Source organism: Amblyomma mixtum, chromosome 2, assembly GCF_055824585.1.
Source record: "Amblyomma mixtum isolate Tamu chromosome 2, ASM5582458v1, whole genome shotgun sequence".
NCBI lineage: Eukaryota > Metazoa > Arthropoda > Arachnida > Ixodida > Ixodidae > Amblyomma > Amblyomma mixtum.
In genome coordinates, this window is record NC_143013.1 from 280,879,049 (window position 1) to 280,998,571 (window position 119,523).

General features: G+C 45.4%; 4 protein-coding genes across 6 annotated transcripts; all 4 read left to right on the forward strand.

Annotated features, from left to right (window-relative positions):
* The first annotated feature begins 2,665 nt into the window (after positions 1-2,665).
* On the forward strand, positions 2,666-24,395 carry LOC149364164 (cytochrome P450 3A41-like). Its single transcript, XM_089570043.1, has 14 exons — positions 2,666-2,718; positions 4,679-4,775; positions 5,854-5,906; positions 7,106-7,202; positions 8,927-9,046; positions 10,692-10,780; positions 11,731-11,876; positions 12,748-12,863; positions 13,498-13,588; positions 15,898-16,055; positions 17,958-18,046; positions 19,644-19,781; positions 21,813-21,975; positions 24,294-24,395. The coding sequence occupies exons 1-14, from the start codon at positions 2,666-2,668 to the stop codon at positions 24,393-24,395; spliced, it is 1,512 nt and encodes a 503-aa protein (XP_089426169.1).
* A 4,518-nt stretch (positions 24,396-28,913) lies between these two features.
* LOC149364165 (cytochrome P450 3A41-like) lies at positions 28,914-50,232 on the forward strand. Of its 3 annotated transcripts, XM_089574151.1 has the most exons (14): positions 28,914-29,224; positions 31,992-32,088; positions 32,833-32,885; positions 33,671-33,767; positions 37,133-37,252; positions 38,112-38,200; positions 38,927-39,072; positions 40,967-41,082; positions 41,552-41,642; positions 43,524-43,681; positions 45,104-45,192; positions 47,035-47,172; positions 48,331-48,493; positions 49,993-50,231. In XM_089574151.1, the coding sequence occupies exons 1-14, from the start codon at positions 29,172-29,174 to the stop codon at positions 50,083-50,085; spliced, it is 1,503 nt and encodes a 500-aa protein (XP_089430277.1). In that variant the 5' UTR covers positions 28,914-29,171; the 3' UTR covers positions 50,086-50,231. The 3 variants fall into 3 exon arrangements, with proteins under 3 accessions (XP_089430277.1, XP_089430278.1, XP_089430279.1); XM_089574152.1 differs by lacking the exon at positions 32,833-32,885 and having other exon boundaries at positions 49,993-50,232; XM_089574153.1 differs by lacking the exon at positions 48,331-48,493 and having other exon boundaries at positions 49,993-50,229.
* An 8,809-nt stretch (positions 50,233-59,041) lies between these two features.
* Positions 59,042-80,749, forward strand: LOC149364166 (cytochrome P450 3A41-like). Its single transcript, XM_089574154.1, has 14 exons — positions 59,042-59,305; positions 63,736-63,832; positions 65,144-65,196; positions 65,503-65,599; positions 65,847-65,966; positions 66,834-66,922; positions 68,524-68,669; positions 69,807-69,922; positions 70,861-70,951; positions 71,681-71,838; positions 75,811-75,899; positions 77,563-77,700; positions 78,446-78,608; positions 80,638-80,749. Exons 1-14 carry the CDS (start codon positions 59,259-59,261, stop codon positions 80,722-80,724), a joined length of 1,491 nt encoding a protein of 496 aa, XP_089430280.1. The 5' UTR covers positions 59,042-59,258; the 3' UTR covers positions 80,725-80,749.
* A 15,334-nt stretch (positions 80,750-96,083) lies between these two features.
* Positions 96,084-114,266, forward strand: LOC149364167 (cytochrome P450 3A41-like). Its single transcript, XM_089574149.1, has 14 exons — positions 96,084-96,409; positions 97,992-98,088; positions 98,576-98,628; positions 100,419-100,515; positions 102,716-102,835; positions 103,484-103,572; positions 104,304-104,449; positions 105,564-105,679; positions 106,119-106,209; positions 108,067-108,224; positions 110,168-110,256; positions 111,971-112,108; positions 113,037-113,199; positions 113,887-114,266. The coding sequence occupies exons 1-14, from the start codon at positions 96,357-96,359 to the stop codon at positions 113,977-113,979; spliced, it is 1,503 nt and encodes a 500-aa protein (XP_089430275.1). The 5' UTR covers positions 96,084-96,356; the 3' UTR covers positions 113,980-114,266.
* The last annotated feature ends 5,257 nt before the right edge of the window (positions 114,267-119,523 follow it).

Genomic DNA, 119,523 nt, shown 5'->3' on the forward strand with positions numbered 1-119,523 from the left:
TGTGTGTGTAGACATCACCCGTGAAACTCATTGTATTATGCCATCATCAACCTTCATTCGCACTTTCCTTTTCCTCCTCTTCCCTTTCCCCTGTGTGGAGTAGCGGGCCAGGGCCATGTTACCACCGGCCGACCTCTCCACCTTTTCCTCATTAAAATTCCTTTCTCTCTCTCTCTCTCTCTACCTCAATTTACTGCCAAGATAAAAGCCATTATGGAAAGCGCAGTGCTGCCGTACGACCAACGTAGAAAAAAGGACACACAGCTGTGCGGTTGTTGTCATTATGTTCTATATCCGTACTCTTCTAGCGCTGCACATTCCATAGTGATAGAACCCAACGAGCTAGCCTAGCAACATACGCTGCGCAGTTTTTTTACATCCAGGGACTGCAGTTCAGAATATGAACAGACGCTATCCTTGTCCGAAAACACAAAAGTAATAGTTTCTCTGGTGAGGGAGTAGTGATAATAAATTTATATGAACCAAAATAAGTAAGCAAGTATACACCTTAAACAGTTACGACATAGGGCCATTTCAACGGTCATGTAAGGAATACAGAATAATTTTTTTGCTTCCATTGCCGATATTTGGCGACAGTGCGTGAAAAAGTCCGGTTATTAAAATTGGACGTAATAACAACGTGACTAATAAGCTGCGGTGAGCTTGGAAATTTGTGACATTCAGCAACGGTGCTAAATTGATATTCAACTCAATGCATTTAGCTTAAATTCATGAAAGTAACTTTGTTTAACGGACAATATCCAGGAACAGTAACTGAAAGAAATGTGGTGCGCTTTAGGCATTTCACTTTGCAATTTAAAAGAACATAATGGGGTATGTTTTGCTGTAGGAATTGCTCAAAATATCTTGCTGTGTGGACGGACTGACGGATGAACGTATATATACGTATTCCGAAGCGTAATCCTCCTTTACGTAGACACGCACGAACGCGCCAGCGCGCCCTCTCTCACACACACACACACACACACACACACACACACACACACACACACACACACACACACACACACACACACACACACACACACACACACACACACGCACACGCACGCACACACACGCACACGCAAACGCACACGCACACACACACACGCACACGCACGCACACACACACACACGCACGCACGCACGCACACACACACACACGCACACACACACACACACACACACACACACACACACACACACAGACCCAGTGCTGCGTGCAGGAGTGTTGTACAGAGACCGCAAGGTGCAACGATGGTAACAGTCCCTATGCACCGGTAGAAACCTAGAGCAAGAGGTATAAAACTACCGTAGCGTGTATGGGGTGGTGTTCGCAAAGTAAATCGCGTAGATTCACGCTATGCACGTTCAAGTGCGTCGTCCGTACAAGCAAAATTGGCTCTGCAGGAGTTATAAGTTTTTAAAACAAGACTTAGAGAAGTAAAAATGATGCTTCAATTCCTTCAGGGGTGCTCATTGTCGAAGTCCATCTTCGTAAAGAAAGATGACGGTGCTATTAAAAAAAACAAGCAAGTGCGAGACAAAAAAAAGTGCGAGAAAAATTATATGGCAGTATTAAAGAGCTCAAGTATGAGACAGTGAATAAACTCTACTAGTTTATCGGTCGTAGTTGGATCATTTTGAAAATTCTTTGCCTATCTAAACCTTTCGACGTACTTATCAACTTATCAACGTAAACTTGTCAACGTACAAATTCAGTTGCTTGAATGAAACGTTGCTATCAAATTGGAAGAACGCTATACTGGGCGAGTTGGTTGACGTTCATTCTGAAGGCCAGCGCGAAATTAGACAGGAGACACTAAGTGCACGTGTTGTATTTTCTTTATGTCCCTTGTCGGATTTCGCGCTTGTCGGAATGAACATCAGATTGAACCGAGCCGCCGGTGCTCATTTCTCAGTGTGGCAGTTAGGCCCGGATGTCTATGACCTCGTAGCACTAAATCGTGAAGGGGATCTCTTCGACAGCATAAAACTGGAGAAAAGGAAATCCTGCACGGGATCGCAAGTTCCATGAAGATGTCAAGGGTTTCCTTTTTTAACAAAGCCACCTATTAACCACGGATGTCACCCTCTACAGACTTGATGTGTTTGATCCCAGTATTTGGTTTTAGTTTTCTCCATTCCCCGTCTGACACAATGAGTGACACTGCTTTGTGATTAGAGCCAACTGGTTGCGACAAACTTGCGAGTTCTGTTTCTCTCTCACGACACCCCTTCGCCCTTTGCGGCTAGTAAATGGCCTGGAGAGCGGTGATGGTAGCAAACTTGTTTCATCTGCCGGTTAACCTCCCCGGTTTTCCTCCTCCTCCTGGAGAGCGGAGGGGGAGAGCTGCCTTCATTATAATGGAAGCATCGCAAACAGCTGCACATGATTCCATGCTAAAACACAACGAGCGTTCCATCTTGTCAGCTCATGTGTATCGGTGCGCAAGCCCATGACGTGTGTGTCCAAAGAACGACGGCACTACGCACGTTTCACAAAACAAGCATTTCTGGTTGCGTCGGTGGCTCGAGTGTGCGGGTCAAAGTGAGCAATACGAACTTACTATTCAGCAGTGTCACGAATTGAAGGAACTCGCACAAAGTGACTTGGTGATTTTGTTCCCCTTCAAGCTCCTACTGTTCAGTCATGTGCACCATGCTGTACGTATTTGCGACATTCCTTGTTTTTGCGGCGTCTCATTTGTTCTGGTAAGTGCACCTAGTTTTTCTTTACATTCTGGCAGAAACAGTTTTCGCCTTGTGGTGAACTTAGGTGAACGTTGCAGATTGAAGCTAGTAAAGAAAAAAGGCAGAGGAAATATTTCTGGGGTCAGCGAAGGCTGCGTAATTTCTTCCTCGCTATGTCACAGCAGTACTTTCTGCTGCGTTACAACTGCTTTTGTGCGGAGTGGATAGCGATATCAGAGGTATCAAGAGAGCAGGAAAGTTTGGACTCCTTGTAGATATGGTGCCCTACCAACGCCTGCCGCCGATTCGTTGCCACATGTGTGCTGACAGCTCTAAATTGTAGTGTATTTCGTCATTTGTTTTATACTTCACTGTGCAGTGTGGCGTGTCCATATTTGCTCGCCAGAGTGCTTTGAAGAGCGCAATAAAACGCGCTTGAGCGCTCTTTTGACTGACCAATTTGATACCCGTCATTGTCTTGCGTTATTATATCCTAGACAGAAGAGTCTTGATCTTCTTGTTGCACTGACCCAACGTGCTGGTTTAGTCGCTATGGCGTTCGGCTTCTGAGCCCGAGGTCGCGGGATCGAATCCTGGCTGCAGCAGCCGCATTTCTATACATGCGAAATGCTGAAACGCCCTTGTCCGGCGCGATGTCAGTGCACGTGGAAGAAGCCCAGGAGGTAGGTAGGTAGGAGGTGGCAAGCAAATATGGGAAATATTAATCTGGAGTTCTCCCCAATGGTGCCTCTCATATTGGGAAAGGTTACATCGCTAATAAGGACAAGGTCGAAAATAAAGGAACCCAAAACTACAAGGACGTGTTTCCCAGTAAAGTTGAAACGACTTACCCGGTAAAGGTTCAAGTCAAAGAACCCCGGCTCGTCAAAAAAATAACAAACAAAAAAAACTGGAGTCCTCATCTATGGTGTCCTTCATAGTCCATGGTTTTATTTTGCTCATTTCTTTCCCCTTATTATGTTTATAAACACGATGTATTTCCGAGCATCCTTTACAAAAGCCTGCCCGGTACTTTGGTCGCTTGAAACGTAAGGTTCTCCTGATTTCATATGCGATCATCTCAGTCAATATCTTGTCGGCAACGGACAGTAAGGGGATCGGTCGGTGATTTTTGAAGTCCGCGGCGTGGCATTTTTCACGGATGGAGTTATTTTTATGGTTAGCTTAAGGTTTCTCTGTGCTCAAGTTCGTGAGGCACTGCGTATAGAAAGTGGCCAGTTTTTCTAGCATAACCTTCCCATCGTCCTTCAACAGATCTGCAGGTGCCTCATGCTCACCAGTTACCTTCCTCTTTTGAATTGTTTCCAGTGCGTGTTTAATTTCCTCTTTCGCTTCCATCGTCATGGTTACTTCTCTGCTTTGCATTCTCGTTGTCAAGAGCTGTGCGTGAGGAAAACCTACAAGGCTGACGACGAAGCTGAAGTTGAAATGCACTCCTTTATTTCGCACTAACTTGAACCGAATAATGCAGATCGTGACTTCCTTACGACGGTTTGTTTAAGTTACTTAAAGGCACATTCACCACAGAGGGTAACGAAGGCTACAATGCGTGCCAAAAACGGTGCCATACGTGCTTTTATGATATGAGCCATAGAATCACGTTGAGCGATAAATTAAAATTTTAATATAGAAATAAATGTGACCTAAGGAATGATGAGTAATGAGATGTGTTTCTACAGTGGATGTGGATGGGAACCTCAAGAAATGTTCTCCATCAGATGGAACATGGATAACTCCTTTAGACAAGAGTATATTTTTTGTCAGTACGAGTAGGCCTGAGCAAGAATTGAACTTGAAGGTTACCGCGATCCGAATGAAAGAGAAAAATTACCCTGAAATTTGAAAATTTATTACTCAACTAGTGCGCATGAAGAAAATATCCTTGGCAGACTACAGCCGTGGTTGCATAGGTACATTACAGGCTGACATCATACTTAATTTATATTTCACTTTGTTCTAGGTGGGTGAGAAAGACTTTCACGTTCTGGAGCGACAAGGGCATTGCGCATCTTACTTTTTGGCAGCACCTTCGTTTTTTATACGACATATTCACAAAGGTAAGTTACAAAATGCTGTTGGTCTCACTGAAGAAAAAGAAATCAGTTTGTTTGCGGATTTATATTCGCAATTGACCGAGGCGACAAAGACCGCTTTAAGTCATCATGGCATAAATCGTATTTTGTCATTGCAACGTAATGCTTCCTTTTTTTTCGATTGTCATACAGCAAGCAGAATTCTTCTTAATTTGTTTCTAGTGAAAACAGCGCTTGAAAAACAAGTGCTGACTACACAACGACCGACACAAGCGTTTACGTCTGTCGCTCTCTAGTTTTTTTGCGCCACATTTTTCAAGCGCTTTTCTCGGTACAAGTCAAAGTACCCATGGACCAGCTACGTTTTTCAGTGTACTTACTTTGTCTTTTTATTGAAAGGTGTAAAGGTGCCACTGACTTGTGTCAAGGAGTTACTTTACGTTATAGTGCACACTATACAAAATTGGCATGTTTTGGAACGTGTCAGAAAAGCTGCAATACATGATGCGCCGAACAATTGGCTGACGATAACGTGGTTCGGTAATGTGATTTCTGAGCGCGCCTGGTGCGGTGTTTGAGCCGTGGGTGCACTACGGATAGATAGAAGATATGAGCGTCCCTTTTGAAATGGGGAGGAGAGGGGGGGGGGGGGGGGGGAGGCTGGCAGCTGCCTCAACGCTGGTTTGCCATACTAGGCCATCTCTTAAAGGGAGGCCGCCGCGGAGCCCGTCTTCTGGCAGCCGCTGTACCCTACACCTTCGGTTTTCTCTTCGCGGTTTGTTCGCTATCGCCGTACTTTCCTCATTCGCTGTCTTTCATCATCAGCTGGGCTGCTCGTTCGCTCTGCTGGCTGCGCCGCCGACGACGGCGAGGGACGCCGCGCAAGCCATGAGCGGGTGCTTAGGAGCTGCGCTCTAAAACACGGGCTTATCATTTACGACAACGGTTTGCATCTAGCATTCAGCAGGCCCGGCATTAGAGCTCTTGAACAATACTCGAAGGCCAGGACTCGGCGCTCATCTCTGTAGTGTCTAATAAACGTGAAATGAGACGCTTACTTTCTGAAGTGTCCTCTCGTAGATTTGTTTGCTTTCCATTGCAGCCGCTAAATGAAGTGCTCCACCGTAACCACAAATGCTATGGCCGTGTTTATGGGTAAGTGAACAACTCCCAACAGCCAGTAATCTTAATGCACTATTAAAATAAGGCGCTAACAAATCTGCGTGTATCACAGAATGCTTGGCAAGTGTTTGTCTTAGTTAAAATGTTTTGTTTCTCGCAGCATCAGCCTATGTTGTTGGAAGGGTTCAGTTTTGAATTACATAGGCTTTTCATTGCTGCAATCATTTTCAAAAGTAACCTTTTCTTTAGGCCTCGTAGCAAAGCATAAAACACTGAAAAAAGAGAAACTGGCTGCTACGCGAACGAGAGTAATTATTCAGTGTCTGGTTTTGGAGTGCTGTCAACGCAGCCCTGACATTCATGCGCATGCCGCAGATCACTTCGACCGCTGTGACAGTTTTCCTTATGAAATCGAAACTAAAATTTCACTGTGTATAAGTAAAAAAACCAGGTGACTTCAATTATTGCTCTGCGATTGCTTTAACCCTACAGAAATAATCTGTCGCTTCGTCAACTGTGTAGGGTTTAGGGGCTACGCTGTGTGCCCGTGATGAACTTGTGAGACTGTTACTGCAGCACCTGCAACGTAATTTTACCTGCACACCCCAATTTCGCGGGAGTTACGTGTCTGTTCGTTTAGAGGGTCTTACTGTTTTATCAAGCGGAGAGGTTTTTATTGACGTTCGAACCTAATTCCCGATGAAAGAATCGTATCCCTTAAAGCACGCTGTGTTTAATTCCGTGCCTCTTTTGTGGTGCAGAATGCCAATCCAGCGATTTCAATATCATAGAATTGCGTGGAATTTTCTGATAGCTTATAAATGGCCACCTTCATTTTGCGCACCAGGTAATGACGTAATGCAATAAAAACCGGCCCAGCAACAATACTTTGTGCATCTTAAACATCTTTAAGCTATTTATTGGAGTGAGCCTTATAATTCTCGCGAACTGTATTTCATCCTAATAACCTTACGTAAGCACATCGTGAAAAACGGGAAAAAGAACTTGGCACCGTTGGCTCAATATTTCGACGAGTAATAAAGAGGTCACCCTGCTGCACGAGTTGTATGCAAGATTCGAGAGAGATATTTTTGATAGAAGTCATAATGCATAACGTGAATGTCTTTCAGTACTGGCTTATATTAATATAACTTACAGTGAAATCGAGGAGCATAGTTACGGTGACATTATTTTTTTTTCAGCGTATATCAACAGAGGTTTCCCTTTTGTAGGTCGTACCAAGGAACCGCTCCAACGCTTGTGGTGGGAGACCCCAATATCATTCGGGAAGTCCTGGCCACAAAATTTCAGAGCTTTTCCGACAAATCGGTGAGAGTTTTATGCACAAGCAAGGAGCAAAGCCAGAGAACAGGCTCCACACTCTATATTTAAAGCATCTTTGCCACACGCAAAAACAAATATTTTTATATACAAAAAAAATGTTGCCTCACAGGATCATTTAGGAAGCAGTGAATTAACACAAACACGGGATCGAGTGGTGGTTACAGTAAACCTCGCGTGTCGACTGGTTCCCTTCTCCGATTGCTATAGCGAGAAAGAACTGATGTGGCGAAGGAAATGACAGTAGAAAGCACAAAGTGCGTGTATGTATATATATATATATATATATATATATATATATATATATATATATATATATATATATATATATATATATGTATATATATATATAAAACTGAAGGGAAAGTATGTTAGAATTTCGGCCGCCATTCGAGAGACAGCTGTCAAAACAAACTATTAATACAGATTTATTGCCGATCCAAACGATTCCATGACTCCAGCAAGATGCACGGGCAGTCGTAAATCGCGGAACGGAGTCTAGTACCTCTTTCATGTATGAAGCTTTGCCAACGAACTCGCCGGCTTTCGATGGTGGGCTACACGCGAGGCCTTCAACTGGTGCTCTTTCACGCCACCTGTTCTTCACGCCGTTTCCTTCCTTCAGTAGTAGACGCGTCATATATTCGACGTGCATACGGACGCTTTCTTTCGTCATTTGGACTCGGAAGCGGAGTGCACGCTCAATTCGCGCCGATCCGCGCCAGTGTAGACCTCCGGCAGCCGACGACGGAACTCTCGCCACGTGTTTAAAACGTCTCCGCGGCTTCCAAGCCATGTGTGAGCTCCATCCTGAAGACTCGCTCTATGGTCCCTCAGGTTAAAAACAGCGACGCGCTCAAACTGAAGCAACCAGCAATCCACAACTATAGAAAAAGTGCCCGTTGAGTGTGTTTTGAGCCTGCGGGGTCTGCAAGGTGTAGTGGGCTGGTGTGGCACAGGTGGCTTGCGTAGGAGTATAGGAGCAGCTGTCATCATGGCGGCCTCTGTCGCCCGAGCTCTGGAGGCTGCCTCTGGATCCTGCGACAGAAGCGACGCACCGGGGTGTCAAGTGGCATAGGGTTGGGGTAACGACTGGCACTCGGGGGGGTTCTTGGATATATCCTTTACCCGACGCCGCCACCAGATTGCCACATACTGGTTAGACAAGCGAGTTTAAATACCTACAGAGAGGAAAGAGCAAACGGCAATGGTGGCGGAGACCTGATAGTGGAAGCACTGAATATCGTCATCTTCCACGCCAGCTATGCCTTCTTTGGGGATGCAAGGTGACGACAAGGGGGGGGGGGGGGGGGGGGGTGGTTCTTGGATAGCGTTTACACGCCGCCTGCACCAAATTGCCACATACTTGTTAGACAAGCGTGTTTAAATACCTCCAGACAGAAAAGAGGAAACGGCAATGGTGGCGGAGACGTGATAGTGGAAGCACTACATATCGTCATCTTCCAGGCGAGCTATGCCTTTTTTTGGCGATGCAAGGTGATGACATTATTTTTTTTGTTAATTTATACTAGGGATTTGAAGGTTCTCGTGATTCAGAGAAGTCGCAGATGCAGCCCTAAAAACATCTCAAAAAGAGTCAGAAGAGTGCTGTAGCAACAATGACACGAATTGACAGAATGAACGTACCATATACGGGTTGTATTATCATCTGGTGTGACAATCTTTTGAATTGACTTTAATTATTTTTGCAGGCAGCTCAGCGTATTGGAAACGACCTCTGGCGCAAGGCCATTGATAACCTCTCAGGCGACGAGTGGAGGAAGGCAAGAAACATATTTACGCCGGCGCTAACTGTCACCGGGCTAAGAAGAGTAAGTGTTTTATGTCAGGAAAGCTCCCCATTAACCAGTCCTGAAATACGACGAGCCCATGTTTTGTTTCGCCCTGGTTTGAAGATCTGCTCGGTTCAGATATTTCGTGCGCATAAATTTATTTCATGAGTAAGATTTGCTCACTTCTGCTTTTTATATTCTCAACTCTACCGGCACAAAAGTATCCAGGATGTTTCTTCGTGGAACGAAGCCAATAGCATTGGTATTAACCGGTGGATGGATGCAACATTTGTCGGGCTGAAAGTCGGAATCGAATGCTTTGATGCATGCTCGTGAACTCTCGTGATCACTAACAAACGCGGTACTCGTGTGCGAAACTCAAAAGTACTTACTTATTGAGATATTTGTTTATGCAAATATGTTAAAACAGGGTTAGATACTTGCTGAAAATCCGCACTGCTGCATTGTTTGCGCAAATAGAGCAGCAGAAAAAGTTGTGGATTTTTTTGATTGACCGAAGAAACATCACTAAGGAAGACTTACAGGTGTGCTGGAACAAGCGGTATCTTTACGACACGTTACATATTGCAGCGCGATTGGAAAAAAAAACTAACTCTACATTTCCGTTTTGACAGTCTCAGCACTGGAATGAAACATTGACTAAAAGACCCTAAAATGCCTTTAAGACAAAGACTTAACATGAATGAAAGCACAAGAGCAGAAATTTTCATGCTTGCATGCAAGTTTGGGCGAGAGAAGTTGCTAAACTACCGTGCAAAAATTTAATTGAACGCTGCTCACCGGGCAATGGGCTTCAATCCCAAGGTTCCTACATTATAGGGAAGCATACGCTTATTTACAAACGCGGCTTCGATCCCGGACGCGGCGGTCGAATTTCTATGAAGTCGAAATTATAGAGGCCCGTCTACTGTGCGATGTTAGTGCACGTTAAAGAACCTCAGGCGGTCGAAATTTCCGGAGCCGTTCACTACGGCGTCCCTCATAGCCTGAGTCGGTTTGGGACGTTAAAGGTGCACTGAAGAGGATTCTGAACTTGTCTTTTTGCCGCGGGAACTCGATCTACACGTTCCTAGCATTCTTAGAAAGTGCAACTTATTGCCCTGTATGGCCGATTTCCCTAATTAAATCGAATTAACGTCCGGCTCCCGCCCTTTTTTTTTTAATTCTCCCTCGTACAATGGGCGGAGTCGACCAACGCGTGAAGTTCCTTTCAGCCAGCTCCGTGGAGGCTTTGCTGTCGCTTCATTTTGTTTTTTAGCTTTCCATGAATAAATAGTTTCATTCGCAGATAATATAGCCGCAAAATAAGCCCGCATAAATAAAAATACGCGCGGACTATTTGCTACTACGGACTACTACGTATTACTCCGCCGATGGCAGAGCGGCAAGCCGCCACGGGACTGAGTGAAAGGCACTCCACGCGTTGGTCGACTCCGCCCACCGTACGAGGGAGAATTAAAAAAAAAAAAGGGCGGGAGCCGGACGTTAATTCGATTTAATTTGGGAAATCGGCCATGCAGGGCAATAAGTTGCAGTTTCTAAGAATGCTGGGAACGTGTAGATCGAGTTCCCGCGGCAAAAAGACAAGTTCAGATTCCTCTTCAGTGCACCTTTAAATTCCCATACAAATAAACAAGCTTATTTACCGACGCTCTCATTGCAGATTATGATCAAGCTCAAAACCATCGCTGAAAAACTGTCTTCTCGCATCGTTGACGCAGCCAACCAAAACGAGCCTGTCAACTTCAGCGAGTGAGTTTCTCCTCGAACGCTAAGTATCATATCAGCACAAAAAGTGCTGGCGCAAATACCTGCTCCACCAGCTCCATTTAAAGTGCTCAAGATTCAAATTTCGGTCGGAGCAGTGGCGCGGCTGCTTCAGCTGCGGTGAGTCACGTGGTCTGACGTCACAGCCACGCCTCCAGCGCTCCTCCTGCTGAAGGTCAGACTGCAACACCCGATGACCTTGGCGAAACATGGCGTAGTGGAGCTCTCGCTCCAAAACCTAAGTGGGCCACTTAAGTTACGCGACCTTGTCACGTCATCACAACCTGCCTATCGTTTTGTGGTCAAACTGCCCACCGCTTCCGATGGCAGTGAATTATTGATCGGTCACGACTGATCCCTTGAGAAGAGAAACCAGGGTTTCACAAGCACAGTCTGTGGCATCACCTGCCATCGCAGGGCAGCGGCGCAACGCTTACCGCTGCACCACTTCACCTGTAGTAGTGTGAGGACTCCCAGTGATCTTGAATGTTAACTGTAGAACGAACAAATCCGCATATATGAGCGTTAACCTACTAACGCTATCACGTATATCATTAAGGCGGAGCTTAAGCGTCGTGTCAAATTTTTTTCTCAAATATTTGAACTGGAAGCTCTGAGAACACGGCATATCGCACAGGTAACAAGCGATGTATGTTGCAGGATTCTGCGGCGAAAAGCTTTTGAGCAGTGACTGAAATACAAGAGTAATTAGTGAACAATGTAACAGTTTTCGTTCTCAGGTGCAAAACCAGAAAATCTTGACCCACGAGCTGTGGCTCTACACCGTCTAAAAACAACATAGGTGTTGTCGTAAGCACGACCAAAATGATGCCCTAGTTGCTTCTTTTGGAGATTCGAAGGAGTTTCATACAAACCCAGCGTACAAAAACCGACCGGAAAGATGTCATGCAACAAGAAAAAATTGTTTGTTGTAGGCTTGCCTTTCATACGGCGCTGGATACTGCGGCTGCTTTGAACTACAGCATTGAGTTGGACAGCAAGAATGAGCCGAACCACGCCCTAATTAGGTGTCTTGAGGGAATATACTTTAGTGAAGGTGGATGGAAAGTCCTGATGCTATGTAAGTATAACTGAATTTTTCTGGGGGCAATCACAATTACAACATTTTATTCACTTTTCAGTCAAATATTTCTAATAATTAATCGAATGTTACAACAATTCATTCACAAACAAGATTGTTTACCTTATGTATCTAATGATAGTAGTGACTGGCTCCGAACGTTGAAGAACCAAATCGTGTCTTTCTACCTAGGTTTTCTGTTTATTTCGTCGTTACGTTTTCTACTCAGGTTTGTTCATTGTTATGAGTACAAATCTGAGATGTGTTAGCATTTGAAACTGCCATTAATACAAATGCACTCTCTGCACCAATGCGACCGATACTTCACAAAAACAGCTTAACATATGGAGAAGCAGGAGAACGCCGCCTGGCTGTCATAGCGAGCAGACATGCCTCGCTTCGGCTCCGACGAATTTTCACGCTGGTGGCGTGCAAAGTGCTTCATAGGCATGAAAACCAGTGAGGATACGCTCAACTTTACGACGGGCATCATAGAGGCGGCTGGACCGAGCCTCGAGCAGCTCTGTCGCAACGGCCTTTGAGGTCACCCGATTTGACGAGAAGTAAATTACACAGAAGTTACCGTCGCTTGCGGTTGCTGTGCAAGACGGAGAACTTTCTCGCAGTTTCTCAGTTTCTCGCAACTGCTATTCATGCTTGCATTTCTTTTCTTTCTACAACACGCGAAGCAATCACGTAACCGTTCTTTGACGTGACTGCGCGTTCCCGGCCTGCAGAATCATTCTCTGGCCAAATGTTGCACCTCGAATGACGTCATGTGACTGGCAGGGGCGAACCCAACTCAATGCCTAAATACCCTAAAAACACGTGTCGCTGAAAAATTCTACTTTTTTTCTTCTTATTCTTGCAGTTTTCATGCCGAGTGTATTCAAGGTGTTGCAGCCTGATTACCCGAAGAAAGCCAGCACAGATGTTTTCAGAGCGTATGTCGCACATCTGATACAAGATAGAGAGTCAAAGATGAAGGTATGCGAAAATATGGCTTGAGATTTTTCATTAGCATGAATGACTATCATGTGATTTTTTACATCACATCAGGGCGGCAAGCGCTTTTGGGAATGGCGCATACTTTTTTGAAACTAAACACTGCCTCATTTTACAGATCTCATTTGTTAAATAAAACTGAAACAAATAAAAAAGTTTTTATGGGTATATGGGGGTTTAACGTCTGGAAGCAGCTCAGGCTTGAGGGAGGCCGTAGTGAATGGCTGCGGAGGTTTCGACCGCCTGGGGTTCTTTAATGGGCACTGACATCTCACAGTACACGGGCCTCTAGAATATCGCCTCCATCAAAATTCGACCTATGCGGCAGAGCGCCATAACAACTGAGCTATTGCAACTGCCAAATATTAGCCTGTGAAACCACGCACTACCTCGACAGACTTAAACGCGCACAACACCGAAAGTATGGTGCTAAGCTCACGGCATGTTTTCAGCTGCAGACATCTACAGTGCGAGGAAAATCGTGGCAGTTCTTTTATTCAGTGGTCGCTAATGCGGGACAGGCATATTTGCCGTGTGGCAGTTAAAAACAAATGTCTTGTTCTGAGAAGATCTTTGTGTGTGGGGTAAAGCTGCATTTTTAATCATTATTTTTCAGGATGAAGACGACTTCCTTCAAGTGTTTATGAATGCGAACTATGACTGGGAGAGAGCTGGAAATAACAACTCAGAGAATGCTGGAAAGAAAAGTGAGATTTACTGATTGCCCCATCATTAGGAAGCTCTGAACTTTGACCGTTGTATGTCATGGGATGGAATTATATAGATTATGCATTGGTTTCAAAATTCTAATTTCGGGAATTTCGAACAAACTATGAAAACCATTCTTGCACGTGGCTCACGTGACCAAACAGGTACAAATGGACGCTTAAATCGCTGTCGTCAACGGGCTAATTAAGCGGAATCTATCAAACGTAGTTCCAACCAGTGCAGCTAGTGTACATGCTAGTAATGAAAACACAGAGGTGGTGGTAGTTCTGTGTTATCCCATTCAATAGAATTAACATAGCACGCCTGTGCTTCAGCTGTTCGCCTTCAAATTTCGCATAATTGCACATGCATGCAACGGCGATCCACGCGAAACTCTTCCCCGTTGCGACGGAGCTTTACATATGGCGTTTTTACTATATTTCTATCCTAAAGCAAAAGGGAAGCAGCTATCAGCTTTACCTGCCACTGGAAACCGATAGGAAAAGGAAGGTCGTATGCAACAGCTGCGTTACGTCTGTCATACAGCGTGACGTCATACCTTTGATTTCACCGCACTGATTTTTGTTTGTGTTGAGTCCGATGAAAGCATCATAAAGGTAAACGTGAATGAATTCTTTCAAATTGAATCTCTGGTTAGAGTTACGGGGGTTGGCAGGGAACAAGTGTTATGGAAATCAACGAGCGAGGTCTTTGTTCTGCAGTATGAAAGCGTGGTTGACAAGGATGGCAATGAGCGCGACTGAAAACTTGCGTCAGCAGCTACTGCCCAGATAATTAACTGTTGTAACAGTATAGGAGGAGGTTCTCTGACCTGTCTACCTGCTGCCGTTAAGTGCTTTTATTTCTTGTGTTGGGGTACCTGCGATAACTTCTCGTTGGGTGCGGGCTTCCTCTCAAATTTTTTCCTTTTTTTATTTCTTGAGAGTTCTACAATAAAGGGGTATAAGTGCGCAAAATCGGTCGGGGTTCGCACAAAAATACAAAGCCAAAGCGAAAGCTTCATGAGTTCGTAGTAGCTTTGTACATGCGGCAACTTCGTATTATATTTTTCTTGCTTCAGCGTGTTAGTTTCCTGCGCCCAGCATATCGCTTTGCAATATCAGGCAGATAGATTAAGCAGGTAGGTTAACTTTCTTGCTTGATTACAACAATAGGTTCTGAGGACAGGGGGGATGCTAACAAAGCGATGTTTTATTTATGGTTGGACGCTAACCTTTAGTATAAATTTGTCTATATTTAAATCTGCTAAGTTGTAGTATATTCAGACGCCTTTACCAGTCCACTAAATGCTTTTTGCGTAGTAAAAGCAGCCACGACAGCTAGGGCTGCTTACGTGGGTCTTAAACCCAGTGCTATTAACGCGCTATCGCAGATGAGAGTTTTACGGCCCTTTCGACCTCGCTGTCGCGTACTGTCTAGGAGCGCACTGTGAGCGTTTTGGGAGCGAACCTCTTGGAGAGGGCTACTGGAGACTGAGAACATGTGCGAATGTTTGTGATAGACACACATGCTGCATGAACTCTATACTGTGAGCCAAGATTGATGCAAATTTTTCCTTTGTTTGTGTGGTTGTTGTCTCTTTTGTTGCGTTAATTTTGCAGTTCGTGAGCTGTAAAAGAGGTAGGAAGCCTATAGCCATGGGTTGGGAGAGATTTTGGCCCGAAGAAAACGAAATGCGTGCGGCCGAGATATAACTCGCGGTAGTTGAGTTGGCGAAGGCCAGACGCGGTAGCCGGACAGTGGGCCCGAGGCTGACGGAGATCCTGCTTGGTGTGGGCTCCGGCCTGCTTAGAGTTCCAGGCAGAGACACCTCGCTTGGTGCGGGCTGTGGTCTGATTCCCGGTGTTACAGGGGGTCAAACCCTTGGCGAGCTTTAGTGCCCAACGCTTGCTAGTGACACTTAACGAACCATATGTAAACAACTTTGAGACTAGTTTGTAAATTTTAGAAGAGGGCTCTGATCTCATTTCCTCGTGTCACCGAATCAGCGAGCATATAGTCTTACCCGAGTTTCTCTTAGGCTTCACACAAGAATCTTGGCTGGGTTTTACTGTGTAAAGTAGTGTTTTTTGACACTAAAAATGAGTAAAAAATACTGGGAAGAAAAAGAATACTGCTTTGCAGGTGCTACCGGAGGCTTGAAGAGAGCTTTATAAGGGCTTGTCCCAAGCTGAAACAGAAAGCAGCGAGCCAGTGGCTTTGTTAAATTGTGATGCATTTTCTTGTCCTGACGACATACGTAATCAAACATGAGGAGTCCTAACACTTTGCCCAAATATGTTTCCAGAGATGTCGCTGGATGAGATAACAGCGCAGGGTATCAGTTTCTTCATCGGCGGCGTTGAGGGCGGCTCGATGACCCTTGCGCTTTCCACATACTATCTGGCTCTCCATCCTGAATGTCAGGACCGTGCGATTGCCGAAGTGGACAAGGCACTCTCTGAGGTACCGGTAAACCGTATGGCTGCTTGTGTGTGTAAAACTATATTAGCATACAGGGTAATGGATCTCACCGAAGTACCATTCGATGCCACGGCTCGAACACCCTTAAAAAAATAGGTGAATAAACGAGTAACACAAGCTCGGTCCTATAGAGGACCAAATTTTTACAGGTATTTTTACTCCTTCGTCGTTCATGGCAAGGAGTGCCATGTGCAAGTATTATTCAGGAAAATGTCACAAGGTGATTGTCTCCTTATTCTCAGTGTGCTGCCAAGTTACTCTTCGACGAACCAAAAACTCGAACACCCAAGATCGACTGTAGTGCGGTACGGCAGTAGCTTACCGTCTGCATTTTCAGTGTCTCGAAACACAGTTCGTAATTTAGCATCTACCATAGTCATAGAAGGTGCTTTAATACGGCAAGCAAGAAGTAACGTTTTCCTTCGGATGTGATATAAAGTTTTATGCATGATGTGCGTACCAATATTTCTTTATTACATATGCGCTTTGTTAGTTGCAACCTTTGTGCACATATTCATCCTGTTCGCTGTGACTGCTGGATGAAGCAAGAGCCTTTGTCGGGCAACGACTTTAGCACTTGCTCTTTCTCCTTTCTCCTGTATGGGAAGGATGAATAAACTTCAAACTTCAAACGCTGGTACGTAGTTGTGTTGCTCTTTCGTGTTATTTCAAAACGTTAGTGACAGTTACTTTAGTCGAATATTATTTCTCAACGGTGAACTAGTCTTTCTTTATTTAGCAAATAATATAACTTTGTGTGGCCAAGAGTGATGTAGAAACAATCGTGGCTTTCTTTTAAACTATAAGTAGGTGATTTATACTAACTAACGCTTAAACGACCGCATTTACACTTGTGCTGATAGAAGAAGCTCTAATAACTTTTGGAAAAAGTAACAACGTGGAAGCTGAATGATAATCAAACAAAAGGGTTAGTGAAGTTGTAATTCAAAAGTCATTTTGTAATCTTTTAGCTACCCTGTGAGTTTTAGCTACTCTGTGAGTAGAGGTCGGCACTTCACGCAGTCAGCGTTTTGACGGTACCGATGGCACTTCCGCTGAACCTTCGCGGTTGCCAGAAAATGACAAACGCCAATGCACGGCTTCGCGCCAGAGCCCACTCTTGCAGCGGGAAAACCTACTTAATTGAGTGACGTCCCTAAGCGGGCGTAGAAAGTGAGCAACGAGTAGAAAGCTGGGGACACCTGGTGGAGAGATTGACCTGCCGGTCTGCTAAGATGTATATGAGGGAGGGGACAACTGCTTGAAGAGACACAACTGCACTGCATAATTCAAGGTGGCAAATGTTTCCCCGTGACCCTCATGTGCAGTATTTGCTTGCACCTGATTTTAAAAATTATTCAGCAGTCAGCTAGCAGTGAGGTACATGTAGGTGAGCGTGAGCTTTCTCGATTGGAACCCATTTTATAAAATCGGAGTCATTGGGCTATTATTAGCTTTGCAGTTTAAAAAGAAGTATCCAACTGCTGCTTATGCGAGTTTTTGCGGCTGAAGAAACAAAACAAAAAAACGAGCAACATTGAAGATAAAATAGCAGAAAAGAGCAGAGCAGTCTGAGTTTTCGGCTTTGCACTCGATTAAAACATACAGGCGTTAAAATAAGTATTGTGAAAGTTTAAGCTGATGAGGAGAAAACCGAAGCATAGTCAATAGACACTTCACTCTGGTGCTAACACGCAGAATCGTGTGTGAATTAGGCAGCTCAGCGTCTGGTTTACTTTCCATTGTTTAATTAAAAAAACTCCGAGAATACACCATGCCTAAGTCATGTAACACATCAAACTAAGTAAACAGAAATAGACTGCCCCGAAATATTCACGAGGTGATGGGATGTTCTGCCAACTTTATGAATTTTTCTGCTTTCAGGGTGACTTAACGTACGATGTTCTGCAAAAGATGTTGTATCTCGAGGCTTGCATCAAGGAAGCGCTGCGAGTATGCTGTCCCGACAATATGTGAGAACCACATCAGCGCTATACCTTTCGTGTTTTTCGTGTTGGATAAATGAGCTCATTAATAATGGCGGAATACTTTCCTCGTTCGCAGTGAAGACAAGCCTAGACACTTTGATCGCAGTATAGGAAAGAAAAGATGCTCATGCCCAATTTGTTCCCAAGCGTGAGCAGGGAAAGAAATGAGCATATTGGCATAAACGAATATTAGTATGAATGCATGGCAGGCTGCTCACAACCCAGTGGGCAGGTGAGCAGCCTGCTACAAGACAGACAGACAGAGACAGACAGACAGACAGACAGACAGACAGACAGACAGACAGACAGACAGACAGACAGACAGACGGACGGACGGACGGACGGACGGACGGACGGACGGACGGACGGACGGACGGACAGACAGACAGACAGACAGACAGACAGACAGACAGACAGACAGACAGACAGACAGACAGACAGACAGACGGACAGACGGACGGACGGACGGACGGACGGACGGACGGACGGACGGACAGACAGACAGACAGACAGACAGACAGACAGACAGACAGACAGACAGACAGACAGACAGACAGACGGACGGACGGACGGACGGACGGACGGACGGACGGACGGACGGACAGACAGACACAGACAGACAGACAGACAGACAGACAGACAGACAGACAGACAGACAGACGGACGGACGGACGGACGGACGGACGGACGGACGGACGGACGGACGGACGGACAGACAGACAGACAGACAGACAGACAGACAGACAGACAGACAGACAGACAGACAGACAGACAGACAGACGGACGGACGGACGGACGGACGGACGGACGGACGGACGGTTTCTGCGGGTCTTGCGGGCTTCAGGAAAAAAAAGCATTTTTTTTTGCTAGCGCATTAAAACAACCACATTCCGTCGATGGCATCTGAACCCACTACCTCCAAATTTCACGTCCGTTGATCTGCCGACCGATCTACGTCGGAGGTTGTCCAACCCTACCAAAATCAGCAACTCTTGACCAAATTGTTTTTGAGTTTATGAACGAAATTTTTTAATAGAATGAAAGATTGTCGCATAACAGTCAATATAACCGCAGATCACCTGACGGCAGTCTTACATTTTTTTATTCTATTAAGGTTTTTTCTATCGTCAAATGTCTTCCCTATTGGTTTCCGATGGTAGTCTTAACTGTTCGATGCGATCGATGGAAACATTTTAACAGAAATATTTTGCTGCATATGAGAAGAATGGACCATTTACCTTCATTGATTTCATAACAGTTTCGTCTAATTTTTTTACTTCAAAATTCCCCCCCCCCCCCATAGTTGGACATGATTCGGGAGTAAATGCGTTGTGTATAATCTTACCTTGAGAGCGTTTGTTAGTGCCACTCTCCTAAATAGTAATGGACGTAGTACGTCGTATATAGGAGCGAGTGTAACGTGGAACGTGATCGAAGGGCGAAGGCGAGAGCTGTTAGTCTCCTGAGAGCGTAATCGTTATGCAGTGCTGGCGTCGTCCAAGGCTCCTCTTGTAGATGTGAAGATTAGCATGGTATAATCTCTCTTTTCTCCTTTTTGTTGTTCGCCATGCTTGCCGCTCAGAATATTGCGACTCTGCACTGAGGAAACCACCGTTGCTGGCATCCATTTCAAGCCTGGAATGTGTGTGGCCATCCCCTTGCCGTGCGTTCATCGTGACAGCGCATACTTCGCGGAGCCTGAGAAGTATAATCCAGATAGGTAAGTGTGAATATCATTCCAAGAATGCCAGGATACCAGCTGCCAGTTAGGTCCGGTGCCTTTAATAGCGCCGTCCCATTTATGGAACTGAATTGATGACTGTTCTTTGGCTCAAGGTGTTCGGCACAAACAGAAAGCAACTTAATAGCAAGAGGGCAGTTCATAGCTCTGCAAAATTTACATTGCTCTTATCCCCTGTTACTGCTTCAGGCTGTTTAAGGAGATTACATAGCTACTGTTCATTGTTATCGTTTTCTTGACCTGCAAAAACAAATAAACAGAAAGCCTGGCTCAATGGTTAGGAAACTCGGCTACTGAATTGGAGTAGTGGGGTCCAAAACGCAAAATGCACCCATGTGCTGTGCGATGTCAGAGCAAAGGGATTGCCAGGTGGTCGAAAGTTTTCTGGAGCCCTCCACTTTGCCACCTGCTGCTCTCTGTATTCTTTCACTACTCCTGTCATCCGCTCCTTCGTGGTGCAGTTGAGGTGCCCACAGAGAAATCAGACAGTTACCACTAGATTTATTTCCCCGAAAACCACTTTCTATTATTAGTAGTAGTAAAAAGTAGACTGACTATAGAATGTTGCACGTGGAATTTATGTCTCGAAGCGGCACATGAGCTATGATAGACGCCGTAGCTCAGTGCTGCGGATTAAATTCGAGTACCCGAGGTAATTTAAAGTGCACTGAAATCGCACAGCCCTGGAGTGATTTCACCTCCTTTTCTTAACAAAATGCGGCCGCAGCACCCGGGATTCACTCATACATCCTTTGGCAGAGCAGTCGAACGCTATAGCCACTAAGCTACAGCAGCGGGTAAGTAAACAGTATTGCCTAACTACTCTGGGGCTACTCCAGTGCGGTATCAAAATATCGGCCGCTAGCTTCTTCTTTCTGTGAAACTCAGCGGTGATTACGCACAAAGAAAGCATCAGAACCAAATCGCGAGAGAAGAGAATTCGAACGTGGCGTAGTAAACACTCATTCGATGGTTAGGTTTTGTGGGGTTTAACGTCCCAAAGCGACTAAGCCTATGAGAGACGCCGTAGTGAAGGGCTCCGGAAATTTCGACCACCTGGGGTTCTTTAACGTCCACTGACATCGCACAGTACACGGGCCTCTAGAATTTCTCCTCCAAAGAAATTCTAGCCGCCGCGGCTGGAATCGAACCCGCGTCTTTCGGGTCAGCAGCCGAGCACCATAGCCACTGAGCCACCGCGGCGGCAAACACTCATTTGAGTTTGAAAGGCTGTACAAGAGAAGATGAACGAAATCTAAAGATTAGTCAAATTGCATAGATAAGGCTCCCTATTTGGCCTCGGTGTAAACCTAAAGAATGTTTAAAAAGGGCTCTATGGCAAGTCCCTTTGATGTATTTCAGGTATTGGAAACTCCCATTGTAAGCACTAGTGTAAGCTTCTCAAATATTTTGCCGGCTCTAGAAAGGTGAACTTGGAGGAACCGGAAAGAGAGTAAGCAAATTCGACTAGTAGCGCAGTTTGAAAAAAAAATTATTTAACAGATACTTTTCACGAATGGTCTTTTCGCGAAATTATCACCCTGGCTCTTCGACTTCTTTCGGGGGATGAAGTGAAGTTAAAGTGCTAGATGAACGCCAAGCAGTTGAATGTCGTTCGTCTAAACATCCGGCTCCTCGTATGTATAATACCGGCTCAAGTCACTTTGGCACCTTGTGCTGCTTTGATACTCTAGATCGAATGAACAGACAGGAGAAGATAAGGCTTGCCTATAAGGCCCTTGCAACTTGGATTTTGGAAAAGTGTGCTCACATCACTTTAAAAAAAACACCTGCTTTGATACAATAGAATGAATCAGCAGTCAGGAGAATATAAGGCATGCTTATAAGGCCCTTCCGTGCGTTGATTTTCAACAGGGTACCAAATTCCCTGTAATAAAAAAAAAACACCAGTCAGGCTAGCTTCCCTACTACAGAAGAAAGCGGCACGTAGACACACGATACATTCATGGTGGATGTTGCGCTACAACACTATTCTATGCTGTTCGTTAGGTTCCTGCTGGAGAACAAGGCCAGTATGCGGCCCTTCACCTACATGCCTTTTGGGGCTGGACCACGGAATTGCGTCGGCATGCGGCTTGCACTGATGCAGACCAAGGTGGCTCTCGTTTCAATGCTGCGTCACGTCAGGTTTGAGACCTGCCACAAAACAATGGTAAGCTTTGAAACGCTTGAACGAAACGAGGCAGATATGCGGCGCATCTCGCCAATGCGGTGAGACCCTCCACTGCGATGGATATCGTGATCCTAAGATTATAATGAAAACGGGAAAAAGATATGAGTTACATGTTCGTGACACATGTAATCGTACGGCCAGCTGGCATTTCTTTCATCAAGCCCGGCATGCTGACTATATTCATTAGGCACACAACGCGAAGTGAACGCAGCTATGATACAGGTAGATGTCTTATGCTACTAAAATGGCCCGAAGCTCTAAAGTTTGCTTTTGAGGCCCGGGGAGCCTGTCGGTGACTAACCACTCGCTCACTTCTGGTTGACCGGTGGGAAATTAGTGAGGATGACGGTCTCGTCGATGCAATGGGCAGGCGACTGGGTCATAGCATGGCACAAACTGTGCGCCCTTGGAAGCGACGCAGCGATAGGTCACGAAACAGTGCAACCCTTCATGCCGGCTGCAGTAGGTGTGAGCGTTGTGCGGCGGCCCTAAGTGCATACAGGGCAGAGAGCGAGGTGCTTTTTGGACCGAGGCTCACGCATACACAGAAACACACTGACGGCTCAGATACGCCGCTTCGGATCTTGGGCGCGTGCGCACATTAGCACAGAAACATAGGCAGAAAGGCGTACACAGAGCGGCGAAGACAGACCGATTTCTGCCCGAGGTTTTGGGAAGAGCCTCCTCTACCGTTATAATCCTGGTTAAAAAAATAGCGCTTTTCACGCTCTTGACGATTACGAAAAGGTCTGCAATCGGTTGTAAACTACACGAGTTACTCATCCGGAGCCTGTGTACGGAGCTCCGGCACTAGCTGCATGAACTTTTGGCCTAGAACAGGGTAGAGTGGGGGTCACGATGCGTCGCGCCCCCACTGTCCTCTGTTTCGTCTGGCGGTGTTTTTCAGAAGAAGATCATACACCAACCAGCCCCATTTTTTTACCTCGTAAAGTATCTTCCCGCATGCTACGCTCGTAATCAGCAAGCAGGGAATTAGCATGAATGCCGCACGGGAATTTTCCATAGCTGCTGCCCGCGTAGCCCCGTCGGCAGAGCGTGGAATTAGTAATGTCTGGGTAGTAGGTTCCTGCAGTGAGTACATCATAACAGTGGTACATCATAGCAGTGGAATACGTCATAAGAGTATGTCAGAGCTAACCACAAATATTCCTATGTCATCGCAATGGCAGACTCTCCAGCGTGTGAGCAGTGCGGTTGCGATGAACATATCGGGTACCTACTCTGTTACTGCCCTCGTTTTGAGCGAGAGCGCACCTCCCTAGCTGCTACTGTACGCTGCTTTACTCTCGTCCACTATCAGAATCCTAGATTATATGGCCTTGGACAAAACCTTCCTCACAAAGGAAACCAGTGAAAGCACTCCTGGGTTTTTTAAAGGACTCGGGGTTGTGTTGCCGTCTGTAAACATTAAGCTTTAATTGTGCGCCCTCTGTCCCCTTGTCATAGTGGTCAATGGACACTTAAAAAAGTCATTTCATTGCCGCTCTTTTTCCTTTTTTCTCCCTTTGTTCCCCTCACTAAGTGTAGGGTAGCCAACTGGGCATCGCCTAGTTAACCTCCATGCCTTTCCGTCCTTCTGTTTCTCTCTATCTCTCTCTACAAACATAGCTGCAGTTTGAGGACTAAATTATCGATCATGATCATCACGAAGTATATACTCAATTTCAGACTGCATCATTGCGTAGAAAAACTGTCGTATAAATTCACTTGACCTTCTAAGCAGTGCGAAAATACGTGTAACGTATTGATGAGTCATACACGAGCCTGCTTCTTGACAAAGTGGAGGGGTTCGTTCAGTGATATCATTCATTAATTCAATCAACCCAACGCATTTGTTTTGTTTGAGTTGTGTTTCATTCATCTGCACAGCAAGAAAGTGCATCTGGAGACTTGCCAGTCTACCGTGCTACGGCTATTTTTCCATATATATAATATGGCCATCGAGGCTGTGCATTACCGCCTCCCTTAGGTTAGCTTGTCCAGATAGTAGTTGAATTTTTCGTTCACTTCATGTTATAACTCTGCTGCTTACCCTTAGTCTCTTACTAGCTGACGTGTTTTTTTTAATTATTAAAAATTATTTGTTGAGAAATATCTTGTAGGAGTACGTTAGTGGCTTGTTACTAAAATATAACTTGTTCAATCGAGGTGAAGTTAAATAAGTAACTGTTAAAGGAAACGTACTGACTCTATTATATCTTCAGTGAGTGATTTGTTGCGATTCTATCTCAAGTTAAAACTGAATTTACTAGACCTCCAACATTTTTTGTTTACAGGTCCCGCTGAAGTTTAAGCCCCGTCGGCTTGATCCTGACTTCGACGGTCCCCTGGTGCTCCGTGTCGTAACACGTCACAAATCGACTAACAAAGCCGTCTGACTTACATCTCCTTAGAATGCAAATGGCGCAGATCAGTTACGACGGCGAATGAACTTTGCACGAACAAGACGGAAAAAATGCCGCGCCTTAGGTGCGAAGACAACACGATTTCTTTTATTCTATGATGCAAAGAAGAGAAAAGCTTGTTCCTATTCCGATATTGAACAGAATGGGCAACAAGAAACATTTCGCCTTTATTAAAGACTTCTCTCGATTACTATTTTGGGACGAGTTCACCCGTAATTTAATCTAGTTCAATAATAAAGCTTGCAGTTGACAAAACATGTAGCTGTGGGCATGGTACGCGTAGTTTTTATTGTTCCTGTTCCAAAAATACCGCGAACTTGTGGCACAATAAACTTAAAACGGTCTATGATCGTACTGAAGGCGTAGCTACTCTGTGTACTGCTATTATTTACTTTATTTATTTATACATACTGCAGCATCTACGAGGCTGTTTTGAAGACTGGCATTTAATACAAAGAAAGCAAACACAGAACAACACTGAGGAGCAGGCTTGCAAGCAATTTTTAAGGATAATGAACGGATGTAATCTGCTAAGAATTCCATACTTTAACGTCGTGAAGGAAAAAGCTATACAGTCGAGCCCACTTATAACAGCCGCAGATATAACGAACGCTCGCTTAGTACGAACGAGGGCGGTGCTACCGTCAAAATATATAATGGGGCAATGGCACAGTGTCTCACATAGAACGAACTGTTGTGGCCTCAACACTCGGTTAGAGCGAACGCGAAGCTGTCGGGCCCCCGTAGTTGACCGAGCCGGCGGTGTTTGGCGCGGTTTCGCTCGACTGCAAACCCGCGGCAGGCGAATTTCGCGCACTTTGTGTTCCCCTCGCGTCGTTGGCAACGCGTCGTTGACACGCAGCTGGCCGGACCTGACGTTGCCTGGGACGATTTCGTTTCTGCTGATGATGACGCCGACATTGCGCAGCCATGCACTGACGAAGCTATTGTGCGTGAAGTGCGAGCCCTTCCTGACTGCCCAGAGACCGACGAGGACGATGACGAGGATGCTGCTCTACCGCCGGTTGCTGTGAACGCTTCAACCGCGATCGGTTACATCGCGTCGCTTAAATAACTCGTGTGCAGCAGAGGCCTTGGCGATGAACATATTACCGCGCTGGAAAAATTAGAAACGGCAGTGATGCGATCAGCTTTGAAGAAGCAGACATTCATCACGGACTTTTTTCAAAAATAAAGTTAACTTTCGTCTCGCTTGCTCTTTTAGCCCGTATTATAGGTGGTCCACTTACTACGAACTTTGGATACAACGAACAAATGCCGCGTGACGATCAAGTTCGTTATAAGTGGGCTCAACTGTATATCACCCCTGCAGAGGAGAGTTTCTCCAGGGTCTCCGATGGACTCGGATCCGCGAGTAAAAACCCCGGACTAGCGAGTCGAATGCGGGGGAAGGATGGACGGAGAAGCTTTGTTTCAGAGTCAGTCAGCCCCCCCCCCCCCCCCCCCCCCCCCCCGCTCAGGCGTCAGCCGGCGGCGGCCAAAGCTTGACTGACGCTGTTTGTTTGGACTTCTGCAGGTCTGGGTTGTGTATGAGAGCCTCTCATGGGTGTGGTGTGCGTGTGTTGTCTTTATAACGTGGGCATGTACGGATCATGTGTACCATGGTCACACATCCGTCACAGTGCTTGCATCTAGCGTTGAATTGGACTGAATATATTTTCTTGCCAAAGATTTCTGCCTTTGATGGAGTCTCTCTTGTAGCCCCACGCTGTGTGATGCGCATTGAAGTCGCCCAGGACTACCAGCTAGTTTCCTCTAGCCTTTCAACGAGCCCGAAGGGCGGGGGAATAAAAGCGCTTACCGAGTGGCTTCCAATCTAGGTAAACTTCAATAAATACATGATACATGTATTTAAATCTCTCCTCAACCGAACTGCCGGACGAGATATATCTTCATGAATAGAGGCGAGTTCACCTGCAAATCAGCCTGCAAATAAAAATGAAAATTGAATTTGAGGAAATTAAATGACGGAGTAACTGTCTCACATATATTAGTGGACACCCGAACCGCGCCGTAAGAAAGGGATAAAGGAGGGAGTGAAAGAAGAAAGGAAGAATCAGGTGCGCAGCCTGGACAGCATCCAGGTTGTTCAGCTCAGTGACTCCTCCATCCGAAGGGACTAGAGCATTAGGACTGCTGCCGGTGTGACCTCGAAAGAAGCGTTCAGGGGAAGTTGGTCCATGGGGAGGCTGCACTTAACCTTCAAGATCATTCTTTCGATTGCATAAAACTTGATAAAGGAGAATCCTCCGTTGGAGGACATATTATATACAGATATTGAAGGGATGCTGAAATGTTTCCCAGAAAAATTGAGTGGAGAGATGCACGTGATAGTTTTACACCCTCGGAATTCGAATTTCTCGTCCAAATTAGGCAAAGAAAAGCGCAAACCTATTTTATTTTGGCGAGAAGTGCAGCAGCAGCCTCGGGCGAGATCGCGCGCCTCGTTGCCGCCTGTGATTGGTTGGGCGCCTCGTGACGTCAACAATGGCGCTGGCTCGGTCGGCTCGGCCGCCGCCGCTGCACATGAGCCGCGGCGCTCGGCGGTTCGAGGTTGTTATTTTGCTTATACGACGATGAAACACATCGAAGATTACCCGGAGTATCTTGGCGTCATCCCCTATATGTTAGAACCGATTGCAAAGAGCAAACCTCTCCAAGAAAGAAACGATGCTGGCGCAAGCCGTGATTTTGACTCGAACGAAAGCGAAGTGTCAGCATCTCCACGTGTTGGAAATGAATTTGGTAAGTATATTTTTCTTGCCAAACTACATTCACAGATACAATGGATGAATTTTGAGGCTAGCAAATGCAGTATAGCACTGCCCGATGTAATTTTCCTAATACAATGTAAGAGGGATGCGATCGTCGGCATTTTTGAGTTGCCGCTTGTCAGTGCTGCCGCAAATCTGCTTGTAATCCACAAAGATCATTGGCATGCGAAAGAAGTCATCAGGCTCTTTTTGCACGCAAATTTTATGCTTGCACCACTTCATAGTAGCTGCATGCCGGCTCTATTCATAACATACAAGTTCGCAGCGCTTTGCGACAAAACTCGTCTAGGTGGGAGCCAAGATGGGAGCTAGCAGTAAATTAAAATCCTTGTTTAGGCGAGTTGGTTCATGCTACAAGTCGTTGTAAGAATACTTTCATCCGTTTGCGCCGCCTTTATCGTGCTTGTTCTCAGATCTAGCTGCAAGGGATTTTTTAACTAGCTATATGGACTCGTGCTGCAACCGAGCAGGACGAATCGCAAGGCTGGCTGTAGCACACTTGGCGCACAATTATATAATATTATTGTTAATGTATGAAGCCACGCGGCAGTCGGCAATTCTTTACGACTACAAGCGTTATTAGAAATGTATTCCTGGCAGTTGAGTGATGTCATTGTAAACACTCTACTTCCAAAACAGGTGTTCCTCCATCCGCTGCATTCCAGAGGGGAATGAAGAAGACTACTGGTGCTGCCAAGAAATTAATGAAATTATCAGAAAACAGGCGATATTGCAACCGGGTTTCAGTCGAGCTGACTGTTGACAGGCTCAGTGAATGCATTGTCGACAGGCTGTGGTGATAGTTCTAATCACGAAAGTGGCCAGAACATAGCACTGTTGCCTTTGACGGCTTGAAATCTTTTCGCTTCACAGCAGCGACTCACTTCGCGGAGAGCTTCTTTTTTTGAGGGAAATAATGAAAGACCACATCGTGGCGGCCGCGGATGTTACTGCAGCCGAAGGCTGCGCAGAACGCCGGCATGATGGGTCCACCGCTTCATTCGATGCTGCACACCTTTCTGCACCTCACCACAAACGTAAAAACGCACAAATAAAGAAACACACGGCAGCTCGAAGCAGCTTATGATGGCACGCACGCAGAAACAAGCACGGCCGCAGAGGCTGTGAAGCGACGGATCACCGGTGTTTACGTCACCACTCCGCGGTTTCCGGTTTTAGCTCGCATCGTCAGGGTCATCAGCAGCGCTCGATGGACCGCGGGGGGGGGGGGGGGGGGGGGGGGGGGGGGGGCGGACTACCGCGTAATTTTAAACGGCGATTACGTCGCTTCTAAGTTATGAATCTGTAAAAAAATTTCACCCGCATGATTTTTAAGGTTCCCACATCCACACGTGAGCATTTTAATGAATTTGAAAATCTCTTCAGCTTCCCTTTAAGTGTTTCGCTTCCGAAAAAACGGATCTATCAACCACTGACGTCAGTCACTACAGACCAGTGCAGTTCATCCCACACTTGGTCTTTGTTTCATCCTTTTGCCGTTTGAGGCAACGCGTGACGCTGTTTCGCGATTGCATCCGATTGCTCGCAGCGAACTTCCCACTTCCCCTTCCCTCTCAATTCGCCCCTTCACCTTTTACCGCCAATACATAGCACGGTGGCGCCCCCTTCATTCTTTGGCAGGCATCGGAAAAAGCGGCACCTGTTTCCATACGCATGGCAACAGCCGTGCCACTTTGTCTGCTCATATCTCGCTGCCGCGCTTTTTTTAGACTTGGCGGCCGCTCACTTCCCCATTGTTTGTATGTCCCAACACCGACGACACTACGCATGTCTCTCCAATTCAACACTTTTGGGCGTTTATATGGCTCGTGTGTACAAGGCAGAGTGACCAAACCGGTGCAATTAATGGCAGTCTTGTAAATTTAACGAACGTGCGCAAAGTGACTTAAACATTATTTTCGCAGCTAGTGCCTGCTTTCAAGGCGCATAGACCATGCTGGACGCATTCGTCACGGTGCTGGTATTTGCGGCGTCTCTTCTGTACTGGTAAGTGCATCTGGGTTTTGTTCATATTTTGGGGAAGACAGTTTTTGCCTGGTGTTGAGCTTAGGCATATATTGCGTAGTGATCCACGCTAGTAGAGAGAAGGCGGAGGAACTCCCTATATGGGCAGCTGAGCCCGCGAATTTTGCCCGCCATGTCGCAGTAGCCCTTCCTGCTGGTTTCAACCGTGATTGTGCTCACAAGGCAGCTATATAAGAGGCACCAAAATAGTCTGGTGCTTTGCAGATACGATGTCTCACCAGCGCCTTCCATCGCTTCGTCGCCGCATAATATGCTCTGACAGCTTGACAATGCTAGTGTGCACACAATACTTATGTGTGCAGTTAGCCGTGTCCATGTTTCGCCACCAGAGGGCAATGGCGCTAAGAAAAACGCTGGAGCGCTCTTTTGACACAGACTGATTTGCTCACTGTCATTATTTTGCGTTCTTATATCCCAGGCAGAAGCGCCCTGATCTTGTTATATTGCCCCACCGCGGTGGCTGAGTCGCTATGGCGTTCCACTACTGAGGCGAATGTCGCGTAATCGAATCCTGGCCGCGGTTGCCTTATTTCTCTAGGTAAAATGCAAAAAAGGCGTTGTTATGCGCGGGGATGGTGCAGGTGGAAGACAGGTGGTCTAAATCGGCCCGTAGGCCCCCACAGTGTCGTCTCTAACAGTGGGAAACGCTGTAGCGCTAACCAGAAACAAGGTCACCAAGAAATGAACAAAAATCTACAAAGATGAGCTTTATAGTAGAGACTATAACTTATTGAACCTACTCTTCACACTGAAGAAGCGCTGATGGTCTAAATTAATATAGAGTCCTCACTACCTCTTATAGTCCTTGTATTGTTTCGGGACGTTAAACTCAGCAATTTACAATTTAGGAGCATGTCTTCTCTTTGTCTTTCATAGCCAATGTGATGCTTTTTTTTGGGTTCACTCTTCCACATCTTGCCATCTCCTTATTCCACTGAATATACCGACCTTTAATTTATGCCATGGGAGAGATTAACTCCCGTCAAGTATGAACAATTTTGCACGCAACTGTGAAGTGTGCGCCTTTTGCTTGTTTCTTTTCTGCTTACCGTCGTAAGTGAATTTAGTGATTTGTATAAGCATTGATTTGCAAGTGATCTGCATCACCAGAGTGCACGTATATGAAAAGTTCCGTCAAGCCAAATTGAGCCGGAAAACGGATTCCATGTGTTAATCAGAGTAAGCTGTAACTACCGGTATCATCCACGTATTTTTTAAAAAATAAACCTGTCTGATTTCCTGTGCAGTTCCTCATCAGAAGCGGCTTCGTGCAGGACTTAGCATAGGTGGCACCGAACGGCACTAACGGCCTGTATTCTGCATCGCGGAATTTAGCTGAAGTAAGCTGAGCAGCTAAGAACTCTGAAACCGATGAAAATAGTAGGATGCTACGGGATGATCGGAGTCTGAGCCAGTGAACCTGAGCCAAAAAAGAAGCAGTCAACGTCATTGGCTAAAAAATAAGTAAAGAAAAGAAGAAAAAAAAATGGATGTAAAATCGGCAGTTGTAATGCGCTAACCAGGATGTTACTTCGTTTTTATCCGGCGACGTTGACAACTTCTGTTTCATGGCGACTGTGCAGTTTTTTAGTGCTGCATCATCTCATCCTTTCTCCTTTCCGCCTATATATGCCTTTGTGTACCCAAATAAAGATCAGTTCGTGTCTTGTCGCCTTCCTGGGGTATGTCTCTCTTTGGCTGTTGTTATAATTGCGAAATTGTAAAGTTTCTTAGAGTGTCTAACAGGCGTGGGGCTCCATGTCATGGGACGTTCTCATCATCATCACCAGCCTGACTACACCCATGTCCCTCCAATTAACCGTGTCCTTCGCCAGTTGCGGCCACCGTATCCCCGCAAACTTCTTAATCTCATCCGCCCGCCTAACTTTGTGCCGCCCCTGCTACGCTTGCCTCCTCTCGGAGTCCACTCAGTTACCCTCAAGCGGTTATCTTGCCTTCGCATTACAGGTCATGCCCAAGCCCATTTCTTCCCCTTGGTTTCAACTAGAATGTCATTAACCCGCGTTTGCTCCCTCACCCACTCCGTCCGCTTCCAATCTCTTAACGTTGCACCTATTAGTTTTCTTTCCATAGCCCGATGTGTTGTCCTTAACTTAAGCTTAACCCTCTTCGTTAGTCTCCACGTTTCTGCCCCATGCGTGAGTACCGGTAAGATACAGCTGTTGTATGCTTTTCTCTTGAGGGATACAAACATCAAAGCTCAGGCCACATTCCGCCGTTCCTTGACGGTCTACTGATCGCAGCTGCACACAAAGCAGAGAGTCAATGACTGCCTACTGTGGGATTTCTTCCGGTCAGGCGTCTATTTAAACACCGTGTATTGCATGGTAGGACAAGAAACCACAGTTTCCTACTCACGTTAAAAAAGTCATGCTGCGCGAAATTAAAGCTACACAGCTTTTTCGAGACTTGGTTGTTTCATAAATCTGTTTGCCTTTTCTTTGCAGTTGTGCGATTGGGAAGGTAGATGTTTAATATTTCTGCGTATATAAAATTCACTCCCCGTTCGAGCCTTATTTTGCAACGAGCAGACCAATAAACCTTTATTTAGATAATTTCAGAATAATGTGAAAAATTTTTCAGTCTGACTAGAAAATCATGTTGGTTTACTTTAGTTTTAATCTCTGTCCAGAGCCCCTTGTTGAATAGTCATATACAGGCGTCACAAATGAGAAACAGACAGAACGGCTTTGTGTCCATGTTTTAGGTGGCTGAGGAAGACTTTCACGTTCTGGAATGACAAGGGCATCGCACATCTCACCTTCTGGCAGTATCTCCGCTTTTCATACGACATCTTCACAAAGGTAAGTTCCACAATTCCACGTGCCTCAGAGAAGAAAAACGAAGTTTGGCTAGGGGATAGCTATTCATATCAGTCCTATAGGACAAAAGCCTTTTGAAGCCATTAGGGTATGAGCCGTATATTATCATTCAATTGAAACGCTTCCATTGATTTTAGGTTACCTTGCAACAAAAGAAACAAGCCGCCTAGTTTGCTTCTAGCGAAAACAGTGCGCTTGGGCCGGTTGTCCTCTAAGCCGGGCCCATTTTTCACGCGTTGCTTTCGGTAAAAGTCTAAGCGCCAAGAGCCTTGATTACTTTGTACTGTGCACTTACTTTGCTTGTTTATTGAAGGAAAATAAAAGTCAAGGTGTTATTTGCGCTAATATTGCACACTGGAGGAAACTAACAGATTCTTTTTATTTTGGGGGGAAGATGCAGTACATGATGCACTCATAACATCACATCATTATTCAAGACCACGGTTTGCGTCTAGGATTCAACAGATCTGTGTTAGTGCACGTGACCAATCTTAAAAGGCCATGACTTGGCACTCAACTCGTTGTTCCGTATATGACCGTTGTAGTGACCCATAAGCATGGAAATGGACGTGTACATTCTTAAGAGCACAGACTTTTGGCCTAGTTGGCGCACAGCAGACATGTACAAGCGCAAAAAAAAACCCGGACAAAGAAAGAGACTTGGACAACACGAGCGCTTCTTCTTCTTCTTCTTCTTCTTCTTAATTTCTTAGTTTTTCATTGCAGCCGCTAAACGAAGTGCTTCTCAGTTACTACAAGGGCTACGGCCGTGTTTATGGGTAAGTGGTCAAATACCCACCACTAATACTCTTTATATAGTGTTAAAATCAGACTGTCATGTGAGCGCACGTAGTGCAAAACGATCTAGAATTGTTTCCTGCAAAATGTTATGACAGCATCATCGTAAGTTGTTCGATGGCTGCGGTGTCATTAGGCTTTTTATTGACGTAGAATCCATTTTGAGATGCACCCACGCTTTTGAACTTTGCAGCAAAGCCTAGGAAAATTGGCAGCCTTATGAATGCGAGCAATTATATGACTACTTTTTAAGTCCTCTTAATAGCACATGTCATCTGTACGGATGCCGGAGCTCATCTGCGAGCTCTCTCGTTTTCAGTTTCTGAAATGGACCAAAATTTTGCCGTGTTTAAGGAAAGGAACAAGGCGACATTATTTACTGTTCCAGTGTCATTTGCCCTAGCTTTGAAGAGATCATCTGTCACTTCATCAGTCCTGTCGGACTCTAGGGGCTTCACTCTGTGCGTGTAATTTGTGAGACCATTACTGTAGCACACATGGCGTAATTTTTCACGCAAACCATAATGATTTTCCAGTTAAAAATATATTCATTTGGTGTGAATGGCAAAAGATGTCCTCTTTCATGAGGTGGAGAGGTTTGAGCTTACTTTCCGATGGAAGAATTGTATCTCGTAAAGTCACGCTGCTTCAAAGGCATCCCTTGATATATGGATCGGAACGGTAATCCAGCGATCTCTAGAACTGAACATCTCTGAAACGGTAGTATGTTACTTCGCATAATAACAAGGACATTCCGCTTTTCTAGGTCGTACCAAGGCACCGCACCGACGCTTGTGGTGGGAGACCCTGACATACTTCGGGAAGTTCTGGTAACGAAATTCCAGAACTTTTCCGACAGAACGGTGAGAATTTATATATGTTAAAGAAATTAGAGACAGAGTAAAGGCAGCACACCATAAACGAACCACCTTTAAGCCAAGCAAAATGTCTCTTCTAAACTAAAACAAAAAAGCTGCTGCTCCAGCGCGCATGATTGAGTCGTTATGAGAGCAGTCCTCGCACGCCGACCTGTTCTGTTCTCGTACTGGCATCGCCAGACGCAAGTGATGCTGGCAGGGAATTTTTAGGTGAAAGCACACGGTCAAAACAACTTGACACATTATTAAGAAATAATGCCGAAAGCTTTCGCTTAAGGTACTATTTCGGTATTATTCCCGTAAACATTTGACCAACACTGCTCCCACTTAGAGTTAATGATACATTCACTCTCGCCCTACCATAAGCTTGCCGTCCCGGTTAGCTCAATTGGTAGAGCGACTGCTCCAGTGAAGCGGTGGTCTTTGGTTCGAACCCCGGACCAGGACGAATTTTCCTTAACTGCGAAGTTTCTGAGAAAGCTGTACAGTTTTCCTTTGTAGCCGTATGGCGGCGCTTGGGTGGTTGCTAATGAGTAATTACTCCGTTATTACAAATCTACTCCACCTTGGGGGATTCTCCTAAACGACTGACAAAGAGAAAGCATGTTCAGATTTTGGTCGGTATTTGCGAGGCAGCTACCAAAGTGTGTGGACTGTTGGTTCATAGACATAAGTCACGCTGGTGGGATCACTGGTGGGTTTTACCATGAATAGCACAAACAGGTCATCGCTAATTACGCTTGCCGAGAGCGTGAGAATGGTTCCGCACTATTTGCAGTGCGCTGAGGCGTTGCAAGAAAATGTTTAATTCAAGGAATGCGAGCACTGTCCTGCTGCACTTCTCTACATGAAGTTCCCGCTCTTCGCTTGTCTGGCGCTATCCAGTTACGTCCCTCCAATTTTCCTCACCGCATTACTCGAACAGATCCTCCCTGTCACTATGTTAAGGGGAGGCGAGAACATGGAGCAGAGAAAATTGATTTTGGGTGAAAATAACAATAGGGCAATATTCTGTTGTTTGAAGGTATCGTTTGCCTTTTGTGCTGGTTGCTTTGGCAGACTTTAGGAACGCACTGCATTAAAAAAAAACAATCTTCACTCTCCGTTGCCAGGCGTTGCGATTAATTGAGGTGTACAAAATCAGCAGTTGGACAGCGACCGCTGGTACGCTCCCGTTAGCGCGTATCAAGCGTTTTGCAAACGCCGCCGGAGGCATCCACCTTTAGCTCATTGAGGCAGATGCGCCGATTGCCTGGGAGCTCTGGAAAAATAAAATCACGCCGAGCTCGCAAGCCGAACCCAAGCACGTTAAGTCGAGGTCATAGGCCGACGTCTACCGAATCCGGGTGAGCAGGTTGAGCCCGCATCACGGGCGCATTATAGTTGCCCGGCATCTCTGAAGGATCATTATTGTTGTTGTTAGTCTTTGAGAAGATGGCAGATACCCACACTGGGGGATCTGCCAAGTATCCCCCAGTGAAGCGTGCGGAATAATACCTGCCGCGTTTTCGTCTTTTACCTCTATCTCGTTCTCGAGATTCATCCTTCTTCAAGGCTGTGTTTCGTGGGCCGTTATCGCTCTCTTCTTCCTCTGTGGTTAAGTAATTCAATCAATGTCTCTACCTACTGCGTGTGTTACGTGAAAGCGCCCCCATTAAGTAGTAGGAATCCGCATGCAGCACCATCAAGACCAGGAAACAAGAGTGATTCAGGTGTCGCCCGAACAAGTTCTAAGAATATCCTCAAGCCAAGATGAAGTCTACGTGCATTTTGATTGCTGAGAGACACTACATACTTCATAGGAAAAAAAGAGTTGTTCACCCACTGGAACTATTTCACCCCCCCCCCCCCCACCCTCCTGGAAATTGCCTCCTGAAATAAGCTAAAAATAAATAGACCGAATTTTCAAAACATACAACCCGATAACACCAACCCCTACAAATTGTACGTGTACGTTGACTGCTGTTCTCAGGCATTCGAATGCAGTCGGCAACGAAGGAAAGCTCGAGAAGTGTTTATTCAGAAGGCGTTTGTACAAACGCATCGCCTCGAAGAGGACTGCACTATGTTTTATGTACTCATCTTGGATTGAGTCGGAATTTTCATTTTTTCTTTATCATGTCGAGTCTTGTCCTGTCGATCAACTTTCGGATAGGCATAACGGAATGCGTGAACGCATAATCCTCGCGCGTAATCGTCAGATCTCTTTCAACAGCTTTCAAGTGCCTGTCCTTTTCTAGTTCTGCCATGGAACGAGAATACAAAATGTCAGTTATAAAGATTTTCACAGCGTCACGCTGAAGTATACTACCAGAGAAGGCTGATAGACTAATGCTTTTGAGACCCCTGTTCAGGGAATCTTCGTGCTCTTTATTTTAAAGCAGTAAAAGCCGGCATTAAAAGTTTGTGGTGCGCCGGCATGCAGGACAATGAATAAATCAAGCCATGAGCTCGCCTTGAACGCCGGCAGGCTTGCCGTTTAGTGGCATCATTACAAGACGACTGCGTCTTAAGCAGCGGTACAGTAAATTTGTTCTCGATAACTAACTGCCTGTAGACTTTAGCTGCCGGTATTACGTGTGTTGCAAAGCTGTCTTCCAGGAATATGTTCCTTTCTTGGGAGCTTATGTATTTAAAACTCAGTTTCTTTTTTCTTGTTTAAGAAAAGCGATAACTATTTAACTTCATCATGAAACGAAATACAACATGGTAGAGCTCAAGCATAACGTTTAAGTAACGTCTCTTTACTACATCGCCCAGCTGGTATGACAGTCTTTTGAAAACGGTGCCAAATTTTTGATGCTGACACGCGTGATTGCGCGATCAGAAAAATTGCCAAAAAGAAATCTTGGGCTGTTGACAGTATGATTCGCATAGATGTTAACAAAAACAAGCATTGTCAGTACATGCCGTCTGTTCAGAAAGATTGAGATATATTATTTTGAAATCTCCTTCATTGCGAAATTAGTTATTTTTGTAATGAATCCCAATGCACAAAACGTGTTCAAAAATAAAACGAGTAGTACGAAATTTAGTAAAAAATATGAACACTTAGCAATATTTGTATACTAGTGGAATTCAATTTACTGTTAAATGAAAACAAAAGATTTCTTAGGGGTAGTAATGGGGTGCGGAGTTATGAAATTAAAGCACGATATTAATTACTACTAGGGACATAAAGGTTCTCATAAAGGAGCGAAGCCGAAGATATGTTCACAAAAAAATTGGAGTAAAATTCAGGAGAGCGATGTAACAATTATCACACCAAATGACACAATGAACGAATCATGTACGAGATCTGGCTATAATTTGGTGAAAATCCTCAGTACTCACTTTACTAAGTTCCACAGGAATCTCAACGTATTGGGAGTGACATTTGGCGCAAGTCCATTAACAACCTCTCAGGCGACGAATGGAAGAAAGCAAGAAACATATTCACTCCGGCGCTCACTTCCAGCAGGCTAAGAACGGTAAGCGTCCTATGCGAGGAAATCTCAGCACTAAACCAATCTTTAATATGACTGGCCCATTTTAGAGTGTGTTTTTTTTTGTTAACGCTCCAGCTCAGTTAAAATATTTCGTATGTGTGGACTTGTTTCATGTGTACTATTTCTTCCCTTTTCCCGTTTTATGTTTGAATGTACCATCGGTGACGTAAGTGCCCAGAACGCGAACCGAAGCTGATAGCTCTTTGGTTAGCCGGCGGCTGGTAACCACACTTAACTAGGTAAAAGTCGCACTGTCGTGTTGTAAATTCTGCTAGTAAAGTCAGGTGATCGCTTAAGAAAGATGGCACATGTACTCCGAAATCACTTTTCGGGTGTCCTGGAGACTGTTGTCACGAGAAGTACCTATTTATTGTGAAATTTGCTTATTGAAATATATGCACACGAGACAAGAAATTCGCTACATAGCCGCACTGCTATGTTGTCATTGTCAAAGGGTTTGGAGAAAGAAACAAGTTGGGGAGAGTTGTGACTGAGAAGTAAGAGAACACTATAGGGAGGCACCACATAATTTCAGCGTAGCGAAAAAGATAACGCTGTAACAAGTGATAAATTTACGACAAGTTATGCACTGCAGCATGACGGGAAAATAAATTACTTCTATATTTTCATTATGACAGCCTGAACGCAGGAATGAAACGTTGACTAAGAGGCCCTCAGGGATTATTAGGACGAAAAGATAAAATGTATGAAAGTACAAACGCATTCTAAAGGTGTGCCCCTAAACTTGTCGAATGCTGCGTAAGAAGTTTGATTGAATACTGGTATTCGTTCCCACATACTACAACAAATATACATTTACTTGAAAACTAACTAATTACAGATCGTGATCAAGCTCAAAACCGTTGCTGAAAAACTGACCACTCGCATTGTTGACGCAGCCAAGAAAAACGAGCCTGTGAACTTTGGCAAGTGAGTTTTTTTTCCCGCCATGTTAAATATGTGCTGAATATAGCCGATAATGGCGTTACGGGCTCCTTCTGAAGTGCTCAGGTGTCAAATTTGCACACCGATGAGAACGAACGTGCTCGTAATAACAGCTCGTAATTCGCTACCAGTTTCGCTATCTTCTAAAAGGCCATCGCATTTCACACCTGAATGAGCCAATCTTAGGAAGTATCGATAAATATCTCAGATAACACCGCCTTGGGAATTTCAATGGTTGCTATGCGGGCTATGATCAATCAGCAGACAATTGTTTTTATACAATGTCATTCGCGAAAGAAGACAGCCTCTCTTTAAGCAAGGGCCAGGATGTTTCAGATTTTTCTCTGCTTCGTATTTTTTTAAATATTATAACTGGCAATCGTTAGAACACAGCATGGCTCATAGCTAACCAGCAACGTATGGGCCAAGTCAATTACTAACAAGGTTGTTGAGCAGTGGATAGAAGCCGACAGAATGAGTTAGTGAATGGTGAAGTAGAATTGAGACTCAGTTGTAAATCGGGAAAACGTGGCACGGGCGGTGGTTCTAAACCGTCTTACGACAACGGGGCGTCGTTGTGAATACATCAAAAATTATTGCCTGGAGCGAAAATATTCCAGTTCACGTTTGGACAATCTTCGCAGCTCTACAACAGACCAACCATCAAACAGCGACAGGAGAAATGTGTTGTAACATGAAAAAATGTTGCAGGCTTGCCAGCCACAACGAACTGGATACCACGGCTGCTTTAAACTACAGTATTGAGTTGGACAGCATGAAGGACCCAAACCACGCCTTAATTAAGTGTCTTGAGGGGATATACATGAACGTCGGCGGTTGGAAAGTGCTGATGCTATGTGAGTATCTCTGGATTCGCTTCGGTACCGTCTCATTCTGACTGTTACAACACTTTATTTGCTTTTTCTCTGAAATAACTTTAATTACATGGAAAATTTAGCCACACAACCGCGAGTGGTGTACACTGCGTTTGCACCTGGCAGCACAGGAGAGGAAAAGAACTCTGGTGGTATGCTTCCTACCCTGGACTTGTTTCAAGAAGATTTGTTTCTGCACTGTTTCACGCTGGACATAATTCTATGCTGCTACTAGAAGCCATTAATGAACATATTAGCATGAACTAGAACATCAATTTTTCATCCTAATTAATACAATGGGCGGTGAAACAAAATCACTGATGTTATACGTACCGTATCAAACTCACCGTAGCAAATGCCTCGTTGTTTTTACTCCATATTTCTAAGCGCTGAGTTCAGAGCCCCTGACACTATCACTCCAGCCCACAGTACGCAACTCCAGTGTGGGGTCGTTCCACTGCGGTGTGCGTAACATAATGAAAAGTCCCTGCTTCTCTCAGGAATGTCAGGACACCGACCTCAATATAGCTAGGCACACTTTTAGGCCAGCCTGCATGAATGCCTCCGGGAGGGGGGGTATTATATTTCATTTTTGTTGGCCTTAATTGTGACGGAGATGAGGCGCGGTTTTATTAAAAGCGTTCGTTTTTCAAAGGAGGTGTTTCGAAAATGGTGCTACTGAGCAACATGCACGGAAAATTTTTTTTCTTTCTTTCTGCTTTGTATTTGTTTATTAAATACTACTCAGGTTTTATGCCCTCAGAGGTTCGGAAAATGTTGGTGGAAGGCTTCGAGGATTGCAGGTGGAGAATATGCTAAGAATAAGAGAGCAGCATACGGTAGTTATGTCATGGCGTTACCTGTACAGCTTACAGGGCTTTTGGCACGCGGGGATTCGGGCACGAGACAATTGCTGTCGGGCTGCCGGGGTTTTTGCGATGCGTTTCTAATTGCACGGGGCTTTTGCAATCGGTGGTTTGCACTCGTTGCTATCGTGCTGGAACTATCGGAATGTGCTAAGAGAGGCAAAAGTGAGCACTGCCTCGCCTGTAGTTGTGTTAGTTGAAAGTTCACGTACCAGTCCGAACATCCTTGTGTGAACAGGGCATCATATTCGTCATTAGTTTTCCGTGCATCGCTCACGTCTTGTACAAAACTTATGCGCCCGCTTCATGACTATGAGATAGAGATTTATTTCTGCATGATTTTTCTGAAAATATGTTTTTATGAAGAAGCCTTCTGGCGGTGAAAGTTGGATTGTTCGTCCTAAGGACAGTGGACATATGTGCTGCAAAAATATTACAGAGGCACATGCGAGCAATTTCTTCCAATATCATTCGTTTCGTTTGCAGGTTGCTTGTATCCACAAGAAAGATGAACCTAATCTAGCAAGTGCGTGTCAGGCTGAAAAAAGAAATGTTAGCTACTGAATATTTACAATCATTAGCTGAGATTGACTGATTGAAATACGCTCTTTACATGACCTTTGTAATCATTTCGCTGGAGACAGTGAGGGAATGTTTCTCCAACGTATTGTCATAAAGGCCCAGAGGGTTGGTGACTTTGACGAGATGCAAGTGGTCAAAAATTTACTAGCGCTGACCTTTCTTTTTTTTTTGGTAGGACGCACTACTCCCCGAGTGCTGTTTGTCTACTGCTGCTATTTTTGCTTGTTTTTTTCATACTGGCAGCACCAGAAGCAACGGCGAGACCTCTGTGTCACGTGACCGCTTTTTATCCTCCAGAAATATTCTTCCACCAAACACGCCGTGACGAATGACATCGCGTGTCCGGCTGGGGCGACCCACTCTACTGCTCAAATTTCCTAGAAATAGCTCTTGCTGCAAAATTCTGCTTTTCCATCTTGTTCCCGCAGTCCTCATGCCGAGTGTATACAAGGCATTGCAACCTGATTACCCGACAAAAGCGAGCACAGATGTGTTCAGGGCGTTTGTAGCGCACCTGATACAAGAGAGGGAGTCAAAAAAGAAGGTAAGTTGAGAAGAGATGCTTTCAGGGTATTTGTGTACCATGAACGACTCCTCTGTGAATATTTAGGTCACATCAATTTGGCAAGCCCTTCTGAGGAAGACTAGTACTTTTTAAAAGCAAACAATGACCTTATATTACACGGTTCGGGCGTGAAATAATACGGAAAGAAATGAAAAAAGACTGTTATATTAAGAACTACATGGACAGACTTAAACAGGCACAACGCCAAAAAAATGTCAAGCTCACGACACATATCCAGCTTCAGGCATGGACACAGCTGAGGCAAAACGGGGCAGTTCTTTTATTAAATACTGCGATTCGTCATGGGCCCAGGGTAGGCGGATTAGTCATGTGGCATTTGTTTACAAGAGCTTACAAGCCTACGGGGGTTTTGTTCCGAGGAAATCCTTCTCTTGTTCAATGGAAAGAAGAGTGCCCTAGCTGTGCATTTTTACCCATGGTTTTCCAGGAGGAAGACGACTTTCTTCAAGTGCTGATGAACGCAGACTATGACTGGGAAACCGCTGGAAGCAACAAATCAGAGAACGCGGAAAGAAAAAGTGAGACATACTGATCGCACCATGATTATAAACTTCTCAATTATCATCGGTGCATGTCGAGGGTTAGCAGTCAATTATGCACAATGTTCAAAATCTGAAAATAAGGATTTTTAAAAACAAGTAATGAGCTGTACACAGAAGCCGTTTTCACACAAAGGTTATGTGTCCAAGCGGTTTCAATGTGATGTGACAGCGTAATTGTTTTCAACCTCTAAATTAATCGAAATCAATTAGAAATAATTTAGCCGAAGCAGTTAGTGCTCATGCTCGTATTTAAAACATATAAGCGGTGCTATTTCGAGATTATTTCGTTTCGCAGAATAATTCTAGCACGACAGTGTTTTCAAAATTCGGCTCTAAATTTCGTATAAATGATGCGTACAAGGCAATGGTAACACGTAATAGTCCTCCCTATTACGAAGAGGTTGTTGGACATGACATTTGTTCCATTTCGCTATCTGAAAGTGAAAAGGAAACAGTTATCAGCGTCACCTGCCGCTCAAAAGCGTTGGCAAAAAACATGCCACGTGCAAGAGCTGCGGCACGTCTACTATTCAGTCCTTGTTATTACCACCTTATCTCTGAAGCGTGACGTCATAGCCTTCGTTCCACCACGTTGCTCTTTGTTCATGTTTTGTCGGATGTCACACTTAAATACATAAACGCGAGTGAATTATTTCACATAAAGGATTGTGGGGGCGTCTGGCGCGAGACAGTTTTGATGGAGACTAAGGAGACCAACGAGAGAGGTTTTAGTTCTGCAATAAATAAACGTGTGTTATGAAGACGAACGCGAATAAAACCTCGCGTTAATAGCTTCTCCCCAGAAGAAGCTTTGTTATAAATGTGTTCGATTGCTGTCACCTGCCTCCACGCTGCTGTTGTGTTGTGGTAAACTGCTAAGAAGTCGTGACGGTTCGAACAAAAAGACGAACTAAAGTAAAAGTTTCATGGACGTGTTATCGATTATGATAAAATCAAACTTCGTTCAGTTCAGTTGTTCAGTGCTTAGTGGGTAAGTTCTTACGCTGTGCATGTTGCTTTCTCACAAGCAGATAAGGTTCTGCTTTAAATGCAATAAGCGATTCGTAGCAGAGTAGGAACGCTAATAAAGCGGTAATAGACGTCTTTACGATTCAACGATAGCCTTTCAATTACAATTGTTTTCATTGAAAACTGATAACTCGGAGCAGCTAAGAGTTTCATAGCGACGTAAAAACAAGAACGGCACCGAGCCCCGCTTATATGGGTCAAGCTCTGCGGGCAACCTCGGCGCTTCTCGCAACCCAGCACTCTCGGGAGTCAGATATCTATAACACTTTGGACGTCGCTCTAGCGTAGTGTTTAGGATTGCGAAAGTTCGTGATAGACTCGAGGGCAGCCGGGGGCAGACTATTAACAGTCTACCATTCTGAGATCTTGCAGGCCTTGAATATAGCTTTTGTTTTACGATATCTGTAAATTAAGACCCAATTTGTGAAAGCAAGGCCTGCGTTTGTTGTGTTGTCTTTTTTTGTTGCGTTATTTTTGGAATTTTTGAGTTGTGAAAGAGGCGAAAGATAGATGATTGGCTGGCACAGAGACTGATGCCAAGACAATAAATTGTGCATGCCCGAGAGATAACTCGGCTGGCGGCAGCAAGGCGTAGTAGTCGAGTCGCTGGTTTGTGGCTGACAAAGATCTCGCGAGCACAATAACGATCAAATACTATAAAAATTTATCTGTAACGAAAACAATACCGCTTTGCAGGTGCTAACCGAGTGCACAAGTTTAGGCAGAGAGCAGACGTTGTTTTGTTCGAACGTAGTTTTTTGCTTGTCTGAGGAGAAATGCGTTATCAGTATGAGAACTTGTCCATTCTTTTCCATAATACGTTTCTAGAGATGTCGCTGGACGAGATAACAGCCCAGGGTATAGCATTCTTCATTGGCGGCGTGGAGGGCGTCTGGATCACCCTTGCGGTTTCCGCCTACTATCTGGCTCTCCATCCTAAATGCCAAGACCGAGCGATTGCCGAAGTGGACAAGGCACTCTCTGAGGTACCCCTGAAACGTATGACCACTTCTGCACCCAAAAATACTTTCGCAAAAAAAAGATAGTGCATCGCACAGAATATCCCGTAGACGACTCGCGCCGAACACCCTTAAGATAAGAGTGAATGAGCGGTCGATACAAGCTCGGTCCTAGAGAGGACCAATTTTCAGCAGAATCGCTATTCCTCTGTCGTTAAAATTCCTGGCTAAGGGCAATAGCACCGCTTTTCAAGGATTCTTAAATATTCAAGGAACCAAACGCCTTCTGGATGCAGGTAAAGCATTACAAGCATTTTTGCGCTCTTATTTAAATAATTACGTAAGCAATTACTAAAATTCAGGCTCGTCCTCACATCACTGGAGGAGTGCAGAGAAGCTCAGTGTGACGTCATGCATGGCAAGATTTCAAATTTACGTTGCTGTCAACCACACACTGTTGCGTGTCATTGAAAGCTATCAAAGAGCGCTCGGCGGAGTTTGCTTCTGGTGGTGCTGGTTTTCGTTCTTCAAAGCAAGCGTTTATGCATCGGAAATGTAGCCGTACGTATATGACGTCATCACGCGCCCCGTACTTGGCGCTGCGGAAAAGCTTGAAGGCCGTCGTGATTTTATCCGGTGATTACGTCACAAATGTTACCCCAAAATCACTTCTAATGCTATGCCTGAAAGTTTCACACATTTGACACCTTAAAACACCTTAAAGCTGGTAGTGTTCTAAAGCTCCTGGATTTGCCCTTTAAACGTTTACCATGTACAAGTAATATTTCTGGAAAGTATCGTAAAGTGGTTATGTGCTGAACCTACTTATACCGTAAAGTTACTGTTTTTTGAAAGAAAAAACAGGAACACTCTCGATCCATTGTAGTTGTGTGCGGCAGAAACCAAATGCCGTCATTTTAATTGATTTTAAGCACAGTTTGCAACTAGTTAGAGTTATTGAAACAATCATTCTAGGTTCGCATAGGAGGCCTTTTGATTAGATAAGCTAGGAGTAACTACTCCCGTTATAAGTGAGAAGGCCCCTACCTAGTTCTATTGCTCAGAATGAGTAGATGGCTGTGCCGAAGTAAACAAAAAAAAAGAAATGCAATAATAAAAAAGCAGGAACATTTGAATATTTGGCTGTAGATTCGATTCAAAACATTAACCTTATGTAATAAATATAATTAAAGCTAAAGCAGACAAGAAGCAAACCGCAGCCCAGAGACTTAAAGACTTTGCGGTGGCTCTACGCACAGAGTGGCGTATGAATTCGGCAATCCAATGTAATGCATCCTTTCCCTTCTTTACATCAGAAGACAGCTCCGGGCATACACCATGTGTAAGTCAAATAACGGAACGAAGCGCATAGACCCTAGGGTTCTGCTTCGAAATACTCACTGGGCCGTTAAGAGGTTTTTGTAACTTGTTGAATATTTCTTCTTGCAGGGTGACATAACGTACAATGCACTGCAAGATATGCCATACCTGGAGGCTTGCATCAAGGAGGCGATGCGTCTGTGCACACCCGACTCTATGTGAGAATCGCATCAGCGATAGTTCGTGCTTGTTTTTCGAGTTCCGTAAATGCGCCTTGTAATAATAGCGGAATGTTCTTTCTTGGGCGCTGACCGCCAGACTTTATTGTAAAATGTGACATTGGAACTTCGCATTATGATTTTTCTCGCCCATAATTTACAGCTCTCTGCGGTTGCTGCCAATGCGCAGTGAGGCATTCCAGACTTCAATAACGCGAAAAAGATAAGACGCGACATTTAGATCGCAGCATGACAAGAAAGATGTCGATGCCTGCTATGTTCTTAGGCATTCACAGGCACAAAAATGAATATATGTTTTTTAACAATGTGTGTTCAAGGGAACCAAATGTTAAACAAAAGACCGAAGTAGGAAGAAATTTAGGTCATGTTTTGTCTCCTGTGTTGTCCTTGTCGTTCGCGCTGGTATCTTCAGTATGAAACCTTACCAGTTTGTTCAAATGTCTATTCTTATACAACGTTTGAAGCCTACCTAATTCCGCATCTGCTATTTTTACGCCTATACCATCTCGCCTCACCACCACCTTCTCTCACTGAGGCGCTTGCACCAATTCATTTGTTGCCGCTGTCAGAGCGTGATAAGAATCATTTGCAGTGAGTTCTTATACGTACTAAAAATGCAGGAATACAGATGTCGCTGCCGCCGAATCATAAAATGACAAACAAGCAAATGCTTAGCTCGGCGTACGGGTAAGTAGGTATGCATGAGGAGGGCTGCGATGTAGGCGCATTATTTTCTTCGAGGAGCTTTGCGCTTAAAGTGTTCCTGCAGCCCAAGCAAAGTTGCAAACGTGTTATTTAAAGCAGAATTTAAATTTCAACAATTCCTCCGATGAAGGAAGTTAAGGAAGTTCAAGATAATTCTATTTTATTCAATACTAAAAACAATTTTCGCATATCGGTTTTTCCTTGCCGTACCATCACAAAATTACGAGTAATACCGGATGCAGTTTGAGCATATACGTAACGTTCGCTACAATTTAACGTTTCACTTGATTGTGGGTTAAAGAGCAAGGAAGTGATGAAAAGTGCACGGACGCTGTTGCACGACTGGCCTTGAGTAATACTAGTGTTGGGAAATGAATCCTAGAATTTTACAGACAGCATTTACAACGCAAAACTCGTTTCATTTGTTGTTCCGACCATTGTTCGGACTGGAAAGGGCTAATCTTTGAAAAGAGCGAATTGAAAACATGGCGACAAAAGGAGAAAACACAAGATGCTATGTGAGTACCAAGAGTGAGGTTAACTATAGTAGTAAGTAATTGTAACACCACTATTAGATGAATGCCCGTAACAGCTACAGCATCAACGCTCTCAGCCGCCATTGATTGTAAAACATTTTATTTGCCGGAAACAGCTTGGTAAGAGGTCGCGTTAAGCGGTCGAGAGTACGCAGCCCTCGACGACTTTGTCAGCCCACTCCACCGCCAAAACTTGCGTTCTGAGGTTAGAGCTAGCCAGCACGGTCTCCCACCGCTCGAGAGAACGAGCGGTAACTAGATCACCCGGAGGTGGCTCTATTTTGCAGTCCCACAGGATGTGATCGTAGGTGGCTCGTTGGCCGCAGTGTTTACAGTTTGGGTTGTAAAGATCTGGATAAATGTGCGCGAGGAGTGATGGGGTGCGTATCGATCTCGTCTGTAGACGACGCCACGTAACCTCTTGTTCTTTAGTCAGGCTTTTGTCCGGGGGGGGAGATAACATAAACTTTATACAGTTACATCGGCTACCAAGGCTTTTGATGCAGGGTTCGTGAAGAAGATAAAAATAAACTTACCTCTGTTTTTTTTCCTTTTCCTGTTCAATAATTTCTGAGTGCAGAACAATGCGGCTCTGCACTGAGGAAACCACGGTGGCTGGCATCCATTTCAAGCCTGGAATGTGCGTGGACATTCCCTTGGTCTGCATTCACCATGACTCCGAATACTTTGCGAACCCTGAAGAGTATAACCCAGAGAGGTAAGCAAGAAAGTCGTTGTAAGCGTGTCGGATAAAAACTGCCAGTTTAGATGCTAACGTAACCAGCACCGTGACATTGGGAACTGAACTGCTGACTTCTGTGGAGTGAGGCTTTCTATAAGAACGCCAACCAACTTTTAGTGAGGTGACAATGCACATGACTTCAAACATACCAAGGCTCTAGTTCTTTGTTACTGTTTCAAGCTATTTACAGAGACCGTGGAGTTTTCATTGTTTTTACAATTTTCATGATAGGTAACAAGTAAAGACAGCGTTCATGCGTGGGGTTTAATGTTTCGAAGTGGCAGGTCCGCTATGTGGGACGCGGCAGTTGAGGGCTCCGGATTAATTTAGGCCATCTCAGGTTGTTTAATGTGAAACGAAGTGTATTTCTAGACGAGTAGGCGACAGTACATCTTGAGCAGACATCGTGTGTGTCTGCTCTTTCATTGTCTCGTCTTTTTGCGCTGTTCTTTGCCTAAGATGTTTAACGCGCACTGACATCGCACAATAGACGGGCGGCTTTGCAAATGTTCCGTTAACGGAATGCGGCCGCCGCGGCTGGGACACGATCGTGCATGCCTGGCTGGCTCAGTAGCCGAACGCGATAGCCACCAAGCTATCACGTAGAGGAAGCAAGAAAAATTAGGGGCGATCGATGGGATTGATGCGGAGGAAATGCGAGAGCATTGCTCCTTCACTCGGCCATCTATTCCACTTCTGATCCTATTCCAAATGTTATTTCATTGCGCCTGACTCACTAATTTATTCCAATTCTGTGTACATTTCATATATAATTGTACGAGAAATAAAATGCTGATTATGATTCTGTTCTTATTCCATTTCTATTCGTAAGCGCCTCATTTATTCCATTTTGCTGAGTTATCCTTAGTCTGGCGTCTCCTGCTCGTCTGCTGATCAATATAAAATGGGGAGTGAGGAAAAAATTACACGTGCCTGAAAGGCTCTTACAATCAAGGATTCTAATGGTGGTGGTAAATTCAGTGCTAGAAAAATGCGCCTCTGATGGTCGCCCTACTTCCACAAAAGAAAGTGGTGGTGGTGGTAGAACTATTGTAGAAAGTGCCACGAAGACTTTTATGGTGTACTCAAGGAGGCTACTGACATATAACATCTATACTCAATGGTCTTCGACAGGTTTCTGCCGGAGAATAAGGATAGCGTGCGGCCATTCAGCTACATGCCCTTTGGGGCCGGACCGCGAAACTGCGTCGGCATGCGGCTGGGAATGCTGCAGGCCAAGACGTCTCTCGTTTCACTGCTGCGTCATGTCCGGTTTGAGACCTGCCCGGAAACAATGGTAAGCACTGAAAAGCGTGAAAGAAACGAAGAACAAATGTGGTGTCTCAAGACTACGCGTTGGCTAGCGCGAGTAACCACTAATCCGACAGGTGAGGGGCCGGCGGGCCAGAACAGTAGCGTACTCTCTTAGAGATGTCTCGGAAATCTCCCGCTGAGTCTCGCTCGGACGGGTCGCGTGGAGCGTGGCCGCTGAAGGGATTCCCGAAATTCCACCAAAATTCTCTGATGGCTCAAAGTAATTAGGGTGCGGGGGCGGAGCTGTAGGCTGGTTACAGTGGTCAATGAGCCAACCTCCTTTCCGTCGCCTATGCCGGGGGAATGAAAGATAGGAGAACATAGCGGGACGCATTAAGCGGCCGCACAGAGGCAACACCGGGATGACCACATTACCAAAAGGGTGAACGTCTCCCCTGTGTTAGTTTAGCTGGAGATATCCGTACTTTTGTAGCGCGAATTTTTTTTTCAAAATGAATACACATATTTTTGCTGAATTTTGGTTCATTGTTGCGGGGAGTGCCACCTAACATGGTAACTATCATAGCCACATGCACGGTCAAGTTCGAGTGCCTTAATAACCACCATGACTTTCACGAAATGGATACAGATTGTATTCCATTATTGCATAGACAAGCTGTAGAAAAACACTCTTGTCCTCCTAATTACAGTGAAGAATACGTGTTCTGTTGGTTTGCACGTGAGCCTGAATGTTCCTGACAAGCATCAAGAATGTCGTTCAATGAAATGATTCATTCCTTACAAAGCTTTACTTTTGTATGAATAACGTGTCACTCACCTACACTGTATGAAAGTGCATCGGAGAGACTTGCTGGCTTACCATATTGTAGCCATTTATTCGTACATATCCCATCACCGGCTAAGGCGGTGTAGTAAAGCTGCACTAATGCATCGAGAAGTTCTCGTAAAAATGCGCTTGTCCTGCTAAGCGTAGGGAAGAAAAAATGTACTGTTGGGTCACATGAGTTGGTATGTTTTTGACAAACTTGAGGTGGTCGTTCAGTGAAGTGATAAATTAATTTTTGAAGCTTTGTTTTTGAGCAATATATCACGCATCTACACTGCGTGTATGTGCATGGAAGAGACCAGCTAGAGTACCGCATTCCAGTTATTTTTTCATAAATATCACATGGAGGGCTAAAGCCGTGTAGTAAATCCTCAAGCAACGTAAACGCGTCATGACGGCAGGAGAATTTGCGATCAAATTGAGGTTAGAACTACGGGATGGGCACCCAGTTTCTTATCACCTACGGCAAAATTTCTTCGAGAACAATCAAGAAACTCTCCCTTGACAAACATATTCAAGTTTTACGCGAATTCTTGGTTACTAAATTCAGTCACTGAATCGAGGTGGAGCCCAAGAAATTAGTGTTACAGAAAACATAATGACAGTCTTATATTTCCAGTGAGGTATTTATTTTGATTCCTTCTCTAGTTAAAAATCAAGCTCACATGCCATACATTATTCTTTTTTGTTTGCAGATTCCGCTGAAGTTTAAGCCCCACCAGCTTGTTCCTGACTTTGATGGGCCTCTGATGCTTCGGGCCGTAACTCGTCACCATTCGGAAAACTAGGTTGTCACACTTAATGAGATTTCCTTGGTATTCAAATGGCTGCAGGACAGTTATTTAGCCGGATTAACTACGAAGAAACAAGACGGGAAGAAAATTGTGCTAATCAAAACTAAAAACCAACAAATAAATATACTTAAATCACAGAGTTCCAGGACTATTCTCTTGTGCACTAATTACGTTCGTCAACTAGCAGAATTGCATAATAAATCGCTCAAATGGTGCCTGCCATAGATAGCTTGATAAATAAACTTGCTTATTGCCCATACAAAACTAACGCTTATCGGTATGTGGTTGAGTTTTCTGTTTGAAACGAAAATAAAAAAAAACGAACCGTTTCTTGAAATTCGGTTCTAACCAAAAAAAGTCGCTATTCTTCAGGTGCATGCCATGGTGGGCTGGCTGTTGTGTACGAGATTCTATCAGTAACAACATAACATTAACACATTAACAATTAACACATGAACACATTAACAAATGAACAATTAACACAGGAGCGCATTCAAACGACGGGATCGTTGGATCAAGCAGTGCACGCGCCGGTCTTCTGGCATTGCTCTGCTACTTTAGACATACGCCAGTTGGAAATCGAGCGTTGCACTACCTCCTCGAGCTTCTTCCACTAGCGTAGCTCCATGCTGATTCCCTAACTTGAGGTTGATGCTTTATGCTAACGTAATAGTATTTCACACATGATCCACTTCTATAATAAGGTTAAGTTATGCGTTAATTGCTTCTACGCCAACAACTCCCGGTAAGAAAGGTGTAAAAAGAAACTATGCGGGAATTATGTTTGCAGAATACTGAAAACATGTATCACCGAAAGAAACGGTGCTTTTTCCTCAGGAAGAAATATTCACTGCTAAAAATGGGAAATTTCCGCTGCGGAATAAGCACCAAAAAGCCCGCCGAAATTTTTAAAAACAAAAGTGGAAAAGTGCAATCCACTCTTTTGGGACACCATTCCTGAATGGCTATAAAAGCTTGACGCCATAATATCCAATCTAAGGTGAGTGTTTGATTTCAATGTACTACCTTCGTGTTATGCTATTTTGTTTCATCTATATTGTGTAAGAGGGCCGGGACCCTTGACGCGTGCTCTGTCCCCTTTATCCTCGGCCCTCTCTTAGACTGTAACTATGCAAAAATAAATAAAATGAAGAAAGCTGTAGTGTACTGCTCAAGTCATTACCACTGGCTCTTAGCATCTTGGCAGGGTGTTGAATTAACCTGTGTGCTCTCGCAATATACGACTCTGGCCCTGCAGCATTACTTCGCAATTGTATAAAAAATTCCACATGTTTTTTTAAACTTAACCTAAGGCTAGAAAATGCCAGTGAAATTTTTACACACACACACACACACACACACACACACACACACACACACACACACACACACACACACACACACACACACACACACACACACACACACACACACACACACACACACACACACACACACACACACACACGCACACGCATACGCACGCACGCACACACGCGCACACGCGCACACACACACACACGCACACGCACACGCGCACGCGCACGCACACACACACACACACACACACGCACACACGCACACACGCATACACACACACACACACACACGCACACACGCACGCACGCACGCACATGAGCCACCGCGGCCGCCCAGTGGTTATGGTGCTCGGCTGCTGTCACGAAACACGCGGGTTGGCCGCGGCGGTCGCATATCGATAGAGGTCAAACGCTGGAGATGCGCGAACTCCTCGATGTCAGCGCATAAAGAATCTCGGTTGGTCGAAATTACCCAGAGCCTACCACTACGGCGTCCCAGATAGCCGTAGTCGCTTTGTCAAGTTAAACCCCATAAACAACGCACATACGCACACACATGCAAGGGGTGGCTACTAAAGAACGTAGCTAGACGCGATATATGACGATACTGGCTGTACGCTGACAGGACAGCAGGTGCATTCGCGGTGATCGGCTTCGAAGATTCCGGAAATAGTCAAGATGAGCCGAGTTTTGAGAATTTAAGCCGAGACAGCCGAGACGAGGAAAAGCCAGGAGAACATACCAGACGCTAAGGCCGAGATACTCATCACACTCAAACTTATGATGAAATTGATGAGGTCACCCAGTGAGTGCCCAAACCCCTACGGCAAGTTTACAGGGAAAATGTGATGTCTCGCGCGCGCGTTTTTGATCGGCACAAACTTTTTTTCCATTCAAGAGGGCACTTTGAAGGGGGCGCACGACCTGGGCGCCGTGCCAGAACTAGACTTTCTGAAAGCTAATGAAATTGTTCAGAACGATGGTCGGTTTCACATCCGAAAGATGGTAGACGCAGTGCTATTAGATAAATAGGTCGTGCGACATATTTTACTTGAGGAGCTAAACTTCGCTATGTCAGGGAGGCGTCAGTGAGAAAACGACGGCACTGCTGAGGAGGCGACATGTGAGTATACCTGGAGCATTGCGCACAACAGCTAAATGTTCGTAAACAACGATGCGCAAACAAGGCTGGGGAGTGCGCTAAACTTTGCAAGAGTTAGTTTGTAAGGTTGCAGCAGTAAACAAGCTTTGATGCTGGTCTCGTTTTTATTAGCCAGATCTCGTATATGATTGTTTACAATGATTTTACTTTAACTGAGGATGTTTTATCTAAAGAATTTGTCACAATTCAATCGCACGCAGTTAAAGAATTGTATCGACGGAAATGCTCACGTGAAAACTTTACTAAAGCCTGGTTATTGTTTCCTAGAGAACTCCACTAAGTTAAGAAACGAAGCACACACGTTTGTGTATTGAGGTAGAGACCCTGATGCCCCACTGAAGGAACCACTATAACAAAAAATAATTAAACTCAGCAACAGCCCTAGATAACTATAGGTGACAGCAATTCTTCAAAGATTCTCGCTATGTCGATGCCCCGACAGCTTGCAAGAACCGAGAAGAGAGGAAATGAAAGAGGGATATCCAGCACACTTGCCATTCTTCAAAACACTGCGCGAGTTGTAACCACCTTGTCACTCTCGGTCATAACTACCTTGAATGCGCAATTGCGCTTGTTGAGCTGAGACTTCACCGAACTTTTAACTCACCCACGTAATTACGCATGCACAGGGGTGAAGACAGGCGCATACCTCCTGCCAGAAGACGCAGGTTTTCGCAAAAGGTTTCGCCTGCCTACGGCGTGGAGCGAAAGACGGAGCTGATTACTGTATAGCTTTTACTTTGGCTATCGGAATGGAAGAAACTCTCTACGTAATTGCTGCGTCACTCCAGGAAGGACTTTAGCGTCAGTCGTTCCCGCGTTGCAGCATAATTACGCCGATTGAGTTGAAATTCTGGAGCCATCGCGGAGCGCGTGCGTGTTAGAATACTACCAAATGAAGCAGTTTATTAATGCGACCTCCTCGACGATTTCCCTAGTAACATAAAGCTAACTGCAGTGGCTACAAGCTTATCACTTAGTTATTTCAGGGCTTGTCGACGACGATTATATTGTCACGGATGGGTCCTTAATCACACAGGCTAGGCGCAAGCCGCCAACAGAGAAGCAGAGTCCCAGCTCCGAGAGCACGCGAGTTCCTCACTTCTTCGTCCTTTCGGCGCCGCCCGGGGACACCTGGCGGCATTATTCCCCCTCCCCAAAAAAGAAAGCAAAAACGTGGGCGCACATTGAGTGAACGGGAGGAAGTAAGCAAGTGAACAAACGGTCACATGCCGCTCAACGGCTGCAGGCACTAATAAAAAGAACACGCGGAAGAGGCTACGTCCCTTACTGTGTACAGTAAGGCTTCATGCGCAGTACGTGCACGACCTCAGGCTGAGGTCGACGGCGCGAACTCGGTAGAGTGCCATCGGGGAGGACTTCATACGTCACATCTGTGATACGGCGCAACACTGTGTACGGTCCAAAGTAGCGGCTCAGGAGCTTCTCCGACAGGCCTGGGCGACGTACTGGGGTCCATACCCACACTTTGTCGTCGGGGTGGTACTCTACGTGTCGATGTCGTTGGTTGTAGCGTTGTGCATCCGTGGCCTGCTGCCGTCGGATGTGCATACGGGCCAGTTGCCGGGCTTCCTCTGCGTGCCGGGTAAACTCCTCAGCGTCCGACGTGAGCTCCTGGTCGTCAGGGGCGCACGGAATCATGTCGTCGAGCATTGTCTGTACGTCACGCCCGTAGACGAGGCGAAACGGCGTAAAGCGAGTCGTTTCCTGAAGCGCCGTGTTATAGGCAAACGTCACGTATGGGAGGATCTCGTCCCAGGTCTTGTGCTGTACATCGACGTACATGGCGAGCATGTCCGCTAAGGTTTTGTTGAGGCGCTCCGTGAGCCCGTTTGACTGCGGGTGGTATGCAGTAGGCTTGCGGTGGGTCGTGTGACTCAGCTGGAACACCTCGTGCAAGAGCTGTGCAGTAAACGCAGTGCCTCTGTCGGTGATTACGGAAGACGGGGCGCCGTGTCGTAAAACGATGTGGTGTATGAAGAAATGCGCGATTTCCGAGGATGTACTGCGCGGCACCGCCTTGGTTTCCGCATAGCGCGTCAAATAATAAGTCGCAACTATAATCCACTTTTTGCCAGATGCTGATACAGGAAATGGGCCCAGAAGATCAATGCCGACTTGGTCAAAAGGTGTGCGAGGTGGTTCAATTGGATGGAGCAAACCTGCAGGCTTTAGCGGTGGCGACTTACGACGCTGGCACTCACGGCAACCTCTGACGTAGCGATGGATGGTCGCTGCAAGTTTAGGCCAGTAATAGGCCTGACGCACTCGGGCGAGCGTGCGTGCAAATCCCAAGTGGCCAGATGTGGTCTCATCATGACACGCTGAAAGGATGTCGTCGCGGAGGTCTGATGGCACGACTAGGAGGTAGGTCCGGTCACCGTTACGTGAGTTTTTCTTGTAGAGTACGCCATTGCGAATACAAAAAGAGGACAGGTGGCGGGAAAAGGGTCGAGGTACGTTGGAAGCATGGCCCTCTAGGTGAACCATGACAGACCGCAGGTCAGCGTCAGCACACTGCCTTGCCACCAAGTCCGAACTGCCGACCACACCTAGGAAACGATGGTCGTCCTCTGCGCTGTCATCAGCTTGCTCAACGGGTGCGCGCGAGAGCGTGTCGGCATCTTCGTGTTTACGTCCGGACTTATAGACAATTTTATAGTCAAATTCCTGAAGGCGAAGGCTCCAGCGTGCCAGGCGGCCTGATGGGTCCCGGAGATTGGTCAGCCAGCACAAGGAATGGTGGTCTGTGACGACTTTGAAAGGGCGACCGTAGATATAGGGCCGAAATTTCATCGTGGCCCAGATGACGGCGAGGCACTCCTTTTCTGAGGTGGAATAGTTGATTTCGGTGCGCGAGAGTGTGCGACTCGCATACGCGATCACACGTTCCACGCCTTCTTGATGCTGAACGAGGACGGCACCAAGCCCAATATTGCTAGCGTCGGTGTGTATCTCGGTAGCAGCCTCCTCATCAAAGTGAGCAAGCACAGGGGTAGTGTGCAGCCGTTGTCGCAGCTCTGTGAAAGCAGCCTCTTGCGCGGCAGTCCAGACGAACGGTGTATCTTCACGCGTTAAGCGGGTCAAAGGTTCAGCGATGTTGGAGAAGTCTGCGATAAAACGGCGGTAGTAGGCGCACAAACCCAAGAAGCGCTTGAGCGCATTCTTTGTAGTAGGACGGGGAAACTCGGCTACGGCGGCAGTTTTCTCGGGGTCGGGTTTTACACCGTCGGCGCTCACAACATGGCCAAGAAACTTGAGCTCTTTGTAGCCAAAGTGGCACTTCTCGGGTTTAAGTGTCAAGTCGGCCAACCGCAGGGCATCCAGCACGGTCCGCAGTCGTTCAAGGTGTTGGTCGAAGGTTTCTGAAAACACCACCACGTCATCTAGATAAACTAAACAGGTTTGCCATTTGAGGCCAGCCAGGACAGTGTCCATCATGCGCTGAAACGTCGCAGGCGCTGAACAAAGGCCGAAGGGCAACACCTTAAATTCATATAGGCCGTCGGGTGGGATGAAGGCAGTTTTTTCGCGGTCACGTTCATCAACCTCGATCTGCCAATATCCGCTCTTTAGGTCGATCGATGAAAAATACTTGGCGCGGCGAAGTCTGTCGAGTGAGTCGTCGATGCGAGGCAGCGGGTAGACGTCCTTTTTCGTTATGGCGTTCAGCTTACGGTAATCGACGCAAAAGCGCAAAGTCCCATCCTTCTTCTTTACCAGAACAACAGGCGACGACCACGGGCTCTTAGAAGGCTGAATTATGCCGTCTGTAAGCATCTCCTTCACCTGCGTTTGGATGGCGTCGCGTTCCTTCGGGGAAATGCGGTACGGCTGCTGTCGTATGGGGCGAGCATCATCGGAAGTGATGATTCGATGCTTTGTGACCGCCGTTTGCCGCACTTCCGAGGAGGATGCGAAGCAGGTTTGGTATTGAAGCAGTAGGGCGCGTAGGTCGCGCTGTTGAGTCGCTGATAGCCCGGGGCTAATATCGATGCGATCCAGGGACGTCTCCGGTTGTACCATGTCCTCGAACGCAAAACACTCAGTAACATCTGCCAATTGGTCTGCCCACGCTATGGCAGTAGCTCGGAAAAGGCGACGAGGTTCGTTGGTAAAATTAGTAATCAGGAGCTCCGACCGACCGTTATGGAGGTGGACAAGGCTTCGGGCCGAGCAAATGCCGTGTGTCAGTAGCAAGGAAAGGTTGCCCTCAGCGACTGCACGTCCATCACGTAGCCTATCATCGCATTCAACTCCTGCAAAAACACTGGCGCGCGGCGGGATCAAAACACTCTAAGTGGAAATACGAAGGGCGGAGCTGCGTTGACGAACATCGGAGGTGTCGTCGGCTTTCGCTCTAGAAAACGTAACGGTTCTGTTCCGCAGGTCGATAACGGCACCATTCTCACGGAGAAAATCTACGCCCAAAATCAGGTCACGAGAACAGTCGCGGAGCACCAGGCAGCTCATTACGAACGTCGAATCGATGATCTGGACCCTAGCCGTGCACTGTCCAAGCGGAGTAATGATATGGCCCCCCGCCGTCCGGATCTGCATGCCAGAGCAGGGAGTCGTGACTTTCTTCAGAAGCGCTGCCAATTTGCCACTAATAATTGAAAACTCTGCTCCTGTGTCCACCAACGCGCTAATGCTGTGACCGTCGAGAAGCACGGGCATGTCGAGTGAGAATCGCTCCTTTAGATCACCGGCTGTCGTCGACGTCGACAAAGCTCTATCATCGAATGTCGGCGTCGTCAAGGGGTCCTTACAGCATCGATATCCAGCGACCACGCCCCCGGAGGTCGCTGTCTTCAGTTTTCCCGGCGAGGACTGGGCGAGCGGTCCGCTGTCGCTCGCGAAAAGTTCTGCGGATTCGGTGAAAATGATGACCGGCGAGGGGACGGCGATCGGGACTGACGGCGCGCCGTGGACCACAGGGGTTGCTGCGTTACGTACTCTTCAACCGCAGGGGGCCGTTGACCAAATCGGGGTCTTGGCGCATCGGGGGAAAAACCCTGCAGGCCAAGTTCACGATATGGGCACCGCCGGAACAGGTGACCGGGCTCCCCACAATGGAAACACAAACGTCGTCGGTCTGGGCCACGCCAGACGTCCGCTCTGCGCAGGGATCGTCGGTCACTCGGGATGTGCTGCACTGGCAGCACGGAGGGTAGCGGGACGGCGTGATGGGCTTGAACAAACGCCGTTGCATTAGGGGGAGGGCGTCGTAAAGCGTCAGCATACGTCGGGCGGCAGTAGTCCGTCTGGATAGGCTGTGTAAATGCCGCTGGAGTCGGGGCAGGGCGTCGCAGAGCTTCAGCGTACGTCGGGCGGTAGTAATCTGGCTGTACTGGCTGTGGTTCGCCGCGTAGTAACTGTGGCCTGACAGCCTGCTGCACCTCGTCGCGGAGAACGCCCATAAAGGAGCTGGCCGTGGTCTGCGACGTACCACAGATCTTATGCAGCTCCTCACGGACGACAGTGCGGATCATGTCACGGAGGAAGTCGGTATTGGTGTTGAACGCCGGGAGAGGCTCCGTTATAGAAGCAGCAAAGACTGGCCGGTCTTACGCGGTGGAACGCTGCCGGAGAACCTGCTCCATCGTGACAGCCTCTGCTAGAAACTCGGCAACAGTGCTTGGGGGGCTGCGCACGAGGCCGGCGAAAAGCTGTTCTTTCACACCACGCATTAGGTGGCGCAGCTTTTTGGCTTCCGACATGGCTGAAAGGAAATCCCGTGAAAGGATTTTGGTAGCCGTGGGTTTTGGAGGGTGTAGTACGCGGCGCCTTGCATGACTGGTTGAGGGGCAGGCGCCGAGGTAGTGTCAAATGGCCTGAGCTCAGGAGGCAGCCGGCCAGGTGCCGAGGTAGTCTCCAACAGCCTATGCTCAGGGGGCAGTCCTAGATTGCCGCGACTGACCCGATGCACTGGCGTGTCGATAGGGAGAGGTCTGGGGTCCTCGGTGTTAGGAGGGGTGTGCGACATATTCCAGGGCGATGTACCCAGCACCTCCACCAGAAATGTCACGGATGGGTCCTTAATCACACAGGCTAGGCGCAAGCCGCCAACAGAGAAGCAGAGTCCTAGCTCCGAGAGCACGCGAGTTCCTCACTTCTTCGTCCTTTCGGCGCCGCCCAGGGACACCTGGCGGCAATATCCCCCCCCCCCCCCCCTCCTTTGAGTGCGCATGATCGCGTAACCTGCGCTCGAAAACAACTTTTGTGTGCATATTGCCACCATATTGCCACAATATGAATGCTTTGAAACTTCCAGAAAGTCTAGTTTTCCACTCCACCTGTACGCACGGTTGTTTTTCTGCCCTTGGCATAGAAACCTGCGCTCTATGATAGTGAACGTATGCTGCATGGACGGCGGCTTTGAAAACACGCAGGTGTTTTGTATTTAAAAGTTCGCAAATTTTCCTGCACAGACTCCGGCGCGGTTTCCACTTCCGCCAAAGTATCGAGAAGCCTGCACGTTTCGTTTATTTTTACGGCCTGCCGTGCTTCATAATTCTTTTATTCAGAACACTAGCTCAGCTTTGGTCGGAAACCTTCGACGTTTAAGGCCAGCCCCGGGACACGACAGAAGACGCCTGGGAAGCACCGCCGCTGAGTCACTTCGCTTGCAGGTACATCGCCGTCCACCTGCAACATTGAAGATGCTGCTCTTCACAGGGCTGGTATTGGTAGTATTGCTTATCGCCTGGTACGTACCCCTCACTATACGTCTGTATTGTATTTTTTTTCAAATGGGCATCGCCATTGTACTTCATCTGGAGGCCTCAAATTATGCAGCGGTCGGGCACAATTTCCCCTCACTATACGTCTGTATTGTATTTTTTTTCAAATGGGCATCGCCATTGTACTTCATCTGGAGGCCTCAAATTATGCAGCGGTCGGGCACAATTTCCCCGCACTTGCTGTTCAACTGCTGCTTCAGTTTAAATGGAAATTTTTAAGACGGCATAAATGTGCTAATTACTGGTCGCTGTATTATCGCTTTATATATTTATCTCCAGCTTTTCGAAACAGATGCCAGACTTGCAGCTCGCACGTGCGAATAAAAATTAAAAGGAAGGAATTTTTTTTTTTTTTGAGCAAAGGAAATGGCGCAGTAACTGTCTCACGCGTCTCGGTGGGCACCCGAACTGCGCTGTAAGGAAGGGATAAAGAAGGGAGTGAAAGAAGGAAGGAAGAAAGAGGTACAAAACACTGCAAGGAGAGGGGCTGGCAAGCCGGATAACTGCGAAACTCTTGTGGTTATGCACTCACGCTTTCAACCAGTATGCCGGGCTTTAAGCGATACCGGAGCCCTACCGCGATACCGGAGCGATACCGGATCGAAAGCGAAATTTCTACTTAGTTTAATGAGGCTGTAAGGCATTCATCGCTTGTAGACCAATTTCGACCACTTTCGTAAACCCTTATATTTAAGATGCTATCTACTGTGAGAAATTGAAGAGCCAAACATAAATGCAATCACACGAATAATGTGCACCGCGGTTTTCACACTGTCGATCTTTAAAGGATTCGCACAATTTTCCTAGTTGACTAGTTATTTGTGAGACACGAGCTGATCGCTTTGAAAATAGGGGACGACCTGACTGCCGGAGCTGCTGGGTGCATTCGACGCTATGTGTAGCATAACGCTCGTCATGAAGGTGTATACATGCCTGAGGTTATTAAAGAAGTGATTGCGAATAGAGGAAGTCGAATTACCAGTTCACGTAAGGGAAATTAAATTAAATACTAGAACTTCTTCGTAAACCTATCCTAAAGAACATTCGATGAGGGGGATACTACTAATGTTGTGATTGCAGTCGGAAAATACAGGGGAGAGAAAATTTAAAACATAGCCAAGAATTCTGGACAAAACCATTTTTGAGCGGAAAAACGTTTATGAACTATTTTTTTTTGTATACTGTAAGATTTAACAATAACGATCAATATATCCTCAGATCACAGGACGGGCCTCAGCTGTCGGCTCCCGGCAACCTGCGGCCGGAAAGCTTAGTGAATAGGGCTCATTCGCCCGTATTTTTGTTGCGAAAGCAACACAACGCCAGCCAGCTCGGCTCGTCACGTGGGTGGTGGTGGTAAAAACGTTTATTTCCTATGAAAGGAGGGAGTTACATGGAGATTGCTCTGGAGTCAGGCTTAGTGCCCTTCCCCTCACAAACACTAGGTGGAGTCCCTAGTACGGGACCCCAGTGGCTTCCGCGCTGCCGCCATTGCTCGTTCGACCATCGCCTTTTGGGCTTTCAGGTTGCAACAGGCGAGTAGGGTCGCCTCCCAGTCCTCCCGAGTGGGGTTTTGGTTGGGAGTAAAAGCAGGGTTGGAGGGGCACGCCCACACCATGTGGTAGAGGTACGAGGACCTCTCCCCACAGTGCGGGCACTCCCCGGAGAAGGCAGGGTCAAAGTGCTTTAGCGAGGCCGGGCACATCATGGTGTTCGTGACAAGGCGGAGGAACAGGCGTTCTTCCGCTCTCGTTAATCCTTTGCACGGGTGGGGGTACAGTTTATGTCTATCTTGGTATAGTTGCGTTATTTCCTTGTAAGTGTAGGCAGGCGTGGCTTCCGCTACTTCTTCAGAGGAAGCGGGGGACGAGGTTGCCCGGTGAGGGCGCGGGCGGCTGCATCTGCTGCCTCGTTTCCTCCTAGCCCCGAGTGGGCCGGAGCCCAGACTGTGAAGCGGTGGGATGGACCCCCTGCGTACGAGCTGTTTTGCAGTAGCCGGTGAGCCAGGTACGGGACCCAGCCCTGTTGGAAGTTCCGACACGCCCCTCGCGAGTCGGTTATGATTGTCTTGGAATCGGAGTGTGTTGCCGCTAACGCGATGGCGACTTCCTCTGCTTGAGTTACGTTGGCGCACTTCGGCCGTATGCCTTGGCCCACGAACGACCTTGAGCCGCCGTTGCCTAGCAACACCGCAGCCGCGCTCCAACAGATGGCGCCGCCGTCGACGCCGCTGCCGTCGCCGCTCGCTCCACCAGATGTGCTCCGCTGAGGTAGAGGGAGAGAAGGTGTCGCCTCGTGGGGGATATATATATATATATTTATATATGCACTTCGCCTTAGTAGATTCTAGTCGTTATGGAGAGCGCGAAAGAGAGGCAACAACGAAGGAACGAAGCGAGGAAGAGACAACAGGCTCAATTGCTTTCGCATTTCAACTAGGGTTAACCAGAGCTAAACCACAGGCAATTTTTATTCATCGTGGTGGCCAGCACTTCACCGACTTGTCATTTTTGTTGGGTTGTCTTCCGAAGCCCGTCACCATTTCGCGTGTCTCTTCGCCGTCAGTGTCTATTCACGATCGAGACAATCGCTCGGTGGCCCCGGGTCGTGTAACGGCTAGAAGAAGCAGCCAGCAGCGACGCGGGACGGGGCGCTCGCGCTAGGTCGCCACCTATAAAATCATCTTTTTGCCATCAGTCATCACGCCTCATTCTTCGGCTCGCCACCACGTGACAATATATTCAGCCCGTTTCATGAAGGGCCCGAACAGTATGTGGGGGGTGCTTTTGAGCCACTACTGGAGCGGCTGACGTTTCCAAACTTTGTATATAACGGAGAAAATCCGTCATTTCCACAACGCTGAAGTAGCAGCAGCATCGTGAAGTGCAAACTATTGTCCATGAAGCTTCTGCCGCATTCCTGGAGTGCGCTGCATTTTGCAACAACCAGCAGGCGGTCACTTAAGCGCTTATTCTTGAATGGTAACTTCCAAGGGAGTAGAAACCTTGCGAAAAAATTAAATGGCCTTTCAGTCACCTCTTAAGAAGACAGTGGTGTGTGGTGGTTGTAAAATGGAAGCTAAATAGGAACAGAAAAAATACACCCTACGAAAAATATTCGGGGGATATCCTGAAATCTCCGAAAAAATTTTAGAGCGAAAAGCTCTGCTCCTCCCATGCTGAGCCAGAAGGTCATCTGGCTCTTAAATTTGACTTCTAACGGGAGGCGCGTCACATGGAAAATTGCGAGGACACTTTGGCAACTGAAGTATTGAGAGGCGAAAGCCGAGGGCGCTATGCCATGACGACTTCGGGTGGATGTGACGTCACACTGTTCCCGTGGCTCTATCGATACCCAAATTATACATCTTACGGGGATCTTAAGTGTTAATTACGCTTAATTACACATTTTGCCATCTAATTAGACACAAATCTGACGTTTTTCCGACCATTCTGTGAAAATTTTCACTATGCCGTGGCGACTTCCGGCGGATATGAAGTCACACCGTTCCCGTGGCTATATCGACGTCTGCCCTACTTCGACGCAATTTCGACATTTTTGCCTATAAGTAATTAATTAATCTACTGTTCTCAAAGTTGGCTTGTAGGTTAATTTTTTCCCCCTCTATCGGCAGCAACCATTCGTTTTCTCATATCTTTTCCAGTTCCCGAGTTGACACGAGTTAAACGCTGCCAAAGGTGCGACACCCTCCGCTAACGGACGACAGTATGAGCCATGAAAGGCTTTCGCCTTAAAAATCGCGCGCTGGCTGCTGCTCGTCCGCTCTTCCTCGATAGTTGGGGCATGTGATGTGTCACGTGATTCGCGATTGGTCTTGGCAGTCACGTGCGCCGCTGCGTCGACCGCCACTCTGGACGTTCGTTCTTGCACTTGTGACACGCGATTCGCTCTCGCTGAAACATTTTGCTCTCGATGAAGTCTTGAAACAATGAATATGAACCAAAGATAAACCGTGTCTAACCATACTTAACATAGCTTTCGCTCTGTATTTTTTGGCTGGGCTGAGTTGAGCCACAGCCCCTTTTTTCTACTCTAGTGAACATATTTGTTTTGGATGAGTGTTCTGTTTTCTACTAAATAGTGATGCATGTTTTTGGCTCCTTACTCACCGGTGTTATGATGTGTAAGCAGCGGTGTAGGCATTGGCAGGCACAAATGCTCTGCCTTCCTCCTTTTTCGTCTCTTCAGGGCCATGGTGTAAGAATATGGCAAGTACTGTTCGCATACTGTTGCAGTGATTACGAGTTGCTTATTTTGATTTGCGTCGCTTCTATAGCTGCGCATATTTTTTTTCTGCTCTGTGATAATGTTATGTATCTGCAATGCATTTGAGCCCTACGTGCGTTTCATTTAATATTTGTTTATATGTGTTCAGGTGGGGGAGAAAGACCTTTACGTTCTGGAATGACAAAAATGTCGAACACCACACCTTCTGGCAATATCTGCGGTTTTGCGTCGACATCTACACGAAGGTTGGTTGACAGCGAGGCTTAATCTTCGTCACTCTATTCGCAGAAAAGTCAGCGTTTTGCCATGGGAGGAAAATTTTTAATTTCAGCAGCCCTTCTATGATGAAGATAAAAGCTTCTGAATTTTGTTCAGTCAGCATCCCCATTATTTCCTGAAAAGTACTGCTATACACAAGTCGATTTTGGCTTTTCCTTCATCGTGACTGGGAGGCATTCTCCTTAGCCGGAGATTAACTTCAGCATCAATAGACGGCGAGTCAAGCCAGAAGTTTTCTAGGATGATTATCGCGGTTGATACTATACGGCATTAGTGCTGGCCTTTATTCTGCAGACTGCCATCCTGTGCAGTCTTAAAAAAATGACTGAGGCTTAGCTAAGGTTAAGCCTAGTCAGATGCGAAGCATATTGATGGCTAGGCTTGGTAAAGTTCCTCGCTTTGTTCTTCAGTTGTTGTAGAACGTTGTCGCCGAGCCGCATATTGAGCACGCCGCTTAGCCAGACGTTCATCCCGCTCTTCATCGGTCTCTGTGGCACGCGGAAGCGCTTCTCGTTCAAATCAGCCCTGCTTCTAGGCGGCATCCCAACACCTGGCCGCCTCGTAAGTGCTCGGAGAGCGAGGCAAGCTCAGCTTTATACCGCTGCTGTAGCGTCACGTGGTCAGCTGCAGCGCCTCTGATGTGGAGCCTCCACCGCCGCGGCCGACCGCGCGAGCCGGCAGCCCATCTCTCCTCTGCTGTGACGTCATGTTGTCACGTGGTCAGCCGCCGCGCCTCTGATGTGGAGCCTCCACCGCCGCGGCCAACCGCGCGAGCCCGCAGCCCATCTCTCCTCTGCTGTGACGTCATGTTGTCACGTGGTGTCACGTGGTCACGCTAAAGGTCAATGGTAGCTCCACCGCCGCGCTCGACGGGCTGTAGTGTAGCTCTAGTAATATGCTTCGCATAGAAAGAAACAAATTGTACTTAAGTGCAGGCCATTGTACTCTTAGTTTGTGCAGGCAGCCTGTAAAAAGTGCTATTAAACAGCGTGAACGCAGTGCAACGAACTTGATTATACAGTTTGTTTTTGCGACTGCTTTCACAAACATCATTTCATTTAATGAGCTCAACAGCGGTTTAAATGCGAACCAATTTTCTAAAAATGAATTCGGAAGGGGTGATGCAAAAGCCCTGAGGATAAAATAAAAAAAAATGAAATAAAAAACATGTTCTGAGATTGAACAAAAAAACAAACAAAAACAGATAGGTGAAGCGTTCCTTTTATACCAGACATATACCAAACGTTCCTTTCGTTTTCCCATCATGTCTTCCACAGCCCCTCCATGAAGTTTTAATCAAGAACTATAAAGAACACGGCCGCATATATGGGTAAGCACCAGCTCACTACTTTCCACTTCCTAGTTTCTGGAGCCTGTCTCTGTAACCTGCGCTTACGAGTTGTGCGCCATGTTTGAGATAAGAGTGACTCAACGCTATATCCTCCCCCCCCCCCTCCTCCTTGCACCAAAGTTTTACTAGAATATTTCTCAGAATAGCCTTTTATTAACAAGAGAAGGAAAAAAGCATTTACATGGGTATTTGCTAGTATCTAAGCAAGAAGAGATTCGAATCTCTCTGCCATTGACTGGGCTGTTTTTGTGGTTAATTTTATTAGCTTCGTTGTTTTATTGACAGGTCTTACCAAGGTACAAAGCCAATCCTCGTTGTCGGAGACACGGATATTCTACGTGAGGTTATGGTGTCGAAGTTTAAAAACTTCTCAGACAGAGCGGTGAGTCATTTGATCGTACCACTGTACCGCACGTTGTTTTTGCGGCGCTGAAATCAAGGATAAGAAACACTCCTGCTCAGTGTGCAAAAGTGCTTGCTGCACAGTTACTGCGATGTAGTGCAGCAAACGCCCATACAGAAAAAAAAGCAAACAAACTAGTTGCTACGTTGCTCTCAGAGTATCAACGTTATTTAAAAGAGGGAGGAACCATTTACATTCATTAAGCATTGGCGCACCTTTGTTGCAGGAAGCTCAACAGATCGGCAGCGACGCATGGCGCAAGTCCATTTTCACCCTTTCCGGTGCCGAGTGGAAGAAAGCTCGAACCATTTTTACTCCAGCGCTCACCGCCATTCGCCTGAGGACGGTACGTATGAAGCGGAGGCTAGGGGCGAGCAAAATTTGAATTAGTGTTTCACTGTGCTCCTATCACTCGTGAGGCGTCTTGCAGGGAATGAGGGGCCACTAATGCTTCCGCTTTTTTGCAAAGTAATTTATAGAGCAGTAGTAAATGGTGGGTTAATTTCGAGAGTGACGCTGCAATTATTCACTCGGCAGAAGAAAATGCTACTTGTGGCTGGGATGCAATTTCATCTTTGGCTAGAGCGGGGTGTTGCAGTCTCTAAAAGATTACGGCTGGTGCGGTAATCGTTCTTGAAATTTTCTAACCTTGTGTTGCCACACCTCTTTTCTTTTTCTTATCTGGTGCGCTCATCACTACGCAGTAAAGAGACTAATTGACACCTATGGATCTAACAGTGGCTGAAAACTTGCATTGTTGTTCGTAGTGTGAAATATCACGCAATTATCACATGCGCATTACAAAGGCGACTGAGTTAAATGCTTGTGGAGCGCTAGAATAAACCGAGGAACATAGTTTGTCATGTCCTTTCCAACTTTCATGTGCATTATTCCCTCTGGGAATTGTTTAAAAACAGCCCAGATGCGATGCTGGAGCGACAGTACGCAGCATACTTCTAGACAGTCATGATTAGAACGGCGGATTATGATTTTCGAAGCATCCCTACGGACCGCACTTAATATCTTTTCAGAAAGGAAGGACGCAATATTTTGCGAAATCGTGTTCGCAGATTTGCACTAAACGCATGAATCCGAGATTTTAAGCGATTGGAGGTTACTTCTGAATTTTCAGTATTGATTACCATTTCAGAAATTTCGGCTAATAGAGCTACTTCAGAATTTTAAGTAAATATTACCATTTCATAAATTTTAGACTGTGAACAAGATAAAAACAATCGGTGAGAGGATGGCATCTCGGATTGAAGAAGAGGCCATGCAAAAAAAGTCGTCCAACATGACCGAGTAAGTGTATTTCGAATACCCTGGCTCATTAAGGTCGGAGCAAAGAAGCAATTGACGCTCTTATTTAGCAGTCATTCCCAATATTCAGTAATTAGCTTAAATGGGCAACTGCCGAAGTTTTAGAATTCGATAAGCTTAAAGGGGTCGAATTTCTTAAACTTGCCAGTATAGCATACGAAGCCCTTTGAGGTACACCATTTCAAACAGTGAGTAATCACCGATTACAATCGCGGTGTCCTTCAAGCTTCTCCGCAGCACACAGCGCCAAGTGGCTGATGCATGATGACGTCATCTTTGGTGCCAGTACATATCCAACGCATAAACACTTGCTTTGAAGGATAAAACCAACGCCATGGAAAGCTAAGCCCTCCAAGCATTGTTGGCGGCATCCAACGACGCACGGCAGAGTGTGGTTGAAGACAACAGAAATTTCAAATCTTACTGGCTCTGAACTCTCAACAAAGTTCTCTGAAGTAGTCCGGTGCTTGCGGAGAAGCCACAATATTATTTCTTGATTACGTCCACATTTTAGATGCGAGCGCAAAAAAACTTGGCATGCCTTACCTGCACCTTATGTAGACTTGAGTCTTTGGCTACCTTTCAATTCTCAAAAAGTGATTTCGCTGCCCTTTAAACAGACAGCGTGGACCACCCTACCTAGCAAAATAGTTGACCATTTTATTCCGCCACTCTGTTTAACTCGCGACGTCTAGGTCGTGAAGCGACTCCCCGTTTAGAAGTGGAAAGCAATCTAGCCTAGCCTCAGACACGCACGCGAAAAAAACTCTTGGCGCTCCGCTGTGCGCTAGCGAGATCGGTGCAAGATGGCGACATCTGTGCTTTATCTCTTCATCTTTTGTAGCTTATAAAAGACCCGTTTTCAGTGATAACTTCGTTGTCATCGGGATGCTATAAGTATACAGGCTTCAAGTTGTCCTGAGAGTCCGTTAATAAGCACGTTCTTTCACGGCTTTCACCGGCTGGTGAGCGATGGCTCGAAAGGCGCTATAGCTGTGAAACTCGGGCGTTTTGGTTTTGTGCAGGTCAGGATGACGGAGTACTTGTTTATTGTGCCAAAATAAACACAATACACTCTACGCTGATACACTCGGTACACCAGTCGCCGTAGCTGTAGGACATTATTGTGCTCCTGTATGAAGGTCGCAACTATTATACCCTTGTAAGCACTATCCCTGCAATGTTGTTACAAATAAACACTTTCGATGCAGTACAAGGAAAGTTTTTCGTCACAATTTTCGTTTCATAACCTATTCATCTGAAATGTGCGTGATTTCGGCTTATCTAGGCATTATAATACACCATGAAAGAAAGATTAAAACCGATCCGCACCACCTACTCCGGCTACTAGGCACTGCCGTTCATGAAGCTGTTCCCAAGCCCTTACCGCTCCCAACAGCCGGCCCGTGAGAAAAGTTCACCACAGTACCTGTCGGGTGGTTATTATATCAAGGGCTTCCGGGAGTTCCTGGTGCAATTGCCGCAGCCGGAATCGGCATTTATCGTGTTTCCGATACGCAAGGTGTGGTACTCGCTTCCTCGCCCTTGAACGACGAGCATAATAAAAGGCGCGAATTCTGCAGGCTGTTTGACCGTGGATCTGTGGACGCCACGGCTGTTTTGAACTACAGCGTTGATTTGGACAGCCTGAATGGAAAAGACCACCCACTGCGGAAATGCATTGACCGCATCCTAATGAATACAGCCGGTTGGAAGGTCCTTATGTTATGTACGTAAATTTTTCTTTCACCATCATTAAACCTGGTTCACATGCAAGCGACTGAGGAAATGAACGATTGAGATGCGCCTCGAAACAAAAATTTCAAGCTGGTTGGAACCTCGTCGTTGTGGCCGCTCGACCCGCCGCTACGACTCGAAACAGGTTTTTGCGCAGCGGCGGCGGAGGTCGCTAGCGTTTTCGCGTGCATGTGAAACAGGATTTAGCGTTACGAGGGAGCTTCGCTGCTTCCGTTATTCTGCGTTAAGAGCAGTTTTTCAGCGCTACTGGTATTTGGAAGCTTTTCTAGAGTATGTGGGGTCGGCAACTTACAGTAATAAGCATTATTATAGGCACGAACAAAGTTTGAGTATTTGTTCGTAGATTTCACCTTAACTATGCATGACACGCAAAGTTTTGAAGCGAAAGGTTTATATGCCTCATGCGAAGAAAAATTCTTTACCGTAACTTTTTCCAGACTTTCGAACCAAAATTGTGATGCAACCATTGGTCGTACAGCGTTCAGGGAAAGAGAAAGGCGTGTCTCACATCATCCTAAAAAGAACTCAGTTTCCGACCTCACAATCGATTGTAATCAGCATCCGCAAATCTCTAGGAGAAACCTACGATTCGGTTGTGCGATTCAAAGAGCTTTAACCTGTGTACAAATATGACGCGTAAAGAATGAGTCTAGGGACAGAAATGCTTGCGCATTCCCAAACGTAAGCAGTCGTCTCAGCCGAAGTTTTATTTTTTCTTAGGACTAAGTGTAACTCCTAATCAATATCCTGCTAACCGAGGCATTCGTAATGAGGATACTAACCTATTTTGGTAAAAACCGAGTTTCGAAATCGTAATTCGGCGCACTCTTATGGTTTTGGTTTTCTGTTTAAGCATAATAATTGAACGCTGTGTATGTTATCACTTTTAGGGCTGCTTTTATTCCCGTCGCCGAGAATAAAACCAGAAAAAAATCCTCTCAGGCGTATAGAGGCCTTCTCAGAAACGTATTAATGGCAGGAAGCTATTGCGCATGCTTTAATTCGTATGGATACCATGTCACTTAACACAACTTGGTGACGTATGTTTCGTGGGGAGCGTAACAAAGTATGCCTCCACTTGAGACTAAAATTCACCTTGCTTCTGCAGTTATGACGCCATGTATCTACAAGATTCTGCAACCTGGCTTCCTGGATGAATCACAAACCAGCATGTTCAAAGCCTTTGTCTCGCACTTAATAGAGGAGCGGAAGTCCAAGATAAAGGTAACGCACGCAAAGGTTGAAGCCGTGATTATGTTGCAAGGGTCAGTGACTTCGTTTGTAGAAAGCCTTGGCTGGTGGTAGTGCGGGCTTCAAAAAGGCCGGGATCACATTTTATTCTTGTGTTGGGGCATGTAACAGATCTCACAGCAAAAAACAAACAAATAAACAAATAAACAGTGAGAACGAGATAAAGAGGCAGGGACAATAGAATTAAACTTGCGAAAAGCCTGCTTTTTTCATTAAGTGCATCAGCTTGGAAAGCGACAAAATGTGCTGGTCACGTCCTCCCAGCTCATACATTTAAACTAGAGAACAGTGAGGCACAGTATTAAAACCAGTGAAATTATACATGCGACAACAGAGGTTAAACTTTTATTGGGCGCTGTCCATTAAGTGAGGCATAATTAATTAAAACTTGAGCACTGCAGATGAACTTTACAGCTTCGAATCTCCTTGTGAGTTTATATTTGTCAAGCATACGGAGAAAATGCCAAAGTATAGTGTTAAAAAAATGATGGCCGATTTGCGTGGTTAGGCCAGATGCAAATTAGGTTCAATAGCTGTTCGATTTCGACTTCGGTTACGGTGTTCAAATCCAGTGTACACAGATGACAGTGATAACGGGTTAATGTCCATATATGCGCCATTGGCCATCCAATACATTTATAGATCTGCGACACATGGGCTATGTGCCAGGCTGTAGTGAAGGGCTGCGGATTATTTTAGACTAAATGAGGTTTTCATCGTGCGATGAAATTGCAAAACACACGGGCGTTTAAGGATTTCGCCTCCTTCTAAATCTGTTACTGTCGCTGGTATCGAACCCCAACCTTCAGATCAGAAGCCGAACGCCAGTCACTGAGCCATAGCGGGAATTGTTGTTTCATGCCTTAAAGTGTTAGAGCATTCACTCATTTGATAATTCAATTCATGTGCAGAAAGAAGACGATTTCCTGCAGTTGTTCATGGACGCAGACTACGAATGGGAGAATTCCGAAGAGAAGAACCAGCCTACGGCCGAAAAACGAAGTGAGAAGCAAGCACAATTTTCATTCATAGGCCAAATGAACTTGCTTTTAGGCGGTTGTATTCAATGAATTGAAAGGTGAAAGGATATTACATTGTAAGAGATACACAAGCATTTTTACCCACTAGCCTTTCAGACTTGCCAGACTAGGTACAGCGCTAAAATTAACTTAACCAAATAGGCTTGATGCATGCGTTTTCGTTCATTGAAAAGACGCTAACGGAGCAGCTCACCACGAACAAAGCAGTTCCATTAGCGAATATGTTGATTAGTTAATACATTATAAAAAAACAGTCGAAAAATTTTATAGTTTATTCTTCGTTCTCTCTCTCACTGCCGTTCAGTTCTGTCCCGAGTATTCCGTCTTTTAACTAAAGTAGATTAACACATAAAATGCTCAAAATAATGAGAAACTACAAAATAACCTCCTCTGAAAAGGTACCACATATGATGAGATGAGCATATCACAAAAATATTTCGGTCTCTGTATTTCTTGCGTTTCTGCGTAAAATGAAGTGTTGTCAGTATTTGGAAATGAGAGATGAGTGTTATTTCAGCGAAGCTGGAGTAGCGAACGAAAACGATAACGAAACAAACACGGGGTAAAAGATGAACGATCTATTTTAATTTGAAGGCTGCTCATCAAATTCTCGCATTAGGTCGCAACGTACTTGGATGTGATATGCGTCAAAGACCCATTATCAAGTACCAGTCTTTTGGTGATTTTGCAGAGATGACTCTGGACGAGATAACTGCTCAAGGAATACTGTTGTTCATAGCCGGCATAGAAGGTGTTTCGGTGACACTGGCAATGACCGCCTACCACCTGGCTCTGAATCCCCAACTTCAGGACAGGGCCCTCGCTGAAATAGACAAGGCCCTGTCGCAGGTATCCTTCTACTGTGAAGCTGAGTTACAGCAAGTCAGGAACATGAGCGAATAATATGCTTCGAAATAACTTTCGTCCAGTCGTAAAGACTCTGGCAGTAAATGGCAGATAACATGCAGTTGTAGGTTCGAAGATAGTGATGAAAAAATGGAAACTCATGTGTCTGATGTCCATTCGCTCATTGGAAGCCTGATATGTAGTTTCGCGTACACTAAACCGATGAAACGCTCCCACCTCGTTTACACTGTGATCTGATGCGGGTATTCTTTTTTTATACCAATGACAGTTTTTTTTATCTCCACAATATTGCATCAATACAATGTCTGAAGTAAGGTGCCCTCGTGTTCACGGTAACGGTGTGGGATACTCACTAATCCTCCTGACAAGTGTGGATGTACAACCACCCTATATAGCAATACGAATTGCGCAGAACATAGGTGCTGTCAACTCTGCATGCAGGCAGGAAACTTTCCCAATTGGCTGACCACGAAAGAAAGATAACTTTCCAATGAGAAGTTTGCTAACTAAAAAACAAATACAAATAATTTTCTTTTTTCGAAACGAGTCAAATTTAGAAACCGAAACTAAGTGAAAGAATACTGCTATGGAAAGCCACTCTATGCATATTTCATTAAGAAAACGTATGACTAGGAAGGGGTCCCTATAACACCTAAACAAACCTCCGCGCAAATTCAATATGAAATGAAAATTAAGCCAGGTTCTGTTGATGTACAGATTAAAATGAGCTAGATCCACTCGTGAGAGTTTTGTCGGCTTGAGCCTCATATGAATGTGATTTTTCGAGCGGGGTTTCATTTATTGATGCGAAAGCAATATATGGCTCTGTCGCGTCAGCAAAAGGTGTCCGCAAAAAGAGTCTGCGCGATTACGTCCTTCTTTAAAGATATATGTGTGAAATTGGGATTATGGCATATAGTGTGTGATAAAATGTTGCCTGGGAAAAATTTGGTTGGTGAAGTCCAATTAATTCATTGATCAGACGCGGAAAAACGCGAAAAAATACACTTAGATGTCAAAATAGCCGTGGACGTCAATATTGTACATGTATGTAAGGACAGCCACGGACTTCGACATAATATGTGGACGTTTTGTTTTCGCACTGCTACAGTGCGAGTTGCCACATTGATCTCAAAGTTTTTTGTGCCCCAGCGCAATTAATTCTACGATAAAATGCCTAAGATACGACAAGATTGGAGGAAGATCTGAACCCAGAAGACGATGATAACGAATGGATCGTTAACCCCGTCACGAAGGAACCAACATTGCAATTCTTCTACATTTAACCTTGAAGTGTGTAGTTGGCTTGGTTGGCACTGGCTTCCAAATTAATTCTGACTGGCTAAACGCAGACGGCAAAAGAGAGGAGTAGCGATTGCCCTGTAGTTTTGCATCCTGTCTGCGTCTACTAATTCATTAGTGATCATGAATTTCGTATGCTGCAGTGAATTCTATATCACATATATTATAGTTACTTTACTTTTCTGTTGCCGAAATGGTAACAGAACTCAGGAAGGCTGTCATGTCAGCGCTCGTGAAAGAAGCCTGCTACTCATATTTACTTGCCTGTGTTAGTGAAGCTCTACTATGCCCCTGATTTTAGACAATGAATGTTCCAAATATTTTTCTTCTCAGTTCACAGCACAACCATTTAAAGGATTATCTTCGTAAAAAGAGCTTGAATTAGTATTGCAGAAATATTGAGTTTGAAACAAAGTTGCGTCAAATCTAGTTTCAGATCGAAATGAGCCAAACACAGAGTTACATGCTGATATCGTACAAATTATTTCCACAATTTTTCAGGAAAGTAGTTGGAGGTGCAGATTTGAGTGCGACGTTAACGATGGAAGAGACTACTAGTGGCCGATGAAGCCACTGGTCTAGGCCGTCGCTCCTGGACAGATTTGCTTTTGCTTACACGAAACCTGTCATGTAACAGTTTGGATAGATCTGTAGTTTATGCGATAAGGAACTTTCTCTTTTTTCTGAGCTCCTGTTTAGGTGGATTCGGCTCATTTCGAGATAAAAAAAGAACTCCTCATGCTACTCTGGACTCCTAAAAAAACATGGATCCAAACCAAACCAAAGAGCACAGATTAAGAGGGCTATAAAATGAAGGAGACAAAAGGACGCTCCTCCCGCACATTCTATTGGCCCAACGATTTGCGAGGAAACCCAGCAAGCTACTGGAAACTGATTGACCTCGGGTAACATTGGATGTCAAGTGTACTAATTTTAGAGTAGCAAATGGCGAGCCTTCTAGGGTACTGAGAGTATCGGTTGCATTTACATTGTAAGATAAGGTAGGACGAGCTTGCACTTCCGAGAGGACTTCGTGTAATATAACTATGAAATTCTTTTTCGACGAGGGAAACACGCACACAGCTTAATGTTGCCTACTGTGGTGGTGCCTTGGTGACACAGAAACTGAACGCATTGGACACGAAGCTGAGGCAAGCATGGGCTCACCTATATAGGCTTTTCCACATGAAAGAAAAAATTCCTAACATTACCGGAATTCAAAGAAGAGGGTGTCATAGATACCTGACACTGGAAATCAGACTTTCAGACCAGTCAGCGTAGCAAATTTTCAGTGAGCGCCGCGTACGTCCGTTGGCTGTGTTCATATTCCTTTAGGAAGTAGCCAAGCCTGCACGTAGTTGCGCTACGAGAAGAGAAAGATATCTCATACACGGTATACGGGGTGCCTCAAGTCACATGACAAGTCACATACGGTATACGGGGTGCCTCAAGCGCTTCGTCCTGTGTGTTCGTTCCTTTTCCTTGTTTTTATAGCGCTCACCAATGGACAACTTGCAGAATAACGAGCGCCCTCTACAAGTTTCCAACGAAAAACCCTCGTACCCAGACTGCAATCTCGCATTCTTCTTAGAAAAGGGAGAGGAGAGGCGTCCCTTTATCTGTATGGGAGGGGATTTTGTTGAAAGGACACAATAGAGCCGAGGCGCGAACGACATGAGCGGGTCGAGACAGGTACTCGTCAAGGAAATGCAGCATTGTAACCTTTGCGCAACTTTACACTCTACCTCGAAAGCTGGGAATGTCCAGCGGGGCTTCAGGTTCACGCAGATTTGGGGGCAGCCCGGCATACCTTTTCGAAGAAGGACACAGTGCAGGGCTGCTGACTCATCTCCCCTCGCGCTAAACCCTTCATGCAGCATTGCAGGCAGCGAAAACGTGTCTGTGAACGAAAGTTTTTGGTTGGAAAACATCTTCCTGTAAGTCAGCTTTCCCGCAATTTGGCAAGTTGTCCATTCCTTCAAGTAAGTCACATGTGTGGAGTCTAAAAACTACGCCAGTGCAATTACGTATCATAATATTTGTGCAAGCTACCTCCACTAAGCAGGCACCTAGAGTGTAATGCTGCAAAGCCTGGTAAGGTGTGAAAGTTTGGTTTGGTTTGGTTTTATGGGGTCTAACGTCCCAAAGCGACTAAGGCTATGAGAGACGCCGCAGTGGAGGGCTCCGGAAATTTCGACCACCTGGGGTTCTTTAACGTGCACTGACATCGCACAGTACACGGGCCTCGAATTTCTCCTCCAAAGAAATTCAACCGCCGCGGCCGGGATCGAACCCGCGTCTTTCGGGACAGCAGCCGAGCACCATAGCCAGTGAGCCACCGCGGCGGCAGGTGTGAAAGTGGAGCTTACTTCCGCAGCTCATAATTTCTACGCATGCTTTCAATCGTAAGGTTGTCAGAGACGAAAAAAAACGTCGAAATCAAGAATTTTTATCTTGGTATTTGTTACATACCAGGTTTCGGCGAATCCAAATTAAACGCTACAAAAAACATAAAGATGAAAGACTACGTAACCACCTAAAACACCGGCGGTTATACGCAACGAAGTCCTAAAAGCAAGCCTTTTGTTGAACCGAAGAAGAGTAAAAATAACTGAAACTGCAAATGAGATCTAACCTTTAGGCCTCTTTTAGGGTGAAGTCACATACGACGCTCTCCAAGAGATGCCTTACCTGGAAGCTGCAATAAAGGAGGCGATGCGTTTACACACGTCTGATTCCGTGTGAGCACAAATTTTCGCCATCTCTTTCCTGTATAAATGACACTATGCGGAGATATTCGAGAATTTTTTTTAAAGCAAATGTGCATCATAAGACTTTGGCCATTTAAAGCACGCGCAGAAACACCATATGGCACCTGCCCAAATTTTTAGCTACTTCACGCGCCCGCCAGCTTTCTGTGTTCCTGCGCCTAATGACTCAGCAAGGTTGCGAACACGACAAGACGATGCGCATGCTCACAAGTGGATGCCACTGGTAATATATCCGGTAGGCTATTCCTTCTATGAGACGCTACCCGTTATTACCTCATTTCAAACAAACTGGTCGCATGCGGACTCGAGTCGTAGCGCGCAGACGCCTCAAACTAATCGGCCAAAATGACTAGTGGGGGGGGGAACAGTTTTGTTCACATTTTATAATTGCATGGTTCCAATTGTAGAGTGGCCGCGAGAGTCGGGTCACTCTAACAGATGGGCAAACATCGTAGCCGTCTGTTCCCCACTTGTGGCAGCAAGGCTCGGACGCTATGTTAAAAGAACGTCTAAGAACTAAAGAGGCCACTACTGAGGTTGGATGGCGTAACGTCACGGGAGCCGGACCGGTGCGTTCTCTATGTTCCTGCTTTTCGTTCAGCTTCACTTTAGGCGCAGCCCAAGGAGCGTTCTACAGCAAGAGGCTGGCGAGTAATGAAAATTTAGAAGTAATCAAAGCACACTTAAACATTAGATAACCCAAGGTATGGATTTTTAGGTTCTTGATTCCTGGCGTAAATATTATATATTCGGCTAGTTGGTACATGCTAGTTGGTACTTGCTGACAGGCTAGTTGGTACATGCTGACAGGCTAGTTGGCACATGCTGACGGGAAAGAAATGACAGGATTTTTGAAGACGGGAAAGCGAACGAGACAGACACCTGCGCTGACTAGCAACCAACGTGAATAAATCATTTTGTTTGCTAGTCAGCGCCGGTATCTGTTTCGTTCTCTCTCCCGTCTTCAAAAAGCCCTGTCATTTCTGTCCCGTCAGCACGTACCAACAGCCTGTACTATCCCTCTTCTGGACTATCCGCTACTTTGAGGTGTAATTTTATTTCGTGGCTGCAATATCGCGAGAAGGCTGAAAGAGACTTGGTAAAACATTGATTTTATATAACAGGCGCTCTGCAGAGTGTTTCCTTGGTGGTGTGCAAAAGCTACTAACATGCCACTCAGGAAGCCTCCAGTGAAAAGACAAATTATAGGAATGCCTCCGAGCGGCGCTTCACCAAATTATCTATATGCAGACACCAGAAGACTGCTTTTGACCGAGGGGGTAGAGTCAGTAAACACTATTTCTACCGACTAATAAAGCCTTTACACGAGGAAGTAGAAAATGAAGGACCTGTCATATTTATGCGTCAGTGGCGAAATTTTAAATTCCACGACAGGTTGTTACGTTGTTACTCTTTGGCTCATAGTGCACCAAAAGCAGAATCCATCCGTTAAGCGTAGATTCTGGTGGATTGCGGCGGATTACGTGGACTAAGTTGGATTAGGGGATTAGGGTGCACGAAGTTTGTGTTACAGTGGATTCGTGAGTGGAGTAATGAAGTCAGTGCTTTCGCCTTCACTTCAGGTAAGTAATCCTAGGTGCCCTCCCTAATTTTTTTCACTTGTCCTGCACAGAATTATGCGCCTCTGCACAGAGGAGGCCACGGTGAGCGGCATCCACTTCAAGCCAGGTATGGGAGTGGACATTCCTTTCGCGGCTATCCACCACGACCCGGAATACTTTCCCGAACCGGAGAAGTTCAAACCTGAGAGGTACACATGATGAAGCTATCATCGCGACAGAGTGCCATAACTAGCAGCGTAGGCTTGCAAAATAGCGTGACAGATGCTCACGGTCGAAGGACCCTTCCGAACAGGCTCGCAAATGCACGTTCAGTGTGTTGGAGTGCTCCCATCAGCGGCCTAGACGGGGACTGCGTGCGTAACTAAATATTCCTTCACTGATATCATATGAAGCCTAATACAGAGCTGCAAACCGAAGCTGGTGTCATCACCATACTTTTCAGGGAGTAATGCCATGAACGCTGTAATTAATAACGGCTTGTTCGTGAAGAATCGTTCCGTGACATTATTTTTTTCTGGCTACGCTTGTCCGCCCCTCATGCGCGGCCGTCATTGTCATTCCGTAAATGTCCTTTCCTAATCGGACTGGGGGCGAAAAATCCTCCTGTTTCCCATGTGAAATAGCTGTACTTTCACTCGCAGCCCAAAATACATGTCAAATAACTCCATGACACCTGCACTTAAGGATTCGCTTCCAGTAATTGGCTAAGCAATTCTGAGTTCACAACTTCCGGCTGCTTCAGTTATAACCTACGCAGTATCACCACTAAGATCGGAAAGGCAGTTTGTTTAAAGCTGTGTATATACAGACAACAATAAGTGTTTTTCTTGGAGATAATCCTATTTCTTGCGCTTTGATAATGAGTGCTTTGTGCGCCCTGTAAGATCCAAAAGCTGTTGTCGCGCTTTTGTTGTTCGTAACCCCCGTGAACAGGTTCTTGCCTGAGAACAAGGACAGTGTGAAGTCATTCTCTTTCTTGGCTTTCGGAGCCGGACCACGAAACTGCGTCGGGATGCGACTGGCCATGCTGCAGGTCAAGACGACCCTGGCTTGTCTGCTCCGCCGTGTCAGGCTTGACACTTGCCCGGAAACAATGGTTAGTTAGACTCGATGAAAACAGCAAGTGAAAGAAGGAAGTGAATATTAACGCAAATCCCAGGTACTGAATATTGAATGCAGTGACTTTTGTAGAACATATTTATTAGCGCAATATAGATAGTTGTTGTACACAGACAGCTGTACACCTTGAAGTACTTGCAGATGGGCTTGTTGTTGCGTATTCGTGAAATACATGACAGCGCAAAATGGCAACACGGACGAGTAAGGGAACAGGATTGGCGCTGAACTTTCAACGGGATTTATTCAAGGAAGAAGGTTTATATAGCCTCTGCCCTTATCCATGTTCTTAATCGCAGTTGACAAACATTCACCTCTCACAGATATGCGTCAAGGAACAGCATTTCAGTGTGGCGAAGAACAATTGACATGTCACTAATGCAATTATCACCTCGCTTCTTGATATAGAAGGCTTCCATGAGCTCACGTTCTGTCCTATCTCGGCTTTTCAATAGCACTTTTCAATCCGATAGTCGAGGTTGGCAGGCTATACGCTTCTCTTTCGAGCATGCTTGGCAGTGGTCTGGAAGATAGCTTTTCTTGTTTAATGAATTCTTGAGTTAAACAGACCGGACGGTGTCTTAATGAACACCTGCTTGAACACAACAATTCATTAAACAAGAAAGGAACCACGCGCAGCTGGGAATTTCGTCTTTCAGAATTCGGGCATGCCCACTGTCCACTGAAACATGCAGCTCATCCTCGGAGCCTCCCTCTTTTCTTTCTTATTCAGTAATTAGGGATTGTGCAGAGTATTAGTTTGTAGTCACCTGATTATGTGCTCTTCAAATTTGCTAAGGCTTTTGTGAGGAAGAAGATATTTCCTTCTTATGATCTGTAGTACATCATAATCTCTGCGGACCTGAGTTAAGATGAGGGGTTGTTAATGGTTTCACAGAGAGGCTACTCTTGGATACCGCTTGTGCGATAGCTGCTTCTTCAACCGATGTGGCATCCACCGCTTGGACAAGTCAGCTTGCGATTATATTTTTCCGGACTGAAACTGCTGAAATTGTCGCGACCACGAATCCAGTCGACGTAGATCGTGTCCTTGCCTCCATACGAACGCTTACAGAGGTGTCGCGGCGGGGCTAGTCAGCGCCTTTTGTTGTGTTCCTCATCAATGCGCTTTGGTACAGGGTGGGTCCTTATATGTGATATCATCTGTATGGGCATGTCGATCTTGTCGGTGACTTCTCGGGGTGGACTGATTCTGAGCTTCTGCAATATTTTCCTGCCAGGCTTTGATGTTGAGAGCCTGATTTATGGTTGACAGGATGGGTCTCTCTATTAGTTCATCGATAATGTTGTGGATCCCAAGCTGTAGTCGGCACTCCGTGGGTATGCATAAAGGGAGTTCTAGCATCTTCGTAATTGCCTCTCGTATACTAACATCTAGTTGGTCTCTCTTCTTTCTGGTAAGCCGCAAGAACAGTGCGGCGTACGTTATCTCAGCGAGAATGAAGACGGACAAAGTATTCGCTCTCAAGAGATATCGCTTTGGTAAGGTGCTGAAGCACCGAAGTTTAACAAAACGCCACTTCGTTGCTCTAAACACGGTTCGCGGACTGGTTTGTTGGTAGAAAGCTCTCGGAAACAATCTGCAATACCTTTTTGAAGCACACTTACTAGTCAGCCTGTAGGAGGCACATATTATTGTCCTTGAAGTAAGTGTCCTCCTTGGGAATCAGCAATATATGCTGCGGCGACGGCGATAGCGATGAAAAAAACTGAAAGGTATTTACAACTAGGCACGAGATACAGCGTCACACTCTAAGAGACCATAAAGTAGTTTTCCCAGCACATATATAGTCTGCGAATTGAACTGAAATTGATGTTTTTGTGTAAAGGAAATTTACAGAAAGGTACAACAAGGGGAATGCAGTGAAGCATAAGTAAAAATACGTGAGAAAAATTGTTAACGAACTTAATAGTCAGAAGAGAGCACTGCACATTGAAATTAAAATATAGTGTATTTTTCTATAACAGTAAATTATTTTCTCTCACAGGTGCCTATGAGGTACAAGCCACGACAACTTCTTCTCGCCACTGATGGGCCCGTGATCCTACGTCCCATTGCACGCCTCACTTCATAAAGCCGAATAGCGGGCTTATTTAAAAAGCATGAATATATTCGTGAATGTGAAAAAAATTCAGTGCTTTGATGCACTTCAAGTGCATTTTAAAATGAAGGCGCTTACACGGTATTTTACAGAACATGAAGCAATTCCAAGATGTGGCGCAATGCAGATCGATGTAAGAAACGCTGTACTGATTGCCTGTACGCTGTACTACAATGGAGGAGGAAGTATAAAGGCTATGAATACAAGTCTTTCATAATTAGCATTCCTGCAAAAAGTAGCTCACCTCATCTTACTTCACAAGTTGTATTTAAATTCTGCATTACATGCTGAATTCATTCAAAGAGCACATTGCATATTTCATCACGTCGGTCGTCCTCTCAAAGCTTACATTTCATTGTATAAACCTGCTTCTTTTGTTGCGAAAGCAACACTCCGACAGCCAAAGCAAGACCTCAGGTGGCCGCCGTAGTTACCTTGTTTCAATTGGCCGAAATGGTCGTGATGCCGCAGTGCGCGAATTTCAAACGGGGCCAATTGTACTTTGACTGGTAACCATGCAACCAGGGTGTCGAACCGGAACTGAACCCGAAACCAGAACCGAACCCGAATTTTCGCCCGGAACCGGAACCGAACCGAACCCATATTTTTTTCGCCATCTTAGAACTGCACCCGAACCGGAACGGTACAAAGGAACCGTTCCGAACCGGTTCGGGACCCGTTTCAGCCCCAGTTTTTTTGCATCCCGGCATACGTCTTGTTTTCCGACAAAATGAGATGATCTATCGCATAGATTTACCCACCCGTAGCTGTCTGCGCTGGGAAGTGCGAACATTGTACCCAGTATATGCGACAGCAAACTTACAGGAGATGTGGTACCTGGGAAGAAGCCTAATTGACCCTTCTGTAATGTACTACCGCCAATTCTAAACACTTGTACGTCAGGTTTATGTGAAATCTTGAGTTCGTACTCCTCCCCTTTTATATATTTGCGTAAATCTTTAATCAAACTGTTAGGACTTCTCTAACTCAATAAAGTACTATAGACACCAAACTTTTGCTTGCGTGCTTTCTTCTTTCAAACAATGCGTTAGACGTTGCTGTACAGCCTTTTTCAGAAGAAGCAAACCAGGGGGTTTGCTTCTTGGCCACACTGCACGTAATGCGCGCTCAGCGTCCCAAATCTCCTGAAGGTAAGAAAATTTTTCGTCCTGCTTCGTCCGATGCGTAGGACTTCCATGAGTGCTACAGGAGCGCCACAATAGTGCTTTGAAGCAAACCCCCTGGGCTCTAAACTTTTGACAAAGGCTGTACATGCAGCACCGCGTGGTATTCACCAACACATAATAAATAATTTATATTTGAATTTCGTCTTGACCCTGTTTCGGTTTCACCAACATAACGATGGGTGTGAAGTGTAGCGGAGATTAGGTCGCGTGAGGGGCTATAAAACGGCATTATAACTGCTGATACGTCGTTCGTTGTAGTGATAGGTCTTGAAGCCGGCTGACTTAAGTGCTACAGTGAGTCAAAACAACGTATCAGCGTTTGTATTAGTTTTCCCGTGCCTCACGTGACCTAATGTTGAACTCACGTAACAGCCATCATTCGGTTGATGAAACCGAAACAGCATGGAAGAATAAATTCATTTTCTAAATTATTTAGCGGCAGTAACCGAATACCACACGGTGATCCATGCATTCTAATATCTATGGCGTCATTTGAAAGGAGAAAACACGCAATAAAACTGGGTGTCTGTAGGCATGTTAGTAACGATTGAGAATGCCTTCCTTTTCTTTGCGTCATTTCCCACAGATAGACGAAATATTAGCGCGCGGACCCAACAATGTTGTGATGGTGGTTTTGGAGAAAAGGAAATGGCAGTCTGTCTCACTTCTTGATGGACACCTGAACCGCGCCGTAAGAGAAGGAGGAAGTTGGGGGTGGAAGAAAAAAGAGAAACAGGCGCAGTAGGGGTGGGCTCCGGAATAATGTCTACCAGCTGGGGATCCTTAAAGGGCAACTGCATAGGTTTTAGAAATCGACGAGCTTAAAAGGGTCAATTTGTGAAACTTCCAGGTAAAGTATGCGAAGTCCTTTTGGCCTAGCATTTGAAACGATGACGTAATCACCAATTAAAATTGCGACAGCCTTCAAGCTTCTCCGCAGCGCACAACGCTAAGGGGGGACGCATGATGACGTCATCGAAAGTATCCCTACATTTCCAACGAATAAACGCCTTTGAAAGAAAAAAAACCAACGCCACAGAAGTCAAAGCCCACCGAACGTTGTTTGGCAGCGTCCAACGAGTCACGGCAGGGCGTGGCTGACGGCAGCAGTAATTTAAAATCATACCTTCCGTGACATCACAATGAACTTCGCCGCACTCCATTGTTGCTTTTAGGAGAAGTGCAAAATTTAATCGTCGATTACGTCACTATATTAATTGGTAGTGCAAAAAAACTTAGCATGCTTTACCTACAGCCTATATAGATTTGAATTCTTGAGTATCGCGAAATTCTCAAAAGTGGCGCAGTTGCCATTTAACGTGCACTGACATCTCGCAGCCCACGGTGCCTTTTGCGTTTCGCCTCCAACAAAACGTGGTCGCCGGAGCCGAGTTCGAACCCAGGTACACCGAATAAGTAACCGAGCGCCCTAAGCACTGAGCAACCGCAGTAGGTAGTGCAACATTTATTTTTGTAGGCGCTCATTGTCTGAGACAGCAAGTTCTAAATAAAACCCCTCACGATGGGTCTGTAGAGCAATAAAGAAAAAAAAAAGGCTCAATGGCTGGGGAGCTCGGCTGCTGATTCCAAAAATACAAAAACCAGCATGACGTCGAAAACCCCTAGCTCGTCTCCGTTAATCTGGAACCCTCCACTACACCGTGTGTCATGTAGCCCCAATGTCTACTCGACACGTTAAACTCGAGATATTACTACTAGTATTACCAAAAAAGGATGTATAAATTGGTGCAGCTTCTTTTTCTTTTAGAATCCGCATATTCTTGTTTGCACGCGACGGAAATAAGCAACGAAAGGCGGGTTCTTGGCAACGGTGTAGATGTACTAATAAGAAAAAAATAAATACCGATTATGCAGAAGAACAATGCGGAAATACATGCGCTCGCTGGCATGCGATAGTGATTCCGCCCAGAAAGATGCTACTGCGATGAAATGTAGCTACAATGAAGTGATTTCGTTATGCCAATTCGCTGAAATCATTCTGCTTCTAAGAAAGAATTGCTGCCAGTCGCCAGCGCGCGGCTCCATCCGCTGTTCTCGCACTGCCCGATCTCGAATTCTCTGTCTGGCGACTTATATATACTTCTCGCAGTCATATTTGTCGTTATGACACGACAGGCTTATGCTTTTTTGGTGTTTTTTTCGTAGAACGCTTGGGCGACTGAATACGTTGAGCCTTCACAACAATCTGCCTCGGCTATATCGGGTACAGGTGGGTGATGAGGGGTGGAGAGATGGGTGAAAGTTTCTGAAGGTGAATTTTTATCAGTGAATGCTCCGATGTACGCCCACCGGAGTGTGAATCAAGGATGGAGGCTGCACGCCCGCAGTGCGGTTATTTTTGGGAAGGCAGGCTATACTGCTAACGCAGTAAAATGAATAACTAAAGGAGTATGCATAGTCTAACCTCTGACTCCGAGCGGGATTCGTACTAATGGCGGCGCAACAGAAAACTCTGTTTACAGACGCTTTAGGCTATTCGGCTATCTTGTAGGCTTTTTTTTTATGGTCGTTGCATGGAATATTTGGAAGCTCTCTGACCCTCCTCATGCCTTACTTGACCGCGTCGAATTCAGCGATCTCGGCATAAGGCCTCATGCCACCATAACTCCCTGCCTCCGCCCGCACATGCTATGCATATGAATACGTGACTAGCATGGCCAGCAAGAATTTCAGAATTATCTAATTGCTGTTGTGAGTTGATCCGCGACCGTGGTCAGTAGCTTCGCTTTTGACGATGCCCCTTTCTCACGCGCACCGCGCTTCTTCCATTCGGGATGCTTTGCCGAGCCAGCGAACGCGTAGGCAATGATTGCCCTCGTTGGCCATCGACGCGGTTTTGGCCGGCAGTTACTTACTATTTGAATAGAAAATTACAGCATATTGTTACCGTGCGTTTTTTAGTGTTTACAGTGTTACCGGACGTCGGACTTTCCAGTTAGCGCTGCGCACAGCTGTGCCACCTTTTAATTCCATTTCTGGGTTGACATGCTCTTTCCGGGGCGGTGTCGTGAATGTTGAGGGGCGCTATTTCATCTGCGTGCTTAGCGGAAGGACGACCTCTACAACCTCGGGGTAGTTCACCATGCCACCTCGTTCGCTATAACCGAGTGGTGTGGCCAGAGTTGTTCGCTGTATCTGGGACGAATTTCCGTTGCCCTTATGCATATTTTAATAGTAGCACCACACCCACTCGCAATAAGCGAGCGTTCGTTATATCAGCGGCCATTAAAGTGGGCTCCACTGTACATCCGCTGACTTTGCTTTAATACACCAGTATCAAGAAAGTCTAGGTAAGGCTGTATACGTATGGGTAGAGGAAGTAATGCCCGATCGCAACATTTGTCATCTGCCTTGTGGAGAGGTCATACAGGTAAGTAAAAGCGAAGAGTGAGAAAACCGAATGAATCAGCACTCGCGAGCATGTCCAGAAAAGACAGGCGAGCACTTAGTCACCTATTAAGCACAGCTGCTAGATAGGGGTTGTTTGTAGTTTTGAAAATAAATGCCTGAAACAAGTTGGTGGACAAATGGTGCACGCCAGATTAACCACTCTATCACTATATCAAGGGCGCAAAAAATTCTGTTGACGAAAAGGTTGCCTTTCATAACGCCCCAGTAAAAGTCCAAGCATTCTATCACAAACAAATTTATTACTTTACTGTAGTGAGAAGCCACGATTAGCTGAGTTTTTCAAGCTACTGAGCTATAGGGGCTCGGGATATATAACGTTAGTCACAAAGGCGATGTCGAATAGGTGATTTAAATAAAATATGTTTGGTAAGTTCAGGACGTTAGGGAGAGCCAGTGCTCCCACGAGGCTCTCGTTGGGTGGGGGATGGGCGGTGGAGGGATTCTCGAACATTTTCTTACCATGTAGTAAAGGAGGGGGGGAATGGCAAGTCGGTTTCGGGGTGACGGAAAGGTATCTGCCTGTATATGTATACGTGCCAACACATGACAGTTTCGTTTCTCAGTATTGCGCGGGAACGTAGAGGGCACGTGCGGCGGAAATGTTGGCGCCCCGTAAGTACACTGCGTACGAGAAAGTCCCAACTGACTAAAGCTTCAAGGGAGGCTCATTACTCGCGCTACGGGGTCCCCAAAACTGCTGAAGCAGGAGGGTCTTCATTAAAACTTCCTGTTGGGCGAGTTGGTAGTTCATATCGAATTAGAAATATTATAGCGCAAACAAAGACACGGACAAAAAAGAGAGGAAACACACACACAAGCGCTAACTGTCAACTGAATTTATTCGGTGAAAGCCACACCTTTTACAGGCCGAAGGATCGTGAGAAAAAAAACAAAAACAAAAATAAAACAAGGGTTGAGTCAGAGCCATCAAATCGCGAGCGCATGCGCGGATAGACAAGGGCATCACACTTCGGTTTATCTTCCATCTAAGTATCTAAGTAGCTGCATTAAAATAGTCAATCTCAGCCTGGAACAGAGATAAAGAAGGTTCGCTGATGCACTCGCTGCCAAGTTTTTGTATGTTATACAGAAACTTGGCAGCGAGTGCATCAGCGAACCTTCTTTATCTCTGTTCCAGGCTGAGATTGACTATTTTAATGCAGCTACTTAGATGGAAGATAAACCGAAGTGTGATGCCCTTGTCTACCCGCGCATGCGCTCGCGATTTGATGGCTCTGACTCAATCCTTGTTTTGTTGTTTTTTTTTTCTCACGATCCTTCGGCCTATAAAAGGTGTGGCTTTCACCGAATAAATTCAGTTGACAGTTAGCGCTTGTGTGTGTGTTTGCCGGTCTTTTTTGTCCGTGTCTTTGTTTGCGCTATAATATTTCTAATTCAATAGGAGGGTCTTGTAGATGAAAAATCCATCGGCTTTTCGTCCTACACCTCATTAGGTGGATTACAGCGTATATACATAGCCAATTTCCATTAATTTCGAGTTCATTTCATTTTGCGGCTCTTGCCGTAAATTCGTCTTTTTGCTGCGGACAATAAATAAAATAGGTAAAGTGAGAAAATCTCAAATTAAACAATTTTTTCATGCTCAAGTAACGCAGTAAACACGACAAAAGGAAGACGGGAGACGACACGAGCGCTGACTAACAACTGGTTATTTTATTCTGGGAAAAGTATATAAAAGGGCAGGACACAGGAAACAACCCCAAAAACAGAAGAACAAAGATTAAAACCTAAAAACCATACTGCGCATGCACATCATATCCTGACGTCTCTTTAACGAAATTCGAAGAGTATCTTCCACAGCAGACGGCACTCCCCTATATCCTGGACCTCACACAACGCCAAGAAAGCCTGACTCCTTATCTACCAAATTGATAGATGGTGAAGCAACACTCATCGGCTTCCTTCCTGATCCCATTGGCCTCGACCAACTTCGTACAAATGCAAACAGGGTTATTAAACAGGACACTTGTCTTATCTACTGGGGTAAGCAATCGTTGCACTCGCTGCAATGCAAAGCCAAGTTGTACGACACCGCTACTTTTTTCACCCATCTGTGGTGTTCGAACAATTGCTCATTGCTTCCCCAATTAGAAAGACAAGTCTCCTGTTTAATCACCCTGATCGAATTTGTAGGGAGATGGTCGAGGCCTTTATGATCAGGAAGGAAAAACTGAGCGTGTTGCTTCACCATTCATTAATTTCGTAAGTAAGGAGCCAGGCTTTCTTGGCTACTGTGTGAGGTCCAGGAGATAGGGGAGCGCCGTCCACTATAGAATATAGTCTTCGAATTTCGTTGAAAAAGATGTCATGACTCGACTATGATGTGCATGCGCAGTATGGTTTTTTTAGTTTTAATCTTTGCTCTTCTGTTTTTTTGGATTGTTCACGGTGTCCTGCGTCTTCATATACGTTTCCAAGAATGTAATAAGCAGTTGTTAGTCAGCGTATATGTAGTCTCCAGACTTCCTTTTGTCCTTTTTCATGAACCCTTACCAACAAGCCCAGTTTTATGTTCTCGTAAACAAATCTTTGGATTTTTTATTTTGTACAGCGATGTGCAAGAAAAAAGAAAACGCATAGCAAGGTTGACTGAAACCGATCGGCGTTATAATTTTTTTTGTCCTGAACCCGTTTGAACCCGTTTGAACCCGTTTGAACCCGTTTGAACCGGTTCGAGACGGTCCGAACCGGTTCGAACTGGAACGGAATGGCCCTCTGGAGCCGAACCCGGAACTGAACCCGAAAGGAGTGAACCCGAACCCGAACCGAACCCGAAAAAATGGCGGTTCGACACCCTGCATGCAACCAATTAAAGGGATCGTATAGTGATGCTCCAAGTAAATGGGACTGAGTTTAGTTAATTGCTTAATTAACCAATCAGCCTAATTAAACTTTGTAGTCAGACCAGATAAATAAATAAACCGAGTAATAAATTAGTCGATTTGGGGAATCGAAACAGGGTCTCCGGAGTGCGAGACGAGCCCGCTAACCACTCCGCCATGCCAGCTAGATGGTTTGGAATGAACAAAGGCGCGTCTAGTGAATACGGTGTCTTCGTTCACTCCCATCTTCCTCCCTTCCCGCTACGGCGAGGTTCAGGTGTCCACCGATAGGTGCAAGACAGATACATGTCTTTTCCTCAAAAACCAATTTACCGACGAGCAAGGCGTAGAGCCGAACGGGCGATGGCGTTCTGTGGACTCCCTGGCAGCGTTGCAAGACGCTGTCGCGTTGCACTCTTAGAGGCGAAGCTTAACATCTTAACCACACATCAGTGACAGAAGCAGCAGCACCACGCTTAAGGCTTTCGTCTCAGCACTTTACGTCAGCAAAGTGGCCCCATGAAATGTGTCTCGCCATAACTAGGCGCGCCTTTGTTCATTCGAAACCATGGCATGGCGGAGTGGTTAGCATGCTCGTCTCGCACTCCGGAGAGCGGGGTTCGATTCCCCAAATCGACCAATTTCCTACTCGGTTTTATTTGTTTATCTGGCCTGACTGTAAAGGTTAATTAGGCTAATTGGGTAATTAAGAAATTAACTAAACTCATTCTCACTTACTTGGAGCATCACTATACGATCCCTTTAATTTGTGGCATGGTCACGTCACGACCATTTCGACCAATTGAAAAGCGTGACATTTCTGTCGACAACTTCTGCTTACTACGACGAGGCATTAAAGGCTTACGCCTTAATAAAGAAATAAATCTTGGCTCATGCCGTACTGGCCAATGCATTGAAGGGCTCTGAAAGGGGGTCTCAAAAAGGTTCGAGATTCCTAGGATGTTACAGGACGCCGCATCACGAAGTCCCTTTATCAAAATTAAAAAAAAAAAATCCGTTTTGTAGAAGGTGAGCTATCTGTAGTCTAAATTTGAACACTAGCGCCTTCGGGTCTTTCACTCTCCTCTGGTAACTTTAGCACGTTCAAAGGTCGGCGCACCTCGCGCGGGAATTTCCTGAAGGGTGGAGCTTCCTGACCTACTGGAGCGACGCTGCCGACTTGCTAAGTCCATGATAGGCGCGTGACGCCCGAAAGAATATAACCGATGGCCTCCTCTGAACATAGCCGTCGCGGTGGCTCAGGTGTTATGGTGCTCGGTTGCTGACCCGAAAGGCGCGGGTTCGATCCTGTCCGCGGCGGCCGAATTTCGATGAAGGCAAAATTCTAGAGGCCCGCGTACTGTGCGATGTCAGTGTACGTTAAATAACCCCAGATAATCGAAAATTCCGGAGCCCTCCACTAAGGCGTCCCTCATAGCCTCAGTTGCTTTGGGACTTTAAACCCCACAAACCAAATCAAACCTCTGAACATAATTATGCAGAAGCGCGTGATGGAGGAGAGCGCGAATATGAAAAAGTCGCCAGGAAGGACTCATCAACTTTCATGAACGATTGTGGTTTCTCTGTTGCATGTAGAAGTGTATTATTTTCCTTAGGCGTTGTAGACTACATAATGTAGTGATTGAGCGAAGTTATGTACTCTTCTCGAAAGGTATCTCAGAGCCCCTTTAAAGATTGTTGTGTTTTTAATTCAAAGTGACTGCAGATAGACATTCGCTGTCCTTTCTTAGAAATGGAATAAAATTCATTTTCATAACAGATTCTTCAAGCGTGATTTGCCGCATGTAACGCAGTCTGCTGAGCTAAAGCCACCAAACTATTTGGACGTGCTTCTGTGGAGCAAGGGACAGTACATGTCTGACGGATTTTAGGGGCATTGGAGCCACTTTAAAGAGATGTTTCTTCTGCAGTGCCGAATTCATACCAAACGAGATTTAAAAAATACGCGAACGAAACTCATGCGCAACGTGAAACCACACCAAATTGAATGAGAAAGTGGAGGTTAGAACTACAACACGCACCATTTAAAATTATGAAGTACCTACGTGGCACCCTTAAAAACGCCGCGCATAAAGCCTCAGTTTAGACGAACACATGACCACCAAACATCATCAAGTAGGGCTAGAACAAAATATGAGAATTACTGAAGCAATGAAAAGAAACCAATAAGCTAAACGCAGTTCCAAGGACGCATGGTTGCAGACGTGAATGATATTTTTCAGTTTTTGAAGCGAAATGCTTCACTATAGGCTCGTCAGCACCGCGCTTCGCGTGAGCCGTAGGCAGGTTTGCCATTTCTGCGCATGCGCGAAACCGAGCGACATCACCTGCAGCGCAGGTGGTCGCCGACTCCCTAATTAAAAAAAAAAGAATGAAAAGCACAGAAACGGGAATAAAGCAAAATGAAAGAAATTAAATATCACAAAAAAATAAGTAAAAGACAAACAGTGCCCCATGAAACTCTCATATCTCGGTGTGCACCCGAACCGCGCCGTACGGGAAGAAAATTGAAAGAAATTTGGTTGTAAGGGAAGGAAATGCCTGTCTCTCATATCTTGGTGTACACCCGAAAGGTGTGGACACCACAGTACATGTCTCTAAAGCAGCGTTCTAAGACAGCACCGTATTCACTACACGCGTGTCTCCTCCTCCGCCTCCGTACAGGCAGTGTGTGGACGGCCGAACGCTTCCACCGTTATCGTGGTGCTCCCAGTGCATTGTGCTTGAACTGCGACAGCCATGACGTCAAACCAAGCGTAACTGAACCTTTTCGCTTGTATATCCAGGCTTAACCACAGCTAAGCCACTGCCAATTTTTGTTGCGAAAGCAACACTCCGACAGGTACTCCTGGTATGACGTCACTCTATGACGTCACTAGGTGTGGCATGACGTCAGAAGTCATTCTAAATGTCACGCGTGGCTACCGGCCGCCGCTGCGCGACGACTCGACTTGGCAGCCCATCTCTCACCCTGGTATGACGTCAGACATCATTATAAAGGTCAAACGTGGCTACCAGCCGCCGCTACGTGAAAGGCCGTTCATGAGCCTAGTATTGGTTTCGCAATAACTATTTACAGAGCACCTAGAAATGCTCTACTGGTTTGGAGAGAACAATGGCGTGTTTAGTGAATACCGTGTCTTCGTTCACTCCCATCTTCCTCCCTTCCTGCTACGGCGAGGTTCAGGTGTCCACCGAGATATGCCAGGAAGATACATTTCCTTTCCTCAAAAACCAATTTACCGACGAGCAAGGCGTAGAGCCGAACGGGCGATGGCGTTCTGTGGACGACCTGGCAGCGTTGCAAGAGCTGTCGCGTTCCACTTTTACAGGCAAAGCTTAACATCTTAACCACACATCAGTGACACAAGCAGAAATACTGCGTTAAAGGCTTTCGCGTCACCGCACTTTAGGTCAACAAAGTGCCCCCCCCCCCCCCCCCTGAATTTCTGAACAGGCACTTTCATAGCATATTTTTGCCGTCCATTTCACGCAAAAGCAATGTAACTCAGTATCATTCAGCCCAATCTAGCGTTACATGCAGTGCTGTTTTTTTTTCCTGTGGTCTTAAACCTCTAAAGAAAATCTTCATGTGGACTTGACAGTATTCTTGTTGTGTTGGATGGATGGAAACAACTTTATTACGCCAAAAAAATAAAAAATCTTCCAGGGTGGTTCCCTACTGGTCCAGGAGTCCACGGGCTTGCGCTTCACGTAAAGCTCGATCCACTAGCCATTTCTGGCCGGCGGGCTGAGCGGTCCGTAAAGCAGCCTCCCAGGAAGAATGAGTGGGATTGGGGATGGGGAGTACTGCCTTTGGGGAAGGACATTCCCAAAGGTAGTGGAAAAGTGTAGATCTGGGCGCGCCACAGGTGGTACAATCAGGAGGAAAGGTGGGGTGAAAGCATGAGAGACGGTGGGGGGAAATAAAACAGCCTCTCTGTAATTGCCGCCATGTGGCGCTGGATGAGGGCGACAAGGTACTGTGGGGTGGTGGCAGTGTCATGCGGCTGAGTTTGTAGAATGTTGTAATTTGATGATATGTATACAGGATTGGTGTAGCCTCGTTCGCAGGGTTGGGTGCCTGATCATCCGGGGTCCGGGAGGAGAGTTCTCGGGCCAGCTCATGAACGCGCTCATTACCGGGGATCAAGGCATGCCCAGGGACCCACGACAGAGTAACCGTTCGGTCGAGAGAGGTGACTGTGGCAAGAATACGATGTGTTGCCGGCGTCGCCACGCCCTTTAGGTAGTGGCGGTACGCGGCCTGGGAATCTGTGCAAATTTCAGTTACGTTTTTGTCAATGGTGGAGTGGGCCAAAGCAAGTGCGATGGCGGCTCCTTCCGCTTCTGCAGGCGAATTAGTCCGGATAGTGGCGGCGGCCCCCACTGTGCCGTCTTCATAGGCTGCGACTGCCGTGAAATATCCTGGTTTCGAATTTTGTGCCCCGTCGACATAAAGGATATCGGAGCGGTTGCTGTATGTTTTCGTGTAATAGCTCGCTCGTGCCTGCCGCCTACCCTGATGGAAACTAGCGCTGATATTGCGCGGTAGGGGCTTCTGATATATGTGATCCTGAGTGCGCAGAGAGATCATGTAAGGTGTAGGACTTGTTGGGGTGGGAATGGGTGGATTGAGACGTAGCTGTCGCAGTAGGCGTTGTCCTGTTTCTGTGCGACTCAGGCGAACTAATTGGTTGGTACGTTGAGCCTCTATTAATTCGGTCCCTGTATTGTCGCTACCAGTGGCCAGGAGACGTTTCGTGCTAACCGTCCGTGGAAGCCGTAGGGCGGAGGTGACAGCCGTGCGTATTAGGATGTCTGCCTGTTGTGTTTGCCGCTGAGTGAGTATGTGGTATGGGAGGTGGTATATAATGCGGCTAATGATTAGTGCATTTGTCATATTGAGGGTGTCCCGTTCAGACAGCCCATGATTGCGTGCTGCCACCCGCCTGATAAGTGCAGCGACCTGTTTGGTCTGTTTTTGCAAGAGCTGAAGGGTGGTGGTTGCATCGAGTGTGTTGCTAATGAGAAGGCCGAGAATCTTCACCTGAGGCACAATGGGCACTGGATTGCCGTACATGTGTAGTTCAATCTGGGGGTCACTGGGGAGGGGCTTCAGTTGCAGGATTTCCGATTTATTTGGAGAGCAACGGAGGCCTGTGTTTCTGTGTTTCTGTGTTTCTCTGAGGCCTGTGTTTCTACCACGTCTTGGTGTGTCACTAGCTAAATTTCTTGTCAAGATTTTTCTGCTACTTTGTTGACTGAGCAACTACCAGGGGACTAGACAACAGGTCGAGTTAACCCATCTTTAAAAATGCAGTCGGTGCTTGTTACAAAACTACCGTCCTATTTTTCTGACGACCACTTTCCGCAAACTGATAAAACATGTTACTACTCATAAAAATGAATTTTAACACAGTATTCAGTCTTCACTAGTTTTCGAAATGGATACAGAAAAGTGCACTCGACACTTATATAGTTTGTTACAGTCATTCTCTCACTTGCAGCCTGCCTTGATATTAAATTAAAATTGTTTTAAATTTCTTATATTTCTGCAGAGCCTTTGATAAATCCTCTCATGACTTATTAAAAACCTTCAATATCTCAACTATCCAAACATATTACTATCCTGGGTCGGAAATGTTTTTCGGAGCGAAGTCAGTTTGTAGCCGTGGTTAACCGAAATTCGGATTGACTTCGGGACGCTTCCGGCGTACCTGACGGCAGTGTCCTAGATTCGTTACTTCTGTTAGTTTGAATCAATTATATCGTTAACACAGTCTGCGAAGGTGTACAAATGTGGCTCTTTGCTAATGACTGTATTCGCTACCGACAAATAATTTCCATAGTTATCAAACTCACCTTTACGTGTGTCATCGATGAAGACAGTTTGGGCCAAGTCGTACACTCACCCTCAGGTAGTACACTGCTTACACTAACTATACACAGGAAATAGCAATAAAAAAAGCACTCACAACATCCGTAGGGTCGCTGCGGGACAGCAAGCACAAAGAAAATTTCTTAAAATAACTGAAAATATATCATAATTTTAAATCGCAATAAACCGGAATCAAAGAAAAGATTGCTCTTGAATAATTTAACAGTGTTTGACTACTGATTTTTGAAATATGTCTGGATGAAAAATGGTGACCGTTCAGAGAAAAAAAAATATGACTGGAGTACTAGATAAATCCTATACCAGCTTAATTAATTCCGGAAATTTATCTCTGTCCGTGGAATCATGTGGAGAACTATTCGTGTCTCAGCTTTGTGACAAGAGATCAACTTGGTTGAATAATGCGTTTCCTCTAAATTGTACTCAGCCAGAAATACTTGTTTTATCAGCATAGTAATCATTGCGCGATGGTTAGAGCATCCTAGCATATCAGTTTGGCGACGATTTTCTTCTGCGATAGAACGCGAGAAAAGAATGGACCTGATGAAATAACATACTATTCGCGGATGTTTAAGCGTTTCCATTAACTTTTCTATTTACATACAGTGTTAAACATACGTAGGTTTTGATTGAACCAACAGCCAAAAGCCTAGAACTGTGCTCAAATAAGGCTACTCTACATGAGCCGCAGGCTTTGTTTGGACAAGTAGCCACAAGCCTAGTGGTGTGTCCAATAGAAACTATGTAACAAGAGCCAGCAAGCATGAAACAGCAACGATTCACGTAGGGCTTCTAGTGGTTAAACAAAGATAGTAAAGGAGAATACAAAGTTACTTGTAATTTTTAAATAACAAGGAATGCTAGTTCAGATTCAGACACCAATAAATTTGATCAGTTATCGACCATAAGCGTTATGGCATGATGGATAATTAAAATTCTGCTAGTGGGAGGTGTGAACACATTCAAGGCAGTAAGTTATTAGAAGCAAGAATGCCATATACACTGATCCTAATTTTCAAGGCGCGTACAGGCTTTTAAAGGACACTAAAAACAACTCCTCCAACTTTTTTTGTAAGTAAAAATCGATTAAATGAATTTTAGTGGATATATGCTAATGTTTGTTAGAATAAAATACGCATATATTGTTAGGAATTTAGCATGCAACAATTTTCGCGCGATATGATTCAAATTCTTCATGCGTACATGATAAAGGACTCCGTGAAAGCCATTTTGAGTAGACTGAATCGTCAGCTCGCCTCCGGGACACATTTGTAAAAACCTGGGTCCAGCCACTCCACTTGATAAATTTGCCGGTGGTGGTAACATCTCTCACTTCTTTTATTTTGCTTTGCTAACTCACAAACGCTCCCTTTGTCACTAGACTGAGGTGATTTATAAATACAAAGAAACTTCGATTTGTCCTGACAGTTCCTTTAAGTGTGGCAATCTAGACGGTCCTAATAAAAACTGTCGAACCCGTGTTTTTTGAAAATGCATAAATCCTAATCGCCCGAACATGCAAACGGCTAAATGGATCTCAATACCTTTTGAAGTGTTACCCAAGAATTGTATAAAGCAGACACATTGGCTGTGCACAACCTAAAAATAAAGATCATGCAGGATATAGAAGCCATAGCATTCACGAGCCTATCGCTACAAATAACAATCATACGCAAGTTTGGACCATATTCGTTTCCTGTATAGGCATCACTGACGCCTCTCTCAGCAGACTGGACACGTATGATTCCAGCCGTGGTCTTTCCCTCCCTGCTCGTCGGAGGCAACGTATGCCGCTGCTTGGCCATGATTGGAGCCAATTGGTTGCAGCGAGCAAGAGGGTCAGTCTTTCTCCCCTCATCCCTACGTCCTAATTTATCACAATGCATGGCGCGATAGAGCGGCCTTCATTCCTGACCGAGCCTCGAAAACAGCTTCTCCTCTTTCTATCTACAACGTCAGAGCCGTGCTATCTTGGCTGCTTATTAGTTATTATTTTGGGCCTCGTTGGCGCGGGCTAACCCATCTGGTGTGCCTCCAAAGACCGGCTGTGCGACGTACGTCTCTCGAATTCAGCACTTCTGGTGACCGTACTGGTGTGAGCGTACGTGTGAAAGGAAGCCAACCGACCTAAATATCGACCAGTCTTTTAAACTAAAGAAGCTTGTACAAAGTGATTGAGTGATTCCCTCGCCATCTAGTGTCTGCGGTGCACGAGCACAGACCATGCTTTACGCATTCGTCACATTCCTGGTGTTTGCGGCGTCGTTATTGTTGTGGTAAGTTTAACTGAAGTTTCTTCAGCTAGAAGCGAAAACAGTCTCCGCGTTGCAGTCAGCTATAACATGATACAGAATAAGGCTGGTAGAGCAAGTGGCTAGCGAAACTGTATCTTGGTGTGTGATTTTCCTAGTTCAACATTTGTTGCTGGGTGCAGGTGTCAGATACCAATACGTTTGAATTAGTGCTTGTTCAGCTGCCATGAAATGTTAGTGCAACTGCTCAATGCACTCCAAACATGGCGTTACGAACGCTTGCATAACATAATTCCTACAAATTAAAGAAGCCAACAGTCATTAAAAGTATGGAAAATATACGGTGGGATTTTTTTCTTGATTTGTGGCGTTGATCAATTTTGAAATTACTAATGTAACGGTTTTTCTACCGAAATATATTTGATTACGTAGTTGTTAGACAGCAACCACATGCCGCCGCTGGGATTCGAACCCACGACCACCGCATATAGTGTATGGTGCTCTACCAACTGAGCTACGGGGCAGGCTGCCCAACTTTGTGTACTTTTGAATGCATTTGTGCTGCGCGTAACCTAACTTTGACAGTGTTCGCCAGCGTCACCCCCGCCATAACGGTGGACGACGTGGAACATTCTGCTATATTCCAAGAACCATCTGGAACGTAACAGAACGGTCATGACGGTAGCTACGCGAGAACCCTCTTATGCTACTGGTGTTTTGACTCACAGCCCCAAGATCCTCTTTAAGTTATTCAGGAGACAAGGATAGGAAGATGAGGACCGGAAGGTGGTTGCGTTTTCTTCTGCTTTCTAAAAATATATCTTTCAGGTAATTTGAGTGCGCTACCAATATTCCATTGATCAATACCACAAAAAAAAAAAGCCCTCTCCTATGCTTTCCATGGTATCAGTGACTGTTGACTTCTTGACTTCTTTCAGTTAAGTCACAATGAGCCCATTACCCCGCCCATGTCTGTTCAATAATGGATACCAGCTTGTCCAGCGACAAATGTAAATTTAATTAAATAAATAAATAAAACTGATGCGATGGACAGCAAGTAATGAACCCAACGTCCACTCTGGTCGGTATTGTTAGCGTTAAACGATGCTTACTTCGAGAGCGAACTGAAACATCTCATTCTGCTCAACTGCCGCAGTAGCTCAGTGTCTGTGGTGTACGGCTGCAGAACCCAACGACGTGGGATTGGAACCCGGCTGAGAGTTTCGGTGGAGCCAAAGCACACAGACACCCTTGTGGTGCGCAGTGTCAGTGCATGTTAAGGAACCTATGAGGATGGTGTTAATTAGGAACTCTTCGCTACACCGTTTCTCGTATATCGTGTGCTGCAGCGAAATGTTAAATAATATACTATGCTCTCATCCCACTCGGAGTACCTTTTCTATGAGTGGCAGACATATAAGCAAAAATTAAGGTTGAAGGTTACTGGGATGAGGAGATAGAAAAATTGCACATAGATATTTCGGAAACTCAGTTAATTAGCGCGCGTACCACGGATTTGCGCGCTAAATTTACGAACGTGTCCGCAGAGACACATAAAACAGGCTTATTACATTTCATGAAATTGAGAAGTGGCTTTCTATTGTAGGTGGGTGAGGAAAACTTTCACCTTCTGGAATGACAAGGGCATCGCGCATCTTACTTTTTGGCAGTATCTGCGCTTCTCATACGACATGTTCACAAAGGTAAGTTAGAGAATTCCACTTTCCCCACAGAAGAAACATAGTCTCGCTGAAGAATTGATATTTGCAGCTGTCTGAAAGCTTAAAAAGCGCTGCAAGCCAGCATGGCACATGTGATATGACCTTCGGCTGCCTAAAAAGAACAGCCTATTTCTTCAGCTACTCATTTGTCGAATCAAAATGAAATGAAAGCCAAAGTATGATTTCAGGTAATATGGCAGTTGAGAATGTTGACATGATTTTTGCCTATCGAAAAACTGCGCGTGATGCGTTCAGTATACAATTTGCTAAAAGCGACAGCTTGTCATGAACGAAAACGGTTCAGGTCTAGTGTTCTCAAGGAGGGCATGAGAACATAGAAAGTATACTAATTCATAACATTGCGCTGACGTTTTGTGAAGTGCTCCAACACTGTAAGAACTCAGAAAGATGACAAAGGACATTTTAATTCTGCCGGCTGACCTCGTAAATCCCTTGATTTTCCTTTCAGCCACTGAATGAAGTGCTCCTCCGGACCTACAAACGCCATGGTCGTGTTTATGGGTAAGTGATCAGAGCTGCATTATTAGTTATATAAATACAGAGTTTAGACGAGGGTGCTATAACGACTCATGTACCACGGGAGGGTAGGGTAACTGTTTACTGCCCCAAATCTGTCTCATTTAAGTGGTTTTAGTTCCTAAATCGCCATGGAAGGCTGTTGGTAGTCGTTAGTTTCGGTACCCTTAAGCTTTTCGGTACCCTTAAGCTTCAAAAGCAACCTCTCTTGTAACTGTTCCGACAAAGCTAAATAGAGTGAACGAAGTCTAGTCGGTTCGTGAATGAGATACGTCGGTTTTGGAGCCCCGTCGATACTGCGCTGATAATCATGCTCATACTGAAGCGTGCTACTCCGGTAATTGTAAGGGTTCCGATTTTGAAATTGAACCTAAAGCCTCGCTGCGTCCTAGGAAAGTGGCCAGGTGAGATTAATCATCAAATCAAATGACGCTTCAACATGTAAGGAGGATCCTAAGCGATTCCTACGAGCTTTACAGGTAGCCAATTAGTGAGGTCTTTACTCTAGCCCCTATAACCTATCACTCACAGTTGTGGAGCTTAAGTATTGCCTGCCAGTGCAAGCATGATAATTTAGAGGTACGCTTTCATAAATTCACGTCGTGGTTTGTTGAACTGGATGCGAATTCTGCGACTACTACTAGTGAACAGCTCTGAGAAATGCGGGCATATTGCTGATAGCTTCAAAGGATTTCATGTATTTACACTCAAGACACAACGACTGAACGCTGAAGGCCTCGTCTTCCTGGGAACGGGGTCCGTGAGCCATGATTCAGCCTGACGTGGGACACACCCACAGTCGGCATAATAGACACCGGCTTGTTCCGGACCAAACCAATGCTTGCAATGAGGCACTACATGAATTTAGCCCCGGTGCAGGGCACGTGACAATTGCTCTCGTTAGCGCAATGTTAAAGCTACTAACAGAACGGGCGCTAACACCTGAGCGCGGCAGAACAGAAACACACTGAGACGCGAGTGGGACGAAGAGGCAGAGATAGGGCTCGAAGCGATACAGGAAACCAGGCTGTTCGCATAGCAGCCACTCACGGCAAACAGTTATTCCCTCTTCGAGGATTCCACTTCCATCTCCTATCTTCATCCTGGCAATGTACTGTCCCGTAGCGCGTGTACACATCCCGACGGCTCGCGGTAGCCGCCGATAGCGTGAACGCGCCCCAGCAGCGCTCCCGTCGGAATGCCCCTTATCAAGTCATTGTACCAGCTATGACAAGCTACATGTCGCTAGCAACAGTTAGGAAATGCACAGCTGCGCTGCACGCGTAAGAAAGAAGACGGCTGGAAAAGCACGCACGCAGTTTGAATGGCTGAAAAGGAGCCGTAGAGCCCCACAAAGGCTGAGCAGAAACGACTTGAAACTACCCTAGTGAAAATGGACTTCTGGTAGCCATAACTTGTTTTTTGGATTCCGCCTCATAGAAGTCTTGAGATAAATGTCCTGGATAAGCCACTGTCGACGGGACGCAAAAGAGGATAAAAAGGATAAAGCAGGGTAAAGGCACTGCTGGACCCTTGTTCCTGCGAGTAATATTGATGTCATCTTAATTTACGAGAGGCGTGTTCTGAGCAGGATTTTATGAGATACTTTTTATTTAAAATTATTCGCTTGTTAGGGTTTCAAACAGTCATTCCGGAACTTAGTATCATTCGATACTAGATTGTATTACGGTTGCTTTCAATAGATCAGAAAGCTATGTTGCGTTGCTCATTTTTGTTTTCGATATAAGTAACTATACTTGTTTCCCTTTTTACAGCTCTTACCAAGGTATCGCACCGACTCTTGTGGTGGGTGACGCCGAGATACTACGAGATGTTATGGTTACGAAATTCCGCAACTTTTCAGACAGATCGGTGAGAATTTATGCACATTTTTAGGACATAACTCACTAGAGACTTGATCACCTACAAAAGGCCTTTCAGTGTTCAAACGCTATTTAGTCCACGGCCGACACTTGCGATACAGAAAGGCGCCATAATGGCGCTGAAACAACCTTTCTTCGATGAGAGCGACATCATTGGAATTTACTATATGCGATAGATTCACTACCTAACTGCCTTCATTTGGACTCAACAAGGTTTTCCTTGGTGTGTTTTCGTTACTTGTTGAAATCTCCAATGGTAGTCTCACAATTGATTTTTCGCATTACCTTCGTTCGTTGTGATCATGTACTTAATGCGTCATTACGCCTCTGCTTATTGTTGATTTCTTTCTCGTTCATTTTGTACTCTGTTTTATGTATTGTGTTTTAGCTGTTTTATTCAACATTGTACGGTCAGTTGCATTCCTATTTCTTCCCTGTGCTAAAAATGGTAGCCGGTGCCGCTTTCCAGCAAGAGCTTCTCATTGGATGTCCATTAAATAAAAAGAAAATTAAAGAGGCTGCACACCATACACAAAACACTCCTGCGCTGTACGAAAAGCCTGTTTGTAATAGGCGTATAAAGATAAGGTTGCCGAGACCATTTAACTAGTAGTGGAGCGGCCCAAACTCATGTTGGAGTGCAGCAGACAGAAGTCCTGGACCTGTTCCTTTCTTATACCAGTATCCTCACAAAAGCCGCAAAACAACTAATAGTGGGAAAGCAAGCAGTGCTAGCATAAAGCGCAGAATGCATAAAAAATTGCAGGCGCATAATAAAGCAATTAGCAGCGCAAAGCAAAATCCTGTTCGAATTTTGGTCGCCGTCGGGGAAAAAGCTAAAAAAGTTATGTTGGCTGATTCTTCGCAAACTGTCGTCGCGTTAACGAGAGCGTCTGGAGCAAACCAACAGCGACTCCAAGAGCTCAATGCTTTGTGCCGTACGGCTTATCGAAAAAGTGGGAGTGGTTGCGCAGGCTTCACTGAGCGTAGAGGCGCTGCAAGAGAGCGTTTAAAGAATGCGGACGCTGTCCTGTTATCTTACTAAAGTGCTTTTCACCACTTAGCTTTAATAGCGACATCTAAGACCCTCTATTCGGGGAGGGAGAAACTTAACAGCACAGCAAACTAATTATTTGCGCACGGAGGTAAAAGGCAGTCCTGCTTTGAAACTTCCTTAGTGAGAAATGTGTGTAGGTTTTATTGTGTTCAGAAGAAGGGAATAGGGAATATTTTGATTGGTTTTATGCGATAAACATCCCAAAGCGACCTAGGCTAAGAGGGACGCCCTAGTCGATAATTTCGACCACCTGACAGTAATATTTTCGTAATCCTTACGCAAAGACTCTTAAGTGTCTCTGCCAAATTTATTCATTTTCTGGTGTGAGTAGCGAGGCGCCACTAAAATAAGTTTATTCTTTGAGCATACGCATCCCGCAGACTTTTGCTGACGGCTTTATGAATGCTGAAACGAGATTAAAGGTGTCCCCCAGAATATAATCCTTCCATTGAAGGCCACATATTAAAATCGCGGCTCATTGCTGTTGTTTAGAACAAGGGCAGATAATGAACTACTTCACGCGATGAAATATAATATATAAAAATATAAAACGGCTGGTGCAGTTCTTTTTTTTTCAATTTAATTGAGATGTATTTATTAGATAAGTGCCCAGGGAGCGCCTCCATTTGAAAGCGGTGCCTCTTAAGCGCTGTTCTGCTTTACAAAAACCAGGTCACGAAACTAGTTTCAACAAACCCTTGGGGTTTGACCAGTCTGGTTGAAATAGACATGGGGAATGAAAAGTTTTCGCGACGAGATGCCGTCTGTTCCCAAAGGCTAAAAATTACTGTGACTTTCAACAGCTCTTTAGGGGTCACGGTTGCAAACGTTGTTGAAGAACAAAATGCGTGGTTAGGTGTTTAATAAAGCGGCGCTACGGCACAGGCAATTTCAATATATAACTTAAAAACTGGACTTAATTGTGGTAGTGATGGATGTGCGCCGTTGGGAATTACGAACACACCTTAAGATTCTCCTGAAGGAGAGACAAGTCCCGGGTATATGTACAAGAATCTGACACCAGGAATCCTGTTGAAACTATGACGCAAATTGATAAAAGTAATGAATCATGCACGGGTGCTCATTGACTTCTTGCGGTGTTCCTGCGTATTGGCTTTGATCGTTTCTGCAGGAGGCTCAGCGTTTTGGGAGCGACCTTTGGCGCAAGTCAATTCTGACTCTCTCAGGCGAGGAGTGGAAGAAAGCAAGGAGCATATTCACGCCAGCGCTCACGGCCACCAGGCTAAGAGCGGTAGGCATCTTATGTGTAGAAAGTTCTCCGATAGAAAAGACGTGAATTCTGTAGGGCAGAGGTTTTCATTTATGCTTGGGGTAATGTTCAGTAAAATTCGTTTCGTGTGTAATATTTCTTTATTTCTTATACTGTCTTATAGTTTCGAGTTTGAACTTGTTTATATTGATTAACATACGCAAATAAAGTGAAAAGTGTTCTCTGTGTAAGGTCTCGATGAGAAAACAAGATTCATATAGTTGTGCATGATTAATAATTGAGATCATTTGATAGAAAGAAAAGATCGGAAGGCACTGTAGAAATTTCAGTTTAGCATGACGTGGTGCGCTGTAACATGTGTGAAGTGTACGACGCTCTACTGCAGCAGGGCTGAAGAAGACACCGAGTTCCGCAGTTTCAATTTCATCGTGTCAACAAATTAACAAAACATTGGCTGGAAAATCCCTAAGTGCCTATGAAAATGAAAACGTGAAACGGAAGAGTGTACGAGAACTTGAATTTTGTTCTCCTATATTCAAACTGCAACGGCTTGCCAGAGGCTGTCGACACAACTTTTTTTTAGTACTGTTCCCCGGGAAGTATGGTTCATTCAAAGCGTTCACCTGCTTTATAAAAGCCGGCAATTTTCTACAAGCGAACGCATTTCAGATCGTGGTCAAGATCAAAATCATTGCTGAAAGAATGACCAATCGTATCGTTGACGCAGCCAAGAAAAACAAGCCAGTGAACTTCAACGAGTGAGTGACTTCTGCTGTGCTAAGCATGTGATAAGTAGAGTCAATGACACCGTATATGGTTTCCAGACCTTGATTCCACTGAAGTAGCCACATTCACACGTTCACTATGTTTGTCTTCGCTTGTAATAATGGTTCGCAATAGTGCAGTGTTTTAGCCATTCTCTCGTAGGTAATTGCAATATATGAGTGAATGGGACATTGCTTGGGCAGTCACGATGACTACCATACATAACGCCTCCTCGGCTCATGTGACTGGTTTCTTTGCGTGTGCTGACTGGTCACCAACTGCGATCGCTTTCGTAAAACACTGCTGTGCAAAAATAACAAACTAATACCAGGAGCGAAAGTTCGAAAGGATTGTTTTTTCGCTCCATTCTTTTCAAGTATTCGAAGCAGGAGCTATGAAGCCAGAGCTCAGTGCATGCAGTATCAATCGTCGGGCCTGGTAACAAACGTTGAGCGACGAAGTAAAGGTTTATAGAGTGTATTGGTGAATGGTTTGTCACAGGTCAGTCTCAGATATAAACCGGAAAAATTCGACTCACTGGCAGCGGCTGTACATCGTTCGAATAAATGACAGCTCTTGTTGTGGAGACAAGTTCACTCAAATAATGCGTTAATGCGAAAATAATATGTTTGCCTTTTGAGGACTTAGCTTGCAATTATTGAAAAAAACGACCTCAAGACACGAACAGGACAGATGTAATAATAAAAGTAAACATTTATTGCAGGCTGGTCAGTCACACTGCGCTGGACACTACGGCAGCTTTGAACTACAGTATTGAGTTAGACAGCAAGAATGAGCCAAACCATGCGCTAATTAGGTGTCTTGAAGGCATATACATGAACGCAGCTGGATGGAAAGTACTGATGCTCTGTGAGTATTCAATGTATTCTTCTCAGGAGTGTCACACTTTGACAACCGGAATATTTTACTCGGCTGTAAATGAAATGACACCGGTTTTGAATTAGACTATAAAGCATTTTATTTACATTTAGAGAATTACAACAAGATGGTTCGCTTGCATTTTCATTGCTTGGATTGGTCACTCCCGAATTATGACACTTATAATCCCGCCCTGGTACTTCAGGTGTCTATCCATGCTTGCAGATATATGTTAGCTAACCTTTGGGGATGGAAATCAAACACACGTTGATTTCTGTTAGTTATTAAAAAAAATCGTGCACTGCGTGTGGCAAAGAGACTTCTGCTGATGATAATTGTCCAGGGCGATTAAGACTTCTAAACGCACACAGAAACAGTAAAAATGAAAAGTACATTAGGGTGAAAGAACGCATGTCGCATGCATCTCATATTTATATACAGTTGTGTGCCGAGATAGCTGGCATGTGCGCTGCCCCGCACGTCCAACATCAGTCGCAATTGTTGAAGACTAACACTGGAGTTCGAACATACGTCACTGTACACGTCAGTGTATTTGGCATTGCGTCGTTATATATAGTTGACTCTACGGGTAGACTTACAGCCCCTATTTCGTGCCGACTAGATGGAGCTCAATTTGTACTTTGTTTTCCGAAAGCACTTTTTTTTAATGAAATGTCCTCTGCAAGTGAAAACTATATAGCTCTTCCGGAGAGTGAAGACACGTGTCCAGCAACGTTATTTCAAATCAGCTAATACGATAAATTTCATTTACAATTCCTAATATTGTTTGCAGCTTCACGCAATCAAAGCATAGATTCAGTGTGCCCAGTAGCATGCTGTTGAGCTCACAATAGGGACAGGAGGTGCTCGCTATGATTTACAAGTGAAAGAACAATGATTTCCTTCGTTTCATTTGTTTTCTTGGTTTCGTGGTCTTCTTGGCTTTTGTTGCATTGGTTGAGTTGTTTTCTACCACCTGCTAGTTTCCTTCCGTAGCACGGAAATGTACAGCTTAAAAATGAAAATTGGATTACGGAATAGTGGTCGCCGTTAGCTAACGGGGAGCAACTTGTAAAAATCCTATTTTGTGGTTTTGCTCCCGCAGTTCTCATGCCGAGTATATGCAAGGTGTTCCAACCTGAATACCCTTCGAAATCGAGCACCGATGTCTTTAGAGCTTTTGTTTCCCACTTGATTGAAGAAAGGGAGTCAAAAAAGAAGGTAAGTTTTCAAAAAAGTTTCAGGCTGTTCTTGTATAATATTTTTTATGACGTCAGGGTGTCAAGCTCTTCAAAGGACGACAGACCATTTTTCAGATTACTTACTTGACTGCGTCTGCAGAAATCGGGCATCAACTTTAATAAAAAAACCGAAAGCTGTGACATTAAATTACATGTGAACGTTTTTAATTAAACAGGCACAGAAGAAGACGACGGCACTTAGCCTGAGCAATATTTGCAGCTGCAAAGAATCGTATAAAGCAAATCATGGCGAATTTAGCATTTTTCTTAGTGTGTCGTCGTGAACATTGAGCCGACAGCTTTGGCATTTGGCGCTTGCTTGCAGGAGTTAAGAAGCGTACGAGAGTTTAGTCCAGAAGACCTACTGTTGCAGTTAGCTTCCGTCTTCCGCATGCGTGCATATTTATTCGCTGTTTCAGGAAGAAGATGATTTCCTTCAGATATTTATGAACGCAGACTATGACTGGGAAGCAACCGGAGACAACAAAACATCAAAAGCTGAAAGGAAAAGTGAGACGAATCTCCTTGTTATTAGGAACTTCGTAACTTTCATTGATACATTTCACTGGATGGCAGTACAGCATACCGCGTGTAACAGCTAAAAGTAACCAAAAATGTAAAAAGAAGGACGTATCCTGGGTAAGGAAAATCAAATTAGTGCAGCTGAAAGTCTCATGGCGTAGTAGGTAGCATTTTTTTTCTCTGAAGACTTATGTCATTGATAAATACCAATTAACTGACTGTTGTTAAGTATTGATATCACAAACAAAAACTGAATGTCGAGGTTTCAGATTTGCCTTGAAAAACGGCCAGCCGAAAGACTGCAGCAAAAAGCCATTAACATTGTTTTTTTTCTTTACTGGCCTTAACAGAATGACCTGTAAAAAATAAAACAGCTTTTATCGGTCTTTGAAAATTTTCGTGCATGCATCTGGCGCATGATAGCCTTAGTCGCTTATTCGCCAAAAACACACAACGTAAAAGAAAGCTCGCAAAATGCAAAACCTAACACGAGCCAGAGGTGAGGGCGCTTCGCTTTTCTCTAGAGCTCTGTCCCCAACGGGGCTTTCGGCGTGCACTGGGCGGAAGAGATGCTCTAGCTTCTGTCAAGTGGTAGCTTTTGTATTTCGCGGGCTTTCTGTTGCGGCCGATAAATTAAGTTGGGTAAATGGTACCTTGGCGCAAACACTTCAGTGAGCTATTTTTCGAGACTATCTATAACTTCTGAATTGCTCTTTGCTATAACTTCTGTATTGCTCTTTATTCCTGGCGACAAAATTTTTCAAAAGTGAGCTTAATAGCATTTACTAATCAATGAAGTTCGTAGAACAGAATATACCGCCTACTGGGCCATTTGATACTAAACAGCACTTAATTGGCTTCACTCGGGCTACAACGCTCTTTTTTAAAACCTTGGTTACTTGTCGATGGGAGATCTGGTACAGTAGTGTCTAAGCCCTTCGTTTCCACTCATAACCTCCTAAACATAAACGTGAGCATTTCTTTTGAAGGCCAGGGTTGGGATAGAGGTGCAGCGCTTTGCTCAGGGCAGAGATAATTGGAAATCAATTAGATAGGCCTATGGACTGCAGTGAGCGTAATCTCGATGGTTATAAGTGATGAGATTGAACGTGAATAAAACCTTGCGCTAATAGCTTTTACACAAAAGTGTATCTGTTGCAATAGTGTTAAGTGAATGCTCTGACCTACCTCTCGTGCGCTGTTAAATGTTCTTGTGCAGAATCCCGAAGTGCGCAAAACCAGCAAGAATATTTGTGGCGTTCAGGTTTCCTTTGCTGAGCATGTCGTTTTTTTTTGCTCTGATCGTTTTACTTTCTATCGAGCGATAACCTTCTTCAGGTTCTTGGTGTTATGGGGTCAATGTCCCAAAACGATTAAGGCTATGAGAGATCCGTAGTGCAGGGCTGCTCATACTTTCGACCACCTGGGGTTCTTTAACATGCACTGACATCGCTCAGTACACGGGCCTCCAGCATGTCACCTCCATCGAAATGTGACCATCGCGTCCGGTATCGAACGCGTGTCTTTCGGGTCAGCAGGCGAGCACCATAACCACTAAGCCACCGCGACGACTTCCTTCTTCTTTAATTACAATAACTAGCTTATAACAGAATAGGATTGAAGCGTTACTATAGCTAACCTTTCCTTTAAATTTTTGTTGCACGAGAACAGAAAAAAAAGTTTCCTTTGCAAATGCTAAGGGCGGCCGAAAGGGGCTAGTAAGGGCTTTTTACAAGTTCAAAGAGATAAAAATAGCGAACAGTCTCGTTAAAAAGTCTTTCTCTTGCTAGTGTCCAAGCCCACAAATGGAGGACTTTGCAAATACTTTTTCAAATGCCTTCCCAGAGATGACGCTGGAGGAGATAACAGCCCAGGGTATAGTCTTCTTCGTTGCTGGCGTGGAGAGCGTTTCGACGACTCTTTCGTTTACCACCTACTACCTGGCTCTCCATCCTGAATGCCAGGATCGAGTGATTGCCGAAGTGGACAAGGTGCTTTCTGAGGTACCCGATGAAGACAACTGCAACTTTTGCATGCAAAGTTCATTTAGGAAACAATAGAGTGCGCCGTATAAGAGAGCCCTGCGACGCTACGAGGCGTTAACCCTTAACAGACACCAAGTACATCTCATTCTAATTTTTGTTCGCAGCGAAAATTAGTTCTATGGTTCATTCTGGTTCTTTTGATATTTGTCTGACATTAACAAGCTCATTCATGGATGATTAAATTATATCTTCAAACTGTCCCTCCCCTCAGTTGATACTCGCGCGGCCAACACCAAAAAACAAACAAATCAATATTAATCGTGTTTAAGACCATGGCACTGTAAAGAGTACACCCCGGAAAAATTATGTGGGCGCACGTGTTTTATTTGCGAAATCTGTCGGTAATATTGACAGGTGCACTTTGCTTCTTTTGCCCCTTAACTTTCCTATAAAAGCTGTGTAATCAGTAAAAGTGGTGTCCTTGTCATTATAATGCGTTAATCTATCGATATAGACCGACTTCAATTCGTCTTCAGTGTCCCTTTAAAATATGGTTGAATGAAGAGGCAAACCAAGCGTGGTCCTAAAGAGGACTATAATTCCCAGCAGAAGCTTTTCGTCGTCAGTGTTACTGCTAGGGTAGTGCCGTCGAGTACGATAACTTGATTCCTCTTCAACTAAAGTGTACGGTAAAGTGACTCTTTCAGTCATAGAGTTTCTTACTATTACCTAGAGGGAAAGCTGGCGGCGCTGCACTTCAGCCACCATGGACGCTCAAAGCATCATGGGGCGGCGAGCTACTTGCTGCGGAACAGTCGTAGTTTTTCGGGAACATAGAGTGGCACTACTAAAGCGTTTCATTCCGAAAACGTTGTTCGTGTGTGCGCAGACTACTTTCGCGCGAACGCAGTGTGCAAAAACCATAGTAGTACAAACGCATAGACACATGACGCCAATAAAAGGTTTCACTTTTCCGAAATGCCATTAAAAACCTCTTATAGTGTTTAAGCAACAACATTTTTTTTGGAAACATATTTATTTTTAAAAATGCGCCTGTTAATTACGAAATATTAGTTTTTATAGTGTTCATTACTTGGCCAATAGGAGAACGAGTCGTCTCTTATTTTGGGCAAACTTTGCACTTAAATGCTTTTCTGCTCGTTTGTTGCAATAATTAGACAAGATATTGAATGCTAGTACGTTTGTAGTTATCAAACAGCTTTATTTTTTTATTATTTTTGGCCAAAATTTGCAGTTCCGCAACAAGTAGCTCACCGCCCCATGATGCTTTGAGCGCCCATGGTGGCTGAAGTGGTCTCGAGGGGTCGCCATGCAAACTCCCATAGACGGGCTGCCAGCTTTCCCTCTAGGTAATAGTAAGAAACTCTATGCTTTCAGTAGCCAACAAACCATACACCCTCCCTCCGCTGCGGCACTCCATGGTAGTATCTAACTGCCCGTAAATCTCATTATCTGAAAACACTTCGAAGCTTGGTAGCGTTCAATAAACCATGGTTCTACTGCCGCCAGAGGAAGTGTGCTAATCCGTGTGGCCAGCTACAAATGTTTGCCAGGTGATGTATGTCCATGACTGCTAAAAGAAGAATTAGAGCTCCGAGAGTTAAAAGTAAAATAATAGCGAAGAATAGGACTGTTTTAGGCGGTCTGCAGACAAATAAAAGTATCACCACCATCCAGTGAGTGCGATAAAAGTTCAAGAAGACTAGAAGTGAACTGGAGCTCAGTCGCTTAAGTCCTCCAGATAGTTCTAACGCGCTACGAATTAGGCCGTCCAGACAAAGCTCTACTTTGGGTTCTCCGTGTCATAACACACCTCCGCGCACACACCACGCCTAACTCAGGTAGCGCAACTGACGGAAGAAACAGAAATTATAGGCCCACACGTATTCACAAAGCCATTGAAAGGTTCTGTTAACTTGGCCTTTTTTTTGTTCTTTCAGGGTGACATAACGTACGATGCCCTGCAAGAGATGATATACCTCGATGCTTGCATCAAGGAGGCGATGCGCATCTGCACACCCGACAATATGTGAGAAGAGCATCAGCAGCATTTCGCGTTCGTTTTGCCGATTCGATGAATCGGAGCTTTGTGATAATGGGGGAATGCTTTTTCTTTAGTGCAATGAGCGTGACAACTGCTGCAGTGAAGTGCTGGATGACGGCGTCGCGTTCCGATTTTGTCGTTCATAACGGGCGGTGCTCTACTCATGCTGCTAAAGCAAGAAGGAGACAATCAAGACTAAATTGTATACAGCAGATGAGCCCAGACGCTTAGGCTTCATCAGGAAAGACATTTAAACCCTCTACCTAATTAAACGTTCCGAGCGCTCAGTGTGAACAGATTTCTTTACTTTTACGAATAGCCTAGAATGAAGCTCCTGAAACAACCTGAAACAGCTCCGCTGTTATCCTCGCGCCTACTCCACCTGCTTTCGTTCGCCTTCGCTGCATCCCACTGGAGTGATCAGCTTTATTGCCGTCGTGAGAAATCGCAAACAAAAAAGCACCTGCCACGTCTTCCCATTTGCTGATGGAATGTATATGTCGCCGCCGACGACACGTGAAATCATAAACAAGAAAAGTATGCGGTCTGTTCGCCAGTAAGGAAATAGAGAAGGATAATTGCTATGCTGCGACTCAGTTTTTACTTCGTGGGCTTCAAGCTGGCGGCTGCCCGCAACACAAGCAATTTTACACACCGAGTTTTATAAAGCAGATATTTGATTTGCATCAACAAACTTGACCAAGCAAGTTGTACAAGTTTATTAAAAAAACGAAAATAACTTTCGCATCGCGCTTTACCATTACAACGGCATGACAAAACTGTCAGTTTTGCAGGAAGCGGTGTGTCCATTAACGCCAAGTTTGTTAAAGTCCCGATTAAGGTTTTAGACAATTCTTAAAATTTTTAATTTCGTAAAAGTAATGAGCAAGAACGTTTTATTCGGGGCCACACGGGGAAGGGGGCACGTCAGTGGGAAAGAAAATGAGAAAGATCATACATGAAAAGATTTGCACGTAGGCGGGAAGAGACAGAAAACATTTCGGAGCCAGTTCAGCACAAGAAGTACTAGAGTTGTCGACATAGGTCTGCAGTACTTTTAAGCCTCAGTTGCCTTATAAGGGAATAAAAAAAAATGTAAGCTGCAGTGTCTCCTAACGAACTCCCGTTTAGGGCTATGTTGTAGTGCCCTGTCCTGAGGTATATTTGTATTAATACGGAATGCTTACTGTTCGCAACGAAGGCATATGCCCACCTGAAAGCATAGAATCTTGATGTGGTTCGCAAAGGAGGGACACTTTTAAACTTGGTACCGGAAGTATTGAGGTTAGCAGCTGTAGATGATTCAGACCGCCTCAAAAATCTTCGTAACCTCAAAGTTTTGAAGAGGGTCTCTATTTCCGTTGCCAACCGTGTGTATTCCTGTTTTTAGCCGTTAAGACCTACCATAGACGTTGAGCAACATAACCTGCCCATATTAGAGAATGCGCTAAAATACCGTTTACTCTCTTTTTGCTTACTTGTAAGGTAATGCGTGCTTACAGCATAAGAGCTCCAAAGTATAATTGATTGCACGTAATAACTACAGTGTCCGCATTCCCAGTCACTTAAAAACCAAAGGCGACGCTATTTGGCTGGTACTGTTGCCCAGTGGTTTGAGATAAACTTGTCCTGTTGAAACAGATAAACGTGAAACAATCGCTAATTTCTTCATTTTTCTTTGACAATTACTGCTGCGCAGAATAATGCGTCTGTGCACAGAGGAGACCGTAGTAGCGGGTATCCATTTCAAGCCTGGAATGTATGTGGACATCCCCTTGGTGTGCATTCACCACGACCCAGAATACTTTCCTGAGCCGGACAAGTACAACCCAGAGAGGTATGCTGGAAGAGAACGCGGCTAGAAGTTGTTAGTTTAGATTCCGCGTTGTTGCTAATACGGTCGCATGTAGTGAACTGAACTGAACACTCTTCCGTGGTGTCAGGAGTTCCCTACTAAAAAAGGCATTGTCGTCAAGAAGATGCATGCTTGCACAAAATTACCGTAGCTTATTTCCCTATTTGGGCGATTTAGGCTATTTTGTCACGTTTCATCATCTTCTACGACTATTTCCTTGTTGTCAAAACAAGGTAAGCCATGGGGAATGCCAACACCAGAAGTGGTTGCCGCCAAACGGGCCGGCCACAACAGTAACGGCAGCGTTCCGGTCTGAATCGTGCAGTTCTCGCATCGAACTATGCTGATATGGTATCAAAGGAAAATGCGCAAAAGCCGCAAAGCACACTTTTTAAAAAAGCGTGCCTGAGCTAAAGCGGTCTGCCCGGTAACGTTCTGCGCATGCGCCCTCAGTACGCCTTATTTCGCTAAGCACGGTATCGCACGATGCCCTCGATACTAAAATGTATAATGTTTGGCATCTGCTCTTCCCCACTAGTTTGCTCGTAGGAGAACTACCGGATTTTTTGGCGTTCTCCTGTATAAGAAGCGTAAGGGGCAAGCGTATGCCAAGTAATTTTCTTGCACTGTTGATCCGTATACCACGGCCCTGTATGAAACAACGTCAATTAAGGTGACTAAACCGGACGCTGTTTTGATGGGCTGGATGAAAAGGAAACTGAGGAAAATGCCACGTGAGCCCAAAGATACGCAAGTGCGCAGACTGCGAAGAGGGGGCTGAATTGGCGACTAGCGAAATTTCCTAGGAAGCTAGCTTTACATTCACGCAAGACATCGTCACGAAACGTTTCGCGATGCAGCCAAGGGGGGTTATGGACATTGCAAACTTGTGTTCATTTCTGTTCGACAGGTTTATGCCGGAGAATAAGGACAGCGTGCGGCCCTTCACCTACATGCCCTTCGGGGCGGGACCGCGAAACTGCGTCGGCATGCGACTAGGACTGCTGCAGGCTAAGACGGCTCTCGTTTCACTCCTCCGTCATGTCAGGTTTGAGACCTGCCCAGAAACAATGGTAAGCACTGAACCTTCAACAGCAACAAAAAGAGCTGCTTGAAATCTGGATCTCACCACTGGGTCCGCAGACACCGTTGGGATGCATATTTCGAGCCTTGGTTATAGTTACCAAGAGGGGTGACCAACGTATTCGTGTCGCAGGTATTCGCAACACTTTAAGGCATTCCATTCAGCGGGTGCAGCCGCTTCTAAAGTACATGGAGCGGGGAATAAATGGAAAGAATTCGTGTTAAGTTATGTATTAGCTTCCGTGGTTAATATAATATAGGCTCATAAAGCATACAGGGTGTAGGGTTCAAGTGATGCTCGTCCAATGCTCGCCCATCAAACGACGTAATTTGTTCAAATGGCAGGCGAATTTTTCGCCAATTGAAAGTTGAAATTCTTCTACTGATCCGTAGTTTTGCATGACACAGAATGCACTCTCATAGAGAACAACAAAGATGCTCTCCTCCACCAGCTGTTTCCCAATTTTGCGTTCATTGTTAGTTTTTAAATTCCACCATCATCATCATCATCATCATCATCATCACAGCGGTGTAGTCTAACAAAGAAAAGTTACAGAAAGCATGCAACTGCCGTCTTAGTTTTCACTCAATGAAAGAATTGCTAACGCATTTCAAGGCCATCTCAAGTTACAAAGAGCTTTCACTGCACTTTCTAACATTGTGCTTTTCGTTTACAGATCCCGCTCAAGTTTAAGCCTCACCAGCTTCTTCCTGATTTTGATGGTCCACTGGTTCTTCGAGCAGTTACACGTCATCATTCCACAAATTAAACTGTCCGAATTAATTAAGCCACTTTAGAATGTAAATGGCGCAAGAGTCGTTATTACGTTTGATGAACTAAAATAAAGAGGCGAAAAAAAAATGCAACCGTGAAGTGAAATCAATGACAATTCCCTTGTTTTCATGCCCAGAAAGAAATTCATACACGAACTCTTGTTCTTACATGCACATGCACTGCACCAGCAAAGAAAAAAATATTTCGCCTGAATCACCGATTGATCAGCCGTAGACTTCTTGGGTACAGGTTGATTTTAATCGCCGCTCATTTACACTGACTGAAATCAAAACTGAAAAAAAAGAGCATCATGCGCTGGAATTCCGCCCTGCCCTGAGCTCTCTGGTTAGAAGAATTCACTCGAAATAAACACGCTGCTTTGTCAAAAATTTGCCGGAGTCGATAACCTCGCAAGCATTTAATTGTCAGTGACGGCGAGCGCGTTTACAAAACAGAAAGAATAAGAAAGATCCCGTTTAAAAAAAAAAAAACTGCTTCTGCTTGAATTATTTCAACGCAGAGAGTACTTTGCCGCAGGTTCCCAAGCAGTTTAATCCCGTGTGATAATTGACCTTGGAGTAGACAAAACGTATAACTGCGGACATGCTTTGAGCAGCGGTGACTTTTTTTGTTCAGAATACCCTATGAGGTGCGCCCATTCCACTGCACGCGTTGCCTACGTGTTCGGTTTTCGTTTTAGGAGGTTATTTAACGTCCCAAAGCGACTCAGGCTATATTGTCACGTTGTAGTGACGGCAGTCCAGCGTTCAGGAAGACAGCAACAAAGACTTTCAAACGAAGCTCTTTATTTGGGCTGACTTGCGCCCGCAAAAGAACTGAATCACTCGGTGGCGGCGTAAGCAACAAGCGTGCTCGTCAATCGTCGAACTACGAATGTGCGCTGCTCGCGGCATCGTTCAATTTAAAGCCGGCAAGGAAACTTCGAGATAAAAGGTCGAGATCATCTAGAGTAATCTAGAAACACGTAGATGCAGCTGTTCATGGCTGTGAACAATCGAGATTAGACTGGTCGCTTCTCGCGTAAAGAACAAAAATGATAACAGCCCTTTCCAGCAGCCTTGAGCGTGAAAGAACAAACACTACAATGATACGTGGCAATATCAAGGACGCCGTAGCGAAGGGCTCCGGAAATTTCGACCACTTGGGGTTCTTGAATGTGCGCGAACATCTCACAGTAGACTGGCCGCCTCTAGAATTTCGCCTCCATTCTAAATTCGACCTCTGCGCCTGGGATTGAACTGGGATTTAAAGTCATAAGATAAATAGAAACCAACTAAGGTTTCCTTTTTTTTTTGTATCCACACATGGTTGGATTCAAAAACTATGTTTCACCGTTACACAGTGACACTAAAGCTAAGCTCATAATCATGCTGCGGTTATCAGAATTCGTGCCGATGTGTCCGTCAGTGATGTAAACAACAAAAGATGATTAATATGTCCCTTGACTTCCACACTAGTTAAAGAAGTTCAATGCAGGAGACCGCGGTATCTGAATCGCCAATGTTTGATCTGTTAATTTCGTTTTTTTTTTGTACTTTTGTAACTGCTAATATTTATGCAGTCAGCCTAAAAAGGAATAAATAAGAAAAATGATGAGTGCAATAGCGTGTCATTTTTATTCCCCACCTCTCGAGTTTCGGTGTTTTACATCATATTTCCCGTCCATCAACTTCAAAGACGCCTTAAAGCATCCTATGCAGCAAGAAGAATGTGTACTTTGCTTCATTTTTTTTTCCATCTTGATCTATTCAGCAACCGTCACCGCTAATCACTCTCAGATATCAGCGTGCTATGTGCGCCGGTCCTGCCTAGAAAATATCGCGGCTCCCGCAAATGGATTCTCTACTCAAAGAAAGTTTGCTCATGCGAAAAAAAATCGGTTTATTTATCGCCTACATAAAGACAACAAAATATTAGGGGGAGTAATGCCACCTGAGAACACCAGGTGGCAATACGTAATAAGTTTATGGTTTATCTATGTGTGTCTCTTCGAAGGAGCGGACAAAGAGACAAAGAAATAGACACACAAAGACTAAATGAGGAGAATGGCTACTATAAGTGCTAATGAATTAAAACAGTGTTAGGAGTAAAATAAACTTGCAAGTGCTCTCTTGATAAAGTGCATGTTGTCTCTTTTTGAAGTCGCTGGCTGCAAGGTTGCACATTCGGCCAGCGAAGCATGCTAGTGAGTGCATTCTTCTAACCGTAGTGCATTCTTCGACGACTGACACTCCACTTGCGCCGTGTAGCTGCGCCAGAGCGCACTTAAAGGGAGTTACACTTCCCTAAGTGCAATCAACCTGCGGGCTTGGCAGGCGTACAAGATACCGCTATTTCTGCAATATTGCCATTAAGAGCATTTTTTTTTCTTTGACCTTTGGTTTTCGTTTTGTTCATCGCTGTCGGCACGCGGCCTTATCCCTTTGCTTGCTACGCAATACGTGGCCTAAGCATTGTGAAGCGTTTTAGGCGCCTTGCCTGGAGTGTTTTTTGCTGCCTCTAAGTGGAGCGCGGCCGATAACGAAATGCATCGAGATCTTAGCCGACTGCTGAGTGCACTTCCTGCGCTATCACTGCCGCCAACCTAAATTTCTTTCGAAGGCACAAGTACGGCCAAGAAATCGAGTACAGACGAGCCCATTTATAAAGGCCGCAGTTATAACGAACGCTCGCTTATTATAAATGAGGGTGGTGCTCCTTCAAAATATATATTAGGCCAATGGCACTGCGATACAATGAACACCTGTGGCTGCAAAAATCAGTTACAGTGAATGAGGAGGCCTTGTAAACTCAACTTGTATACTCAACTCCGCAGCCGAAAATCACCGCTTCTTGCTGGAGCGGCGACCGACAAGTGACTCCTAGCATCCGTGTCACCCCCTTCTCTTTGCTACATATAAAACGGGGACCAAAAACAAAAAGAATAAAATTAGAATCAAATAAGAAACACGATAAGCATGGAATGTAGACAAAACTTCATACCAGATGCGGCCGTCAGAAAAGAATGCCTTGAAAGGCGACGCTTATAAGGCTGGTGGAAAATGCAACAACCTCCGCCTTAGCGGCTTCCAGTGCACAGGCATGAACAGCAGCGACGGAGGACGTTTGGAAGCTACGCTTAGGGGCACTACACACATTTTTTTACAATACGTTTTTATTTTTCATGCATATGTTCTTTGTCAGAGTTCAAATTTTCTTCTTGTTAAAGAACCTGAGCGAAACCTTAATTGGCGGTTATCGGCTTGCATTCTTGAATTTACGAGCGCTTGAACATTGCGAAAAATGGCATTGTTTTGATTCCGTGCCAATGCTTCTCTCAAATATCTAATCTAGTGAAAGTCCAGGGGCTACGGAAAGGCAGGCCAACAGAGCAGAGCCGAGGTGCTCCGCTGTTCGCATTTCTTTTTTTCACGCGTTTACTTCGACGCCAGCAAAAAAGACGCTAGAGTCGTCCGTGATGCATTCTAGGACAACACTGACGTCTTTTTCTTACCACCCACGTAAAAGCGTGATCGAAAGAAATTCTAACAGCGGATCTCGTAGGCGCCACTTTGTTCGCGTTTCTTTCCATCGCGTTCGTACCTGGCTTCTCCTCTTTTAGTTTTTTTGGCTCGAGGAAGATAATTCCTTGATCCACTCCGCCGCGGTGACTCCGTGGTTATGGTGTTTTGCTGCTGACCCGAAAGACGTGGGTTCGATCTCAGCCGCGGCGGTTGAATTTCGATGGAGGCAAAATTCTAGAGGCTCGTGAACTGTGCTTCTCAGTGCACGTTAAAGAACCCCAGGTGATCGAAATTTCCGGAGCCCTCCACTACGGCATCTGCTATAGCCTGAGTCGCTTTGGAACGTTAAACCCCATAGACCAACCAATTCCTTGATCCGGTTAGAGTTTGAAGGAGGCTTTACTCCAATGTATGCGCCGTCCACAAATACTACGACGTCCGTGATGCTTCCACGAAGTAAACGTTCGTTGAAATGTAAGCACGGTCTGGCCGCAGTCTTTGGAAAAACAAGCCATCACTACAACGCAGCGCGTCGGAGACCTCTCTTAAACAGCTACTCACAGTGGTGAGGTGACGTGCACTGTACTGGTCTGAGCCGACACTCCCGCGTAAACTGCCGGACTCATAGAATCGGAAGGTACAGAGAAGTTGCTCTTAAACTGTTAGCTATTGAAGCCCGCCGCTCAGTCTCAGCAGTCGTGGGTCGTCGCCGAGCTCTTCACGCCACCATTGCAGCGCCGCATTCAGTAGGCGAAAGTGGCGCCAGAACTCTTCGCCGGTTAAGCGGCTCCAATCATTCATATTGAAATATACCGCCGCTCGAAGGAATAGCCCGAGCTTCTTCTGCAGCCCCCTTGACAGTCCCGTGTTGAATTAGAGCGCTGTCACCGTTCACGAGTTTGGCTCGAGCTCACAGCCCAGGAGTGGCGTGTTAATGTTACGCGTGTAAGACTCGGCCGTAGTATTACAAAGCAAGCTTAGACGATAAAAGTATTGTTAAACCTCACCGAACGAAAATTAGGGAATACCTGGAAGATATGCTAGCGCATCCCATTGGTGAGTCCGGGCCTGAGCTCAAGAAACAGACAAATCTTCTCAACGAAACTCCTGAGAACATTTTTAAACACTGAGGAGGGCTCCGCAATCTTTTGGCCGCACCTGTACGTGCTATGATTGGCCCAAGCCCAAACGTGCTTGAATCTACAGCAAAACCGCACTGGCAGACATCGACAACTATGGCCATCGGAATATAACGGGTACAACGGACGCCACCTCCGATAAATCTGAGCATTACAATCGAAAACACTCAACGGGTAGACTCTCTTTGGTTTCTTATCTCGGATTGCAATGGCATAAAAACAACACAGTCAGCCTTGTTATTACGTGTGCCAAAGCAAAAAGTTGTCGGCACGTCACTGCAGCTGCTTGCATGGCGTTAGCCGCAGATGACGACGATGACGAAGCGGTGCTATGGAGCATGCGCCGTCCTGCAACAGCATCGTACCACAGAGCTTCTTTAGTTCGCATGGCTGTGCTGTCATCGAAGGATGTGAAAGGGTTGGCAGAAAACTGCACCGCCTGTGTGCTTTTCTCCTAGACTGTGGTAATACAGGTAATGCCAGAAAAAGGAGACAAGCGTTTAACGCGCTCGTATAAGGAGTGGCAAACAGCTTCCAGCGAGTGTGTACGTGGATAGCGGATACGTCATGATATGCAATATTCACTATGATGAAAATTCAGGGGGGGCACTTTGTTGACCTAAAGTGCGGTGAGGCGAAAGCCTTTAGCGTGGTGTTGCTGCTTGTGTCACTGATGTGTGGTTAAGATGTTAATTACACATTGTTTGTGAATCTTTAAATGATGGAGACACGGAGGGCGTTTGGGAGGCATCCGTCTTATTCGACGCCTTTCTGCGAACACTCTCCAGCGTCCTAGACAAGGATAACTGCGTACGCGTTGGCAGGAAGTAGCGTAGCCATTACTACGCTCGGCTGCGGAAGGGAAGGATGGTTGTT

What these genes read in the sequence shown, in the direction of transcription:
- LOC149364164 (XM_089570043.1), top strand. Translation starts at nt 2,666, where the DNA reads ATGCTGTACGTATTTGCGACATTCCTTGTTTTTGCGGCGTCTCATTTG. An exon ending in CTGTCACCGGGCTAAGAAGA is followed by an intron (nt 9,047 to 10,691) that starts GTAAGTGTTTTA and finishes CTCTCATTGCAG; the next exon opens with ATTATGATCAAGCTCAAAAC. An exon ending in ATAGAGAGTCAAAGATGAAG is followed by an intron (nt 12,864 to 13,497) that starts GTATGCGAAAAT and finishes ATTATTTTTCAG; the next exon opens with GATGAAGACGACTTCCTTCA.
- LOC149364165 (XM_089574151.1), top strand. Translation starts at nt 29,172, where the DNA reads ATGCTGGACGCATTCGTCACGGTGCTGGTATTTGCGGCGTCTCTTCTG. An exon ending in AGAACTTTTCCGACAGAACG is followed by an intron (nt 33,768 to 37,132) that starts GTGAGAATTTAT and finishes TAAGTTCCACAG; the next exon opens with GAATCTCAACGTATTGGGAG. An exon ending in TGGACAAGGCACTCTCTGAG is followed by an intron (nt 43,682 to 45,103) that starts GTACCCCTGAAA and finishes TTCTTCTTGCAG; the next exon opens with GGTGACATAACGTACAATGC.
- LOC149364166 (XM_089574154.1), top strand. Translation starts at nt 59,259, where the DNA reads ATGCTGCTCTTCACAGGGCTGGTATTGGTAGTATTGCTTATCGCCTG. An exon ending in GTAGTATTGCTTATCGCCTG is followed by an intron (nt 59,306 to 63,735) that starts GTACGTACCCCT and finishes ATATGTGTTCAG; the next exon opens with GTGGGGGAGAAAGACCTTTA. An exon ending in GAACACGGCCGCATATATGG is followed by an intron (nt 65,197 to 65,502) that starts GTAAGCACCAGC and finishes TTTTATTGACAG; the next exon opens with GTCTTACCAAGGTACAAAGC.
- LOC149364167 (XM_089574149.1), top strand. Translation starts at nt 96,357, where the DNA reads ATGCTTTACGCATTCGTCACATTCCTGGTGTTTGCGGCGTCGTTATTG. An exon ending in AAGCCAGTGAACTTCAACGA is followed by an intron (nt 103,573 to 104,303) that starts GTGAGTGACTTC and finishes CATTTATTGCAG; the next exon opens with GCTGGTCAGTCACACTGCGC. An exon ending in GACAAGTACAACCCAGAGAG is followed by an intron (nt 112,109 to 113,036) that starts GTATGCTGGAAG and finishes TCTGTTCGACAG; the next exon opens with GTTTATGCCGGAGAATAAGG.